This window comes from Salmo trutta, chromosome 29, assembly GCF_901001165.1.
Source record: "Salmo trutta chromosome 29, fSalTru1.1, whole genome shotgun sequence".
Lineage (NCBI taxonomy): Eukaryota > Metazoa > Chordata > Actinopteri > Salmoniformes > Salmonidae > Salmo > Salmo trutta.
Genome location: NC_042985.1, coordinates 23,940,898 through 24,085,076, shown reverse-complemented (window position 1 = coordinate 24,085,076; position 144,179 = coordinate 23,940,898). Strand labels below are relative to the sequence as shown.

Below are 144,179 nucleotides of genomic sequence, written 5' to 3'. Positions count from 1 at the left end.
TTCTAAACTGTAGAATAATAGTGAAGACATTGAAACTATAAAATAACACACGGAATCAAAATATATTAGCCACCCTTTACCTTGATGATAGGTTTGCACAGTCTTGGCATTCTCTCAACCAGCCTCATGAGGAATGTATTTCAATTAACAGGTGTGCCTTGTTAAAAGTTAATTTGTGGAATTTCTTTCATTCTGAATGCTTTTCAGCCAATCAGTTGTGTTGTGACAAGGTAGGGGTGGTATACAGAAGATAGCCATATTTGGTAAAAGACAATGTCCATATTATGGCAAAAACAGCTCAAATAAGCAAAGATAAACAACAGTCCATCATTACTTTAAGACATGAAGGTCAGTCAATGCGGAACATTTCAATAACTTCGAAAGTTTCTTCAAGTGCAGCCATAAAAACCGTCATGCGCTATGATGAAACTGGCTCTCATGAGGACCTCCACAGGATAAGAAGACCCTGCTGCAGAGGATACGCACCTCAGATTGCAGCCCAAATAAATGCTTCACAGAGTTCAAGTAACAGACACATCTCAACATCAACTGTTCAGAGGAGACTGCGTGAATCAGGCCTTCATGGTCGAATTGCTGAAAAGAAACCACTACTAAAGGACGACAATAAGAAGAAGAGACTTGCTTGGGCCAAGAAACATGAGCAATGGACATTAGACCAGTGGAAATCTATCCTTTGGTCTGATGAGTCCAAATTTGAGATTTTTGGTTCCAAGTGCCATGTCTTTGTGAGACACACCTCCAGGTTGTGTAAGGGCTATTTGAACAACAAGGAGAGTGATAAAGTGCTGCATCAGATGACCTGGCCTCCACAATCACCCAACCTCAACCCAATTGAGATGTTTGGGATGAGTTGGACCACAGAGTGAAGGAAAAGCAGCCAACAAGTGCTCAGCATATGTGGGAACACCTTCAAGATTGTTGGAAAAGCATTCCAGGTGAAGTTGGTTGAAAGAATACCAAGAGTGTGCAAAGCTGTCATCAAGGCAAAGGGTGGCACTTTGAAGAATCTCAAATCTCAAATATGTTTGGATTTGTTTTACACCATTTTTACACATTAGTAAAAATAAAGAAAAACCCTTGAATGAGTAGGTTTGTCCAAACTTTTGACTGGTACTGTATGTGTTCCAGTTCCCGCCAATATCCAGCAACTTTGCACAGCCATTGAAGAGAAGTGGGACAACATTCCACAGGCCACAATCAACAGCCTGATCAACTCTATGCGAAGGAGATGTGTCGAGCTGCGTGAGGCAAATGGTGGTCACACCAGATACTGACTGGTTTTCAGATCCCTACCTTTTTTTAAAAGGTATCTGTGACCAACAGATGCATATCTTTATTCCCAGTCATTTGAAATCCATAGATTAGGACCTAATGAATTTATTTAAATTGACTGATTTCCTTATATGAACTGTAACTCATTCATAAAATGTAGAGATAGGTGTGAGAAAAAGGACGCATTGACCCCCAGAACTTGTGGCTCCTCCGCCTTGCAGGGACCCCTCCCAGAGGGGCTTGGTGGTGGGTTTGGGGTCAGAGGGACATAAGTGAACCGATACTGATTAGAGGAAACAACCCTGGACTGCCGGCCAATGTGTGTGTGTGTGTTTGTGGTTCGTGTGCATGCATGTGGGTGTGTTTGTGTGGGTGCGGTCAGGTGTCTATCCTCCAGGTTCCAGGATGTGGGTTCCCTCTCCACCTGTCTCTCCACCCCTCAGTGTTCTCGCTGCTCTCCCAGTTCCTCTCTTGTTGACTATTCTCATCTCACACATGCTTGTCTCTAACCCCACTCCTCCCCAGAGACGCCAGTCAAACTCCCAACTCACCCTGATTGCATAATAAAGATCCTTTTCTTAGGAAATCACAGGTTCTAGCATAATATTACATTCTGTTGTTTTGTGCATGTCTTGGTTATGATTCTGCTTCTCACTTGGTATTTACTTTGTCAAATGTTTTTTTTTACCTTTATTGTAACAGGAAGTGATGATGAGACAAATCTCTCTTTCACTGATTAGCCTTGTATACAAATCGATACACATCAATATACTCCCAAGTAGCACAGCGGTCTAAGACACTGCATCTTAGTGCTAGACCCTGGTCATCACTACAGACCCTGGTTTGATTCCAGGCTGTATCACAACCGGCTGCGATTCGGAGGGCGGCGCACAATTGGCCCAGTGTCGTTAGGGTTTTGCCGGATTAGGCTGTCGTTGTAAATAATAATTTGTTCTTAACTAACTTGCCTTGTTAAATAAAGGTTAAATAAATAAACATCAATACACGAAAAGCAAAACACAATCATGGAATTATTCTTTGGTAAAAAGGTCCCACAATCATCCTTTTGAAATGCCCTAGAGGCACCAATTCTTCCACCTTTAGAGAGCCTTGGAGCTCATTCCACAAGTAATGTGCAAAAAAACTAAAAGCAGATTTACCTAAATCAAATCAAATCAAATCAAATTTATTTATATAGCCCTTCGTACATCAGCTGAAATCTCAAAGTGCTGTACAGAAACCCAGCCTAAAACCCCAAACAGCAAGCAATGCATGTGAAAGAAGCACGGTGGCTGGGAAAAACTCCCTAGGAAAACTCCTGAGAAAGGCCAAAAACCTAGGAAGAAACCTAGAGAGGAACCAGGCTATGAGGGGTGGCCAGTCCTCTTCTGGCTGTGCCGGGTGGATATTATAACAGAACATGGTCAAGATGGAGATGGAAATGGATAAATCAGTGGAGATGGAATGGATCTCCAGATTTAGCCTTCCCTGAGACCGGGTCTGGTATCTTGTACATCTGTAAGTAAAAAATGAATTAAGGTATGGAGGAAGTTTATAAAGGAGGGCTTTATAAACAAAAACATCACATAACAATTGAACAAAACAATGATATAATTGAAACAAGCAGTAGAAAATACCATTTAGCAAAAAGGTTATGTGGGAATGGACCTGTAGATCTCTCCAAGACCTTTGAACTTTAAGTCATCATGTATTTGAGTGGGGCAGCTAAAGCATCATCAACAACAACTGTCAATCTTTAATCTGGTATGTATTTACTGTATGTCCCATATTCATGGGAATTCACACAGTCTTTCTCCACATCCTTCTGCCCTGGGTTTCTGTTACCTCCTACTCCACCTTGTCCCTGTGGTTAGTGAGACCAGGATTCATATGATGCAGTATCATCCAATCATCAGCATGATACAGTAACTTAATAACAGTAGTCACAATACAGTATTCAAAATACATCTCAATACAGTTTAGAAAGTAAAATACATATACAGAAGATAGTTTGATTATACAAACATGTATAATATTGAACACAAGTGAGAGAAGAAAACAAAGTGTTTGCCTCTAGATATGACTCTACCCATGGCTTTATCATGCATTGTTTCCTGTAAATGTTGTCTTTCTCCAAAGAAAGGCAAACAATAATGATGTTTCAGAGTCTCATATGTAGCCTAGTTACGTTTAACTGAATTAATTCAATTCTTGTTTCACATCAAAATTAAATCAATGGAAAACAGCAGTACAGAAAATCCTACTTTCGTGTTCTGCTTTACATACAACTGGGCTCACATACGAAAAAGGACATATTTTTATTTCCTTCCTGTGTTTTCAAGTGTCTATGGTGAATATGATGAAACAAGATGAGGGGATTCACAGACCAAAACATTGTGAGGGAAGGGGGGGGGTCATTGCTGACTATACAGCCCAGTTCAGAGACATCTTTACATTTTAAGAGAAGTCAGCAACAAATCCAGCCACAAAACCAGAAAGAGAAAAAGCAGATTTTCAAGGAAATACTTTGGAGAATAGTAATTCCTCTTTATTTAATCTTTAATTTCTTTGATGATTGTAGTTGGTTCGTGAGAGGCTGAAGTGTATGTCAGTGTCTCTAGATCTGGCATAATGCATGTGTAGAGACCTTTACATTCCATTACTACTGTAGTGTCTGTATGCTACCACCACAGCCGCTGATGTTGAATGTAAGTCTTGCTTTTTTATGATCATTTATTGTGGGCAACCTCAGATGCCACAAGGCAGTGTTGCAACACAGGAGACACCACACTGCAGACACTGCAACTGTAGACAGAAAATAAGTGCACTCCAACACCCCCATAACCAACTTTTCTCATTATAACTAGGGACAGCAGTTTTTCCTGACCAGGAAGTCTGACCAGGAAGTCTGAGTTATTAGGCCTAGAGTGTGTCCTGCTCAGATCACGTAAGTAGAGGCAATAGACCCAATTCTATTCTTCTGAATATTAGAGACACAGGGGGTTAAATTAGCCTAGTCTCAGACTGATCTTATTTGGGGGGTAGACTTGGTTTCCTGTGACAGTTTCTGACGGCTTGCAGTCAGTTCCTGCTTGTTGAAACCATGTAGAGGGGTTCTGACAGACGTGTAACACCTCTACATGTCTCTGGACAACAACACACACACACACACACACACACACACACACACACACACACACACACACACACACACACACACACACACACACACACACACACACACGTATCCGAGCCAGTACAGTTCTTGTCAGCCCTGTAGTGTGAATCAGGCACAAGTCAAGTGAAATAGATCCCCTAGACTGTTTGTGATGAGAGTGTGCATGTGCGAGTGCGGCTTGTTAGCAATGTTTTGTAGCTGAATTCCAAATAAATAAGTGCTGAGTGACCTGAGAACTCTAATCTGTGTGGGTGTGAAGTGGGCATGTTTGTGTAGGTTGTTCTTCTGTAATTTAGCAGTTTCTCATGATTTGAGATGGGAGAATAGCCCATTCTCTAGAAGTTACCTGCAATGAGAAGAACAATAAATGAATCCCCCACAGAGGGAATGGGGAGATCACCAAGACCTTTGTCTCCCTCGTCCTCATTTCTATCCTTTCTCCATCAGCCATGTCTGACTCACTGGGGATGGCCTAGACACTAGTTTCCCTTCTCTATGGTCCATCCTCTCTATGGTTTCTGAAAATGTTGGCTGTTGTTCCATCACTAGTATACTCATTCCCTCACTCAGACACGTGATTTCACGTGTGGGATGTATGGTGACGAGTGCTACTACCATGGAATTGAGAGTCTATGGTGGCTAGTATGGGTACACTTCTATGGAAAATGCTTTTTTAGGCCGCCTGCATCTTTCAAAGTATTCAATGAAATACACACACACACACACAGGAACATTATGTCATTTTGCAATTTATTCTGGCTTATTGTGTGCTGAATAGTTTTAGCTGTGGTTTTCAAGCCATCATCAAAGCCTCAATCAATGATATGTTCAGTAAGTGACTTCATAGATATTGCTGTATAACAGCTCATAAATAAAATACAAGCCAAATGAAGAGATTCACTGAAAAGTGTGATATTTATTTCAAAGTTTGAAAAATGAATTCAGAGAGAGTAAAACAGTGGGCAGAATACGATAGTAAAACCTATCTATATCAAATACAATCCAAGCAATCATGTTGCTGTTAAAATCTCTCATACAGTATAAGAAAAATATGTTTCTACAGTACAAATAGAAAAAATAGAAAAGTTTTAAGGATGTTCTACATATAAAGAAAATAGGTAATCTGGTGTACTGGTAGCTAAATGTCCTGCTATAGTGGCCCTTGATTTAACATGTTTAAATGTATATACACTTTGATATGATGACTAGTATGGACTATTGGATTGAATATCAATCACATTTTCCATCATAAAAAATACATTAAAAGCAGGTGAGAAATCTGACAAACAAAAGTTAGTCAATCGATAGACACACAAATTCTAATATAACATTCAATATTTCAGGGTTTATTCAATCAAATTTACTGCTGTAGTAGATTCACCACATGTTGTTTAAAAATGAATAGTGATAACCTTGATGATAGTAGGTTTACAAGACAGAATAGTTCAAACCACTATTTATTCAGAATTGTATTACATTTGAACAGTTTTTTTCTGGATTGGGGGAAACATGTGGTATACTTACTGGGGTGGTACATTTGATGAGTAAACCCTTTAATACCTTTACAGCACCATTTGTAATACGGTTGTATAGTAATTCCCTTTCTTGACACACAGTGCCTCTGTAACACCCAAGCTGCATAGCTTTGGGTCCTATCAGTTCACACCTTGCAAGTATTGGCTTTGTTCCGATCCTCTATCCCATCTCTTTCTCCATTCATCAAAGTATGCCCTTGCTCATTGGCTCTGAAGAATTGAAAAGTATTGGAATGGTGTAAGCAAGGGCTGAAAGGTGTGACGCCATATGTCATGTCAATCCTTTCTTGTTATATCAATGAGGGGGGGTTCAGGCGGTGATGGGCATGTTGTCCCTGTAGCAGGCTGACCTCTGGGGGGCGGTGTAGCTACACAGGTCCTGGTAGATCCGGGCCATCTGCTCCCCGGCCTGCAGCTCGTCTGACTGGATCTCCAGGTTGGGACTGCTGTACTGGGAACGACGCATGCTCACTGCATCCAACAGCTGCTGGCAGTTCACTGGAGTGACCTGTGGCCGAGCACAGACAGAGAAAAAAGAAGAGAAGGGGAGAGGGAGAGAAGGAGAGGGGGAACTGTAAGCTCAGTCTGCCAGCTTCTGACAGTAGACTGGAGTGATCAGAACACAACCAGACACGGCGAGAAGAAGACTGTTAGCTCAGTTTGTATTTGTATGGTACACTCTTAGAAAAAAAGGTGCTATCTAGAACCTTAAAGGGTTCTTCGACTGTCCCCATAGGAGAACCCTCTGAAGAACCATTTTTTACTTGCAGGTAGAACCCTTTTGGTTCCAGGTAGAACCCTTTAGGTTCCATGTAGAAACCTTTTCTACAGAGGGTTCTACATGGAACCCAAAAGGGTTCTACCTGGAAGCAAAAAGGTTTGGGGACCCAAAGAACCCCTTTGGAACCCTTTTTTCTAAGAGTGTAGTGGTGCCCTTTTGACCAAATCACCTTGAAGACTAAAGTTACCTATATTTATTTAAACACATTCTAGGACTGTGCAGGGGGATACCACATGTTTCAGTGATCCAGAGCATATAATCTCTGCTACCTGGACGATGATAAGTTTGCTCTTGGCTGTGCTGTGGTCATGAAGCTCCTCCCCGAAACACAGGGTCACCATGGGGTCAGGGGCGGGAAGCTGGCCCTCCTGGTACAGCTGGAGAGCTGGGACAAACAAGCAGACAGAGAAGAACTTATTACACAGACAGAGACTGCTTCATCATAACTGCACACTGATGAGTGAAGGCATGTACTCCAAAGTATACGTCTGTCAGTCAAGAGTACATGAACTCCTGTCCTCTTCAGAGCACAACATCCTAAATCAACAACCAAAACAACATGAGTTCCATTCTCCTCACCTTGGAGGAACCTTCCTGTGTCAAAAATCTTGACCACAGCGTCTCTCTCCAGTTTGCAGGGCCCGCCAGGGCTGTAGTGGGGGCCCAATCCCCCCAGCCCGCTCCAGAACACACGGCTCTGGCACAGCCTCTTGATGAAGATGCCCTCGCGGTTGGCACGGACCAGCACGCCCCTCTCCAGGTGGCCCAGGAGCTTGCGGGTGACATGGCGTTGGCGCTCAACCTCGATGAGCTCAGCGGGAGGGAAACGGACGTTCTGCAGGCTGTCTGGGAGACCGTAGGGGGACCTGTGCTGGACCAAGGGAGGCTGACCCGGAGAGATACGACAGCCATCAGCATGAGATGTCACCACGCTGTCCATCAGCTTCCCGCCATAGAAGAAGTTAATGATCATCTGGGAGAAAGCTGGAAACAGAGGGAGGAAAGTGCTGAGTAAGCCACCGCATTGTCTTCCATTAAGTCTCACAGAGGAATGGAAATAAATACATCTGTATTTAGAAATACTGAGGAAACATACCGGCATTGAAAGAACCCATCGGCGAGGGATCTTGATGCCCCGGGAAGACTGCAGGGTAAAGGGAAAAAAAAGATAACTGACATTGTGGTATAGATTTTTTCTATCATGAAATTCAAATATTGCCTTCCTCTTACATATGCAGCATGCTCGTTAAGATGCAATGATCTTGAGTGACCGTGAAAAACATCTGACCCCTCTAGCATGTCATGATTTGTCATTTCATCAAAAAAATACAGCCCGTCAAGCACAACAGACTCCCAGGCGTGACCAAGAAGAAAACACCTTAGTCAGCAAAGTGCTAAAGGAAATTAGCAAATCCTTCCCCCTGTAGAATTCTAGAATCATGTAAACAAGCTTGTGTTAGAAGCCATAACTGCAATGTAATGTCGCAGTGTTTTGCGTCAATATATATGCATTTATTTTTAAATGAATACATCTCAACTCTCACAAAGGAGGAACTGTAGCCTCATGCTGTAGCCTCATAGAACATATCACAATAATGCCCATTTTGATACAGGAGACATAAACATGCAAGTTTCTCTACACGCCTTAAAAAATGTTCTCATGGAAAACAGCTAGACAGATACTTTTAGCAAAGGACAATATGATGTATAGGCGTTTGCTAACTCTAATTAAATAGATCAGATAATTCCCATACATATATGTTCCAGTCACCACTGCATGACAGTGTTTATATGGACATGACACCACTGCATGTTGGCGATACTCCACTAGATTGGATGACACTGCTAAAGAGAAGAACCGTTGACTGAGTGGAGAAGGAGCCTTACCACTGACGCTGCCCTGGGACCAGTACTCTGGGCTGGGCTGCATCCTACAGCCATCCTCCTGGGGAGAGTGGCTCCTCTTGACGATGCCAAGGTACTCATCACTGGAAGACTGACAATGGAATGACACACCATGCAATTAGTCTCTAATAACCATACATCAACAATCATACATATAATCATACATATTTAGAAACAGAAGAGGTAAGATAGTTGATAGTGGAGGATAGAGAGACAGAAAAGGAGAGAACTTGAAAGACAGTAAAACAAGAAAACAGAGAAAAACAGAGTGAAGTTGGTGAGAAATATAGATAGAGGAAGGGAAGAAATGGATGGAAATAAGAAAAGCATACCTGCTTCACCTCTTTGATGAGTTCCTCCAGGTCTGCAGAGCTGCAGTCCATGTCAGTAATGTCACCAGAGCTAGATGTCAAAGCTGCTGCTGCACTTTTACCTGCTGAAGCAGAGGGGACAGCGTGGTTGTTAGTATTATTGTCACAGCTATTTTTTATATTTACTACGGAAAAGGCTGATGGTCAAATGTAAATCAAGTTTCAGCAGCAAGCTGTCTTTGTCCAGGTTTCTAAGTTTTCAACTCTGATCAAGGCAACGTTCTGCTGCTGAAACATAAGTGACTTTTAATAGATCATTTGGGCATGGGCACAATTTGACTCTACATCCATTCAATACAGGTGTTTCTAATGTTCATTATTCTAATGTCTCCACAGTGAAATATGAACTCACTCTTCTGCTCCTCCTCGGGGACGATGCGGTACACCTTGTAGGGCTCAGAGATGTCCAGCTGGGACCTGTCTCCCACCTCCTCGAAGTCAGGGCTCTTATTGAGGGCACACCGCAGCCTGGTCTTCCATGTAGCAGGCTCAGCCTTCTCCCCCTCCTTAAACTTCCCCTTAAACACAGCCCAGGCCTGCAGGGAGGGAGCAGGTGCATTAGAACGAGAGCCATAGTAACATACATCCAAACATAACACATACCTGCTGGTGCTCTCAACAACATGTTATATTCAAAAAGGTCTGGAACTGAACGATGAAGCCATGCATAGAAGTAATTAGAACTCAACTACTTTGATAGCCAGAATACAATTAATTACATGATAAGTACAGGTAGGTTACATTTACATTTTACATTTTAGTCATTTAGCAGACGCTCTTATCCAGAGCGACTTACAGTAGTAAATGCATACATTTCATACCATGCATTTTTTAATAAAAATAAATAAATAATAATATATATTTTTTTTTACATAAAACAAAAGGTTGAATTGTAATGACATGAAACTGCACAGGTTCTGGTTTAAATTAAGTTATAATTACATATAATTACACAAAGATATTAGATTTTCAATGTAATTTCAATGACCATTGGCTCTATTTCAGCTGGCTCCAAGAAGGCACAAGTGTCAAACGCAGATTAGTTTGCAATTTCATCATGTAAAAACTGGTGCACTTGCATTTTCCAGCCATTACCCCTGATTCGGCAATTTACCTGTCTAACATCAGCTCGCTTGCACTGAGGGGGGAAGGGTGGCAATATTTGAGGTGGGTCCTTAAATACAAGCGCAAAAGTGACAATTTCATGGAGCGCTAATGGGAAGTTTTAAGACCCACAAAAAGCAGGTCTTAACGGTAACACAGTTGATAATGGCATGGCTTTTGAGAGGTAGCCTTTCCAGGTATGATGCACAGTGCCCATGGAAGACAGATGTGCCTTTCATGCCAGTGAATCTCGTATTTAGAAAAATAAAAAAACGATGTTTAATTCTTTTTTTTTTTTTTAAATAAGCATAGCCTCCCTTTATTCAAGGCCGATTTAGCAGCACTGCATAGATGCATCTTTTTATCCTGGCCATTAGCCAAGTAGCCTATGCATAACGGGGTTGTAAATGGTCTGCTGAGAGTGCTTAGAAATATTTCGCCCTCATGCTTTTTCACAATTCACATACCTGCATAGTTAATTTCGCTTGTTCAAGTATCCATCCTCATCTCCACAGAGTGCATTTCATCTGGTTACCAAAGACACGCTCCTCCAAACTTATTTAAATTATTCAGTCCTATAATGCAAAATCAACGGTAGGCCTAGGCTATATTTTGCTTATTGATAACGTGCCTCACACATAAAATGCGATATGTGGGAGCCTAGTATTTTTTATTTTAGATGAAGTGCGATGCGCAAAGACATGTAGGCTATAGGCTAGGCTCGTTGAAGCCAATTACAACACTGTTGACTGACAACATTCCAAACATAGACTATTGAGCTAACTCAGATGTTTTTTTTACTGTTGCTATTACTCATTACTGTAGCCTATGCTATTTAATAAGCTGTAGTATCAATCCACAATGGACCAGGACGAGAATAGTCCACTCCCCCAGCCGAATTGGAGTTGATGACAACACGAAGATCATCAATAACCTACAGAACTTGAGAAAATGCATGCATTATTAAGCCATGCAATGCATTGAGTGGCCAAGCCCTTGTCACACCTACAACTTGTTTATTTATCAAAACCCAGCCCTTTCGTGCCACTGCCAGCTATTGTGCTTATAATTCTGGCTGTGAAAACAGCACAAATGTTTCTGACACACCCCCAGATCAAGAGATACTGCCAGCACTTAGATTTAGCATTGTGTTAGGTTTGTTAAAATAGAGCCCCATGACTCATAGATCAACGTATTGCCAATTATGTCATCATACTCTACAATTAATGTGTAGCCTATTTATGTGCGTTACAGGTGGTGAGAATGTTTTAGTTAAACCAACAAAACGAAATTCACACCTGCTCTATTTGTAGGTGCGAAAAAAGTTTGTGCTGTATGTATCTCCAAAAGTCGTGCGGAAGGCTACACATATATCGGTGATATAAAAATGCTCTCAAATCTTCCGCTATCAACAAAATCCTCGTTTGAAATTTGTGGCAATGAACCTACCTTGAAGATAGAGGCGTCGACCTCCTGGTTGTAATCCTGCTTCCCAGCATGTTTCCAGGGGATGCGGAACATAGTGCGGCTGTCGTCCTCCCAGAGCAGCCCCGGGTACTGGCCGCTCTGGATCTGCTCAACTAGCCACTGTTTCAGCCTCCGACCGCCCGGGTTTACTGACATCTGTCATAAACATTCATAAAACATGTCACTGTACGGGCTGAACGGTTGTTTTAATTTGATCCTTGTTTGTGATAATTAGAAACATATTTCAAGAGAGAGAGAGACAGATATAGAGGGGGGAGAGAGAGAGACAGATATAGAGGGGGGAGAGAGAGAGACAGATATAGAGGGGGAGAGAGAGAGACAGATATAGAGGGGGAGAGAGAGAGCAAAAAGTAAAACAAAATAATATTGGTTTATTATTTCAAAACAACTATCATTTAACTAGCCTACCTTTTTATATAGCTAACAGGGACCACTCTTGAAGAGTTTAAATAAAGACAACTAAATCTTACCTTTTATTTTTGTATTGATAAGTCCTTTAGATGTCCTTGTGATATCCTTCAAATAGCTTATTGAAGACTATTAAACCTTAACACCAAGTCGATGTCTCAGAGTCAATAGAATAAATCTTTACTCGCATACAGTTTAATCTCTTCTTTCAGATGAATGAAGCATTGACTGAAAGCTGATTGGACAGATGCGTTTCACTTGTATCCAATCAGGTTTGGGAAATACTTATAGATAAACCAATTCGGAAGTCTTGTTCTTCGAAGCATGGCCATTTACAAGAAATCATCTGACATGAGATATCGTAGGGTCTATGCCACAGTTGGCTACAGACGGCAGGGTATTGAACAATCCTGGATAATAATTAGTAAAGGATAAAGGGAATTTCACAGCGTCATAAAATTACATTTTACTGTAAAGGTTGGCCCAACAGGTATTGTTCCTTCGTCACCCTACTGGTGCAGGTTTTACTACAGCCTAGGCTGCATTCAAACATACTGTAGGTGTAGGCAGGGTGACTTTCAGGTTGGCTATGTTGGACCGATATGTACTCTGAAATAGATGCAATTATAAAGTGTTTATCATGTTACCATGTGAATTAGTTTTTATTTCGTGAGAATAAGAGTGTCCAAAAAAATACTAAATCTCTAATGCCAACATGCTTATTCATAGCCCTTATACTGAAAGGACTATACACAAAACATTAGGAACACCTGCTCTTTCCATCACATAGACTGACCAGGTGAAAGCTGTCACCTGTTAAATCCACTTCAATCAGTATAGATGAAGGGGAGGAGGTTGAAGAAGGATTTTTAAGCCTTGAGACATGGATTGTGTATGTGTGCTATTCAGAGGGTGAATAGGCAAGCAAAATATGTAAGTGCCTTTGAATGGGGTATGGTAGTAGGTGCCAGGCGCACTGGTTTGAGTGTGTCAAGAACTGCAACGCTGCTGGGTTTTTCACACAACAGTTTCCCGTGTGTATCAAAAATGGTTCGCCATGATTCATTTCCATTGTAAAAGCTTCTATGAAAATGTATAGAAATCATAATTAAACGACAGTTGGACTGATCCTATAACAACTCTGAAGCAAGACAAAAAATATTCCCTAAAAACAGAGATATTAGATACTGTTAAAACATTCACATGGAGAAAAGCATCAGGAATGGATGGCTTTCCCATAGAATTCTATTCAACATTTGGTGACAAAGTAGCCCCCCTATTTATACAAGTGACAACACACGTCACTCAAACCAGTACTTCCTAGTTCCATGTATCAAACAGTTTTTTCAGTTATAAAACTAGGAAAATGTGCAGTCCCCTGCTGATTATAGACACAAGTTTAATCAATTATGACAAAATATTAAAGCTTATAAACAATAGAGCTGTAATAATACATTTAATAAAAATATTGTATAATTGTCCTAAAGTAAAAATACACACAAATAACACAATATCTGATGAAATTGCTTTAGAAAGGATCACAAAACAGGGATGTCCCCTCTTCCCCCTCCTGTTTGCAGTGGCAATTGAACCACTTGCAGAAATAATTAGACAGGACCCAAACGTAACAGGTATCAGTATTGGTAAACATTACATTTTAGTCATTTAGCAGACGCTCTTATCCAGAGCAACTTACAGTAGTGAATACATACATTTCATACATCTTCTCCGTACTGGCTCCCCATGGGAATCAAACCCACAACCCTGGCATTGCAAACACCATGCTCTACCAACTGAGCCACAGGGAAGCCAACATGACCATAAACTAATCTTATTGGCAGATGATCTCTTGATATACCTGACCAATATTGAAAACTCAATGCCCCTTTGTTAAAAATATTTACAGAATATTCAAAACTCTCAGGATATAAAATGAACTTCGGAAAAAAAAAATAACGGCAATAGGATTTATTTTTATTTTTTATTGTCACGATTTCTAGCAAAACTTTAAGTGGGCCACAAAAAATTTGAAATATATAGGATACTTAATAAGTGACAACAAACTACAAATTTAAACAGATAACTTTATTCCATTACTCGACAATATGAAAGCAGATCTAATTAAATTCAATAATCTTCCCATAAATCTTACAGGTAGAATTAACCTGTTTATAATGGCATGGCTGACAAGGTTTTTGTATTTATTTTTGGTAATACCAATTACCCCACCGAAGAGTCATAAAAAAAAGTGTACTCAGTCATAAGACTTTATATGGGAAACCGATCTCAAAAAGAAAATGCATAGAATAAAAAGGAAAGTTTTACATCTTCCTAAGTCTGAGGTTGGTTTTAACCTTCCAGACATGGTATTGTATCAACTTGCCACTCGAGGCTTTTACTTTGCAGCAGATAGTTAAATGCACTAAAAAGGAACAATGGGTACATATTGAAGATGTGCATGCCCATCCCGAGAATCTTTTTGCATGTCTATTTTCAAAGGATAAGGAACACTATCACAATATGGAAGAAAATTAAACGTATTCTAGAAGAACCAATATCACTTCTGTTGGGGCTAGGGGGCAGTATTTGCACGGCCGGATAAAAAACGTACCCGATTTAATCTGGTTACTACTCCTGCCCAGTAACTAGAATATGCATATAATTGTTTGATTTGGATAGAAAACACCCTAAAGTTTCTAAAACTGTTTGAATGGTGTCTGTGAGTATAACAGAACTCATTTGGCAGGCCAAAACCTGAGAAGATTCCAAACAGGAAGCGCTCTCTCTGACCATTTCATGGCCTTATTGATCATCTCTAACAAAAACAGGGGATCTCTGGCATGACGTGACATTTTCTAACGCTCCCATAGGCTCTCAGAAGGCGCCAGAAAGCTGAATCGTGGCTTTGCAGTCCATGGCTGAAAAACATTAGCGCATGTTGATAGTGGTCGATCTGAGGACAATGGGGCGGGGCGCGCGTGCCCTAGTCGACTCCATGTTTACTTTCTCTCTCTTTGAACGAAAACCACCACTCCCGGTCGGAAAATATTATTGCTTTTTTACGAGAAAAATGGCATAAAAATTTATTTTAAACAGCGGTTGACATGCTTCGAAGTACGGTAATGGAATATTTCGAATTTTTTTGTCACGAAACGCGTCGGGCGCATGACCCTTATTTACCCTTCGGATAGTGTCTTGAACGCACAAACAAAACGCCGCTATTTGGATATAACTATGGATTATTTGGGACCAAACCAACATTTGTTATTGAAGTAGAAGTCCTGGAAGTGCATTCTGACGAAGAACAGCAAAGGTAATAACATTTTTCTTATAGTAAATCTGACTTTGGTGAGGGCTAAACTTAGTGGGTGTCTAAATAGCTAGCCTGTGATGCCGGGCTATCTACTTAGAATATTGCAAAATGTGCTTTCACCGAAAAGCTATTTTAAAATCGGACATAGCGAGTGCATATAGGAGTTCTGTATCTATAATTCTTAAAATAATTGTTATGTTTTTTGTGAACGTTTATCGTGAGTAATTTAGTAAATTCACCGGAAGTGTTTGGTGGGAATGCTAGTCACATGCTAGTCACATGCTAATGTAAAAAGCTGTTTTTGATATAAATATGAACTTGATTGAACAAAACATGCATGTATTGTATAACATAATGTCCTAGGTGTGTCATCTGATGAAGATCATCAAAGGTTAGTGCTGCATTTAGCTGTGGTTTGGGTTTATGTGACATTATATGCTAGCTTGAAAAATGGGTGTCTGATTATTTCTGGCTGGGTACTCTGCTGACATAATCTAATGTTTTGCTTTCGTTGTAAAGCCTTTTTGAAATCGGACAGTGTGGTTAGATTAACGAGAGTCTTGTCTTTAAAATGGTGTAAAATAGTCATATGTTTGAGAAATTGAAGTAATAGCATTTCTAAGGTATTTGAATATCGCGCCACAGGATTAACCTAGCCCATAGAGGTTAAAAACACAACCTTATGGAACAATCCTTGGAGAGCTTTTCAGAATTCACCGATAAATTGGTCGACATGGAAAACTAAAGACATAGAAACCGTAAATGACTTGATAACAGGAAATACATTTATTTCCATGACAGAATTACAAATACATGCAACTTAAAAGTTACATATCACAAAATGTATATTTGAAAACGTTTGGACATCACAGCAACCTTGAGGAAATCTTATTTGTCAGAAAAAGGATGTTCATATGATTGGGAAGATATACAAAACCTTGCAGAGAGCATATCCAACTGACAATCTGTTGAAACCAAGACTTTAAAAAACTGATGTTGGCACAAGATGGAAGGAATGTTAGCAAAACTAATGAAATTACAGCTAACAAAAAAGTATGCTTAATCCAGTGTAAGATAATGTATAGAATTTATTATGCAAGAGACAAAATTCACAAATTATACAGTACAACAGCAGAATCATGTCTTAAGTGTTAAACAAATAATGACTTAATAATCCATGCTTTTTATGAAGTCCGGAAGTTGTGGACGGAGCTAGAAAGTTGGCTGTCAGAAGTATTGCAATGTAAACTTAATTTTAATCTGTCTGTCTGCATATTTCAAGACATGGCATATGGGGGTGTAGTGAGATACCTGATGGGTTGGACGATTCTCTTATCACTCATATTGAAAAAAATGGACACAAAAAACGTGGAAATCAATCAATCCGCCATCATTAACACAATGGAAAAATGGAATGATTTATTATTTAAATATTGAAAGTGCGTGGGCTATGGAGAGAAACAAAATGGTGCAGTTTCAGGCCATGTGGCGGAAAATGATGTGGGCCCTGGAGATGGGGGGGGATGTGCTAGTGGGTCTAGCCAGGTAGGATGTAGTTAATGTTTGTATGATGTTGTCATTTGTGTGCATGTTTTGTATTGTTTATAAAATCTTATAAAAAAAGAATGGTTCACCACCCAAAGGACATCCAGCCAACTGTGGGAAGCAATGGAGTCAACATGGGCCAGCATCCCTGTGGAACACTTTCAACACCTTGTAGTCCATACAACGACGAATTCTGAGGGGCATGAGCTGTTCTGAGGGCAAAAGGGATGCAACTCAGTAATAGGAAGGCGTTCCTAATGTTTTGTACACTCCGTGTATATGCTAAAAATAGCCTGCCCTACAGGAGTTAGCTGATTTCATCTGACTAATATTAAAACTGTATTCTTCACAGGAATGGTTCAGTGGTTTCAACAGATACTGGAGGACTGAATGTTGGCGGAGAGGGTTAACTTGTTGTGCCCCATCCTCAGTACTTTATTCAGACAGCCTTTGTATGTATCATTTAGAAACTGAGAAAAGCAGTTCTGGTGGAGGTAAGGTCACATGTCAAGGGTGCGTTTTGAGGATTTGAGCCATGTCGTGGTCTGGGCTCACCTGTACGGCGGGGGTGGAGTCTGTATAGGGGGGGACTGTTTGGGGAAGCTGGGGGTGGCATGGTCTCTGGGTCAGAGAAGGACTTCTCACTGAGGGGAACAGAACACTCATTGTTACTACTGTGTCCATGCCAGTCTGGGGTGGCACTGCCAAGGCACTCTGTCTCTGACCAACCCTCCATCTCTGGGTCTTTCCCTAACACATACACAAATAACATTTTATTTGTCACATGCTGAATACAACAGGTATAGACTGAATCGTGAAATTCTTATTTACGCGGCCTTCCCAACGATGCAGAGTAAAAACATATATTTTTTAAATGCTAACACGAGGAAAAAAATACACAAGAATGGAGCTACACTACATGACCAAAAGTATGTGGACAGCTGATCGTCGAACATCTCATTCCAAAATCATGTGGATTAATATGGAGTTGGTCCCCCTTTGCTACTATAACAGCCTCCACTCTTCTGAGAAGGCTTTCCACTAGATGTTGGAACATTGCTGCGGGGGTCTTTAGTGAGATCGGGCACTGATGTTTGGCGATTAGGCCTGGCTTGCAGTCGGTGTTCCAATTCATCCCAAAAGTGTTTAACGGGGTTGAGGACAGGGCTCTGTGCAGGCCAGTCAAGTTCTTCCACACCGATCTCGACAAACCATTTCTGTATGGACCTCACTTTGTGCACAGGGGCATTGTCATGCTGAAACAGGAAAGGGCCTTCCCCAAACTGTTGCCACAAAGTTGGAAACACAGAAGCGCTAGAATGTCATTGTATGCTGTAGTGTTGATTTTTCTTCATTGGAACTAATGTGCCTAGACCGAGCAATGAAAAACAGCCCCAGAGCATTATTCCCCCTCCACCTAACTTTACAGTTGGCACTAAGTATTGGGGCAGGTAGCGTTCTCCTGGCATCCGCCAAATCCAGATTCTGTTTCTGTCATCACTCCAGAGAACGAGTTTCCACTGCTCCAGAGTCCAATGGCGGCGAGCTTTACACCACTCCAGCCGACGCTTGGCATAGCGCATGGTGATCTTAAGCTTGTGTGCGGCTGCTCGACCATGGAAACCCATTTCATGAAGCTCCAGACAAACAGTTATTGTGCTGATGTTGCTTCCAGAGGCAGTTTGGAACTCTGTAATGAGTGTTGCAACTGAAGACAGATGATTTTTATGCGCTACGTGCTTCAGCACTCGGCGGTCCTGTTCTGTGAGCTTGCATGGTCTACCACCTCGTGGCTGAGCCTTTGTTGTTCCTAGATGTCTCCACTTCACAATAACAGCACTTACAGTTAACCGGTGCAGCTCTAGCAGGGCAGAAATTTGAAGAACTGACTTGTTGGAAAGTTGGCATCCCATGATGGTGCCACATTGAAAGTCACTGAGCCCTTCAGTAAGGCCATTCTACTGCCAATGTTTGTTTATGGAGATTGCATGGCTGTGTGCTCAATTTTATACACCTGTCAGAAACAGGTGTGGCTGAAATAGCCGAATCCACTCATTTGAAGGGGTGTCTACATACTTTTATATAGGTCTTGTGTAGCTCAGTTGGTAGAGCAGGTCACTTGCAACGCCAGGGTTGTGGGTTCGATTCCCACGGGGGACCAGTACGTATGCACTCTACTGTAAATTTCTCTGGATTAGAGCGTCTGCTAAATGACAAAAATGTAAATCTATAGTGTATATACAGGAAGTACCAGGTCAATGTGCAGTTGAGGTAGATATAGAAAGTCTACTCCCCCTTTCAACATTTTCAGCTCATAGACTGGAATTAAAATGTAATTTTTCCCCATTGATTTAAATATCCTACCCCACAACTACCAAGTGAAAAATTGGTAGTTGGAAAAAAATTGGTATTCTGGAATTTTTTATTAAATCTATTTAAAAAAATTGAACTGAAAAGCTTGGTTGGATAAGTGATAACAATCCTGAATTACCTCAGGTGTAACCAATCACCTTCAAAATCACACACTATGTTTATTGGCCTCCATCTGTGTTAAATTGTAGTGATTCGCATGATCTCAGGATAAATTCAGCAGTTCAAATCAAATCGTATTTGTCACATGCGCCGAATTCAACAGGTGTAGACCTTTGTCACGTATCTCAAGGAGCAGGAAACGGGTGAGTCAAGCGCAGGAGACGAAAGGTCCGTAGAATATATATTTAATAAAGTCCAGAGTGAATACAGCGACTAGGCAGGGTGCAAACCACAAACAAAAGGGAGAACAGCTCCAAACTAAAAAATACACGGGGTGCAGCCCGGCAACCCTATGGCCTATCAAAAATGTTGTGTAAATAAAACACATAGGAAGAATTACCCAGCCCTTAACCTCAACGTAACACAAAACAAACCCGCACAAATCCCAAACAAGAAACAGACAAACTAAATGCCCTCCCACTAATTACAAACACGGAACAGGTGCGTACTAAACAGACATAACCAACAGACACATGAAACATGGATCGGTGGCAGCTAGTAGGCCGGCGACGACGACCGCCGAGCGCCGCCCGACCGGGGAGTGGCGCCACCTTCTGTGGACGTGCTTACTTACAAGCCTTTAACCAACAATGCAATTAGGAAAAATACCAAAAAAATTATAAATAAAAGTAACAAATAATCTAAGAAATAACAATAGCGAGGCTATATACAGGGGGTACCGGTACAGAGTCAATGTGCGGGGGCACCGGTTAGTTGAGTTCATTGAGGTAATATGTACATGTAGGTAGAGTTATTAAAGTGACTATGCATAGATAATAATAACAGAGAGTAACAGCAGCGTAAGAGGGGGGGTAATGCAAATAGTCTGGGTAGCCATTTGATTAGATTTTCAGGAGTCTTATGGCTTGGGGGTAGAAGCTGTTTAGAAGCCTCTTGGACCTAGACTTGGCGATCCGGTACCGCTTGCCATGCGGTAGCAGAGAGAACAGTCTATGACTAGGGTGGCTGGAGTCTTTGACAATTTTTAGGGCCTTCCTCTGACACAGCCTGGTATAGAGGTCCTGGATGGCAGTAAGCTTGGCCCCAGTGATGTACTGGGCTGTACACACTACCCTCTGTAGTGCCTTGCAGTCGGAGTCCGAGCAGTTGCCAAACCAGGCAGTAATGCAACCTGTCAGGACACTTTCGATGGTGCAGCTGTAGAACCTTTTGAGAATCTGCGGACCCATGACAAATCTTTTCAGTCTCCTGAGGGGGAATAGGTTTTGTCGTGCCCCCTTCACGACTGTCTTGGTGTGCTTGGACCATGTTAGTTTGTTGGTGATGTGGACACCAAGGAACTTGAAGCTCTCAACCTTGCTCCACTGCAGCCCTGTCGCTGAGAATGGGGACATGCTTGGTCCTCCTTTTCCTCTAGTCCACAATCATCTCCTTTGTCTTGATTACGTTGAGGGAGAGGTTGTTGTCCTGGCAACACACGGCTAGGTCTCTGACCTCCTTCCTGTAGGTTCCCTCTGCTGGGTAGTGAATTGCAAAGCAAACACTCAACCATAAGCACCAGGGAGCTCTCAAAAGAACTCTGGGACAAAGTTGTGGAAAGGCACAGATCAGGGGATGGGTATAAAAATATTTTAAATGCCATGAATATCCCTTGAAGCACTTGGGAGATTCCGTAGCCATGTGGTCAAAATGTTTGTGGTCTAACAAAATGAAAATGAAACTATTTGGCCTAAATGTAAATCTTTATGTTTGGTGCAAACCCTACACGGCACATCACCCAAAGAACACTATCCCTAATGTGAAGCATGGTGGTGGCAGCATCATGTTATGGGGATGTTTCTCGTCGTCAGGGACTGATCAGGATAGAAGGTAAAATTAACGGCGCAATGTACAGAAAAGTTCTTGAGGAAAACCTGCTACCCTCTGCAAGAAAGCTGAAACTGGGAGGGAAGTTCACCTTTCAGCACGACAACAACCCGAAGCACACAGCCAAAGCTAAAGTGGAGTGGCTAAGGAATAAAAAGGAACCTTTCCTTGAGTGGCCCAGTCAGAGCCCTGACCTAAATACAATCGAAACTTTGCAGCATGACTTGAAGATTGCTGTCCATCAACGCTCCCCAAGGAATTTGAAAGAGCTTGAACAGTTTTGCAAAAAAGAATGGTCAAATATTGCCAAATATAGGTGTGCAAAGTTGGTAGAGACTATCCCAACAGACTCACGGCTGTAATTGCTGTCAAAGGTGCTTCCACCAACTCAGGGGGGTGGAGAGGTATACAATTATGACATTTCAGTTTGTATTTAATATCTAAAAAATTATCGCTTTGCTACTATTTTCACAAGTATGTGGTACATTTTCAAAACTCTTAGCACAAAACTCAAAACTGGTTACACTTGTAACACAGTCAGTCTTTCATTCAACACCTGTCATTGTGCATTCATTGCTGCCAATGACTGGAACGAACTACAAAAATCTCTAAAACTGGAAACACATCTCCCTCACTAGCTTTAAGCACCAGCTGTCAGAGCAGCTCACAGATTACTGCACCTGTACATAGCCCATCTATAATTTAGCCCAAACAACTACCTCTTCCCCTACTGTATTTATTTATTTATTTAGCTCATTTGCACCCCATTATTTCTACTTTGCACTTTCTTCCACTGCAAATCTACCATTCCAGTGTTTTACTTGCTCTATTGTATTTACTTCGCCACCATGGCCTTTTTTGCCTTTACCTCCCTTATCTCACCTAATTTGCTCACTTTGTATATAAACTTATTTTTATACTATATTATTGACTGTATGTTTGTTTTACTCCATGTATAACTCTGTGTTGTTGTATGTGTCAAACTGCTTTGCTTTATCTTGGCCACGTCGTAATTGTAAATGAGAACTTGTTCTCAACTTGCCTACCTGGTTAAATAAAGGTGAAATAAAAATAAATACAATTTGGAATGTAAACATCTCTCACCGCACAACCAACCATTGATTCAAAATATAAATTTGTGAAATGTAATGAGAACATTGGTTTAATCCCCAAAACACAACATTAATATCGTTTCAATCTAGTTGTTTTAACTACCAGTTAATCTAATACCAAACAATGCAAGATACATGTTTCGAATCACCCTTAGAAGTGATGAAAGTAATATGCTACAGTACTGTAAATTACAGTAGATTACAGTTTTCACATTGGGCAATACACTTACATTACCCAACAAAATGGATAGAAAATCTATAATTTCCATAATATCTATCCAATGTGTAATCAAAGGTGTGATCAATGAAGACATCCTCTACAACCATTCATGCAACAACAAAAATACAATTGCAATATAGGTGTACTGTCTGTAATAAAATGTAAGAAATTAAATTCAACAAATTAAATCAATAAAAATAAAACAACGTTTAGCACGCATTCATTTGTATCAAGACTGTCTTGAGCATTTGGCCATAAATTCATCCACATCACAGTGAATGTCCTCATTGTTCATGCACCACGGGAAAAAGCTTTTGGCATGGCGAATCCAAGCCTGACATTTGGTCTGCGTTGATGTCGTAACATGCCTCATCCATGGCCAGAAGGAAGCTCATGGGGATGGCAATCGTACAGCTTCGACCTTCAATCCTATTGAGGATTTTCAACCCTATTGAAAATCCTCAATAGGTTTGAAAGAATAGAGAGTATGGGGGCAAGTATAGCATCACAAATCGGGGATGGGCCCGAAACCATGCCTGAACCACCTCTGCATGGTGGAACCTAGCATTGTCCCACACAATGACATAGGTGACCCCTTCACCTTGACAGGCCTGCTCAATTTGATTGAGTAACACAATGAGCTGTGCAAGTAATGGCCAATGTCTGACCACACCATCTTCAGAGATAGCCGTTGTCCAGGCACTTGGATGGTCGCCAGTTGGCCGATGTTCCGCCCACGGAGCCGAGTTTTGGTCAGGTTGAAGTCCGCTTCATCAACAAAGATATACTTGTGATTGTTCACAGCAGCATCAAGCACCCTCTTAAAATAGATTTTGGTTAGTTATTTTTACAGTATAGTTCCAATATGATATTGTGATTCTGAGGATAGAACAGAGTATACTGTCAATAGATCATACTGTAAGAATACTATAACATGTTTTGTGAATTTACATGCATTACAATGTAATTTACTGTAAATGTAATGGTAATATGCATAGTGCATATCCTGTAGACTTACAGGTTTCCTTGGTGAAATGTTCTCATTATCAAATTGACAGTTGATCTTTTTAGATCGGGGTGAACTAATTTGGCAGCCTCTGCCATGGTGAAGCCTCTGTTTGCCACATGGTCAATGACGATGACCCGGGCTTCATTAGACACAACAGTTCCCTGACGGGGCCCATGCCCACGTCTTTGACCTCTTAATGTTTTAAAAAACAGCCAATTTGAGGATATGTTTTGAGTTTGTACTAAGAGTTGTGAAATTTTACCACATACTTGCGAAAATAGTACCAAAGCGATTAAAAAGCAGCATTTCCCAATCTCGGCTCTGCCCCCTTGGGTACACATTTGATTTTGATTCAAATCATCAAAGATTGATGAGTTGGTTATTTGAATCAGCTGTGTAGTGCTAGGGCAAAAAAAACTAAATGTGCACCTGGGGGGGGGAGGGGTGCAGAACCAAGTTTGGGAAACCCTGCTCTAAAGCACTGACACAACAAAGTGTGAAAAAAGTTAAAGGGGTGTAGACTTTCTATAGGCACTGTACATGAAGGCAGGGTAAAGTGACTAGACATCAGCATAGATAATAATAAGGTATTAGAGGTAGATATTACATGAAGGCAGGGTAAAGTGACTAGACATCAGCATAGATAATAATACGGTATTAGAGGTAGATATGTACATGAAGGCAGGGTAAAGTGACTAGACATCAGCATAGATAATAATAAGGTATTAGAGGTAGATATGTACATGAAGGCAGGGTAAAGTGACTAGACATCAGCATAGATAATAATAAGGTATTAGAGGTAGATATGTACATGAAGGCAGGGTAAAGTGACTAGACATCAGCATAGATAATAATACGGTATTAGAGGTAGATATGTACATGAAGGCAGGGTAAAGTGACTAGACATCAGCATAGATAATAATAAGGTATTAGAGGTAGATATGTACATGAAGGCAGGGTAAAGTGACTAGACATCAGCATAGATAATAATAAGGTATTAGAGGTAGATATGTACATGAAGGCAGGGTAAAGTGACTAGACATCAGCATAGATAATAATACGGTATTAGAGGTAGATATGTACATGAAGGCAGGGTAAAGTGACTAGACATCAGCATAGATAATAATACGGTATTAGAGGTAGATATGTACATGAAGGCAGGGTAAAGTGACTAGACATCAGCATAGATAATAATACGGTATTAGAGGTAGATATGTACATGAAGGCAGGGTAAAGTGACTAGACATCAGCATAGATAATAATAAGGTATTAGAGGTAGATATGTACATGAAGGCAGGGTAAAGTGACTAGACATCAGCATAGATAATAATAAGGTATTAGAGGTAGATATGTACATGAAGGCAGGGTAAAGTGACTAGACATCAGCATAGATAATAATAAGGTATTAGAGGTAGATATGTACATGAAGGCAGGGTAAAGTGACTAGACATCAGCATAGATAATAATAAGGTATTAGAGGTAGATATGTACATGAAGGCAGGGTAAAGTGACTAGACATCAGCATAGATAATAATAAGGTATTAGAGGTAGATATGTACATGAAGGCAGGGTAAAGTGACTAGACATCAGCATAGATAATAATAAGGTATTAGAGGTAGATATGTACATGAAGGCAGGGTAAAGTGACTAGACATCAGCATAGATAATAATAAGGTATTAGAGGTAGATATGTACATGAAGGCAGGGTAAAGTGACTAGACATCAGCATAGATAATAATAAGGTATTAGAGGTAGATATGTACATGAAGGCAGGGTAAAGTGACTAGACATCAGCATAGATAATAATAAGGTATTAGAGGTAGATATGTACATGAAGGCAGGGTAAAGTGACTAGACATCAGCATAGATAATAATAAGGTATTAGAGGTAGATATGTACATGAAGGCAGGGTAAAGTGACTAGACATCAGCATAGATAATAATAAGGTATTAGAGGTAGATATGTACATGAAGGCAGGGTAAAGTGACTAGACATCAGCATAGATAATAATAAGGTATTAGAGGTAGATATGTACATGAAGGCAGGGTAAAGTGACTAGACATCAGCATAGATAATAATAAGGTATTAGAGGTAGATATGTACATGAAGGCAGGGTAAAGTGACTAGACATCAGCATAGATAATAATAAGGTATTAGAGGTAGATATGTACATGAAGGCAGGGTAAAGTGACTAGACATCAGCATAGATAATAATAAGGTATTAGAGGTAGATATGTACATGAAGGCAGGGTAAAGTGACTAGACATCAGCATAGATAATAATACGGTCTTAGAGGTAGATATGTACATGAAGGCAGGGTAAAGTGACTAGACATCAGCATAGATAATAATACGGTATTAGAGGTAGATATGTACATGAAGGCAGGGTAAAGTGACTAGACATCAGCATAGATAATAATACGGTATTAGAGGTAGATATGTACATGAAGGCAGGGTAAAGTGACTAGACATCAGCATAGATAATAATAAGGTATTAGAGGTAGATATGTACATGAAGGCAGGGTAAAGTGACTAGACATCAGCATAGATAATAATAAGGTATTAGAGGTAGATATGTACATGAAGGCAGGGTAAAGTGACTAGACATCAGCATAGATAATAATAAGGTATTAGAGGTAGATATGTACATGAAGGCAGGGTAAAGTGACTAGACATCAGCATAGATAATAATAAGGTATTAGAGGTAGATATGTACATGAAGGCAGGGTAAAGTGACTAGACATCAGCATAGATAATAATAAGGTATTAGAGGTAGATATGTACATGAAGGCAGGGTAAAGTGACTAGACATCAGCATAGATAATAATAAGGTATTAGAGGTAGATATGTACATGAAGGCAGGGTAAAGTGACTAGACATCAGCATAGATAATAATAAGGTATTAGAGGTAGATATGTACATGAAGGCAGGGTAAAGTGACTAGACATCAGCATAGATAATAATAAGGTATTAGAGGTAGATATGTACATGAAGGCAGGGTAAAGTGACTAGACATCAGCATAGATAATAATAAGGTATTAGAGGTAGATATGTACATGAAGGCAGGGTAAAGTGACTAGACATCAGCATAGATAATAATAAGGTATTAGAGGTAGATATGTACATGAAGGCAGGGTAAAGTGACTAGACATCAGCATAGATAATAATAAGGTATTAGAGGTAGATATGTACATGAAGGCAGGGTAAAGTGACTAGACATCAGCATAGATAATAATAATGTATTAGAGGTAGATATGTACATGAAGGCAGGGTAAAGTGACTAGACATCAGCATAGATAATAAGGTATTTGAGGTAGATATGTACATGAAGGCAGGGTAAAGTGACTAGACATCAGCATAGATAATAATACGGTATTAGAGGTAGATATGTACATGAAGGCAGGGTAAAGTGACTAGACATCAGCATAGATAATAATAATGTATTAGAGGTAGATATGTACATGAAGGCAGGGTAAAGTGACTAGACAACAGCATAGATAATAATAAGGTATTAGAGGTAGATATGTACATGAAGGCAGGGTAAAGTGACTAGACATCAGCATAGATAATAATAAGGTATTAGAGGTAGATATGTACATGAAGGCAGGGTAAAGTGACTAGACATCAGCATAGATAATAATACGGTATTAGAGGTAGATATGTACATGAAGGCAGGGTAAAGTGACTAGACATCAGCATAGATAATAATAATGTATTAGAGGTAGATATGTACATGAAGGCAGGGTAAAGTGACTAGACATCAGCATAGATAATAATAAGGTATTAGAGGTAGATATGTACATGAAGGCAGGGTAAAGTGACTAGACATCAGCATAGATAATAATAAGGTATTTGAGGTAGATATGTACATGAAGGCAGGGTAAAGTGACTAGACATCAGCATAGATAATAATACGGTATTAGAGGTAGATATGTACATGAAGGCAGGGTAAAGTGACTAGACATCAGCATAGATAATAATAAGGTATTAGAGGTAGATATGTACATGAAGGCAGGGTAAAGTGACTAGACATCAGCATAGATAATAATACGGTATTAGAGGTAGATATGTACATGAAGGCAGGGTAAAGTGACTAGACATCAGCATAGATAATAATAATGTATTAGAGGTAGATATGTACATGAAGGCAGGGTAAAGTGACTAGACATCAGCATAGATAATAATAAGGTATTAGAGGTAGATATGTACATGAAGGCAGGGTAAAGTGACTAGACATCAGCATAGATAATAATAAGGTATTTGAGGTAGATATGTACATGAAGGCAGGGTAAAGTGACTAGACATCAGCATAGATAATAATACGGTATTAGAGGTAGATATGTACATGAAGGCAGGGTAAAGTGACTAGACATCAGCATAGATAATAATAAGGTATTAGAGGTAGATATGTACATGAAGGCAGGGTAAAGTGACTAGACATCAGCATAGATAATAATACGGTATTAGAGGTAGATATGTACATGAAGGCAGGGTAAAGTGACTAGACATCAGCATAGATAATAATAAGGTATTTGAGGTAGATATGTACATGAAGGCAGGGTAAAGTGACTAGACATCAGCATAGATAATAATACGGTATTAGAGGTAGATATGTACATGAAGGCAGGGTAAAGTGACTAGACATCAGCATAGATAATAATACGGTATTAGAGGTAGATATGTACATGAAGGCAGGGTAAAGTGACTAGACATCAGCATAGATAATAATACGGTATTAGAGGTAGATATGTACATGAAGGCAGGGTAAAGTGACTAGACATCAGCATAGATAATAATAAGGTATTTGAGGTAGATAAGTACATGAAGGCAGGGTAAAGTGACTAGACATCAGCATAGATAATAATAAGGTATTTGAGGTAGATATGTACATGAAGGCAGGGTAAAGTGACTAGACATCAGCATAGATAATAATAAGGTATTAGAGGTAGATATGTACATGAAGGCAGGGTAAAGTGACTAGACATCAGCATAGATAATAATAAGGTATTAGAGGTAGATATGTACATGAAGGCAGGGTAAAGTGACTAGACATCAGCATAGATAATAATAAGGTATTGAGGTAGATATGTACATGAAGGCAGGGTAAAGTGACTAGACATCAGCATAGATAATAATAAGGTATTAGAGGTAGATATGTACATGAAGGCAGGGTAAAGTGACTAGACATCAGCATAGATAATAATAAGGTATTAGAGGTAGATATGTACATGAAGGCAGGGTAAGTGACTAGACATCAGCATAGATAATAATAAGGTATTAGAGGTAGATATGTACATGAAGGCAGGGTAAAGTGACTAGACATCAGCATAGATAATAATACGGTATTAGAGGTAGATATGTACATGAAGGCAGGGGTAAAGTGACTAGACATCAGCATAGATAATAATAAGGTATTAGAGGTAGATATGTACATGAAGGCAGGGTAAAGTGACTAGACATCAGCATAGATAATAATAAGGTATTAGAGGTAGATATGTACATGAAGGCAGGGTAAAGTGACTAGACATCAGCATAGATAATAATACGGTATTAGAGGTAGATATGTACATGAAGGCAGGGTAAAGTGACTAGACATCAGCATAGATAATAATACGGTATTAGAGGTAGATATGTACATGAAGGCAGGGTAAAGTGACTAGACATCAGCATAGATAATAATACGGTATTAGAGGTAGATATGTACATGAAGGCAGGGTAAAGTGACTAGACATCAGCATAGATAATAATAAGGTATTAGAGGTAGATATGTACATGAAGGCAGGGTAAAGTGACTAGACATCAGCATAGATAATAATAAGGTATTAGAGGTAGATATGTACATGAAGGCAGGGTAAAAGTGACTAGACATCAGCATAGATAATAATACGGTATTAGAGGTAGATATGTACATGAAGGCAGGGTAAAGTGACTAGACATCAGCATAGATAATAATAAGGTATTAGAGGTAGATATGTACATGAAGGCAGGGTAAAGTGACTAGACATCAGCATAGATAATAATACGGTATTAGAGGTAGATATGTACATGAAGGCAGGGTAAAGTGACTAGACATCAGCATAGATAATAATAAGGTATTAGAGGTAGATATGTACATGAAGGCAGGGTAAAGTGACTAGACATCAGCATAGATAATAATAAGGTATTAGAGGTAGATATGTACATGAAGGCAGGGTAAAGTGACTAGACATCAGCATAGATAATAATAGGTATTAGAGGTAGATATGTACATGAAGGCAGGGTAAAGTGACTAGACATCAGCATAGATATAATAAGGTATTAGAGTAGATATGTACATGAAGGCAGGGTAAAGTGACTAGACATCAGCATAGATAATAATAAGGTATTAGAGGTAGATATGTACATGAAGGCAGGGTAAAGTGACTAGACATCAGCATAGATAATAATAAGGTATTAGAGGTAGATATGTACATGAAGGCAGGGTAAAGTGACTAGACATCAGCATAGATAATAATAAGGTATTAGAGGTAGATATGTACATGAAGGCAGGGTAAAGTGACTAGACATCAGCATAGATAATAATAAGGTATTAGAGGTAGATATGTACATGAAGGCAGGGTAAAGTGACTAGACATCAGCATAGATATAATAAGGTATTAGAGGTAGATATGTACATGAAGGCAGGGTAAAGTGACTAGACATCAGCATAGATAATAATAAGGTATTAGAGGTAGATATGTACATGAAGGCAGGGTAAAGTGACTAGACATCAGCATAGATAATAATAAGGTATTAGAGGTAGATATGTACATGAAGGCAGGGTAAAGTGACTAGACATCAGCATAGATAATAATAAGGTATTAGAGGTAGATATGTACATGAAGGCAGGGTAAAGTGACTAGACATCAGCATAGATAATAATAAGGTATTAGAGGTAGATATGTACATGAAGGCAGGGTAAAGTGACTAGACATCAGCATAGATAATAATAAGGTATTAGAGGTAGATATGTACATGAAGGCAGGGTAAAGTGACTAGACATCAGCATAGATAATAATAAGGTATTAGAGGTAGATATGTACATGAAGGCAGGGTAAAGTGACTAGACATCAGCATAGATAATAATAAGGTATTAGAGGTAGATATGTACATGAAGGCAGGGTAAAGTGACTAGACATCAGCATAGATAATAATAAGGTATTAGAGGTAGATATGTACATGAAGGCAGGGTAAAGTGACTAGACATCAGCATAGATAATAATAAGGTATTAGAGGTAGATATGTACATGAAGGCAGGGTAAAGTGACTAGACATCAGCATAGATAATAATAAGGTATTAGAGGTAGATATGTACATGAAGGCAGGGTAAAGTGACTAGACATCAGCATAGATAATAATAAGGTATTAGAGGTAGATATGTACATGAAGGCAGGGTAAAGTGACTAGACATCAGCATAGATAATAATAAGGTATTAGAGGTAGATATGTACATGAAGGCAGGGTAAAGTGACTAGACATCAGCATAGATAATAATAAGGTATTAGAGGTAGATATGTACATGAAGGCAGGGTAAAGTGACTAGACATCAGCATAGATAATAATAAGGTATTAGAGGTAGATATGTACATGAAGGCAGGGTAAAGTGACTAGACATCAGCATAGATAATAATAAGGTATTAGAGGTAGATATGTACATGAAGGCAGGGTAAGTGACTAGACATCAGCATAATATATAAGGTATAGAGGTAGATATGTACATGAAGGCAGGGTAAAGTGACTAGACATCAGCATAGATAATAATAAGGTATTAGAGGTAGATATGTACATGAAGGCAGGGTAAAGTGACTAGACATCAGCATAGATAATAATAAGGTATTAGAGGTAGATATGTACATGAAGGCAGGGTAAAGTGACTAGACATCAGCATAGATAATAATAAGGTATTAGAGGTAGATATGTACATGAAGGCAGGGTAAAGTGACTAGACATCAGCATAGATAATAATAAGGTATTAGAGGTAGATATGTACATGAAGGCAGGGTAAAGTGACTAGACATCAGCATAGATAATAATAAGGTATTAGAGGTAGATATGTACATGAAGGCAGGGTAAAGTGACTAGACATCAGCATAGATAATAATAAGGTATTAGAGGTAGATATGTACATGAAGGCAGGGTAAAGTGACTAGACATCAGCATAGATAATAATAAGGTATTAGAGGTAGATATGTACATGAAGGCAGGGTAAAGTGACTAGACATCAGCATAGATAATAATAAGGTATTAGAGGTAGATATGTACATGAAGGCAGGGTAAAGTGACTAGACATCAGCATAGATAATAATAAGGTATTAGAGGTAGATATGTACATGAAGGCAGGGTAAAGTGACTAGACATCAGCATAGATAATAATAAGGTATTAGAGGTAGATATGTACATGAAGGCAGGGTAAAGTGACTAGACATCAGCATAGATAATAATAAGGTATTAGAGGTAGATATGTACATGAAGGCAGGGTAAAGTGACTAGACATCAGCATAGATAATAATAAGGTATTAGAGGTAGATATGTACATGAAGGCAGGGTAAAGTGACTAGACATCAGCATAGATAATAATAAGGTTATTAGAGGTAGATATGTACATGAAGGCAGGGTAAAGTGACTAGACATCAGCATAGATAATAATAAGGTATTAGAGGTAGATATGTACATGAAGGCAGGGTAAAGTGACTAGACATCAGCATAGATAATAATAAGGTATTAGAGGTAGATATGTACATGAAGGCAGGGTAAAGTGACTAGACATCAGCATAGATAATAATAAGGTATTAGAGGTAGATATGTACATGAAGGCAGGGTAAAGTGACTAGACATCAGCATAGATAATAATAAGGTATTAGAGGTAGATATGTACATGAAGGCAGGGTAAAGTGACTAGACATCAGCAATAGATAATAATAAGGTATTAGAGGTAGATATGTACATGAAGGCAGGGTAAAGTGACTAGACATCAGCATAGATATAATAAGTATTAGAGGTAGATATGTACATGAAGGCAGGGTAAAGTGACTAGACATCAGCATAGATAATAATAAGGTATTAGAGGTAGATATGTACATGAAGGCAGGGTAAAGTGACTAGACATCAGCATAGATAATAATAAGGTATTAGAGGTAGATATGTACATGAAGGCAGGGTAAAGTGACTAGACATCAGCATAGATAATAATAAGGTATTAGAGGTAGATATGTACATGAAGGCAGGGTAAAGTGACTAGACATCAGCATAGATAATAATAAGGTATTAGAGGTAGATATGTACATGAAGGCAGGGTAAAGTGACTAGACATCAGCATAGATAATAATAAGGTATTAGAGGTAGATATGTACATGAAGGCAGGGTAAAGTGACTAGACATCAGCATAGATAATAATAAGGTATTAGAGGTAGATATGTACATGAAGGCAGGGTAAAGTGACTAGACATCAGCATAGATAATAATAAGGTATTAGAGGTAGATATGTACATGAAGGCAGGGTAAAGTGACTAGACATCAGCATAGATAATAATAAGGTATTAGAGGTAGATATGTACATGAAGGCAGGGTAAAGTGACTAGACATCAGCATAGATAATAATAAGGTATTAGAGGTAGATATGTACATGAAGGCAGGGTAAAGTGACTAGACATCAGCATAGATAATAATAAGGTATTAGAGGTAGATATGTACATGAAGGCAGGGTAAAGTGACTAGACATCAGCATAGATAATAATAAGGTATTAGAGGTAGATATGTACATGAAGGCAGGGTAAAGTGACTAGACATCAGCATAGATAATAATAAGGTATTAGAGGTAGATATGTACATGAAGGCAGGGTAAAGTGACTAGACATCAGCATAGATAATAATAAGGTATTAGAGGTAGATATGTACATGAAGGCAGGGTAAAGTGACTAGACATCAGCATAGATAATAATAAGGTATTAGAGGTAGATATGTACATGAAGGCAGGGTAAAGTGACTAGACATCAGCATAGATAATAATAAGGTATTAGAGGTAGATATGTACATGAAGGCAGGGTAAAGTGACTAGACATCAGCATAGATAATAATAAGGTATTAGAGGTAGATATGTACATGAAGGCAGGGTAAAGTGACTAGACATCAGCATAGATAATAATAAGGTATTAGAGGTAGATATTACATGAAGGCAGGGTAAAGTGACTAGACATCAGCATAGATAATAATAAGGTATTAGAGGTAGATATGTACATGAAGGCAGGGTAAAGTGACTAGACATCAGCATAGATAATAATAAGGTATTAGAGGTAGATATGTACATGAAGGCAGGGTAAAGTGACTAGACATCAGCATAGATAATAATAAGGTATTAGAGGTAGATATGTACATGAAGGCAGGGTAAAGTGACTAGACATCAGCATAGATAATAATAAGGTATTAGAGGTAGATATGTACATGAGGCAGGGTAAAGTGACTAGACATCAGCATAGATAATAATAAGGTATTAGAGGTAGATATGTACATGAAGGCAGGGTAAAGTGACTAGACATCAGCATAGATAATAATAAGGTATTAGAGGTAGATATGTACATGAAGGCAGGGTAAAGTGACTAGACATCAGCATAGATAATAATAAGGTATTAGAGGTAGATATGTACATGAAGGCAGGGTAAAGTGACTAGACATCAGCATAGATAATAATAAGGTATTAGAGGTAGATATGTACATGAAGGCAGGGTAAAGTGACTAGACATCAGCATAGATAATAATAAGGTATTAGAGGTAGATATGTACATGAAGGCAGGGTAAAGTGACTAGACATCAGCATAGATAATAATAAGGTATTAGAGGTAGATATGTACATGAAGGCAGGGTAAAGTGACTAGACATCAGCATAGATAATAATAAGGTATTAGAGGTAGATATGTACATGAAGGCAGGGTAAAGTGACTAGACATCAGCATAGATAATAATAAGGTATTAGAGGTAGATATGTACATGAAGGCAGGGTAAAGTGACTAGACATCAGCATAGATAATAATAAGGTATTAGAGGTAGATATGTACATGAAGGCAGGGTAAAGTGACTAGACATCAGCATAGATAATAATAAGGTATTAGAGGTAGATATGTACATGAAGGCAGGGTAAAGTGACTAGACATCAGCATAGATAATAATAAGGTATTAGAGGTAGATATGTACATGAAGGCAGGGTAAAGTGACTAGACATCAGCATAGATAATAATAAGGTATTAGAGGTAGATATGTACATGAAGGCAGGGTAAAGTGACTAGACATCAGCATAGATAATAATAAGGTATTAGAGGTAGATATGTACATGAAGGCAGGGTAAAGTGACTAGACATCAGCATAGATAATAATAAGGTATTAGAGGTAGATATGTACATGAAGGCAGGGTAAAGTGACTAGACATCAGCATAGATAATAATAAGGTATTAGAGGTAGATATGTACATGAAGGCAGGGTAAAGTGACTAGACATCAGCATAGATAATAATAAGGTATTAGAGGTAGATATGTACATGAAGGCAGGGTAAAGTGACTAGACATCAGCATAGATAATAATAAGGTATTAGAGGTAGATATGTACATGAAGGCAGGGTAAAGTGACTAGACATCAGCATAGATAATAATAAGGTATTAGAGGTAGATATGTACATGAAGGCAGGGTAAAGTGACTAGACATCAGCATAGATAATAATAAGGTATTAGAGGTAGATATGTACATGAAGGCAGGGTAAAGTGACTAGACATCAGCATAGATAATAATAAGGTATTAGAGGTAGATATGTACATGAAGGCAGGGTAAAGTGACTAGACATCAGCATAGATAATAATAAGGTATTAGAGGTAGATATGTACATGAAGGCAGGGTAAAGTGACTAGACATCAGCATAGATAATAATAAGGTATTAGAGGTAGATATGTACATGAAGGCAGGGTAAAGTGACTAGACATCAGCATAGATAATAATAAGGTATTAGAGGTAGATATGTACATGAAGGCAGGGTAAAGTGACTAGACATCAGCATAGATAATAATAAGGTATTAGAGGTAGATATGTACATGAAGGCAGGGTAAAGTGACTAGACATCAGCATAGATAATAATAAGGTATTAGAGGTAGATATGTACATGAAGGCAGGGTAAAGTGACTAGACATCAGCATAGATAATAATAAGGTATTAGAGGTAGATATGTACATGAAGGCAGGGTAAAGTGACTAGACATCAGCATAGATAATAATAAGGTATTAGAGGTAGATATGTACATGAAGGCAGGGTAAAGTGACTAGACATCAGCATAGATAATAATAAGGTATTAGAGGTAGATATGTACATGAAGGCAGGGTAAAGTGACTAGACATCAGCATAGATAATAATAAGGTATTAGAGGTAGATATGTACATGAAGGCAGGGTAAAGTGGACTAGACATCAGCATAGATAATAATAAGGTATTAGAGGTAGATATGTACATGAAGGCAGGGTAAAGTGACTAGACATCAGCATAGATAATAATAAGGTATTAGAGGTAGATATGTACATGAAGGCAGGGTAAAGTGACTAGACATCAGCATAGATAATAATAAGGTATTAGAGGTAGATATGTACATGAAGGCAGGGTAAAGTGACTAGACATCAGCATAGATAATAATAAGGTATTAGAGGTAGATATGTACATGAAGGCAGGGTAAAAGTGACTAGACATCAGCATAGATAATAATAAGGTATTAGAGGTAGATATGTACATGAAGGCAGGGTAAAGTGACTAGACATCAGCATAGATAATAATAAGGTATTAGAGGTAGATATGTACATGAAGGCAGGGTAAAGTGACTAGACATCAGCATAGATAATAATAAGGTATTTGAGGTAGATATGTACATGAAGGCAGGGTAAAGTGACTAGACATCAGCATAGATAATAATAAGGTATTAGAGGTAGATATGTACATGAAGGCAGGGTAAAGTGACTAGACATCAGCATAGATAATAATAAGGTATTAGAGGTAGATATGTACATGAAGGCAGGGTAAAGTGACTAGACATCAGCATAGATAATAATAAGGTATTAGAGGTAGATATGTACATGAAGGCAGGGTAAGTGACTAGACATCAGCATAGATAATAATAAGGTATTAGAGGTAGATATGTACATGAAGGCAGGGTAAAGTGACTAGACATCAGCATAGATAATAATAAGGTATTAGAGGTAGATATGTACATGAAGGCAGGGTAAAGTGACTAGACATCAGCATAGATAATAATAAGGTATTAGAGGTAGATATGTACATGAAGGCAGGGTAAAGTGACTAGACATCAGCATAGATAATAATAAGGTATTAGAGGTAGATATGTACATGAAGGCAGGGTAAAGTGACTAGACATCAGCATAGATAATAATAAGGTATTAGAGGTAGATATGTACATGAAGGCAGGGTAAAGTGACTAGACATCAGCATAGATAATAATAAGGTATTAGAGGTAGATATGTACATGAAGGCAGGGTAAAGTGACTAGACATCAGCATAGATAATAATAAGGTATTAGAGGTAGATATGTACATGAAGGCAGGGTAAAGTGACTAGACATCAGCATAGATAATAATAATGTATTAGAGGTAGATATGTACATGAAGGCAGGGTAAAGTGACTAGACATCAGCATAGATAATAATAAGGTATTAGAGGTAGATATGTACATGAAGGCAGGGTAAAGTGACTAGACATCAGCATAGATAATAATAAGGTATTAGAGGTAGATATGTACATGAAGGCAGGGTAAAGTGACTAGACATCAGCATAGATAATAATAAGGTATTAGAGGTAGATATGTACATGAAGGCAGGGTAAAGTGACTAGACATCAGCATAGATAATAATAAGGTATTAGAGGTAGATATGTACATGAAGGCAGGGTAAAGTGACTAGACATCAGCATAGATAATAATAAGGTATTAGAGGTAGATATGTACATGAAGGCAGGGTAAAGTGACTAGACATCAGCATAGATAATAATAAGGTATTAGAGGTAGATATGTACATGAAGGCAGGGTAAAGTGACTAGACATCAGCATAGATAATAATAAGGTATTAGAGGTAGATATGTACATGAAGGCAGGGTAAAGTGACTAGACATCAGCATAGATAATAATAAGGTATTAGAGGTAGATATGTACATGAAGGCAGGGTAAAGTGACTAGACATCAGCATAGATAATAATAAGGTATTAGAGGTAGATATGTACATGAAGGCAGGGTAAAGTGACTAGACATCAGCATAGATAATAATAAGGTATTAGAGGTAGATATGTACATGAAGGCAGGGTAAAGTGACTAGACATCAGCATAGATAATAATAAGGTATTAGAGGTAGATATGTACATGAAGGCAGGGTAAAGTGACTAGACATCAGCATAGATAATAATAAGGTATTAGAGGTAGATATGTACATGAAGGCAGGGTAAAGTGACTAGACATCAGCATAGATAATAATAAGGTATTAGAGGTAGATATGTACATGAAGGCAGGGTAAAGTGACTAGACATCAGCATAGATAATAATAAGGTATTAGAGGTAGATATGTACATGAAGGCAGGGTAAAGTGACTAGACATCAGCATAGATAATAATAAGGTATTAGAGGTAGATATGTACATGAAGGCAGGGTAAAGTGACTAGACATCAGCATAGATAATAATAAGGTATTAGAGGTAGATATGTACATGAAGGCAGGGTAAAGTGACTAGACATCAGCATAGATAATAATAAGGTATTAGAGGTAGATATGTACATGAAGGCAGGGTAAAGTGACTAGACATCAGCATAGATAATAATAAGGTATTAGAGGTAGATATGTACATGAAGGCAGGGTAAAGTGACTAGACATCAGCATAGATAATAATAAGGTATTAGAGGTAGATATGTACATGAAGGCAGGGTAAAGTGACTAGACATCAGCATAGATAATAATAAGGTATTAGAGGTAGATATGTACATGAAGGCAGGGTAAAGTGACTAGACATCAGCATAGATAATAATAAGGTATTAGAGGTAGATATGTACATGAAGGCAGGGTAAAGTGACTAGACATCAGCATAGATAATAATAAGGTATTAGAGGTAGATATGTACATGAAGGCAGGGTAAAGTGACTAGACATCAGCATAGATAATAATAAGGTATTAGAGGTAGATATGTACATGAAGGCAGGGTAAAGTGACTAGACATCAGCATAGATAATAATAAGGTATTAGAGGTAGATATGTACATGAAGGCAGGGTAAAGTGACTAGACATCAGCATAGATAATAATAAGGTATTAGAGGTAGATATGTACATGAAGGCAGGGTAAAGTGACTAGACATCAGCATAGATAATAATAAGGTATTAGAGGTAGATATGTACATGAAGGCAGGGTAAAGTGACTAGACATCAGCATAGATAATAATAAGGTATTAGAGGTAGATATGTACATGAAGGCAGGGTAAAGTGACTAGACATCAGCATAGATAATAATAAGGTATTAGAGGTAGATATGTACATGAAGGCAGGGTAAAGTGACTAGACATCAGCATAGATAATAATAAGGTATTAGAGGTAGATATGTACATGAAGGCAGGGTAAAGTGACTAGACATCAGCATAGATAATAATAAGGTATTAGAGGTAGATATGTACATGAAGGCAGGGTAAAGTGACTAGACATCAGCATAGATAATAATAAGGTATTAGAGGTAGATATGTACATGAAGGCAGGGTAAAGTGACTAGACATCAGCATAGATAATAATAAGGTATTAGAGGTAGATATGTACATGAAGGCAGGGTAAAGTGACTAGACATCAGCATAGATAATAATAAGGTATTAGAGGTAGATATGTACATGAAGGCAGGGTAAAGTGACTAGACATCAGCATAGATAATAATAAGGTATTAGAGGTAGATATGTACATGAAGGCAGGGTAAAGTGACTAGACATCAGCATAGATAATAATAAGGTATTAGAGGTAGATATGTACATGAAGGCAGGGTAAAGTGACTAGACATCAGCATAGATAATAATAAGGTATTAGAGGTAGATATGTACATGAAGGCAGGGTAAAGTGACTAGACATCAGCATAGATAATAATAAGGTATTAGAGGTAGATATGTACATGAAGGCAGGGTAAAGTGACTAGACATCAGCATAGATAATAATAAGGTATTAGAGGTAGATATGTACATGAAGGCAGGGTAAAGTGACTAGACATCAGCATAGATAATAATAAGGTATTAGAGGTAGATATGTACATGAAGGCAGGGTAAAGTGACTAGACATCAGCATAGATAATAATAAGGTATTAGAGGTAGATATGTACATGAAGGCAGGGTAAAGTGACTAGACATCAGCATAGATAATAATAAGGTATTAGAGGTAGATATGTACATGAAGGCAGGGTAAAGTGACTAGACATCAGCATAGATAATAATAAGGTATTAGAGGTAGATATGTACATGAAGGCAGGGTAAAGTGACTAGACATCAGCATAGATAATAATAAGGTATTTGAGGTAGATATGTACATGAAGGCAGGGTAAAGTGACTAGACATCAGCATAGATAATAATAAGGTATTAGAGGTAGATATGTACATGAAGGCAGGGTAAAGTGACTAGACATCAGCATAGATAATAATAAGGTATTAGAGGTAGATATGTACATGAAGGCAGGGTAAAGTGACTAGACATCAGCATAGATAATAATAAGGTATTTGAGGTAGATATGTACATGAAGGCAGGGTAAAGTGACTAGACATCAGCATAGATAATAATAAGGTATTAGAGGTAGATATGTACATGAAGGCAGGGTAAAGTGACTAGACATCAGCATAGATAATAATACGGTATTAGAGGTAGATATGTACATGAAGGCAGGGTAAAGTGACTAGACATCAGCATAGATAATAATAAGGTATTAGAGGTAGATATGTACATGAAGGCAGGGTAAAGTGACTAGACATCAGCATAGATAATAATAAGGTATTAGAGGTAGATATGTACATGAAGGCAGGGTAAAGTGACTAGACATCAGCATAGATAATAATAAGGTATTAGAGGTAGATATGTACATGAAGGCAGGGTAAAGTGACTAGACATCAGCATAGATAATAATAAGGTATTAGAGGTAGATATGTACATGAAGGCAGGGTAAAGTGACTAGACATCAGCATAGATAATAATAAGGTATTAGAGGTAGATATGTACATGAAGGCAGGGTAAAGTGACTAGACATCAGCATAGATAATAATAAGGTATTAGAGGTAGATATGTACATGAAGGCAGGGTAAAGTGACTAGACATCAGCATAGATAATAATAAGGTATTTGAGGTAGATATGTACATGAAGGCAGGGTAAAGTGACTAGACATCAGCATAGATAATAATAAGGTATTAGAGGTAGATATGTACATGAAGGCAGGGTAAAGTGACTAGACATCAGCATAGATAATAATAAGGTATTAGAGGTAGATATGTACATGAAGGCAGGGTAAAGTGACTAGACATCAGCATAGATAATAATAAGGTATTAGAGGTAGATATGTACATGAAGGCAGGGTAAAGTGACTAGACATCAGCATAGATAATAATAAGGTATTAGAGGTAGATATGTACATGAAGGCAGGGTAAAGTGACTAGACATCAGCATAGATAATAATAAGGTATTAGAGGTAGATATGTACATGAAGGCAGGGTAAAGTGACTAGACATCAGCATAGATAATAATAAGGTATTAGAGGTAGATATGTACATGAAGGCAGGGTAAAGTGACTAGACATCAGCATAGATAATAATAAGGTATTAGAGGTAGATATGTACATGAAGGCAGGGTAAAGTGACTAGACATCAGCATAGATAATAATAAGGTATTAGAGGTAGATATGTACATGAAGGCAGGGTAAAGTGACTAGACATCAGCATAGATAATAATAAGGTATTAGAGGTAGATATGTACATGAAGGCAGGGTAAAGTGACTAGACATCAGCATAGATAATAATAAGGTATTAGAGGTAGATATGTACATGAAGGCAGGGTAAAGTGACTAGACATCAGCATAGATAATAATAAGGTATTAGAGGTAGATATGTACATGAAGGCAGGGTAAAGTGACTAGACATCAGCATAGATAATAATAAGGTATTAGAGGTAGATATGTACATGAAGGCAGGGTAAAGTGACTAGACATCAGCATAGATAATAAGGTATTAGAGGTAGATATGTACATGAAGGCAGGGTAAAGTGACTAGACATCAGCATAGATAATAATAAGGTATTAGAGGTAGATATGTACATGAAGGCAGGGTAAAGTGACTAGACATCAGCATAGATAATAATAAGGTATTAGAGGTAGATATGTACATGAAGGCAGGGTAAAGTGACTAGACATCAGCATAGATAATAATAAGGTATTAGAGGTAGATATGTACATGAAGGCAGGGTAAAGTGACTAGACATCAGCATAGATAATAATAAGGTATTAGAGGTAGATATGTACATGAAGGCAGGGTAAAGTGACTAGACATCAGCATAGATAATAATAAGGTATTAGAGGTAGATATGTACATGAAGGCAGGGTAAAGTGACTAGACATCAGCATAGATAATAATAAGGTATTAGAGGTAGATATGTACATGAAGGCAGGGTAAAGTGACTAGACATCAGCATAGATAATAATAAGGTATTAGAGGTAGATATGTACATGAAGGCAGGGTAAAGTGACTAGACATCAGCATAGATAATAATAAGGTATTAGAGGTAGATATGTACATGAAGGCAGGGTAAAGTGACTAGACATCAGCATAGATAATAATAAGGTATTAGAGGTAGATATGTACATGAAGGCAGGGTAAAGTGACTAGACATCAGCATAGATAATAATAAGGTATTAGAGGTAGATATGTACATGAAGGCAGGGTAAAGTGACTAGACATCAGCATAGATAATAATAAGGTATTAGAGGTAGATATGTACATGAAGGCAGGGTAAAGTGACTAGACATCAGCATAGATAATAATAAGGTATTAGAGGTAGATATGTACATGAAGGCAGGGTAAAGTGACTAGACATCAGCATAGATAATAATAAGGTATTAGAGGTAGATATGTACATGAAGGCAGGGTAAAGTGACTAGACATCAGCATAGATAATAATAAGGTATTAGAGGTAGATATGTACATGAAGGCAGGGTAAAGTGACTAGACATCAGCATAGATAATAATAAGGTATTAGAGGTAGATATGTACATGAAGGCAGGGTAAAGTGACTAGACATCAGCATAGATAATAATAAGGTATTAGAGGTAGATATGTACATGAAGGCAGGGTAAAGTGACTAGACATCAGCATAGATAATAATAAGGTATTAGAGGTAGATATGTACATGAAGGCAGGGTAAAGTGACTAGACATCAGCATAGATAATAATAAGGTATTAGAGGTAGATATGTACATGAAGGCAGGGTAAAGTGACTAGACATCAGCATAGATAATAATAAGGTATTAGAGGTAGATATGTACATGAAGGCAGGGTAAAGTGACTAGACATCAGCATAGATAATAATAAGGTATTAGAGGTAGATATGTACATGAAGGCAGGGTAAAGTGACTAGACATCAGCATAGATAATAATAAGGTATTAGAGGTAGATATGTACATGAAGGCAGGGTAAAGTGACTAGACATCAGCATAGATAATAATAAGGTATTAGAGGTAGATATGTACATGAAGGCAGGGTAAAGTGACTAGACATCAGCATAGATAATAATAAGGTATTAGAGGTAGATATGTACATGAAGGCAGGGTAAAGTGACTAGACATCAGCATAGATAATAATAAGGTATTAGAGGTAGATATGTACATGAAGGCAGGGTAAAGTGACTAGACATCAGCATAGATAATAATAAGGTATTAGAGGTAGATATGTACATGAAGGCAGGGTAAAGTGACTAGACATCAGCATAGATAATAATAAGGTATTAGAGGTAGATATGTACATGAAGGCAGGGTAAAGTGACTAGACATCAGCATAGATAATAATAAGGTATTAGAGGTAGATATGTACATGAAGGCAGGGTAAAGTGACTAGACATCAGCATAGATAATAATAAGGTATTAGAGGTAGATATGTACATGAAGGCAGGGTAAAGTGACTAGACATCAGCATAGATAATAATAAGGTATTAGAGGTAGATATGTACATGAAGGCAGGGTAAAGTGACTAGACATCAGCATAGATAATAATAAGGTATTAGAGGTAGATATGTACATGAAGGCAGGGTAAAGTGACTAGACATCAGCATAGATAATAATAAGGTATTAGAGGTAGATATGTACATGAAGGCAGGGTAAAGTGACTAGACATCAGCATAGATAATAATAAGGTATTAGAGGTAGATATGTACATGAAGGCAGGGTAAAGTGACTAGACATCAGCATAGATAATAATAAGGTATTAGAGGTAGATATGTACATGAAGGCAGGGTAAAGTGACTAGACATCAGCATAGATAATAATAAGGTATTAGAGGTAGATATGTACATGAAGGCAGGGTAAAGTGACTAGACATCAGCATAGATAATAATAAGGTATTAGAGGTAGATATGTACATGAAGGCAGGGTAAAGTGACTAGACATCAGCATAGATAATAATAAGGTATTAGAGGTAGATATGTACATGAAGGCAGGGTAAAGTGACTAGACATCAGCATAGATAATAATAAGGTATTAGAGGTAGATATGTACATGAAGGCAGGGTAAAGTGACTAGACATCAGCATAGATAATAATAAGGTATTAGAGGTAGATATGTACATGAAGGCAGGGTAAAGTGACTAGACATCAGCATAGATAATAATAAGGTATTAGAGGTAGATATGTACATGAAGGCAGGGTAAAGTGACTAGACATCAGCATAGATAATAATACGGTATTAGAGGTAGATATGTACATGAAGGCAGGGTAAAGTGACTAGACATCAGCATAGATAATAATACGGTATTAGAGGTAGATATGTACATGAAGGCAGGGTAAAGTGACTAGACATCAGCATAGATAATAATAATGTATTAGAGGTAGATATGTACATGAAGGCAGGGTAAAGTGACTAGACATCAGCATAGATAATAATAAGGTATTAGAGGTAGATATGTACATGAAGGCAGGGTAAAGTGACTAGACATCAGCATAGATAATAATAAGGTATTAGAGGTAGATATGTACATGAAGGCAGGGTAAAGTGACTAGACATCAGCATAGATAATAATACGGTATTAGAGGTAGATATGTACATGAAGGCAGGGTAAAGTGACTAGACATCAGCATAGATAATAATAAGGTATTAGAGGTAGATATGTACATGAAGGCAGGGTAAAGTGACTAGACATCAGCATAGATAATAATAAGGTATTAGAGGTAGATATGTACATGAAGGCAGGGTAAAGTGACTAGACATCAGCATAGATAATAATAAGGTATTAGAGGTAGATATGTACATGAAGGCAGGGTAAAGTGACTAGACATCAGCATAGATAATAATAAGGTATTAGAGGTAGATATGTACATGAAGGCAGGGTAAAGTGACTAGACATCAGCATAGATAATAATAAGGTATTAGAGGTAGATATGTACATGAAGGCAGGGTAAAGTGACTAGACATCAGCATAGATAATAATAAGGTATTAGAGGTAGATATGTACATGAAGGCAGGGTAAAGTGACTAGACATCAGCATAGATAATAATAAGGTATTAGAGGTAGATATGTACATGAAGGCAGGGTAAAGTGACTAGACATCAGCATAGATAATAATAAGGTATTAGAGGTAGATATGTACATGAAGGCAGGGTAAAGTGACTAGACATCAGCATAGATAATAATAAGGTATTAGAGGTAGATATGTACATGAAGGCAGGGTAAAGTGACTAGACATCAGCATAGATAATAATAAGGTATTAGAGGTAGATATGTACATGAAGGCAGGGTAAAGTGACTAGACATCAGCATAGATAATAATAAGGTATTAGAGGTAGATATGTACATGAAGGCAGGGTAAAGTGACTAGACATCAGCATAGATAATAATAAGGTATTAGAGGTAGATATGTACATGAAGGCAGGGTAAAGTGACTAGACATCAGCATAGATAATAATAAGGTATAGAGGTAGATATGTACATGAAGGCAGGGTAAAGTGACTAGACATCAGCATAGATAATAATAAGGTATTAGAGGTAGATATGTACATGAAGGCAGGGTAAAGTGACTAGACATCAGCATAGATAATAATAAGGTATTAGAGGTAGATATGTACATGAAGGCAGGGTAAAGTGACTAGACATCAGCATAGATAATAATAAGGTATTAGAGGTAGATATGTACATGAAGGCAGGGTAAAGTGACTAGACATCAGCATAGATAATAATAAGGTATTAGAGGTAGATATGTACATGAAGGCAGGGTAAAGTGACTAGACATCAGCATAGATAATAATAAGGTATTAGAGGTAGATATGTACATGAAGGCAGGGTAAAGTGACTAGACATCAGCATAGATAATAATAAGGTATTAGAGGTAGATATGTACATGAAGGCAGGGTAAAGTGACTAGACATCAGCATAGATAATAATAAGGTATTAGAGGTAGATATGTACATGAAGGCAGGGTAAAGTGACTAGACATCAGCATAGATAATAATAAGGTATTAGAGGTAGATATGTACATGAAGGCAGGGTAAAGTGACTAGACATCAGCATAGATAATAATAAGGTATTAGAGGTAGATATGTACATGAAGGCAGGGTAAAGTGACTAGACATCAGCATAGATAATAATAAGGTATTAGAGGTAGATATGTACATGAAGGCAGGGTAAAGTGACTAGACATCAGCATAGATAATAATAAGGTATTAGAGGTAGATATGTACATGAAGGCAGGGTAAAGTGACTAGACATCAGCATAGATAATAATAAGGTATTAGAGGTAGATATGTACATGAAGGCAGGGTAAAGTGACTAGACATCAGCATAGATAATAATAAGGTATTAGAGGTAGATATGTACATGAAGGCAGGGTAAAGTGACTAGACATCAGCATAGATAATAATAAGGTATTAGAGGTAGATATGTACATGAAGGCAGGGTAAAGTGACTAGACATCAGCATAGATAATAATAAGGTATTAGAGGTAGATATGTACATGAAGGCAGGGTAAAGTGACTAGACTTCAGCATAGATAATAATACGGTATTAGAGGTAGATATGTACATGAAGGCAGGGTAAAGTGACTAGACATCAGCATAGATAATAATACGGTATTAGAGGTAGATATGTACATGAAGGCAGGGTAAAGTGACTAGACATCAGCATAGATAATAATAAGGTATTAGAGGTAGATATGTACATGAAGGCAGGGTAAAGTGACTAGACATCAGCATAGATAATAATAAGGTATTAGAGGTAGATATGTACATGAAGGCAGGGTAAAGTGACTAGACATCAGCATAGATAATAATAAGGTATTAGAGGTAGATATGTACATGAAGGCAGGGTAAAGTGACTAGACATCAGCATAGATAATAATAAGGTATTAGAGGTAGATATGTACATGAAGGCAGGGTAAAGTGACTAGACATCAGCATAGATAATAATAAGGTATTAGAGGTAGATATGTACATGAAGGCAGGGTAAAGTGACTAGACATCAGCATAGATAATAATAAGGTATTAGAGGTAGATATGTACATGAAGGCAGGGTAAAGTGACTAGACATCAGCATAGATAATAATAAGGTATTAGAGGTAGATATGTACATGAAGGCAGGGTAAAGTGACTAGACATCAGCATAGATAATAATAATGTATTAGAGGTAGATATGTACATGAAGGCAGGGTAAAGTGACTAGACATCAGCATAGATAATAATAAGGTATTAGAGGTAGATATGTACATGAAGGCAGGGTAAAGTGACTAGACATCAGCATAGATAATAATAAGGTATTAGAGGTAGATATGTACATGAAGGCAGGGTAAAGTGACTAGACATCAGCATAGATAATAATAAGGTATTAGAGGTAGATATGTACATGAAGGCAGGGTAAAGTGACTAGACATCAGCATAGATAATAATAAGGTATTAGAGGTAGATATGTACATGAAGGCAGGGTAAAGTGACTAGACATCAGCATAGATAATAATAAGGTATTAGAGGTAGATATGTACATGAAGGCAGGGTAAAGTGACTAGACATCAGCATAGATAATAATAAGGTATTAGAGGTAGATATGTACATGAAGGCAGGGTAAAGTGACTAGACATCAGCATAGATAATAATAAGGTATTAGAGGTAGATATGTACATGAAGGCAGGGTAAAGTGACTAGACATCAGCATAGATAATAATACGGTATTAGAGGTAGATATGTACATGAAGGCAGGGTAAAGTGACTAGACATCAGCATAGATAATAATACGGTATTAGAGGTAGATATGTACATGAAGGCAGGGTAAAGTGACTAGACATCAGCATAGATAATAATAAGGTATTAGAGGTAGATATGTACATGAAGGCAGGGTAAAGTGACTAGACATCAGCATAGTTAATAATACGGTATTAGAGGTAGATATGTACATGAAGGCAGGGTAAAGTGACTAGACATCAGCATAGATAATAATAAGGTATTAGAGGTAGATATGTACATGAAGGCAGGGTAAAGTGACTAGACATCAGCATAGATAATAATAAGGTATTAGAGGTAGATATGTACATGAAGGCAGGGTAAAGTGACTAGACATCAGCATAGATAATAATAAGGTATTAGAGGTAGATATGTACATGAAGGCAGGGTAAAGTGACTAGACATCAGCATAGATAATAATAAGGTATTAGAGGTAGATATGTACATGAAGGCAGGGTAAAGTGACTAGACATCAGCATAGATAATAATAAGGTATTAGAGGTAGATATGTACATGAAGGCAGGGTAAAGTGACTAGACATCAGCATAGATAATAATAATGTATTAGAGGTAGATATGTACATGAAGGCAGGGTAAAGTGACTAGACATCAGCATAGATAATAATAAGGTATTAGAGGTAGATATGTACATGAAGGCAGGGTAAAGTGACTAGACATCAGCATAGATAATAATACGGTATTAGAGGTAGATATGTACATGAAGGCAGGGTAAAGTGACTAGACATCAGCATAGATAATAATAAGGTATTAGAGGTAGATATGTACATGAAGGCAGGGTAAAGTGACTAGACATCAGCATAGATAATAATAAGGTATTAGAGGTAGATATGTACATGAAGGCAGGGTAAAGTGACTAGACATCAGCATAGATAATAATACGGTATTAGAGGTAGATATGTACATGAAGGCAGGGTAAAGTGACTAGACATCAGCATAGATAATAATACGGTATTAGAGGTAGATATGTACATGAAGGCAGGGTAAAGTGACTAGACATCAGCATAGATAATAATACGGTATTAGAGGTAGATATGTACATGAAGGCAGGGTAAAGTGACTAGACATCAGCATAGATAATAATACGGTATTAGAGGTAGATATGTACATGAAGGCAGGGTAAAGTGACTAGACATCAGCATAGATAATAATAAGGTATTTGAGGTAGATATGTACATGAAGGCAGGGTAAAGTGACTAGACATCAGCATAGATAATAATAAGGTATTAGAGGTAGATATGTACATGAAGGCAGGGTAAAGTGACTAGACATCAGCATAGATAATAATAAGGTATTAGAGGTAGATATGTACATGAAGGCAGGGTAAAGTGACTAGACATCAGCATAGATAATAATAAGGTATTAGAGGTAGATATGTACATGAAGGCAGGGTAAAGTGACTAGACATCAGCATAGATAATAATAAGGTATTAGAGGTAGATATGTACATGAAGGCAGGGTAAAGTGACTAGACATCAGCATAGATAATAATAAGGTATTAGAGGTAGATATGTACATGAAGGCAGGGTAAAGTGACTAGACATCAGCATAGATAATAATAAGGTATTAGAGGTAGATATGTACATGAAGGCAGGGTAAAGTGACTAGACATCAGCATAGATAATAATAAGGTATTAGAGGTAGATATGTACATGAAGGCAGGGTAAAGTGACTAGACATCAGCATAGATAATAATAAGGTATTAGAGGTAGATATGTACATGAAGGCAGGGGTAAAGTGACTAGACATCAGCATAGATAATAATAAGGTATTAGAGGTAGATATGTACATGAAGGCAGGGTAAAGTGACTAGACATCAGCATAGATAATAATACGGTATTAGAGGTAGATATGTACATGAAGGCAGGGTAAAGTGACTAGACATCAGCATAGATAATAATAAGGTATTAGAGGTAGATATGTACATGAAGGCAGGGTAAAGTGACTAGACATCAGCATAGATAATAATAAGGTATTAGAGGTAGATATGTACATGAAGGCAGGGTAAAGTGACTAGACATCAGCATAGATAATAATAAGTATTAGAGGTAGATATGTACATGAAGGCAGGGTAAAGTGACTAGACATCAGCATAGATAATAATAATGTATTAGATGTAGATATGTACATGAAGGCAGGGTAAAGTGACTAGACATCAGCATAGATAATAATAAGGTATTAGAGGTAGATATGTACATGAAGGCAGGGTAAAGTGACTAGACATCAGCATAGATAATAATAAGGTATTAGAGGTAGATATGTACATGAAGGCAGGGTAAAGTGACTAGACATCAGCATAGATAATAATAAGGTATTAGAGGTAGATATGTACATGAAGGCAGGGTAAAGTGACTAGACATCAGCATAGATAATAATAAGGTATTAGAGGTAGATATGTACATGAAGGCAGGGTAAAGTGACTAGACATCAGCATAGATAATAATAAGGTATTAGAGGTAGATATGTACATGAAGGCAGGGTAAAGTGACTAGACATCAGCATAGATAATAATAAGGTATTAGAGGTAGATATGTACATGAAGGCAGGGTAAAGTGACTAGACATCAGCATAGATAATAATAAGGTATTAGAGGTAGATATGTACATGAAGGCAGGGTAAAGTGACTAGACATCAGCATAGATAATAATAAGGTATTAGAGGTAGATATGTACATGAAGGCAGGGTAAAGTGACTAGACATCAGCATAGATAATAATAAGGTATTAGAGGTAGATATGTACATGAAGGCAGGGTAAAGTGACTAGACATCAGCATAGATAATAATAAGGTATTAGAGGTAGATATGTACATGAAGGCAGGGTAAAGTGACTAGACATCAGCATAGATAATAATAAGGTATTAGAGGTAGATATGTACATGAAGGCAGGGTAAAGTGACTAGACATCAGCATAGATAATAATAAGGTATTAGAGGTAGATATGTACATGAAGGCAGGGTAAAGTGACTAGACATCAGCATAGATAATAATAATGTATTAGAGGTAGATATGTACATGAAGGCAGGGTAAAGTGACTAGACATCAGCATAGATAATAATAAGGTATTAGAGGTAGATATGTACATGAAGGCAGGGTAAAGTGACTAGACATCAGCATAGATAATAATAAGGTATTAGAGGTAGATATGTACATGAAGGCAGGGTAAAGTGACTAGACATCAGCATAGATAATAATACGGTATTAGAGGTAGATATGTACATGAAGGCAGGGTAAAGTGACTAGACATCAGCATAGATAATAATAAGGTATTAGAGGTAGATATGTACATGAAGGCAGGGTAAAGTGACTAGACATCAGCATAGATAATAATAAGGTATTAGAGGTAGATATGTACATGAAGGCAGGGTAAAGTGAATAGACATCAGCATAGATAATAATAAGGTATTAGAGGTAGATATGTACATGAAGGCAGGGTAAAGTGACTAGACATCAGCATAGATAATAATAAGGTATTAGAGGTAGATATGTACATGAAGGCAGGGTAAAGTGACTAGACATCAGCATAGATAATAATAAGGTATTAGAGGTAGATATGTACATGAAGGCAGGGTAAAGTGACTAGACATCAGCATAGATAATAATAAGGTATTAGAGGTAGATATGTACATGAAGGCAGGGTAAAGTGACTAGACATCAGCATAGATAATAATAAGGTATTAGAGGTAGATATGTACATGAAGGCAGGGTAAAGTGACTAGACATCAGCATAGATAATAATAAGGTATTAGAGGTAGATATGTACATGAAGGCAGGGGAAAGTGACTAGACATCAGCATAGATAATAATAAGGTATTAGAGGTAGATATGTACATGAAGGCAGGGTAAAGTGACTAGACATCAGCATAGATAATAATAAGGTATTAGAGGTAGATATGTACATGAAGGCAGGGTAAAGTGACTAGACATCAGCATAGATAATAATAAGGTATTAGAGGTAGATATGTACATGAAGGCAGGGTAAAGTGACTAGACATCAGCATAGATAATAATAAGGTATTAGAGGTAGATATGTACATGAAGGCAGGGTAAAGTGACTAGACATCAGCATAGATAATAATAAGGTATTAGAGGTAGATATGTACATGAAGGCAGGGTAAAGTGACTAGACATCAGCATAGATAATAATAAGGTATTAGAGGTAGATATGTACATGAAGGCAGGGTAAAGTGACTAGACATCAGCATAGATAATAATAAGGTATTAGAGGTAGATATGTACATGAAGGCAGGGTAAAGTGACTAGACATCAGCATAGATAATAATAAGGTATTAGAGGTAGATATGTACATGAAGGCAGGGTAAAGTGACTAGACATCAGCATAGATAATAATAAGGTATTAGAGGTAGATATGTACATGAAGGCAGGGTAAAGTGACTAGACATCAGCATAGATAATAATAAGGTATTAGAGGTAGATATGTACATGAAGGCAGGGTAAAGTGACTAGACATCAGCATAGATAATAATAAGGTATTAGAGGTAGATATGTACATGAAGGCAGGGTAAAGTGACTAGACATCAGCATAGATAATAATAAGGTATTAGAGGTAGATATGTACATGAAGGCAGGGTAAAGTGACTAGACATCAGCATAGATAATAATAAGGTATTAGAGGTAGATATGTACATGAAGGCAGGGTAAAGTGACTAGGCATCAGCATAGATAATAATAAGGTATTAGAGGTAGATATGTACATGAAGGCAGGGTAAAGTGACTAGACATCAGCATAGATAATAATAAGGTATTAGAGGTAGATATGTACATGAAGGCAGGGTAAAGTGACTAGACATCAGCATAGATAATAATAAGGTATTAGAGGTAGATATGTACATGAAGGCAGGGTAAAGTGACTAGACATCAGCATAGATAATAATAAGGTATTAGAGGTAGATATGTACATGAAGGCAGGGTAAAGTGACTAGACATCAGCATAGATAATAATAATGTATTAGAGGTAGATATGTACATGAAGGCAGGGTAAAGTGACTAGACATCAGCATAGATAATAATAAGGTATTAGAGGTAGATATGTACATGAAGGCAGGGTAAAGTGACTAGACATCAGCATAGATAATAATAAGGTATTAGAGGTAGATATGTACATGAAGGCAGGGTAAAGTGACTAGACATCAGCATAGATAATAATACGGTATTAGAGGTAGATATGTACATGAAGGCAGGGTAAAGTGACTAGACATCAGCATAGATAATAATAAGGTATTAGAGGTAGATATGTACATGAAGGCAGGGTAAAGTGACTAGACATCAGCATAGATAATAATAAGGTATTAGAGGTAGATATGTACATGAAGGCAGGGTAAAGTGAATAGACATCAGCATAGATAATAATAAGGTATTAGAGGTAGATATGTACATGAAGGCAGGGTAAAGTGACTAGACATCAGCATAGATAATAATAAGGTATTAGAGGTAGATATGTACATGAAGGCAGGGTAAAGTGACTAGACATCAGCATAGATAATAATAAGGTATTAGAGGTAGATATGTACATGAAGGCAGGGTAAAGTGACTAGACATCAGCATAGATAATAATAAGGTATTAGAGGTAGATATGTACATGAAGGCAGGGTAAAGTGACTAGACATCAGCATAGATAATAATAAGGTATTAGAGGTAGATATGTACATGAAGGCAGGGTAAAGTGACTAGACATCAGCATAGATAATAATAATGTATTAGAGGTAGATATGTACATGAAGGCAGGGTAAAGTGACTAGACATCAGCATAGATAATAATACGGTATTAGAGGTAGATATGTACATGAAGGCAGGGTAAAGTGACTAGACATCAGCATAGATAATAATACGGTATTAGAGGTAGATATGTACATGAAGGCAGGGTAAAGTGACTAGACATCAGCATAGATAATAATAAGGTATTAGAGGTAGATATGTACATGAAGGCAGGGTAAAGTGACTAGACATCAGCATAGATAATAATAAGGTATTAGAGGTAGATATGTACATGAAGGCAGGGTAAAGTGACTAGACTTCAGCATAGATAATAATACGGTATTAGAGGTAGATATGTACATGAAGGCAGGGTAAAGTGACTAGACATCAGCATAGATAATAATAAGGTATTAGAGGTAGATATGTACATGAAGGCAGGGTAAAGTGACTAGACATCAGCATAGATAATAATAAGGTATTAGAGGTAGATATGTACATGAAGGCAGGGTAAAGTGACTAGACATCAGCATAGATAATAATAAGGTATTAGAGGTAGATATGTACATGAAGGCAGGGTAAAGTGACTAGACATCAGCATAGATAATAATACGGTATTAGAGGTAGATATGTACATGAAGGCAGGGTAAAGTGACTAGACATCAGCATAGATAATAATAAGGTATTAGAGGTAGATATGTACATGAAGGCAGGGTAAAGTGACTAGACATCAGCATAGATAATAATAAGGTATTAGAGGTAGATATGTACATGAAGGCAGGGTAAAGTGACTAGACATCAGCATAGATAATAATACGGTATTAGAGGTAGATATGTACATGAAGGCAGGGTAAAGTGACTAGACATCAGCATAGATAATAATAATGTATTAGAGGTAGATATGTACATGAAGGCAGGGTAAAGTGACTAGACATCAGCATAGATAATAATACGGTATTAGAGGTAGATATGTACATGAAGGCAGGGTAAAGTGACTAGACATCAGCATAGATAATAATAAGGTATTAGAGGTAGATATGTACATGAAGGCAGGGTAAAGTGACTAGACATCAGCATAGATAATAATAAGGTATTAGAGGTAGATATGTACATGAAGGCAGGGTAAAGTGACTAGACATCAGCATAGATAATAATAAGGTATTAGAGGTAGATATGTACATGAAGGCAGGGTAAAGTGACTAGACATCAGCATAGATAATAATAAGGTATTAGAGGTAGATATGTACATGAAGGCAGGGTAAAGTGACTAGACATCAGCATAGATAATAATAAGGTATTAGAGGTAGATATGTACATGAAGGCAGGGTAAAGTGACTAGACATCAGCATAGATAATAATAAGGTATTAGAGGTAGATATGTACATGAAGGCAGGGTAAAGTGACTAGACATCAGCATAGATAATAATAAGGTATTAGAGGTAGATATGTACATGAAGGCAGGGTAAAGTGACTAGACATCAGCATAGATAATAATAAGGTATTAGAGGTAGATATGTACATGAAGGCAGGGTAAAGTGACTAGACATCAGCATAGATAATAATAAGGTATTAGAGGTAGATATGTACATGAAGGCAGGGTAAAGTGACTAGACATCAGCATAGATAATAATAAGGTATTAGAGGTAGATATGTACATGAAGGCAGGGTAAAGTGACTAGACATCAGCATAGATAATAATAATGTATTAGAGGTAGATATGTACATGAAGGCAGGGTAAAGTGACTAGACATCAGGATAGATAATAATAAGGTATTAGAGGTAGATATGTACATGAAGGCAGGGTAAAGTGACTAGGCATCAGGATAGATAATAATAAGGTATTAGAGGTAGATATGTACATGAAGGCAGGGTAAAGTGACTAGGCATCAGCATAGATAATAATAAGGTATTAGAGGTAGATATGTACATGAAGGCAGGGTAAAGTGACTAGACATCAGCATAGATAATAATAAGGTATTAGAGGTAGATATGTACATGAAGGCAGGGTAAAGTGACTAGACATCAGCATAGATAATAATAAGGTATTAGAGGTAGATATGTACATGAAGGCAGGGTAAAGTGACTAGACATCAGCATAGATAATAATAAGGTATTAGAGGTAGATATGTACATGAAGGCAGGGTAAAGTGACTAGACATCAGCATAGATAATAATACGGTATTAGAGGTAGATATGTACATGAAGGCAGGGTAAAGTGACTAGACATCAGCATAGATAATAATAAGGTATTAGAGGTAGATATGTACATGAAGGCAGGGTAAAGTGACTAGACATCAGCATAGATAATAATACGGTATTAGAGGTAGATATGTACATGAAGGCAGGGTAAAGTGACTAGACATCAGCATAGATAATAATACGGTATTAGAGGTAGATATGTACATGAAGGCAGGGTAAAGTGACTAGACATCAGCATAGATAATAATAAGGTATTAGAGGTAGATATGTACATGAAGGCAGGGTAAAGTGACTAGACATCAGCATAGATAATAATACGGTATTAGAGGTAGATATGTACATGAAGGCAGGGTAAAGTGACTAGACATCAGCATAGATAATAATACGGTATTAGAGGTAGATATGTACATGAAGGCAGGGTAAAGTGACTAGACATCAGCATAGATAATAAGAACATAAACAACATAGTGGCAGCAGCATATGATGTGTAGAAGTGTGTGTGTGTTTGTGTTATGTCGGTGTGAGTGTGTGTGTGCGCGCGCATACACAACTGGTCAAAAGTTTTAGAACGCCTACTCATTCAAGGGTTTTTCTTTATTTTTACTATTTTCTACATTGTAGAATAATAGTGAAGACATCAAAACTATGAAATAACACATGGAATCATGTAGTAACCAAAAAAGTGTTAAACAAATCCAAATATATTTTATATTCTTCAAATAGCCACCCTTTGCCTTGACAGCTTTGCACATGCTTGGCATTCTCTCAGCCATCTTCATGAGGTAGTCACTTGGAATGCATTTCAATTAACAGGTGTGCCTTCTTAAAAGTTCATTTGTGGAATTTCTTTCCTTCTTAATGTGTTTGAGCCAATCAGTTGTGTTGTGACAAGGTGGGGGTGGGGGTGGGGGGATAGTATACAGAAGATAGCCCTATTTGGTAAAAGACCAAGTCCATAGGAATGGAAGACCCAGAGTTACCTCTGCTGCAGAGGATAAGTTCATTAGAGTTACCATCCTCAGAAATTGCAGCCCAAATATATGCTTCACAGAGTTCAAGTAACAATTGTTCAGGGGAGACTGTGAATCAGGCCTTCATGGTCGAATTGCTGCAAAGAAACCACTACTAAAGGACATCAATAAGAAGAAGAGACTTGCTTGGGCCAAGAAACACGAGCAATGGACATTACACCGGTGAAAATCTGTCCTTTGATCTGATGAGTCCAAATTGGAGATTTGTAGTTCCAACCACTGTGTCTTTGTGAGACGCTGTGTCGGTGAACGGACAATCTCCACATGTGTATTTCCCACCGTAAAGCATGGAGGAGGTCTATGGTGTGGGGGTGCTTTGCTGGTGACACTGTCTGTGATTTATTTTGAATTCAAGGAACACGTAACCAGCTTGGCTACCACAGCATTCTGCAGCGATACGTCATCCCATTTGGTTTGGGCTTAGTGGGACTATCATTTGTTTTCAACAGGACAATGACAAAACCCACCTCCAGGCTGTGTAAGGGCTATCTGACCAAGAAGGAGAGTGATGGAGTGCTGCATCAGATGACCTGGCCTCCACAACCCCCCAACCTCAACCAAATTGAGATGGTTTGGGATGAGTCTGACTGCAGAGTGAAGGAAAAGCAGCCAACAATTGATCAGCATATGTGGGAACTCTTTCAAGACTGTTGGAAAAGCATTCCAGGTGAAGCTGGTTGAAAGAATACCAAGAGTGTGCAAAGCTGTCATCAAGGCAAAGGGTGGCTAATTTGAAGAATCTCAAATATAAAATATATTTTGATTTGTTTAACACTTTTTTGGTTCCTACATGATTCCATATGTGTTACTTCATAGTTTTGTCTTAACTATTATTCTACAATGTAGAAAACCGTACAAATAAAGAAAAACCCTTGAATGAGTAGGTGTTCTAAAACCTTTGACCGGTAGTGTATGTAAATGTGTGAGGGTTTTGTGTGAGAGTGTCAGTGTAGTGTGAGAGGGTGTGTATATAGTGTGTATATATAGTCTTGTGAGTGTGCATTGAGTTAGTGCAAGATAGGGTCAGCGTGGATAGTCCGGGTAACAATTAATTAACAATTTAGCAGTCTTATGGCTATTTAGCAGTATTATGGCATGGGGATAGAAGCTGTTGCAGAGCCTGTTGGTCCAAGAGTTGATGCTCTGGTACCATACACTTTCAAGCACAAGCTCTCTCTATCTCTTGCACATACACACACACAAGCACACATTAGTTTTGTTATGATTTGATAATACTTTGGTTTGTAGCCAGCCTTATACAATTGTTGTATATTGTTGTAAGGTTGTTTCAGTCTCAATATGCTGCTTTGGCTTCACAATAGTATTTATTAGCATATATTTTTTGGCAAACAATGAAAGTGTACATTTTAATATTAATAAAGCAGATACATACACTATGATACAACATCATTTGCACCGCTAAACATTTAACAAAGACCTTAAAAATTTCCTCCAAATAAAATAATATTTATTACTTCTGATAAATTTATTAGCAAATTTCCATAGCAGATCTACGGTAGATTTTAGGAAGACCCCATATGACTTTGGGCTGTAATGAGCGTTCATTTTACTAACTGGAATGAGGCATTCATTTTCTATGGCAAAGCTGCTGTTATTTAAAGCTTTATCACATGCAGGTATACAGTAGCTGGATCAGTTTAAATTAGGGCGGAGAGCATCTTATGTTCATTCATATGTCCATTCAACCCTCAACACCAATCAGATCCTCCATCTAACCAGCGGACTGCATTTAACATGATGTAATCATGGTACCATGTAATAACATTTTGATAACATTAATTATAATTGATTAAAATGTAATGTTAGGTGTAGGACTTTTTCCTGATCATGTGACCTAACCAGGTCCTAGTTATAGGTCTTAGGCAGATGATTACAAAAAAAAAAATGCTAGTCCTACACTTCTTTATCTGTTTGGCCTTAAAAGTTGACCCGTTGGGTTTAGAGATGAGTTGAGGTTATAGGACAGGTGAAGCCTCATGGTAGTATGTGGCTGTAAGGTTAAGGTGTTGAGGTGTGGAGGTGTTTGGACTAAGGCTTCAGTGAGCATCAGAGCTCCTGATCAGGCTGTACTAGTGGTGAGGGACATGGGAGGTAGTGCAGTGGTGAGAGTCAGTTAGACAATAACCCTATGCACTTGGGACCTGCAAGTACTAAATAGTTACAGGCAATAAGGTGACAATTCCACCTAGTCTATCAGAGGGCAGGGTGGAGCTATTCCCATATTGCTTAGGAGGACTAGGTTCTGGAGAATGTCTTGGTCAAGAGAAACACCTGGCCCTACTTACACCCATCAGATCCTTTCAGATCTAAGTGCCTAGGGCTGATTTGGGGATTGGGCCATTGTCTCACTCTCCAGGCAGGCCTGAGCTGGAGGTTGGTGGGACCAGGGAGACTCACGGCCCCATGGCTCATCTGTTGCCCCCAGAGCCGTTGTAGGCATTGTAGGGTAGAGGGTAGACACTGGAGGCCTGGTTCATCCAGCCCTGGTCCCCTCCTCTCCTCTGGTTCTCCTGCTGCTGCTGCTGCTCTATGTACTGGTTCAGCAGCGCTCCCACCTGCTCCTGGTCCATGAAGGGACTGGGGAGGAAACTGGCCCGCAGCCACGCCCGGTACTGGAGAGCAGAAAGACACAGACAGACAGAAAAGACAGAAAAGACCATGTTTGATGGTTCAGATCAATTAGTGTTCAATGGTCCTCCAAGGGTGGGATGTCAGAGCACAGTGTTCTGGCGTCAGAGCACAGTGTTCTGGCGTCAGAGCAGTCAGAGCACAGTGTTCTGGCGTCAGAGCACAGTGTTCTGGCGTCAGAGCACAGTGTTCTGGCGTCAGAGCACATTGTTCTGGCGTCAGAGCACAGTGTTCTGGCGTCAGAGCACATTGTTCTGGCGTCAGAGCAGAGTGTTCTGGCGTCAGAGCAGAGTGTTCTGGCGTCAGAGCAGAGTGTTCTGGCGTCAGAGCAGAGTGTTCTGGCGTCAGAGCAGAGTGTTCTGGCGTCAGAGCAGAGTGTTCTGGCGTCAGAGCAGAGTGTTCTGGCGTCAGAGCAGAGTGTTCTGGCGTCAGAGCAGAGTGTTCTGGCGTCAGAGCACAGTGTTCTGGCGTCAGAGCAGAGTGTTCTGGCGTCAGAGCAGAGTGTTCTGGCGTCAGAGCACAGTGTTCTGGCGTCAGAGCAGAGTGTTCTGGCGTCAGAGCAGAGTGTTCTGGCGTCAGAGCAGAGTGTTCTGGCGTCAGAGCACAGTGTTCTGGCGTCAGAGCAGAGTGTTCTGGCGTCAGAGCAGAGTGTTCTGGCGTCAGAGCAGAGTGTTCTGGCGTCAGAGCACAGTGTGTGGGTGAGAAGTTATTTTTCTATTGTGGTATAGTTTACCATACTTTCTCTTGGTTTCTTTTCCTTCCCAGTAGATGGTGATAGATGTACAGTTGTGGCCAAAAGTTTTGAGAATGACACAAATATACATTTTCAAAGTCTGCTGTCTCAGTTTGTATGATGGCAATTTGCATATACTCCAGAATGTTATGAAGAGTGATCAGATGAATTGCAATTAATTGCAAAGTCCCTCTTCGCCATGCAGATGAACTGAATTCCCAAAAAACATTTCCACTGCATTTCTGCAGAAGGCTTCAGGACGCCCAAGAAAGTCCAGCAAGCACCAGGACCGTCTCCTAAAGTTGATTCAGCTGCGGGATCGGGGCACCACCAGTACAGAGCTTGCTCAGGAATGGCAGAAGGCAGGTGTGAGTGCATCTGCACGCACAGTGAGGTGAAGACTTTTGGAGGATGGCCTAGTGTCAAGAAGGGCAGCAAAGAAGCCTATTCTCTCCAGGAAAAACATCAGGGACAGACTGATATTCTGCAAAAGGTACAGGGATTGGACTGCTGAGGACTGGGGTAAAGTCATTTTCTCTAATGAATCCCCTTTCCGATTGTTTGGGGCATCCGGAAAAAAGCTTGTCCGGAGAAGACAAGGTGAGCGCTACCATCAGCCCTGTGTCATGCCAACAGTAAAGCATCCTGAGGCCATTCATGTGTGGGGTTGCTTCTCAGCCAAGGAAGTGGGTTCACTCACAATTTTGCCCAAGAACACAGCCATGAATAAAGAATGGTACCAACACATCCTCCGAGAGCAACTTCTCCCAAACATCCAGGAACAGTTTGGTGACGAACAATGCCTTTTCCAGCATGATGGAGCACCTTGCCATAAGGCAAAAGTGATAACTAAGTGGCTCGGAGAACAAAACATCAATATTTTGGGTCCATGGCCAGGAAACTCCCCAGACCTTAATCCCATTGACAACTTGTGGTCAATCCTCAAGAGGCGGGTGGACAAACAAAAACCCACAAATTCTGACAAACTCCAAGGATTGATTATGCAAGAATGGGCTGCCATCAGTCAGGATGTGGCCCAGAAGTTAATTGACAGCATGCCAGGGCAGATTGCAGAGGTCTTGAAAAAGAAGGGTCAACACTGCAAATATTGACTCTTCGCATCAACTTCAATTGTCAATAAAAGCCTTTGACACTTATGAAAGTCTTGTAATTATACTTCAGAATTCCATAGTAACATCTGACAAAAATATCTAAAGACACTGAAGCAGCAAACTTTGTGGAAATTAATATTTGTGTCATTCTCAAAACTTTTGGCCACGACTGTAGATAAATTGCTTAGATTGTAGCTGCCTCTATCTCTAGATCAATCTCTGTGTGTGGTTGGCAAACGGACGGCAGACATTCCTGAAAATGAGGGACTTTCCTCAACAGCTCAGAGAGCCATAAGAGGTCCAACAGCTGTGCCCCCAACACACTCACTCTGGCTTTAACAACATTGCTTCTGGGCTTGATCCCAACTTGAATTCTGTGCACGTAAATCATGCATTGATCTCATTTTTTTATTTGTTTTATTTCACCTTTATTTAACCAGGTAGGCTAGTTGAGAACATGTTCTCATTTGCAACTGCGACCTGGCCAAGATAAAGCATAGCAGTGAACACATACAACACAGAGTTACATATGGAATGAACAAAACATACAGTCAATAACACAGTAGAAAAAAGAAAAAAAGTCTATATACAGTGAGTGCAAATTAGGTAAAATAATGGAATTAAGGCAATAAATAGGCCATGGTGGCAAAGTAATTACAATATGGCAATTAAACACTGGAATGGTAGATGTGCAAAAGATGGATGTGCAAGTAGAGATACTGGGGTGCAAAAGGAGCAGAATAAATAAATAAATACAGTATGGGGATGAGGTAGATAGATGGGCTGTATACAGATGGGCTATGAACAGGTGCAGTGATCTGTGAGCTGCTCTGACAGCTGGTGCTTAAAGCTAGTGAGGGAGATGGGAATCTCCAGCTTCAGAGATTTTTGCAGTTCGTTCCAGTCATTGGCAGCAGAGAACTGGAAGGAAAGGCGACCAAAGGAGGAATTGGCTTTGGGGGTGACCAGTGAGATATACCTGCTGGAGCGCGTGCTACGAGTGGGTGCTGCTATGGTGACCAGCGAGCTGAGATAAGGCGGGGCTTTACCTAGCAGAGACTTGTAGATAACCTGTAGCCAGTGAGTTTGGCAAGCCAACAAGAGCGTATAGGTCGCAATGGTGGGTAGTGTATGGGGCTTTGGTGACAAAAAAGTTGGTACTGTCACAGACTGCATCCAGTTTGTTGAGTAGAGTGTTGGAGGCTAGTTTATAGATGACATCGTTTTACGAGGGTATGTTTGGCAGCATGAGTGAAGGATGCTTTGTTGCAAAATAGGAAGCCGATTCTAGATTTAATTTTGGATTGGAGATGCTTAATATGAGTCTGGAAGGAGATTTTACAGTCTAGCCAGACACCCAGGTATTTGTAGTTATCCACGTATTCTAAGTCAGAGCCGTCTAGAGTAGTGATGCTGGATGGGCGGGCAGGTGCGGGCAATGATCGGTTGAATAGCATGCATTTAGTTTTATTTGCATGTGTAACTTGTGAAAATTCAAGTTACACATGCTGATCTCAAGATGAGATGTGACCTATGAGGACTGTAAGTATCATATATTTACATAGACAATGTCCTCTAAAATGGCCCAGTGTCTGGGTTTAACGGTACACAGGGATTAGTCCTGGTTAGAGGGCCTCGAGGAGGCAGCAGGGGTTGGGTGGGAAACCCCTGGCAGAAGTCCCAGGTCTTTAGCCCAGCGGTCAATGGGCCCACATAGGAACCAGTGAGAGCTGAGGAAAGGGTGGGGAAAGCTAGCTCTGAGTCAGAGCTTTACCAGGAACCTGCCTCCACTTCAGTCACTCCTCCTCTGACATTCCTGCTCACACATTAGTTACAGGCTCTCAAGCAGAAGCAGATCTAGGCACAACCTCGATTGTAGTGACTGTGAAAGTGATGTCACCCAATTCCATTGAAGCTTGTAGAAAAGTACACCTAACAAAAAAGGACTTAGGAAAATTGCAATTGGTTCAGAACAGGGCAGCACGGCTGGCCCTTGGATGTACACAGAGAGATAATATTAATAATATGCATGTCAATCTCTCCTGGCTCAAAATGGAGGAGAGATCGACTTCATCACTGCTTGTATTTATGAGAGGTATTGACATGTTGAATGCACTGAGCTGTCTGTTTGAACTACTGGCACACAGCTCGGACACCCATGCATACCCCACAAGACATGCCACAAGCGGTCTCTTCACAGTCCCCAAGTCCAGAACAGACTATGGAAGGCGCACAGTACTAAATAGAGCCATGACTACATGGAACTCTATTCCACAAGTAACTCATGCAAGCAGTAAAATTAGATTTAAAATCAAATTTAAAAAATACCTTATGGAACAGCGGAGACTGTGAAGCAACCAGAGGTCGACCGATTATGATTTTTCAACGCCGATGCCGATTATTGGATGACCCAAAAAGCCAATACCGATTAAATCGGCCAATTGTTTTATTTTTTATTTATTTGTAATAATGACAATTACAACAATACTGAATGAACACTTATTTTAACTTAATATAATACATAAATACTATCAATTTAGCCTCAAATAAATAATGAAACATGTTCAATTTGGTATAAATAATGCAAAAACAAAGTGTTGGAGAAGAAAGTAAAAGTGCAATATGTGCCATGTAAAAAAGCTAACTTAAGTTCCTTGATCAGAACATGAGAACATATGAAAGCTGGTGGATTCTTTTAACATGAGTTTTCAATATTCCCAGGTAAGAAGTTTTAGGTTGTAGTTATTATAGGAATTATAGGACTATTTCTCTCTATACGATTTGTATTTCATATACCTTTGACTATTGGATGTTCTTATAGGCACTTTAGTATTGCCAGTGTAACAGTATAGCTTCTGTCCCTCTCCTCGCTCCTACCTGGGCTCGAACCAGGTACACATCGACAACAGCCACCCTCGAAGCAGCGTTACCCATGTAGAGCAAGGGGAACAACCACTCCCAAGTCTCAGAGCGAGTGACGTTTGACACGCTATTAGCGCGCACCCCGCTAACTAGCTAGCCATTTCACATCGGTTACACCAGCCTAATCTCGGGGGTTGGTAGGCTTGAAGTCATAAACAGCGCAATGCTTGAAGAATTGCGAAGAGCTGCTGGCAAATGCACGAAGGTGAATGAACGCTTACGAGCCTGCTGCTGCCTACCATCGCTCAGTCAGACTGCTCTATCAAATATCAAATCATAGACTTAATTATAACATAATAACACACAGAAATACAAGCCTTTGGTCATTAATATGGTCGAATCCGGAAACTATCATTTCGAAAACGAAACATTTATTATTTCAGTGAAATACGGAACCATTCCGTATTTTATCTAACGGGTGGCAAGTCTAAATATTCCTGTTACATTGCACAACCTTCAATGTTATGTCATAATTATGTACAATTCTGGCAAATTAATTATGGCCTTTGTTAGGAATAAATGGACTTCACACAGTTCGCAATGAGCCAGGCGGCCCAAACTGCTGTATATACCCTGACTGCTTGCACGGAACGCAAGAGAAGTGACACAACTTCCCTAGTTATAAATTCATGTTAGCAGGCAATAGTAACTAAATATGCAGGTTTAAAAATATATACTTGTGTATTGATTTTAAAGAAAGGCATTAATGTTTAGGTACATTGGTGCAACGACAGTGCTTCATTCGTAAATGCGCTTGTTAAACCATCACCCGTTTGTCGAAGTAGGCTGTGATTCGATGAGAAATTAACAGGCACCGCATCGATTATATGCAACGCAGGACACGTTAGATAAACTAGTAATATCATCAACCATGTGTAGTTAACTAGTGATTATGTTAAGATTGATCGTTTTTTATAAGATACGTTTAATGCTAGCTAGCAACTTACCTTGGCTTCTTGCTGCCCTCGCGTAACAGGTAGTCAGCCTGCCACGCAGGCTCCTCGTGGAGTGCAATGTAAGGCAGGTGGTTAGAGCGTTGGACTAGTAACCGGAAGGTTGCAAAAACGAATCCCGAGGTGACAAGGTAAAAATCTGTTGTTCTGCCCCTGAACAAGGCAGTTAACCCCCGTTCCTAGGCCATCATTGAAAATAAGAATGTGTTCTTAATCTGACTTGCCTAGTTAAATAAAGGTGTAAAATAATTTAAAAAAAGAAGAAAATCGGCAAATCGGTGTCCAAAAATACCGATTACCGATTGTTATAAAACTTGAAATCGGCCGTAATTAATCGGCCATTCCGATTAATCGGTCGACCTCTAGAAGCAACACAAACATAGGCACAGACACATGCATACACACACACACACACACACACACGCACTATACACACACGTACACATGGATTTTGTACTGTATATACGTGGTAGTGGTGGAGTAGGGGCCTGAGGGCACACAGTCTGTGAATGTATTGTAATGTTTTTAAAATTGTATAAACTGCCTTAATCTTTCTGGACCCCAGGATGAGTTAATCAAATCAAATATTATTTGTCACGTGCCGAATACAACAGGTGTAGACCTTACAGTGAAATGCTTACTTACAAGCCCTTAACCAACAATGCAGTTTTAAGAAAATCCCTAAAAAAGTAAGAGATAAGAATAACAAATAATTAAAGAGCAGCAGTACAGTGCCTTGCGAAAGTATTCACCCCCTTGGCATTTTTCCTATTTTGTTGCCTTAAAACCTGAAATGAAAATATATTTCTTGGGGGTCTGTATCATTTGATTTACACAACATGCCTACCATTTTGAAGATGCAAATGTTTATTTTTTTTGTGAAACAAACAAGAAATAAGACAAAAACATTTTTAACTTGAGCGTGCATATCTATTCACCCCCCCAAAGTCAATACTTTGTAGAGCCACCTTTTGCAGCAATTACAGCTGCAAGTCTCTTGGGACGTGTCTCCATAAGCTTGGCACATCTAGCCCCTGGGACTTTTGCCTATTCTTCAAGGCAAAACTGCTCCAGCTCCTTCAAGTTGGATGAGTTCCAGCTGGTGTACAGCCATCTTTAAGTCATACCACATATTCTGAATTGGATCGAGGTCTGGGCTTTGACTAGGTGTAACAGTTTTGCTTCCGTCCCTCTCCTCGCCCCTACCTGGGCTCGAACCAGGGACCCTCTGCACACATCAATAACTGACACCCACAAAGTATCGTTACCCATCGCTCCACAAAAGCCACGGCCCTTGCAGCGCAAGGGGACCAACTACTTCAAGGTCTCAGAGCAAGTGACGTCACTGATTGAAACGCTATTAGCGCGCACCCCGCTAACTAGCTAGCCATTTCACATAGGTTACATAGGCCATTCCAAGACATTTAAATGTTTCCCCTTACTCTACTCGAGTGTTGCTTTAGCAGTATGCTTAGGGTCATTGTCCTGCTGGAAGGTGAACCTCCGTCCCAGTCTCAAATCTCTGGAAGACAAACAGGTTTCCGTCAAGAATTTCCCTGTATTTAGCACCATCATTCCTTCAATTCTGACCAGTTTCCCAGTCCGTGCTGATGAAAAACATCCCCACAGCATGATGCTTCCACCACCATGCTTCACTGTGGGGATGGTATTCTCGGGGTGATGAGGTTCTGGGTTCGTGCCAGACATTGCGTTTTCCTTGATGGCCAAAAAACTCAATTTTAGTCTCATCTGACCAGAGTACCTTATTCCATATGTTTGGGGAGTCTCCCACATACATTTTGGCGAACACCAAATGTGTTTGCTTATTTTTTCTTTAAGCAATGGCTTTTTTCTGGCCACTCTTCCGTAAAACCCAGCTCTTCTGTAAAGCCTAGGTCCTGGATGGCAGGAAGCTTGGCCCCAGTAATGTACTGGGCCGTACACACTACCCTCTGTAGAGGCCGAGCAGTTGCCATACCAGGCAGTGATGCTCTCGATGGTGCAGCTGTCAAACATTTTGAGGATCTGAGGACCCATGTCAAATCTTTTCAGTCTCCTGAGGGGGAACAGGTTTTGTCGTGCCCTCTTCACGAGTGTCTTGGTGTGCTTGGACCATGTTAGTTTGTTGGTGATGTGGATGCCAAGGAACTCTCAACCTGCTCCACTACAGCCCCGTCGGTGAGAATGGGGGCGTGCTCGGTCCTGTAGTCCACAATCATCATCTTTGTCTTGATCACGTTGATGGAATGGTTGTTGTCCTTGCACCACACGGTCAGGTCTCTGAACTCCTCCCTATAGGCTGTCTCATTGTTGTCAGTGATCAGGCTTACCACTGTTGTGTCATCAAACTTAATGATGGTGTTGGAGTCGTGCCTGGCCGTGCAGTCATGAGTGAACAGGGAGTATAGGTGGGGTCTGAGCACGTACCCCTGAGGGGTCCCCGTGTTGAGGATCAGCATGGCGAATGTGTTGTTACCTACCCTTACCACCTGGGGGCGGCCCGTCAGGAAGTCCAAGATCCAATTGCAGAGGGAGGTGTTTAGTCCCAGGGTCCTTAGCTTAGTGATGAGCTTTGAGGGCACTATGGTGATGAACGCTGAGCTGTAGTCAATGAATAGTATTCTCACATAGGTGTTCCTTTTGTCCAGGTGGGAAAGGGCAGTGTGGAGTGCAATAAAGATTGCATCATCTGTGGATTTGTTGGTGCGGTATGCAAATTGGAGTGAGTCTAGGGTTTCTGGGATAATGGTGTTGATGTGAGCCATGACCAGCCTTTCAAAGTATTTCATGGCTACAGATGTGAGTGCTACAGGTCGGTAGTCATTTAGGTAGGTTACCTTAGTGTTCTTGGGCACAGGGATTATGTTGGTCTGCTTGAAACATGTTGGTATTACAGACTCGGACAGGGAGAGGTTGAAAATGTCAGTGAAGACACTTGCCAGTTGGTCAGCGCATGTTCGGAGTACACGTCCTGGTAATCCGTCTGGCCCAGCGGCTTTGTGAATGTCGACCTGTTTTAAGGTCTTACTCACATCGGCTGCTGAGAGCGTGATCACACAGTCGTCCGGAACAGCTGATGCTCTCATGCATGTTTCCGTGTTACTTGCGTCTGGTAGGCTTGTGTTTTTTATAGACAGTCACTGGTGCTTCCTGCTTTATTTTTTGCTTATAAGCAGGAATCAGGAGGATAGAGTTATGGTCAGATTTGCCAAATGGAGGGTGAGGGAGAGCTTTGTATGCCTCTCTGTGTGTGGAGTAAAGGTGGTCTAGATTTTTTCCCCCTCTGGTTGCACATTTAACATGCGGATAGAAATGAGGTAAAACTGATTTAAGTTTCCCTGCATTAAAGTCGCCGGCCACTAGAAGCGCAGCCTCTGGATGAGCGTTTTCCTGTTTGCTTATGGCGGAATACAGCTAATTGAGTGCGGTTTTAGTGCCAGCCTCGGTCTGTAGATAGTTACGAAAAATACAGATAAACTCTCTAGGTAGATAGTGTGGTCTACAGCTTATCATGAGATACTCTACCTCAGTCGAGCAAAACCCTGAGCCACGACTCTGTGAAACATAAGATATTACAGTTTTTAAATGTCCTGTTGGTAGGATATACGTGCTTTCAGTTCATCCCATTTATTTTCCTGCGATTGAACGTTAGCTAGCAGAACGGAAGGCAAGGGCAGATTAGCCACTCGTCGCCTGATCCTCACAAGGCATCCTGATCTCTTTCCGCGAAACCTACGTTTCCTTTTCCAGCGAATCACGGGGATCTGGGCCTGGTCGGGTGTCCGTAGTATATTCCCCACGTCCGACTCATTGAAGAAAAACTCCTTGTCCAATTTTAGGTGAGTAATCCCAGTTTTGATGTCCAGAAGCTCTTTTCGGTCATAAGAGATGGTAGCTGCAACATTATGTACAAAACAAGTAACAAACAACGCAAAAAATAAAATAGCATGGTTGTTTAACAGCCGATAAGACGGCAGCCCTACCTTCCGGTGCCATCTTCCTTAGCTGCCTTGGCAGCAGCTAATGGGGATCCATAATAAATACAAATACACAAGAAATTGTATTTGACAGATATTGTTTTTTATTCCTTCTATTCATATGTGTTCTATTTCAGTCCAGGTGATTCTGTAAGTGTGACACACCATACGTTAATTGAACATTACCCAGCCCTCCTTTTACCAGAGTGGAACCACAGCCTGTGGGACATGCTCCATCTTGCCCTTCCAATAAAGATCTAACCATTTAGGTCAACAAGTCCAACAGCCATCCAGATCTGCGGTTTCTGGAGGGAATCCAGGAAATAACCATCTAATAATTTGTTGTGTAACACCATATATATTGCGAAATAGGACGAACTGAAAGTGTCTCTGAAAGTAATATATGGAATTATGTTCCATTTCAGTAACGCAATATGAATACAAAGAGGGAACTGTAGATTATAAAGAGATAAATAAAATGTTCACACTACTGTGAGCCTAATGAACCTAAACATTCAGTTTCCTTTCGCTTCAGTTGTCACATTCTTTTTGGCACCCGTGTGTTCACTAATCAAGGTTATGCAGCTAAGATGTGTTCCACACCTCTGGATCTATAGACATAATTTATGAACATTTTGGAAATGCAGTGAGAAATCAAAACCACCACACAGTTGGACATATTATTGTTCTGACATGAACATTGCTACCCCTGACCGAACACATCAAACATGGATGTCCTTGTAAGACCAGACGAGTATAGTGCAGTTTATGCTCTTTTGGGTCAGACTTCCACACAGGACAGTGGGATTGATCCGTGTAGTTCTCAGCTGTGCTGTGGGAAGACATGGCTGACATTTAAAACAACGGAGCGTCACATCATGGGCTTCTGGTAGACAGGTGTTGGACATCACATCATGGGCTTCTGGTAGACAGGTGTTGGACATCACATCATGGGCTTCTGGTGGACAGGTGTTGGACATCACATCATGGGCTTCTGGTAGACAGGTGTTGGACATCACATCATGGGCTTCTGGTGGACAGGTGTTGGACATCACATCATGGGCTTCTGGTGGACAGGTGTTGGACATCACATCATGGGCTTCTGGTAGACAGGTGTTGGACATCACATCATGGGCTTCTGGTAGACAGGTGTTGGACATCACATCATGGGCTTCTGGTAGACAGGTGTTGGACATCACGGGCTTCTCGTAGACAGGTGTTGGACATCACATCACGGGCTTCTGGTAGACAGGTGTTGGACATCACATCACGGGCTTCTGGTAGACAGGTGTTGGACATCACATCACGGGCTTCTGGTAGACAGGTGTTGGACATCACATCATGGGCTTCTGGTAGACAGGTGTTGGACATCACATCACGGGCTTCTGGTAGACAGGTGTTGGACATCACATCATGGGCTTCTGGTAGACAGGTGTTGGACATCACATCATGGGCTTCTGGTAGACAGGTGTTGGACATCACATCATGGGCTTCTGGTAGACAGGTGTTGGAGTGGTGGGTGGCTACTAGTATCAATGCATTAGCCACCAATGTGATAGTTCAACAAAAGATTGTAATGTGTATTTATTTAGTGATTTTCTTATAAATTACCTATAATTTATTACAGTAGTGTATAGGTTAACAAACTAGTGGTACATTATTTACATTAGTTGAGTAATCATGAAATACAGTATAATTTTAATGTTACATACAAAATAGTGTTACAGACTTCCTATCATAAATTCAGGAGTTTCAGATGAACCAAGAAAGTTCCCATGTCCGGTAAAAGAGAAGAGTTGTGTTCAGGTGTGTCGCTGTGAAGTATGTTTCCTCCCACACAACCGTCAGGTGTCACAGCAACTCCCACACATTACCTCCATCCATAACCAGCCATACAACATACTCAAACCTTGTTACAAAAATACGCACTGTGTTACAAAAATACGCACTGTGTTACAAAAATACGCACTGTGTTACAAAAATACGCACTGTGTTACAAAAATACGCACTGTGTTACAAAAATACGCACCAAGGAAGGTACAATGAACAGTTAGACTACACACAATAAGGACAGATGGGAGACTTGAGTCCCAAACCCAGCTTTGAGTCAGACTCTCCACCATCCCTTTACCAGTTTTCACTTCCAGATCATCAATTCATGAGGAAAGGATTACTCAAAATTGGAACAAATTATGTTAATTTCAGTTTTGTTTGCTTGAAAACATCTCTCTGTTTTGAACCCATTCAAAGTAAGTCAAAGTCCAAACTGAGGAACAGTGACCTGGACACAACCCCTATCACACTTACTGAACCTTACCTTACGCTCAACAAAACACCCACATAATAACGCATTTAGAATCATTTTTAACAACAGACAAGCCTCAGTTGTATCAGTGTTTTAGGCAAAGTGTTGTGAAATAAAAAAATATATACAATTGATCACCCCTATATACAGTATAACACTATAGATAAAACTATTGGGATGACAAGAGAAAATTCTCTCTAAGACACAGTCGTGGGAAAAGCATGAAGAAAGGAATCCCATTTCCCCTTTGATCCTCAAAATCACAGCCAACTCAACCAAACAATAAGAAAATAACAAATGTTTTTTTCTTCAGTGAAGACATGTTGCAAGCCTCTGACAGTAATTACAGTCACGTGATGGTTAGTACCAGGCTAATGCAATTTCAGCAAGCCCCTCCAGTTCCCCTTCTGTACGCTACACACACACACACGTACTGAGTGCCACCAGCTAGACAGACAAAGCCCTTCTCAGCAACCTCCATACACAGCTCTCTTTGCAGCATGGTCTAGAAACGTGTGTGTATGTGCGTCTGCATGTCACACATCATTTCACAGGTTTGAAGTCTGATGTGTGTGGAAATAGCTGCCCCACAACAGGAAAGCCATTTTCTCACCCAACTACATCTTGTGTGAATAATATGCAGATGTCTATAAATAAACTGACAACACAGATACTCACTTTGAAACCAGCAAACACTTTGGTGTAGGTCTAGTGACATGAGAGTGAAGGAGGGTGAAGTCACGGTTCATATGCATGATGGTGGGACTTCTAATTAAATAACTTGTGTATTTCTGGTGGCCCAGATGAAAGTCACATAGTAACAGTTTACACACGATCTAGTTGTCTTCTGTTTGCCTAAATACATTGAGGGTTCATAACCCACCTCGGGCATAACAGCAAGTCCAGAGAAAGCCAGCAGCCATCACAGAGATCACCTCCCTGATTGCTAATGAGCAGTATGATGAGTTTAGGAAGATCCCTGGTAGGCCAGACAAAGTTGAGTCAGGCAACCAGGAAGGATGGGCTCCAGGTTTACTGTCAGAGACCCACCTCCATCCACAGAAGTGAAAGTAAACCAAAAGTATGAACCTGAGAGGGCAGGAGTGGCCTTGTAAAAAACAGCTGCATCATTAACTGATAGCAGCTGAATGAGGACACATTCCTGTGACTCTGTACTGTGAGTGGGAGTAAGCTAACAGTTTGGCTTCCGAGTGGGTGTTACAGAAACGGTGGGACTTAACTGGCATTCTTCTTACTCACTGAAATTGTTTACCGTTGATAGGCCTGAACTATTCAAGTCTAAATATTACGCTTGAGCTGTGTTACAGGGTGTTTTTCTGCACATTGAATTGCGGGAAGCTCTAGAATAATAATAACAATTTGGGGGATGCTTATATTTGTCCTGTTTTTTTGTTGCATATCCCAACTCCCCGTGAGACACCCGCAGGGAGTGGGGTCCGGCCAGGGTCGCCATTGTACACCGCCCCTGGAGCATTAAGGGCCGCCCCCAGGTGGTAAGAGTAGGCAACAATACATCTGCCACGCTGATCCTCAACACTGGGGCCCCTCAGGGGTGTGTACTTAGTCCCCTCCTTGTATTCCCTGTTCACCCACGACTGCATGGCCAAACACGACTCCAACACCATCATTACGTTTGCTGACGACACAACAGTGGTAGGCCTGATCACCAACAATGATGAGACGGCCTATAGGGAGGAGGTCAGAGGACAACAACCTCTCCCTCAATGTGAGCAAGACAAAGGAGCTGATCGTGGACTACAGTAAAAGGCGGGCCGAACAGGCCCCCATTAATATTGACGGGGCTGTAGTGGAGGGGATCTAGAGTTTCAAGTTCTTTGGTTTCCACATCACCAACGAACTATCATGGTCCAAACATACCAAGACAGTCATGAAGAGGGCATGACAAAACCTTTTCCCCCTCAGAAGACTGAAAAGATTTGGCAGTGGCCCCAGATCCTCAAAAGGTTCTACAGCTGCACCATCGAGAGCATCCTGACCAGTTGCATCACCGCCTGGTATGGCAACTGTCGGCATCTGATCGTAAGGCGCTACAGAGGGTAGTGCAAACAACCCAGCACATCACTGGGGCCAAGCTTCCTGCCATCCAGGACCTATATAATAGGCGGTGTCAGAGGAAAGCCCATAAAATTGTCAGAGACTCCAGTCACCCAAGTTATAGACTGTTTTCTCTGCTCCTCAACAGCTTCTACCCCCAAGCCATTAGACTGCTGAACAATTCATAAAAATCGCCACCGGACAATTTACATTGACCCCCCCACCCCTTGTACACTGCTGCTACTCGCTGTTTGTTTGTTACCTATGCATAGTCACTTCGCCCCCACCTACCTGTACAGATTACCTCAACTAGCCTGTATCCCTGCACACTGACTCGGTACCGGTGACCCCTGTATATATTATTGTTATTCTTATTGTGTTACTTTTTGTGTTAGCCTACTTGGTAACTATTTTCTTCTTCTTGAACTGCACTGTTGGTTAAGGGCTTGTAAGTAAGCATTTCACGGTAAAGTCTACACTTGTTGTATTCGGTGTATGTGGCAAATAAAGTTTGATTTGATATACAGGGTGTGTGTTTTTCAATGTGTGTGTACCTACCTCTGTGACTTGGTTCATCTGGTACTCCTGTAGTTGCTGTTGGAAGCCATAGTTCGGGCCTACGAAGGAACGCACAGCCTTGACAGCCGACAGACACTCCTCCCAGCTGTAGGTGGTGACGGTCATCAGGTAGGCCACCACCATGGTAGTACTACGGGACACACCGGCCAGGCTGCATTATGGGACAGGGAGAACATAGTCATAAGGGGTCAGGTACGGTCAACAGAAAGTTAGTGGTTTATGGTTAGGTGGTGTACGTACCAGTGCACCAGACAGGCCCCTCCATTTAGACGACATTCGTGGATGAACCTGACGCTCTCTTTGAAATGCTGTGACCTGCAAAGACACAAACACATGGCCTTATTAGGTACAAGTACAGAATAAACAGTGTAGTGTAAAAATTGTATCACTGATCATATCAGGATGTGGATTGTCTTGTCATAGGTGAGACTAGGGCTGTTAAGATGACCATATTACCGCCACACCGGCGGTCACGAGTCATGATGGCAATCAAATTCCACGTGACCATTTAGTCACAGTAATTAGGCTTCTCCAAGCTCTGATGCTGCTGATGGTCATTAGTAGCCTACCTAACTTGCTAACTGCCTGGTACTCAGCACTCTATTGTCCCTCTAATCACTCTGACATCAATGCAAATGTTATTGAAAATCTAAATCAAACACTGAATGAGAGCCCATGAGCTCATGTTGCGCAACATTTCTATGCAATTGCATGAGAAAACAGAGTGATGGCCTCTATTAAAGAGAAGAGCATCACATCAGCTTTCTATAGGCTAGGCCTATATTTCTCAACTTTCCTAATACTAAGCACATTGCTTCTCTTTACAACAGGAGTATAGCCTACCTGGTTGGCATGAAAATGAACCTCGAGAATCGCGTCCTCCATTCTCTATTTAAGTGCATAGATTCCATGTATTTTTTCCTGGCCCCGGTTTCGAGACAGGTGCATGATAAATCAAAATTTCACATATATATTATTTAGTATATGTAAAGACAAGATGAAATCAAGAATAGTCTGATGGGTGACAATATTAACCTATCACTTGTGAATGATATACTATCACCATGGAGAATAAGAACACCTCCTCCCAACTGCCCACTGCACTGAGGATAGGAAACTTTGTCACCACCGATAAGCCCACTATAATTGAGAATTTCAATAAGCATTTTTCTACGGCTGGCCATGCTTTCCACCTAACTACCCCTACAGCATTCAACAGCACTGCACCCCCCACAGCTGCTCGCCCAAGCCTCCCCATTTCTCCTTCTCCCAAATCCATTCAGCTGATGTTCTGAAAGAGCTGCAAAATCTGGACCCCTACAAATCAGCTGGGCTTGACAATCTGGACCCTTTCTTTCTAAAATTATCTGCCGAAATTATTGCAACCCCTATTACTAGCCTGTTCAACCTCTCTTTCGTGTCGTCTGAGATTCCCATAGATTGGAAAGCAGCTGCTGTCATCCCCCTCTTCAAAGGAGGTGACACTCTTGACCCAAATTGCTACAGACCTATATCCATCCTACCCTGCCTTTCTAAGGTCTTCGAAAGCCAAGTCAACAAACAGATTACTGACCATTTCGAATCCCACCGCACCCTCTCCGCTATGCAATCTGGTTTCAGAGCTGGTCATGGGTGCACCTCAGCCACGCTCAAGGTCCTAAACGACATCGTAACCGCCATCGATAAGAAACAATACTGTGCTGCCGTATTCATTGACCTGGCCAAAGCTTTTGACTCTGTTAATCACCACATCCTCATCGGCAGACTCAGTAGCCTTGGTTTCTCAAACGATTGCGTCGCCTGGTTCACCAACTACTTCTCTGACAGAGTTCAGTGTGTCAAATCGGAGGGCCTACTGTCTGGACCTCTGGCAGTCTCTATGGGGGTACCACAGGGTTCAATTCTTGGGCCAACTCTTTTTTCTGTAAACATAAATGATGTCGCTCTTGCTGCTGGTGAATCTCTGATCCACCTCTACGCAGACGACACCATTCTGTATACTTCTGGCCCTTCTTTGGACACTGTGTTAACAACCCTCCAGACGAGCTTCAATGCCATTCAACTCTCCTTCCGTGGTCTCCAACTGCTCCTAAACACAAGTAAAACTAAATGCATGCTCTTCAACCGATCGCTGCCTGCACCTGCCCGCCTGTCCAGCATCACTTCTCTGGACGGTTCTAACTTAGAATTTGTGGACAACTACAAATACCTAGGTGTCTGGTTAGACTGTAAACTCTCCTTCCAGACTCACATCAATCATCTCCAATCCAAAGTGAAATCTAGAATTGGCTTCCTATTTCGCAACAAAGCATCCTTCACTCATGCTGCCAAACATACCCTCGTAAAACTGACCATCCTACCAATCCTCGACTTCGGCGACGTCATTTACAAAATAGCCTCCAATACCCTACTCAACAAGCTGGATGCAGTCTATCACAGTGCCATCCGTTTTGTCACCAAAGCCCCATATACTACCCACCACTGCGACCTGTACGCTCTCGTTGGCTGGCCTTCGCTTCATAATCGTCGCCAAACACATTGGCTCCAGGTCATCTACAAGACCCTGCTAGGTAAAGTCCCCCCTTATCTCCACTCACTGGTCACCATAGCAGCACCCACCTGTAGCACGCGCTCCAACAGGTATATCTCTCTGGTCACCCCTAAAGCCAACTCTCCTTCCAGTTCTCAGCTGCCAATGACTGGAACGAACTACAAAAATCTCTGAAACTGGAAACACTTATCTCCCTCACTAGCTTTAAGCACCAGCTGTCAAACAGCTCACAGATCTCTGCACCTGTACATAGCCCATCTTTAATTTAGCCCAAACTACTACCTCTTCCCCTACTGTATTTATTTATTTTATTTATTTTGCTCCTTTGCACCATATTATTTATATTTTAACTTTGAACTTTCTTCAAACTACAAATCTACCATTCCAGTGTTTTTCTTGCCATACTTTATTTACTTTGCCACCATGGCATTTTTTGCCTTTACCTCCCTTATCTCACATCATTTGCTCACATTGTATATAGTCTTATTTTTTTTCTACTGCATCATTGATTGTATGTTGTTTTACTCCATGTGTAACTCTGTGTTTTTGTATGTTGTCGAACTGCTTTGCTTTATCTTGGCCAGGTCGCAATTGTAAATGAGAACTTGTTCTCAACTTGCCTACCTGGTTAAATAAAGGTGAAATAAATAAAATAAATAAAAAAACTTGATGCCCAGCTTAAGGCAAGAAACAGCGCAAGCCTTTTTTTGGCGACTTTTCACATCATAGCTGCACACCTCATGTAGCCTAACCCATAGGACTAGATGTTTTGATAAGGTTTGTATCACAGCTAAAGTGGCCAAATAACTTCTTAAAATGGAGCACAATAATCAGTTTTACAACGGGTGTAGCGCCTAACTGGCATACATATGAAGCACGTGAGTCTCAAGTATGGGGAAGATAATTTACCATAAAAATGCACATTTATAATAAAAGCATTACATTCATAATTGCATTTGCGGTCACTTTTGAGAATTGTGTTTTCCTGCTAATGGAAGATTTGTGCTTGTAGCTTACTACGGTGTGCACATTGCTTCGCTTATAATGTGAAGAAAAATCCTAATAGTTTATCAACATTTTAAGCTAAATGTTCTGATCTGTAGCTTCAGGCTCATTGCTTAAAAAAGTTGTTTTGATGCTAGTGGTTGGATTAATTTGGAATCTATTGCATCCCACAACTGTCCTACACTATGTTTGGAATATTTATTTCTCGCACAGAATATGTCGACTTTTGTACTATGGGGGATAGTAGATTGACATAGGCTAGTGCTTTTGCTGTTCATTAGGCCTACTCATCTTGTTGGCTGACGAAAAGTAAATGTGGACAGTTCTTCCTCGGAATTGGATAAGGACGCACGCAGTTGCCTCCCCGATGTGTCCGTCTTCACTTGTAGCCTGTGAGAAAGACCCGTCACGTGATGGAGAGCCATGTGAGTGAGAGGTGCTTCAGAGCATGCAACCGGGAGAAGGGAATTATAATAATTATATTCAGCCCAAGAGCACAATGGCCACTGGCCACAAAAGACAAAATTCGAGGCATTATCAAGAGCTTGTCAAAGTGTGTACAGCCTGTGCAAAAAACAAAGCAGAGCTCATGCCTTTCATGCAACTTTTTTCAAAACATCATTAGAGTCGCATCATGCAGCCTTAGAATGTATTAAAAATCAGAAGATACAGCCCGATGTTTGTATCACAACCAAAGATACATACATAACTTGAAATTAAGTATTTAGGAGTACCTGTTTCTTTGTTAATAAGCGCTCAACACAGAATAGCTGCATATGCACACTCCTTTAAAATGTTTGGAGAAAATATCCATTCTATTTTATTCAGCTATGTTCAATTGTATTCTTCATTCTATACAATCATGTAAAATAATGTCACAGAATTCTAAGCAAATCTTGTCTGCTAAATGAACTAGTGTAGCCCACAGCCATATGGCATAGCCAGATCAGGGCCTAACATAAGGACAACTCAGAGTATGCTATTCTGTTCTTCTGAAATACACTACATTTTCTTCATATCATGTTTCTTTAGATCACGGATGTATTGTGATGATGTAGGCTCTTACATGGATATATTTGACTTTTTAAAATGTAGATGTTCCAAAGGTCTGCATCAGTGGCAATGTGTGGAAGCCAGGAGAAGCTAAATGTGTTTATGTTAATTAGTGGTCAATTACCATGAAACTGGCAGTTATTTGCTTGACAATCACCGGCTGACAAAATGTCATGACCGCCACAGCCTTAGGTGAGACCAGATCTATAAATATATAAATTGATTTCAGGTCACATTTTATGGGATATGAGAAAGAACAGGAAGAAGTGAAACTAAGGTGTAAAAGTCATGTGGAACCCATCTCTGCACAGCACAAGTTCCTTCAATCCGTTTCATCTTAGTCATGATGTCCAGATAGATACCTGTCCTGTCTTATACCCAAGTATCTGTGTCCAATCGTCACACCACTGGGAAGTCCCAGGGTATATTTTACGATCTAGTCATTTAGCAGACGGTCTTATCCAGAGTGACTTACATTAGTGCATTCATCTTAAGATAGCTACTGTAGGTGAGACAACAACACATCACAATCGTAGCAAGTACATTTTTTCCTGAACAAAATGGTTATCAGCAAAGTCAGTGCTAGTAGGAAAAGACATAACGATGTTATGGAGGGGGAAGGGATGGGTAGCTTACTCTGGAGATGGTGGTGGAAGTGATCTGCCCTATACAGTTGTCTTGTTTAGTAGCACTCTCCACTGGACACTACTAGGAGAACCTAGAAGTATTTTCTATTCAACTTCCATTGTCATCCAAGAAAGTCATAATATCTCTCACACAACCCGTTGGTTTGTCAATTCATGCACCTTTGATAGGACTGTGAGGTAATGAGAGTATAGGGGACTCCTATACGGCTTCCCCTCCCAGACTTTACAACCACTATCATTCCATCTTTAGAGATCATCTTTTCATGTAGATCAATACAGCATACCCCAACTAACATTCTCCTTCCGTCTACCCTATACTGTGATCTGTGTTTTTGTGTATGACTACCACACTATTGGGAAATAGTAGTGAAGCGTTGCGCAATAGGAGAGTCATATGGTGGGGAGCATTGTCCTATAACAGCAAAGGCTGCTTGGTTACCCAACCAACTCAACAGCCAGGGGCTAAAATAGATGGATTGCACGTTCCCTCCTTCTCACTTGAAGTCAAACTCTTGCTGAAAGATGTCTCCTCAGCACTTTTCAAATTATTTCTGGTCCAGAGGTTTCCGGCTATCTTGTTAAATGTGCAGAAATGTATTATGTGGTGATTGTTTTGTGTTTTGAGAGGCTGAACTCCAAATGAAAACAAAAAGAATTAGGATCTTACACCGAGTATACAATACATTAAGAACACCTGCTCTTTCCATGACAGACTGACCAGGTGAATCCAGGTGAAAGCTATGATCCCTTATTGATGTCACTTGTTAAATCCATTTAATCAGTGTAGATGAAGGGGTGGAGACAGGCTAAATAAAAACTCTTAAGCCTTGAGACATGGATTGTGTATGTGTGCCATTCAGAGAGTGAATAGGCAAGACAACATATTTAAGCGCCTTTGAAACAGGTATGGTTGTAGGTGCCAGGCATACCGGTTTGTGTCAAGAACTGCAATGAGGGAGGAGAGGGGTGTTTGGTATACTCAATGTATATTTAAGCAATAAGCCCCGAGGAGGTACATACTACCTCAATAAGCCTGACTAACCGATGTCTGTATATAGCCTTGCTACTCTTATTTTCAAATGTCTTTTTACTGTTGTTTTATTTCTTTACTTACCTACACACACACACACACACACACACACCTTTTTTCTCGCACTAGTGATTTAGCTCATCTGGTAGGCTCGTGTCACTGGGTAGCTCGCGGCTGTGCTTCCCTTTGTAGTCTGTAATAGTTTGCAAGCCCTGCCACATCCGACGAGCATCGGAGCCGGTGTAGTACGATTCAATCTTAGTCCTGTATTAGTGCTTTGCCTGTTTGATGGTTTGTCGCAAGGCATAGCGGGATTTCTTGTAAGCTTCCGGGTTAGAGTCCCGCACCTTGAAAGTGGAAGCTCTACCCTTTAGCTCAGTGCGAATGTTGCCTGTAATCCATGGCTTCTGGTTGGGGTATGTACGTACAGTCACTGTGGGGACGACGTCCTCAATGCACTTATTGATAAAGCCAGTGACTGATGTGGTGTATTCCTCAATGTCATCGGAGGAATCCCGGAACATGTTCCAGTCTGTGATAGCAAAACAGTCCTGTAGTTTAGCATCTGCTTCATCAGACCATTTTTTTATAGACCGAGTCACTGGTGCTTCCTGCTTTAATTTTTGCTTGTAAGCAGGAATCAGGAGGATAGAGTTGTGGTCAGATTTACCAAATGGAGGGCAAGGGAGAGCTTTGTACGCGTCTCTGTGTGTGGAATACAGGTGATCTAGAATTTATTTCCCTCTGGTTGCACATTTAACATGTTGATAGAGATTTGGTAGAACTGATTTAAGTTTCCCTGCATTAAAGTCTCCGGCCACTAGGAGTGCCGCCTCTGGGTGAGTGGTTTCCTGTTTGCTTATTTCCTTATACAGCTGACTGAGCGCAGTCTTCGTGCCCGCATCTGATTGTGGTGGTAAATAAACAGCCACAAAAAGTATAGCTGAGAACTCTCTAGGCAAGTAGTGGCCTGCAATTTATCACAATATACTCTACTTCAGGCGAGCAAAATCTAGAGACTTCCTTAGATTTCGTGCACCAGCTGTTGTTTACAAATATGCACAGACCGTCCCCCCTTGTCTTACCAGAGTGTGCTGTTCTATCTTGCCGGTGCAGCGTGTATCCCGCTAGTTGAATATCCATGTCGTCATTCAGCCACGATTCCGTGAAACATAGGATATTACAGTTTTTGATGTCCCGTTGGTAGGATATTCGTGATCGTACCTTGTCTAGTTTATTGTCCAATGATTGCACGTTGGCAAGTAATATTGACAGTAACGGCAGCTTTCCTACTCGCCTTCTGCGGATCCGGACGAGGCTTCCTCTACTTCCTCTGCGTCGCTTCCTTATGCGAATAATCGGGATGTCTGTCCTGCGGGGTGTTTGGAGAATATCATGTGAGTCCTGCTTGTTGTTGTTGTTGTTGAACAAATCTTTGTCTAATCCGAGGTGAGTGGTCGCTGTCCTGATATCCAGAAGCTCTTTTCTGCCGTAAGATACGGTTGCAGAAACATTATGTACAAAATAATTTACAAATATCGCAAAAAAAAAACACATAATTGCACAATTGGTTAGGAGACCGTAAAACTGCTGCCATCTCCTCCGGCGCCATTTTTATAAACTGGTTACCGACGTAATTAGAGCAGTAAAAATAATTTTTTTGTCAAACCCGTGGTATATGGTCTGATATAACACGGCTGTCAGCCAATCAGCATTCAGGGCTCGAACTTCCCATATTATAATCACAAATGATGGACAGTGGCAAACTGTATGGTTGAATCCAAACAAAGACTCTGTGGTGCTTTAGTTTTGTGAAATCTGGTAACTGAAGATATAGGACATGTCCACCTGAATCGAATTATTGTTTCTTGAGTTTTTAATAAAACAACATGAAGTGGGGGTCAGGTCAGCATCCTACCACAATAATGACACTCTCAGAGACTCATCAGGAGAGAGGCCCCCAGTCCTAGCCCCTAGTGCCCCTAGCCATGTCAGTCCCTGGCCTGGTCTCTAAAAGCGGGGAACAGGGGGATGTGATGAAACCAGTGGGGAGACCGTTAGCCCTGTTTTCCCAGCCTAGGGATTGTGACAGAGAGGGACTATAATAGGCCTGGTGACCGAGGCACAGCAGGATGTCACAGCAAGGCTTCCTTCCTGCTGCCTGCAGACCAGTTGGTTGCGACAGGGGGGTCAGAGGCCCCCCAACCCAACAACATCCCCTCCTCCCCTCATCTGCAACCTCATCATCATCTCTCTCCTTCTTATTTTCCTCTGAGAAGACAAGTGATTGACAGACTGACTGAGTTATGCTCTGCTTGCGGGAGGTTTAAAAAAAATACTTACTAGTCGCCAAAGTTACGAAGCAAGTCTTTAACACTAGTGTCTGTCTCTTTCTGACTGGCAGACAGGGTGTTTCTGTCCAGGTCTGAAAAGCAGGGTAGGACATTCCACCCTGGTAGTTATCCTTACTGCACTACACAGCGTGCTACAATACTAATGTAATGAGCAGTAATTAATGTGGACAATGGACACAGAACAAACTCAACAGATGGTGCAGGTCATAGGTACCAGGGAAGTAGCTCTCTCTTTTATAGGATCTCTAAAAGTGGTGTGTGGCCAGCGTAAAGTGCGTCTATGTATTGTATAACGACACAATCATTTGGCCTTTTTTGGGCTTAGGCTCATAAAATGTCTTTAATGTATGGCTCATCAGGCTCAAGTGGCTTCAGGCTTGAATTTTCATGACGATCAACGCTCTAATCAAATCCAGACATACAGTTGAAGTCGGAAGTTTACATACACTTAGGTTGGAGTCAATAAAACTAGTTTTGCAGCCACTCCACAAATTTCTTGATAAAACAAACTATAGTTTTGGCATGTCCGGTAGGACATCTACTTTGTGCATGACACAAGTCATTTTTCCAACAATTGTTAAGACAGATTATTTCACTTATAATTCACTGTATCACAATTCCAGTGGTTCAGAAGTTTACATACACTAAGTTGACTGTGCCTTTAAACAGCTTGGAAAATTCCAGAAAATGATGTCTTGGCTTTAGAAGCTTCTGATAGGCTAATTGACATAATTTGAGTCAAATAGAGGTGTACCTGTGGATGTATTTCAAGGCCTACCTTCAAACTCAGTGCCTCTTTGCTTGACATCATGGGAATATCAAAAATAAATCAGTCAAGACCTCAGAAAAACAATTGTAGACCTCCACAAGTCTGGTTCATCCTTGGGAGCAATTTCCAAACACCTGAAGGTACCACGTTCATCTGTACAAACAATAGTACGCAAGTATAAACACCATGGGACCACGCAGCCATCATACCGCTCAGGAAGGAGACACGTTCTGTCTCCTAGAGATTAACGTACTTCGGTGCAAAAAGTGCAAATTAATCCCAGAACAACAGTAAAGGACCTTGTGAAGATGCTGGAGGAAACAGATACAAAAGTATCTATACCCACAGTAAAACGAGTCCTATATCGACATAACCCGAAAGGCCGCTCAACAAGAAGAAGCCACTGCTCCAAAACCGCCATAAAAAAGCCAGACTACGGTTTGCAACTGCATATGGGGACAAAGATCGTACTTTTTTGAGAAATGTCCTTTGGTCTGATGAAACAAATGTAGAACTGTTTGGCCATAATGACCATCGTTATGTTTGGAGGAAAAAGGGGGACGCTTGCAAGCCGAAGAACACCATCCCAACCGTGAAGCACTAGAGTGGCAGCATCATGTTGTGGGGGTGCTTTGCTGCAGGAGGGACTGGTGCACTTCACAAAATAGATGGCATCATGAGGCAGGAAAATTATGTGGATATATTAAAGCAACATCTCAAGACATCAGTCAGGAAGTTAAAGCTTGGTCGCAAATAGGTCTTCCAAATGGACAATGACCCCAAGCATACTTCCAAAGTTGTGGCAAAATGGCTTAAGGACAACAAAGTAAAGGTACTGGAGTGGCCATCACAAAGCCCTGACCTCAATCCTATAGAAAATCTGTGGGCAGAACTGAAGAAGCGTGTGCGAGCAAGGAGGCCTACAAACCTGACTCAGTTACACCAGCTCTGTCAGGAGGAATGGGCCAAAATTCACCCAACTTATTGTGGGAAGCTTGTGGAAGGCTACCTGAAATGTTTGACCCAAGTTAAACAATTTAAAGGCAATGCTACCAAATACTAATTGAGTGTATGTAAACTTCTGACCCACTGGGAATGTGATGAAAGAAATAAAAGCTGAAATAAATCATTCTCTCTGCTATTATTCTGACATTTCACATTCTTAAAATAAAGTGGTGATCCTAACTGACCTAAGACAGGGAATTTTTACTAGGATTAAATGTCAGGAATTGTGAAAAACTGAGTTTAAATGTATTTGGCTAAGGTGTATGTAAACTTCCGACTTCAACTGTACTTACCCAGCGTACAAAACATAGCTCTTTCTATGACAGACTGACCAGGTGAATCCAGGTGAAAGCTATCATCTCTTAATGATGTCGCTTGTTAAATCCACTTCAATCAGTGTAGATGAAGGGGAGGAGACAGATTGAAGAAGGATTTTTAAGCCTTGAGACAAGTGACACATGGATTGTGTATGTGTGCTATTCATAGGGTGAATGGGCAAGACAACAGATTTAAGTGCCTTTGAACAGGGTATGGTAGTAGGTGCCAGGTGCACCAGTTTGAGAATGTCAAGAAGTGCAACGCTGCTGGATTTTTCACACTCAACAATATTCCATGTGTATCAAGAATGGTACACTACCCAAAGGACATCCAGCCAACTGTGGAAAGCATTGGAGTCAACATGGGCCAGCATCCCTGTGGAACGCTTTTGACACCTTGTAGAGTCCATGCTCTGATGAATTGAGGCTGTTCTGAGGGCAAAAGGGGGAGCAACTCAATATTAGGAAGGTGTTCCTAATGTATGGTACACTCAGTTTATATGTTTTATATGCTTTGGAATGACACTTAAGGTTTTGGCGGGAAATACCTGGTACCCGAGAGAAAAGTGATTTATTCTCAGGATGGAACATTTTTTAAATACCGGGAAAATATTCAACCCTACTAAAGACTGAACGTGAAAGTGATAATGGCATGGGTGGAAGGAAGGACACCCACACAGAGCAGAGCAGAGCTGAGGAGAACACTCTCAGTGCTACAGGGACTCTAACCTCAGCTGTCAAGTCACTTGGAGAGACATCACAGGGTTAAGCAAGTGATGCTAGGGGGACTCTGACACTACTTTTCTTTTCAAATAACCACAATGTGTAATCAAGTGACATGAAAGACCTGCCTCCAATGACCACCACAACACTAGAGTCGGAGTCCCTTACTACTGAAATGATTCTCATCTCACACTGTTACAGAATTTATATTATCATTTTCAGGGGTTGGAACCGGTTCGAGGAACAGAACCGAAAACCGGAAAAGAACAACATTTTTCAAGGAACAGAAATGGAACCGGGAATGAAAGTGATCCATACTGTTCCGGAACAGAACCGTTATTTTAAAAGGAAAAACGGTTGATAACGTTATTTTACATTCCAGGCATTCTTTTCTAGTCCCACAAAAAAAATGCAACAAAGCGCCAATGCAAAGCCCTCACTCTGTCACTCAGAAATGTATTCCAGCGTCTGCCTGCAAGCTGAAAATCTTTGCCGGTGTGTGTGCATGTTTAAGTTACCTGCCTCTCCCCCTTCCGAAGCATAGGCTACTGTGCTGACGTTAGAAGCTTGAGAAGACGGGGAGAGAGATTTTTTATTAGCTAGAGAAAAATGTATTAACTTTTTCAATGCTAGTTAAGAATATTATAGGCCTAGTTACTGTATAACTCTGTGGACCTAATTCATATAATGCATGTCATAAGATTCCTAGCTCTTCAAGCCTGCTCCTTAACCCTCTCTCGCTCTCTCACCACTCGTAAAATTTCAGTCACATCTTGCGCAATAGGCTACACTTGTCTGTCCATCATGCATGTAAACAACTAGCTTGCCTGCTCTATCCGCACTGATTGGTGAAGTAATTTAATGACCAAAATGTAAAAAACTGTAGATTTCAGAGGTTAAAAAAGAAACAGAAAGGAACGATATAAAAACTGGTACTTTTTTGGGATTCGAACCGGTTCAGAACTTTATTTTGCTGGTCGGAACAGTGGAACGGAACAAAACAAATAGTGGTTCTGTTCAGAACAAAATGATTGGGAAATGATTTTGGTTCCAACCCCTGATTATTTTTTTATTTTCAACTGTTACATTTCTGCAACTTCTTTTATAACATTTTCAGTATTTATACTAAATGGTAGTATGCCAATGGCGACCCACCAAACATGAGAGCAGCTTAGAGATAGAGAAGTAAATGTTTTTGTCTGCTGCTATAATGACAGAGGGGACTTGATAACACACGTGAAGCAGCAGCAGTCTATCTAGCTCATTTCACACAGTGGTGATGGGGTCTATATAAAACTACAGCCATTTAAAATACTGCACCATCTCCACACTCTTTCCTGCTCTGATAGCAAAGCCAGACAAGTCAAACTGAGATGTCTTCCTCTCAGAGTCCTTTAGATTATCAGGTCTTAGTGTTTTTTTTTTACTGTTTTGGTCTCTGACTTGATAATGTATAGATACCTTGTTTATTTCTACCTGATACATACTGTATGAACCTTTAAAAGACTTCCAGGCTTATTTCAGTTGTTTCAAAGACAAAGTGACTAATCTACTTTTCCTGCCTGCGTGTCACCCTGGAGCCACAAACTGAAGAGTTACGTTCAACTGATGTTGTTGAAACAATATGACACATGAGTCATGTCTTGTTCACAGGAAGAAAAGAGGGACCTCTGACGATGGTACACAGCGGAGTGGATTGTGTTGGTGGATTTGTTTGACAATGAATGGTATGCGTGTGTGTGTGTGTGGTAACTCACAGGTTCTGGCTAGACGCATCAGCTGCGTGGATACACAGGTAGGTCATGTCCTGTGAGAGGTAGACAGATAGGAGTACAGACACAACACGAGGGTCAGGTTTGTTCTGCAGACAATATATACCATCTACATGTGGTCACAGCACAGTTTATCAGTGGTACATCATTCACTTTCTGACAATTAGCATTCTTGTCATTTTTTCTATTGTTAGAAACAGTAATTAGTAGGTAAGGTGTGTGGTCATCAACTGCACATTGTTGTTGGATGAGTCAAGTAAATGCACACACATACTCAACTGACTATTATAAATGAACCACATAGGTCAAATAAAACAAAAATATGATGCTTCAAGAATGAAGTGCTTTATTGAATAGTTAAAGCTTTGTCTAAAGTTCTACAGCCCAATGTCACCGGTATGTATTAAACTGTGAGACACCACTACCCCCAGCTGGCTTCAACTATGTACTACAAAATCTATGTTTTCCATGTCTACAAAATGATGTCATACTGTACGGATTTCATTACACTACACAATTCCCATGAATCAAATCAAGGAACTGAATACTGACCCAAAAAGTTATTAGACGTCTCTCTAGAATTTGAGACAAAATCCCATATTCACTAACTGAGTATGAGGAAGTTAAAAATCATTTAAATGTTTACGTTTGACTCATGTGAGACATGTTATTCAAGGTTATAGTCAATGGTCATGAAATCCCATTTCAGTTCTTGACCAACTAAACCAGAATGAAGCCTACTCCAGCCGACTCAAGACACAAACAACAATGTCTGTGTCTGTGAAACTGGCCTTGTGTCCTCTATGGCCGCCTGCCCCACTCACCTCCAGCACGGGTTTAGCATTGTTATACACAGACAGGATGTGGGTGATGTTGTTCTGGGACAAACTTTCTCTGTTCTCCGAGTCTGGGAAAAGACAAAGAGAGGGAGAACATGTCTATCAGTGATTCTTCTCAGTGAATTTCTATGAGACCCTCAGTAGACAAAGCAATGTCATAAGGAGAGAGAGGAAATGCATAATTTGAAGTGTTTAAGACCAAGGAGTGGCTTGCCCAGAAGCAGCATATGTGACTGTGTGGCTGTAATTTGGTTAGCAATCATTTGGCCTTGTCACTTATTAAAGCTATTTTCAGTGTGTGAGCAGTACTTGGACCATCTTGTGAAGCCATCATCAGTATGGCTACAATTATAGCAGGGTAGATGTTACATTAAGCTGGTAGGGCAGAAACCCCCTTGGCTGAGGAGCAGATAAACACCAACACTACCAGAGGGAGTAAATGTGCCATATTCTACTGATGGATGCATGCAGCAGCCTTAAGGTGGGCCATGCCTTAGATCATTAACCTACAGTACACATATAACCTGCTACTCTATTCTGATCTATACATAACTATAGTCCACTCACTAGATATTCTTGTTATCTCTTCCATTGTAACATTTGACCATACCTTACAACATCAACAACATTATAACAACATCAATAACAGAAGAAAATGCCTGAGTGTCTTTGAAAGCTGCCCTGGATTCAAGCAAGCTGCTGCTGCCACACCTAGTGAATTAGAGTGAGTGTTGCCTCTTGGGTGGGATGCCTGACTGTGCAATATATAAAACAACTGAATGGATTTCAACAGAATCCTGTTCTCACCTCTGATATTTCCCAGGTAGAGCCCATCAACAACCTGCAAATAGGAAAACAAAGAGACATTTCACTAGTTAGATATTCACAATTTGAGCATGGCCTTAACCTGAGTGATGCTCCGAATCTATGGTCGTAGACGTATTCAGGTGTTGAAAACAAACAGGAACCGTTCTCATAGCTAAGTCAAGCCTTATAGGGCCTGTAATAAATAGTATTGCCTGGCATGACTGGGAGTGAGGAGCACTAAACCAACTCATGGTTAAGGCCATGTTGACACAAAGCTGTGCAATAAAGCTGTAGCAATCCGATCATGATCTCATCTAGACATTACAAGACTCCTGCATTATTTAAGACTTCAAAATAAAAAGTATATGCCTGCCTATGATTTTAGATAAGACAAGCTTAGAGCTTCAGTTAGGGTGGAATTACAGTGGTGCCCAGAGATGCTTCTGGACACTCCCATCACTGTTAGCGGGACAATAAGACATGTAATATATACAGTACCTGTAAAAAGTTTGTACACACCTACTCATTCAAGGTTTTTTTTATACTATTTTCTACATCGTAGAATAATAGTGAAGACATCAAAACTATGTAATAACACATATGGAATCATGTCATAACCAAAAAAAGTGTTAGAACAAAATATATTTTTGATTTTAGATTCTTCAAAGTAGCCACCCTTTACACACTCTTGGCATTCTCTCAACCACCTTCACCTGGAATGCTTTTCCAACAGTCTTGAAGGAGTTCCCACATATGCTAAGCACTTGTTGGCTGCTTTTCCTTCACTCTGAGGTCCAACTCATCCCAAACCATATCAACTGGGTTGAGGTCGGGTGATTGTGGAGGCCAGGTCATCTGATGCAGCACTCCCTCACTCTCCTTGTTGGTCAAATAGCCCTTACACAGCCTGGAGGTGTGTTGGGTCATTGTCCTGTTGAAAAACAAATGATAGTCCCACTAAGCGCAAACCAGATGGGATGGCGTATCGCTGCAGAATGCTGTGGTAGCCTTGCTGGAACCTGTTTGGGCTAAGTGTCCCACTAGCTGGACAACTTCCGGTGAAACGGGAGGGCACGCAATTCAAATAAATAATCATAAAAATTATGGACACTAAACATTTAGGTACATACAAGTGTCTTATATCGGTTGAAAGCTTAAATTCTTGTTAATCTAACTGCACTGTCCGATTTACAGTAGCCATTACAGCAAAAGCATGCCATGCGATTGTTTGACGACAGTGCCACATATCAAATTATTTTTCCACCGGCACAGGTTTCATAAATTCGCAAATAGCGATTAAATATTCACTTACTTTTTGAAAATCTTCCTCTGATTTGTCATCTTAAGGGTCCCAGCTATAACATGTAGTGTCGTTTTGTTAGATAAAATCCTTCTTTATATCCCAAAAAGTCTGTTTAGTTGGCGCCATCGATTTGAGTAATCCACTCGTTCAACATGCAAAGAAAGGAATCTGAAAATCTACTCCTAAACTTTGTTTCAACAAATCAAAATACATTTCTATTTACTCCTCTGATACCCTAAAATGTAATCAAACTATAATATTTCTTACAGAAAGAAGCATGTTCAACAGGAAACCGATTTTGGCAGGTGCGTTCTGTCTTCATCGCGTGCGCATACACAAATTCATATTTGTAACTCTAAAACTCAAATTTCTAATTCGTTTTGGAAGTTACAAGCATGAAACCTTGAACATAGACTGCTGACACCCTGTGGAAGCCAGAATTCAGTATGCCCCTATACTTTCCATTGTAAGAGTATGGGCTCTCAAAACAAAAAAATTCTGGTTGTTTTTTCTTTGGATTTTCACCTACCATATCTATTGTGTTATATTCTCCTACATTATTTTAACATTTCTACAAACTTCAAAGTGTTTTATTTCCAATGGTACCAATTATATGCATATCCTGGCTTCAGGGCCTGAGCAGCAGCCAGTTTACGTTGGACACGTCATTCAGGCGGAAATTGAGAAAAAAAGGGGCCTAGCCCTAAGAATTTTTTAAGTGTGGCTTGAATCTTAAATCACAAAGACACAGCGGTTGGAACCGAAAATCTCAAATTTGGACTCATCAGACCAAAGGAAAAGATTTCCACCGGTCTAATTGCTTGTGTTTCTTGGCCAAGCAAGTATCTTCTTATTATTGGTGTCCTTTAGTAGTGGTTTCTTTGCAGCAATTCGACCATGAGGGCCTGATTCAACGCAGACTCCTCTGAACAGTGGATGTTGAGATGTGTCTGTTACTTGAACTCTGTGAAGCATTTATTTGGGCTGCAATTTCTGAGGCTGGTAACTAATTAATTTATCCTCTGCAGCAGAGGGGACTCTGGGTCTTCCATTCCTGTGGCGGTCTTCATGAGGGCCGGTTTCATCACAGGTCTTGATGGTTTTTGAGACTGCACTTATAAAATGTTCTGCATTGACTGACCTTCATGTCTTAAATGATGGACTGTCGTTTCTCTTTGCTTATTTAGCCTGTCTGGGCCAGTGGGACGCTTGCGTCCCACCCTAATCAACAGCCAGTGGAATCGCGTCGCGCTAAATGCAAAACCTCATAAATGCTATAACTTCAATTTCTCAAACATATGACTATTTTACACCGTTTTATAGATACACCTCTCCTGAATCGAACCACGTTGTCTGATTTCAAAAAGGCTTTACAGCAAAAGCAAAACATTAGATTATGTCAGCAGAGTACCCAGCCAGAAATAATCACACAGCCATTTTCAAAGCAACTAACATACATCACAAATACCCAAAACACAGCTAAAGGCAGCACTAACCTTTGACAACCTTCATCAGATGACACTCCTAGGACATCATGTTACACAACACATGCATTTGTTGTTCGATAAAGTTCATATTTATATATAAAAACAGCATTTTACATCGGCGCATGACGTTCAGAAAATCTTTTCCCTCAAATGCTTCCGATGAATCAGCGCTACAATTTACAAAATTACTATTCGAAAACATTGTTAAAATGTAATATTGTCATTCAAAGACTTATAGATGAACATGTCTTGAATGCCATCTCTTTGCCAGATTTAAAAATAACTTTACTGGGAAATCACACTTTGCAATAAACGACGTGGTATGCCCAGAAAAAAAGTCTAGGCTATAAATGTTGGAGCCATCTTGGAACGATCAACCATCAAAAATACTATTGTAAATAATCCCTTACCTTTGATTATCTTTATCAGAAGGCACTTCTAGAAATCCCAGGTCCATAACAAATGTAGTTTTGTTCAAAAAAGTTAATAATTTATGTCCCAATAGTGTTAGCGCGCTCCGAAGGCTAGTGAAAATGTACCGTGTGCGTCTGACTTGTCGTCAGGAATGAGCAAAAAAAATATATTTAAGTTCGTTCAAACATGTCAAACGTTGTATAACATAAATCTTTAGGGGCTTTTTCAACCAGGGCTTCAATAATATTCCATTGGGACGGTTGCATTGTCTTTCAAAACGTTTCGAAAAGGGAGAGTACCCATGGGCGCCGACATCACAATGGTAATGGCCCATCCCCTGTGACCACGATAAACATCCTCTCTTTCAGTCAATTTTGATAGTAGGAGACTCAAACCACTTTGTAAAGACTGGGGACATCTAGTGGAAGCCATAGGAAGTGCTAAATGAATCACAAGCCCCTGTGTGTTTCAATGGCAAATGTTTGAAGTGATATCCACACATCAGATTTCAGTTTCCTGTCAGGATTTGTCTCAGGGTTTTGACTGCCATATGAGTTCTGTTATACTCACAGACACCATTCAAACAGTTTTAGAAACTTTAGGGTGTTTTCTATCCAAATCAAACAATTATATGCATATTCTAGTTACTGGGCAGGAGTAGTAACCAGATTAAAATCGGGTACGTTTTTTTATCCGGCCGTGCAAATACTGCCCCCTAGCCCTAACAGGTGTTCTTGCCATAATATGGACTTGGTCTTTTGCCAAATAGGGCAATCTTCTGTATACCACCCCTAACTTGTCACAACATAACTGATTGGCTCAAACCCATTAAGAAGGAAAGAAATTCCACAAATTAACAAGGCACACCTGTTAATTGAAATGCATTCCAGGTGACTACCTCATGAAGCTGATTGAGCGAATGCCAAGAGTGTATAAAGCTGTTATCAAGGCAAAGGGTGACTACTTTGAAGAATCTCAAATACATTTAGATATGCTTAACACTTTTTTGGTTACTACATGATTCCATGTGTTATTTCATAGTTTTGGTGTCTTCACTATTATTCTACAATGTAGAAAATAGTAAAAAATAACAAAAAACCCTTGAATGAATACGAGTGTTCAAACTTTTGACTGGTACTGTATATACAAAACATTTAAACACCCAACTATTGACAGATAACAATAAGGGCTTTAAAACAGTCAAAATAGTAGGGCTAAGTGTTTTTCTCCATTTGATACCCTAAATCCAAACCTGTATGAGTTATCGCGTTATTATATAAAGTGACAGTGTGTGATGAGTAGCCTACCATTTGATTTTATTCAGGGAACTATAGGGACGTTCAGTGTTGCAGATAGACATGTAGATGGTTGATGTAAATACCATGACATATAATATATTCCGCGCATATCTATGTGCAACGTTTACGCCCCTCTGAGGAAATGCCTTGCTACAAAATAACAATCAAAAGCCATTGAACAGAACAGATACATTAATAACAAAAACAAAGTTCCCTACCTTGTTCATTCCATTTCCCATGTCTCTCGCAGACGATAATGATTATGAAGTATTTAAAATACAGCTGAGTATTTACGTCTCAATGCAACAACGCAAAATATTGGTCAAGAACATGGACTGACTTTCAATAACATGAAGGGGTGCGTGCGAGTGATCGCGAGATGGTCGGTCCGTCACTAGTGAGACCACTTTGCGCCTCTGTAGCTCATCAACATGGGTGTATTTTGACCGCTTTGTCTACATTGCTTCACAAGACGATCGCCATAATGCTGCTCTATATAACCTTCGCTCCATAATCCTCTTCCGGGTTTCCCCCGAGAAATTATATCATTGGTACATGGGATCGTAATGCAGCCCAGTCCGCGCCTGGTTTCGTGACATCAGACCTGTTAAGGATTATCATCAATCTATTCAGTACTACTTATTTGTACTATGTCCTAAAGAAATGCATTTTAAGTATTGGAATTACCGAATAGCCTATGCTTTTTAAATTCCTGTAAACCCACACATGCCTGCCAGGACTAGTGTGGATTCCTTAAAAATGGCAACTACAAACATGGTGCTAGTACGATATTTACACAATTAGATAAGAGGCAAGAATGCAAGTCTTGCCAGGTTTCAAAATAGGGTAAATCCATGGATGTGGAAATATCACACCTATGCTCTGTTTATGATGTTCCTTGTGCAAGTAAGCCCTTCACATATAATTGACATGTAGGGCCTACTCTTCCAGTGGCATTTAACCCTCCACAACATGGTAGTATAACAGCAAAGGGGAGACATACTATTGGGTAAACATAGGAACTTTTATTTTGCTCTATAATACATGATAACCTTAAGAGGAAGAGACCTTCCAAAACGTATTGACTGAGGTAATGTGGACAATCGATAAATACAGACAAGTAATTGGTATGTTTGTAAGTTTGTTGGTGTCATGGTATGTAATGTGGTCCTCTGGATGGTTGGTTTACTTCTTCCATTCCTTGTTCTCATAGTCCCATTTGGCTGAGAAGCCCTCCACGGGGTTGATCCTCATGTCCAGCATCCTCTGCACCTCCTTCTCTTTCCATTCTGACTCAAAGGTGGGGGGGACAGGTCCGTACACTGCAGCGAGACAGACAGCTTGTTAGGCTCTGCCTCAAAGTTCACCCATGAACATATATTCTTTAACAGTCTGTATTGAACATTTATCTACCAAGGTAATCATTATTGAGAACATTGTTTCACAATAACAACCTGGTTGCTTGTCAGTTATGCCAATTATGGTTGAGGCAATACAATGGCAGAGAAGACACGCAACCCATGTATTTGAAGGGGCACTGATGGCCAAATACAGTATTTTCAATTATGTCATAAATAACATCTTGTATATCTATCTCATTGAGAAAGAATGCTGACGTATGGCTTTTAGGTGGGTGGAGAAACCATTAACATCAACGTACACCTAACAAAAATATAAACGCAACATGTAAAGTGTTGGTCCCATGTTTCATGAGCTGAAATATCCCAGAAATGTTCCACAAAAAGCTTATTTTGCTCAAATTTTGTGCACAAATTTGTTAACAGGCCTATTAGCGAGTATTTTTCCTTTGCCAAGATCATCCTCCACCTGACAGATGTGGCATATCAAGAAGCTGATCAAAGAGCATGATCATTAAACAGGTGCACCTTGTGCTGGGGGACAATAAAAGGCCACTAAAATGTGCAGTTGTGTCACACAACATAATGCCACAGATGTCTCAAGTTGAGGGAGCGTTCAATTGTCATGCTGACTGCAGGAAGGTCCACCAGAGCTGTTGCTAGAGAATTGAATGTTCATTTCTACACCATAAGCTGCCTCCAACGTTGTTTTAGAGAATTTGTCAGTACGTCCAACTGGCCTCACAACCATAGATCATGGGTTACCACGCCAGCCCAGGACCTCCACATCCGGCTTCTTCACCTGCAGGATCATCTGAGGGTGGGTGGGGGATGCTGAGGAGTATATCTGTCTGGAATAAAGCTCTTTCCTGGGGAAAAACTAATTCTGATTGGCTGGGCCTGGGTCCCCAGTGAGTGGGCCTATGCCCTCCAAGGCCCAGCCATGGCTCCACCCCTACCCAGTCATGTGAAATCAATAGATTAGGGCCTCATTTATTTATTTCAATTGACTGATTTCCTTATTTGAACTGTAACTCAGTAAAATCTTTGAAATTGTTGCATGTTGCGTTGATATTTTTTCAGTATATTACAACTGAATGATCACAGACTCCATCCACAATAAAATGTTCCCTTTCCTTTTCTTATTAGAAGACATACCAAACTTCCTCTGCCATAGGACAACCAGTCCTGTCATGCCAATAAAGAAGAACATTCCTGCGATAACTGATTTCCACTCCTTTGTGCCCTCGTTCATCTCTGCGAAGCTCTGCTTGAAGCTAATGCGGTACACTGTGGGTAAAGAGAAAATGCAAGACTTGTTAGATAACATTTAACACAGCCTAACGGGTAGGGATGTGCATCTCTCCTTACAAGCACGATTCAATATGCATCTAGATACATGGGCTCCGAAACAGGAACGATATTTTTAGTTTGAAACGATTTGATGTGATTCAATTTAATTAGTGGAATGAATCAAGGCGATTAACAATGATGGCATGAACACATTCATTTTCCATTCTAACTTAATATCTGATAGTGATGGCGCTCAGGAGCTGAGTTGGATCTGACTGAGCTGACTCCTAAGCTGAGTGAACGAACCATCGTTGCTGTATGATAGAAAAGTATTTCTGCCGTGTGTGTGTAATGTAATGTGTGAGTTGATCCATAGACTGAGCATCTACCACTATCTGATTACGGGGGGCAATTTATGTTTTGTCCCCACACTGCTATAACTTGTCATATACCAGATACATTTTGAGCTAGTAAAATGTATATATTTTTCTTAAGAAATGAGATTTGACATACATAGCCAATTAATATAACACAGCTTTGGATTTCACCTGCCTCAAAAGTGAATGGTTTTGACCGTTTGGAACCAGAGGTGATCTATTCTCCCATTCTGACCAGTGCAGCTGGCAAAAATGATTGCTGTCCTTGTTATGAAAATTACACCTTTACCCTGTTCAAGTATAAATGTCCAAATCCAAACAGAACTAACAAAAATATTTTGTACGCTGAACCTGGCAATCGAAAAAAAAAAACAATCAGCAAGATGTGAGTTATGTCCACACAGCTATACAGCTTCACCAGTAAAACTATTTTCTACAGCGCATTTGGTAACACAAACCAGGTTTCCATCCAACCTTTCAATGCAAGTAAAGTACCTGTCGGAACCCAAAAAATGTATGCCATGCCTGATGGAAAATTTGCGGTAAACTTTCCAAATGTCAAAAAACACGCTAGACAAGGTGGGATCCTTTAGTGTCTGTAAATTAATTATGCTTGAAATGTCGGTGGAAACGCTTTAATGAGGAAATATTGATATAATAACCAGCATATCGAAGTAAACTTGGAGTCACGCAATGACATGTGATCCTCCCACATTAGGAAAACAAGCAGTTTATTAGGATACAGATGAAATAAGTTGTGAACTTCACAGGGTGTTTAATGTGCAGGTGATGAGCTTAATGCTCCTTTCCAATAAATAGAGGGTCTTATTCTGGTGACATGATCGTTGCCGCTTGGCTGCCGTGACAAAAATAATTTCGCTTTTGTCCACAATAATCTCATGTAGGCTATACCCACACTGTGTCTGTGACCTGATGGCTACAGCGCACGTGCCAATTCCAGAGTGGACACACGTTATAAAGCAACATTTTGTGTGAGAAAACCATCAGTAGAGCTGAAAATGCAGTGGAAACCCACATAACTTGTATTTTCTATTCGGTACATGGAAATTGAACCACAAGCGCTATTTTTATGTGCACTACGTCATCAACCTTTTATCCTCAACAAGTCAATTTAATGGAAAAATGAGTTAAGAAATTGTGCATATTGTTTTTATGCACAATTGAGAATATTCGCATGAAAATCTGTCACCAATTGGACGGAAGCCTAGCTAAATGACATCGGTTGTCCCTCAATTAATAAAACCTATTTAATATTGCAAAAGCCATTTTAAAAACATGTTAATGCTGAAGGTGCTGTACAGATGTTGCATACGAATATTAGAACAGGGATAGGGTAGCCCTACCTCTCGTTGGCGCAAGTAGCTGAGTCTCCCGCACTGCACACATAGTTATCTGACTTGCAGATCGATATCACATGCAGTTACATGCATAAAAGTTTGATAGGATGAAGGAGAGGACGCATCATTTCAAACAAATGAGGTATTTTCAGAATAAGGCAACAAAAAAAACCAGCATAATAAATGTTAGTGAACTGGCGATTCATAACATTTTAATTGTTTTCTTACCGATGCATGCTACATATGGATTGGTTTGGGCTCCCACGGACAGATGCACTCACATCTTAAACATTTGAACCGGGGACTGACGCGTATCGGTGAATCATTATATCCCTACTAACAGAACAGATAGGCAAACAATACTTCTGCCTTGTTTTGAGTAAGCAACAAAACTGACAGATGTCAAGTATTCAACAACAAAGGTAAAAACCACTTACATGCAATCTTCTCCTCATTGGAGAGTGTGGCCCAGGAGCCCTTCTCCTTCTCCTTTAAGGACTTCTGCACTGCGCTCAGCTCTGTCACAAACTGGACGTCTGGGAGGGGGTTCTCCCGCCTGTCAAAGTAGGCTGGGAGAGCGTAGTCATCTACCTTGGCAACACCTGCAGGAAACTCACCATGTTACTACATAGGACTGACACACACAACCAATAAATACATGTATTCAAACCTGCATGGGACCTGCTTATCAAATATGTGCATACGCGAATACATACTGTGTGCCTTTGGGAGCCGCATAACTGCCTTTTCAGTTTATCTAAAAAACTTAAATATCTTATTCTACAATAAGCGTGTATTGTCTGATTACTGTACATCTCCAAACCATGCTGCAGGTGGTGTATTTTATCCATTGTTGACAATTGTTCGTGTGCCAACTTTTTAGTGGTAGGTACAATTTACAGAGGGTGGTTTTAAAGGTCCATACCATGAAGGTCAAGTATGTGGTGTGTACTGCCAACATAGTCACTCACCATGTGCCCCACGTACACAGATTGATGTGGAAATGGCACGTTTGCCAACAAGGCTAAGAGCTCTGGTGGCCAGCATTCTGAAAGAAAATAACATGTATGAGAAAACCCTTGATGAAAAATGAATATTGCTAGCTACTACTCTAACAAAACATTACTGACCAACGAATCACAAAGAAGTTATTCTGATGACATGAAACTATAGCCTAGCGGCTAGCCATTAGGTCTTTGTAAAATAGTGTGATTAGTTTTATTCTTAGTCAATTACATTTATAGAAAAATAGCAACTGTTCAACAAGAATTTATGAAAGTGCACGCATCCCTAATCTGACATTTAGCAACTAGTTATGGTCACTGCTCAAGCACACATAGCTAGCAACCAGTTTTTGTAAAAAATAAAATCTAAGAAACAGAACTGTCAAAAAAAGAGGAAAAACTAGCTAGCTACGTTAACCTAGATAAAGTTACCTAGCTAAAGTTACCTAGCTAAAATGTCTATGCTAAAAAGTTGCCTAGCAAACTAAATATAGCTAGCCATCGTTCGATTTAGCCATCAATCTGCAGTGGACATTTCAAGCTTATATTAACCATACGTTTCAATGGTAACATCAGACAGGCTAATAGATACAGTGAGGGGAAAAAAGTATTTGATCCCCTGCTGATTTAGTATGTTTGCCCACTTACAAAGAAATGATCAGTCTATAATTTTAATGGTAGGTTTATTTGAACAGTGAGAGACAGAATAACAACAACAAAAAATCCAGAAAAACGCATGTCAAAAATGTTATAAATGATTTGCATTTTAATGAGGGAAATAAGTATTTTACCCCCCTCTCAATCAGAAAGATTTCTGGCTCCCAGGTGTCTTTTAGACAGGTAAAGAGCTGAGATTAGGAGCACACTCTTAAAGGGAGTTCTCCTAATCTCAGCTTGTTACCTGTAAAACAGACACCTGTCCACAGAAGCAATCAATCAATCAGATTCCAAACTCTCCACCATGGCCAAGACCAAAGAGCGCTCCAAGGATGTCAGGGACAAGATTGTAGACCTACACAAGGCTGGAATGGGCTACAAGACCATCGCCAAGCAGCTTGGTGAGAAGGTGACAACAGTTGGTGCGATTATTCGCAAATGGAAGAAACACAAAAGAACTGTCAATCTCCCTTGGCCTGGGGCTCCATGCAAGATCTCACCTCGTGGAGTTGCAATGATCAAGAGAACGGTGAGGAATCAGCCCAGAACTACACGGGAGGATCTTGTCAATGATCTCAAGGCAGCTGGGACCATAGTCACCAAGAAAACAATTGGTAACACTACGCGGTGAAGGACTGAAATCCTGCAGCGCCCGCAAGGTCCCCCTGCTCAAGAAAGCACATATACATGCCCGTCTGAAGTTTGCCAATGAACATCTGAATGATTCAGGGGACAACTGGGTGAAAGTGTTGTGGTCAGATGTGACCAAAATGGAGCTCTTTGGCATCAACTCAACTCGCCGTGTTTGGAGGAGGAGGAATGCTGCCTATGACCCCAAGAACACCATCCCCACCATCAAACATGGAGGTGGAAACATTATGCTTTGGGGGTGTTTTTCTTCTAAGGGGACAGGACAACTTCACCGCATCAAAGGGACGATGGACAGGGCCATGTACTGTCAAATCTTGGGTGAGAACCTCCTTCCCTCAGCCAGGGCATTGAAAATGGGTCGTTGATGGGTATTCCAGCATGACAATGACCCAAAGCACACGGCCAAGGCAACAAAGGAGTGGCTCAAGAAGAAGCACATTAAGGTCATGGAGTGGCCTAGCCAGTCTCCAGACCTTAATCCCATAAAAAAAAATCTGTGGAGGGAGCTGAAGGTTCGAGTTGTCAAACGTCAGCCTCGAAACTAGAGGTCGACCGATTAATCGGAATGGCCGATTAATTAGGGCTGATTTCAAGTTTTCGTAACAATCGGTAATCGGTATTTTTTGCCACTGATTTTTTTTAAACCTTTATTTAACTAGGCAAGTCAGTTAAAGAACACATTCTTACTTTCAATGACGGCCGAGGAACGGTGGGTTAACTGCCTTGTTCAGGGGCAGAACGACAGATTTTTACCTTGTCAGCTTGGGGATGCAACCTTACGTTAACTAGCCCAACACTCTAACCACCTGCTTTACGTTTCCAAGGTAAGTTGCTAGCTAGCATTAAATGTATCTTATAAAAAAACAAGCAATTATAAACACTAGTTAACTACACATGGTTGATGATATTACTAGTTTATCTAGTCTGTCCTGCTTTGCATATAATCGATGTGGTGCGCATTCGCGAAAAAGGACTGTCTTTGCTCCGACGTGTACCTAACCATAAACATCAATGTCTTTCTTAAAATCAATACACAAGTATATATTTTTAAACCTGCATATTTAGTTAATATTGCCTGCTAACATGAATTTCTTTTAACTAGGGAAAATGTGTCACTTCTCTTGCAAACAGAGTCAGGGTATATGCAGCAGTTTGGGCCACCTGGCTTGTTGCGAACTGTGAAGACTATTTCTTCCTAACAAAGACAGCAGACTTCGCCAAACGGGGATGATTTAACAAAAGCGCTTTTGCGAAAAAAAGCACAATCGTTGCACGACTGTGCCTAACCATAAACATCAATGCCTTTCTTAAAATCAATACACAGAAGTATATATTTTTAAACCTGCATATTTAGCTAAAAGAAATCCAGGTTAGCAGGCAATATTAACCAGGTGAAATTGTGTCAGTTCTCTTGCGTTCGTTGCACGCAGAATCAGGGTATACAGAATCTGGCTCGTTGCGAACTAATTTGCCAGAATTTTACGGAACTATGAAATAACATTTTAGGTTGTGCGATGTAACAGGAATATTTAGACTTATGGATGCCACCCATTAGATAAAATACGGAACGGTTCCGTATGTCACTGAAAGAATAATGTTTTCAAGATGATAGTTTCCGGATTTGACCATATTAATGACCTAAGGTTTATTATATTATAGTTAAGTCTATGATTTGATATTTGATAGAGCAGTCTGACTGAGCGGTGGTAGGCAGCAGCAGGCTCGTAATAGTCAAAGGTATATGGTTTAGAGAGAAATAGTCGACGCGTCATAATTCCTGTAATAACTTGCGGCTGAACTTGAAAGGGGTTCCTTCGTTATTTTACCGTTCATGTCTTCCATAGAGAATGTCTTGATCTACTTCAAATAAGGTCTGTGTTTTGTGCTTAAACCGCCTCGGCGTTTTGATACCCGTGTAAATCTCACTAGGTAACGTTTGTCAACATATTTTCATAAATCCACTCTACAAAAAAAATTAGCTTCGCTTATATTGATCAGTTATATCCTATGGATATCTACACAGTTATAAAATTGGCAAGGTGGTGTAAGCCTAAACCAAACACAGATCTTATTTTAAGTTAATCTAAAAATATCCTATGGAATAAATGACCATTTCTTACCATGCCCATTATTAAAATAGGATTTCCTGCATATAGAAATTACAGTTTTTGTTTTCAGCATTCATCACAGGTAACTTCAACTCTATTTTTATTATTCAAACCGTTGAGAGTATTTGTCTCCTAAGCAGACTCTTCAGTATCGTTGTCACTTCAGAGCTGTGTGTGTGTGTGTGTGTGTGTGTGTGTGTGTGTGTGTGTATATATAGACATAAAAAAAATCATAATAATAATTGGCCGATTAAAATCGGTATCGGTCTTTTTGGGCCTCCAATAATCGGTATCGGCGTTGAAAAATCATAATCGGTCGACCTCTACTCGAAACCTTAATGACTTTGAGAAGATCTGCAAAATCCCTCCTGAGATGTGTGCAAACCTGGTGGCCAACTACAAGAAACGCCTGACCTCTGATTGCCAACAAGGGTTCTGCCACCAAGTACTAAGTCATGTTTTGCAGAGGGGTCAAATACTTATTTCCCTCATTAAAATGCAAATCATTTTATAACATTTTTGACATGTGTTTTTCTGGATTTTTGTTGTTGTTATTCTGTCTCTCACTGTTCAAATAAACCTACCATTAAAATTATAGACTGATCATTTCTTTGTCAGTGGGCAAACGTACAAAATCAGCAGGGGATCAAATACTTTTTTCCCTCACTGTAGCTAGCTAACGTCTATGTTGAAAATAATGAGTTATATTCAACCTAAGCTAATGTTAGCTGAACTAGTACCTGGGCTTGAGGAGAGGATGAATATGATGAGATTTCCTCCAATTCCCAGGATCCTTCAGTTCAAAGTCCCATTAGCCAGCTCTGCAAACTTGAATGATGTCAAAATGCGTTCTGGACTCATCAAAATATGGAGTTTCGCAGAACTACTATCGTTATTATTGATGTTATGCATGGCATGCACTTACAAAAAAGGTCAACAAAATAGTTATTTTACTTTGACCTTTTTTGAAAGTACAAACCATGCGTAACGGCAGTAATGACAATAGTTGCTCTATGAAACCCCATATATTGTTGAGTACCGAACATTTTGACAGAACATTTGCAGAACTGGCTAATAGGACTTTGAATTGAAGGATCTGATCGTCTCCTCAAGCCCAGGTACTGGTTCAACCCAATGAAGTATATAAACCCTGGATTGCTGATTCTATGGCTGCAGTCCAAACACTTAAAATATAATTTATTTATAAAGCCCTTTTTACATCACCCGATGTCAAAGTGCTATACAGAAACCAAGCCTAAAACCCCAAACAGCAAGCAACGCAGATGTAAAAGGCGCACCCTATCCCCTCAAATATTAAGTGGAGACTTCTGATGACGTATCATGTCTGACGAGTATACACTTGCAGGGCAAGGGGCGAGGAATGATTTTTAAATGGACCACCCTTGCCCGGAGATTAGTCGCTCGTTCATCCTGCGATGATTGTGTTTTCAGCCACCGGTAGCTTGTGGGTGCTTTATATGCACTACAGTCAATTATGATTGCATGTCTACTTATATTAACTATATAAGTATTCATATACGCCTACTGTATGATAGCTAGCAAATGAATTAGCTAACTAAGCTGGAACTTCTGAAGGAAAATGTTATATTTCTACAAATTCTAAAAGCTAACCAAACAAAAGCATCATTACTTTTATGCGACATGTTTGTGTATTAGTAGCACAATTTCTAACCTTTTTACAATCGTTTTTTCTTACACTTGTATGTTCACTTCTCCATTGATGTTTTTAAGTTTTGGATGACTTTTCTTAGCAGAGGGGCTTACGTTGCGGTTGTAACGTTACATCCGCTAAGAAAAATCCGCCAAAACTTAATAACATCAATGGAGAAGTGAACATGCAAGTGGAAGTAAAACCAAATGTAAAAAGGTTAGAAATTGTGCTACTAATGTACATGATGGCACAAACACGTCTCGTAAAAGTAATGATGTTTTTGTTTGGTTAGCTTTTGGAAATTGTAGAAATAAAACATTTTCCTTTATCAGAAGTTCCAGCTAGGCAGGCTAACGTTAGTTAGCTAATTAATATGCTAGCTATCATACAGTAGGCGTATATTCATAATGATATAGTTAATATAAGTAGACATGGAATCATAATTGACTGTAGCGCATATAAAGCTGAAAACAATTATCGCAGGATGAACGAGTGACGAATTTCAGGGCAAGGGCGATCCATTTAAAAATCATTATTTTATTTTTTATTAACAACAAATCAATACAGGAAGTACATGTGGGAACACAAGTATATATCAAGAATATACAAAGGACAATTGGGCTAGTGGGTACAATATCACATCACACAAGGACCTTAAGGGACATACATACACTTAACAGCTTTTTTGTTAGTAGAGTATTTCATTGTCTTAAAATACAGTTCAATTTCTTTTTGTAAGGTAATAAAATGTGGTGTTTTGTTTGTAAATTTACATGTGTGAATATGAAATTTGGCCAAAAGAAAAATGAAATGAATTACATAAAAATGTTTCAGCTTATTTCTATCGTAGGTAAAGAATCCAAGCAGTACATCTCTCCACAATAGTGTAAGATCTTCATAAATGTGTTCAATTATAAATCTACTGATGTCTTGCCACAGTTTTCTTACATGAATATAATGCCAAAAAAGATGCAACACTGTTTCTGGGTGGTCATTACAAAAGGAACAATTTCAGTTGATATTTTCCTTAAACTTCTTCATATAGTGGTTGGCAGGATAATATTTATGAATAATTTTAAAGGAAACTTCCTTAATTTTGTTAACAAGTAGGTATGTGTGTGGCAACATCCAAACTTTTTTCCAACAGATATTATCAATAAATCCATTCCAAAAAGGCATGACATAAGGTATAGATTCAACATCCTGCTGAAACAAGGTTTGTATCGCTCTGTTAAATGGACCAAAAGAGAAACAAATCTTTCCTACTGATGAGTCAACAGGGTCAATGGAACGTAGGCTCTGAGGGTCAGGTCTTGACACGTTTCTGAATAATAAAGCAACACCTGAGGGAATATCATCTAAAACAATTGCAAAATCTTTAGGTGTTTCAGGGACCTTGTAAAGTGATAACAATTCCTTATAATTAAGTAAAAGACCCTCTGCATTTACCAGTTGGCTCACCAATAGTATATTATTTACCAGTTGGCTCACCAATAGGATGTTATTTCGGAACCAATATTCTAAAAACAAAAAAGTATTTTTATACAATATATCCCGATTATTCCATATATAATATCTGTGTAGAGAAAATGTATAAGCATAAATTAAGGACCATGACAAGAAAACCTGCCGATGAAAAGCAGAAAGTTTCAGTGGAACTTTGTCAATATTATAATTGCAAACCAACATGAAGTTAAGGCCACCAAAAGTAGAGAAGACATGACGAGGGAAAAAAATCCACATAGAAGTGGGTCTTCTTAGGAATTGTTTTATCCAATTGATCTTAAAAGTATTATTTAAGGTAGTAAAGTCCAGAAAATTCAGCCCACCATTCTCATAAGTGTTCATTACAACAGTTTTCCTAATTTAATGGGTACGGTTTCCCAACAGAAAGTTGAAAAGCATCTGGTCTATCTCCTTGCTTATTTTACCGTCAAGGTATAAAGATAGAGCGCCATATGTTAATCTAGAGATTCCTAATAACCAAGGCTGAAGGTCTCTTCCTTTTATAGATAAGTCCCTCTGTAGCCATTGATTTAACTTCTTCTGTGTTTTTTAAATAAGAGGGTTCAAATTTTGTAAGCATCTTCTGATCCTGACTTCTGATCCTTTGTAATGATTATGCCTAAATATGTAAGTTCTTCTTAACTGGAATACCATAATATGAAGGTGTCACACAATCTTGACAGCCATGAGTTCACATTTATTAATGTTAAGATACAATCCTTTTCCAAAGTGTCTGGTCTATATCACATTGATCGATATGGGAATTTGGTTAGCATCTTTCAGAAAAAGTGTAGTATCGTCAGCCAGGTGGCTTATAATAATTTATTTACCAGCTATGGAAATACCCTGTACAGGACTATTATTTAAAGAATTTGTATGAAGTTGGGTAATTAATAAAAACAGGTACGGAGAGATAGGACAACCTTGCCTAATTCCTCTTTAACTCAAATCTAGGTGAGGTGCCATATTTCAATTTGATAGAGCTGTTACCATTTGTATAGAGTCTTAATAGCCTTACAGAAAAAAAATCCCCATTTAAAAATCATTCCTTCCTCACCCTGCAAGTGTACACTCGTCAGACGTCATGATATGTCATCAAAAGTGTCCACTTAATATTTGAGGGCTGAGGGGATAATCTGTTTTAAGTGTTTGGACTGCAGCCTATGTAATGGTCATTGAGAGACAAAATTGTATGCGTTTAAGTATATTTGTTGTTGGACAGTAACATTAGTACTAAACAAATATATTAGGAAATTGTTTACTTCGCTCTCAATGTAAAAATATGCATGAAGATGTCTAATAGAATTAACGTGTCAAAAACGAATGGCGAAATTAAAAAAATGCATTTCTATTGCTTCCAAAAATCTGTGTTACAATTGAGGAGTACCAAGATGACTACGCAGTGATCTCAATACAGCGCCCCGTCAGGCATCCGGGGTTTATACACATCATTGGTTCAAACGTTAGTAGCTAGAAGGCTCACACTCAAACTAACGATGCTAATCATCGCTAACTGGCACAAGGTCAAATACATAGCAGACATCCAACATGCTATTCCTTGTGTAATATTCCTGCTCCGGTCTAAACTCCACAGTAACATTACAAATGACTATGAGGAGGAATACCCACAAAACATTATACTACATACAGGAAAAGGGCACCTTAACTAACGTTAGCTAGGATGCTAGCTAGCCTAGCCAACCATTGCATATTTGCCCCTTGTCTTGTCTGCCTCTTTTCAATGTCAATATCAATGTCAATCTCTTCACTCGGCTCTTTCGGAAACATTGTCAAATCCATTGCTGATTACACAGCAGACATGTAGCATGTTTATCTTCATTAAAAAAAACTATATAATATGTTCTATGATAGCTGTATATCAGACGTCTAATAATTTAGAAAATTCACCCGACATCTCTTACTTTTTCTCCTTTCGCCGACGCTCCAAAAACCATAAAGGAAGTGTGATTAACCGGAAATACGTGCATAGTGAGGGATTATGGGAAACTGTGGTAGGTCAAACGTAGTCACACTATTATATACATATTAAAATATGTTTGTAAAATAATGTGAGTGGTGATTCATTTAGCTGTGCAATTTAATTCGAACTTTTACGACATTAATGTAGCGAAACTGGTGTTCATTCGCTACCATGTTGCGCAGCATTGTGCCCTGAGATGAACCAAAATGGTGTTTGTGGCCTGCCATATGGTGTGGATTCAACCCGGGTGTGTGCTACCTTCGTCCCGCCAGCAAGAATAAGCAAGACCTAGCAAGAATAAGGCCGTGACCTCGGTGATTTTACTTTAAATAAAAGTTTCGCAATGAAGATGGTGAAAAATTATACAAATGTTCGAAATTCGTAACATTTTGAGGAAATGCTAGCAGACTTAGAATTTTGTGAAAAAGCAATACAGTTAATCGCCATTATAGCACAAATAATATTATAGCATTGGCATTATTGTTAACAGCATTACAATTAATTTTATGTAACCTTTATTTAACTAGGCAAGTCAGTTAAGAACAAATTCTTATTTACAATGACGGCCTACCAAAAGACAAAAGGCCTCCTGCTGGTCACGGGTGCTGGGATTAAAAATAAATTAAATAAAAAGTATAGGACAAAAGACAAATCACGAGAAGACAGACAACAAAACACTACATAAAGAGAGACTTAAGACAACAACATAGCATGGTAGCAACACAGCATGACAAAAACATGGTAGCAGCACAAAACACGGTATAAACATTATTGGGCCCAGACAACAGCACAAAGGGCAAGAAGGTAGAGACAACAATACATCACAAAGCAGCCACAACTGTCAGTAAGAGTGTCCATGGCTGAGTCTTTGAATGAAGAGATTGAGATAAAACTAATGATGACTAAATAGTTATCATGGTAAGAACAGTAATAAATAACAAAACATGATTTATAATGCTACTATTAATACTAAAAGTAATAACAATATTAATAATTATAATAATCAACTTTCAAAAACACTTGTAAATACCATTCTTAATTAACCCATTCATATTGAACACTGTTCAGTGCGTTTTTCTTTTTGCACTGTAGTACACAACCCATTCTACTTAGGAGCACTCAAAGTTTCCAAATCCATAGAGTTTACATCCAGAGGAGTGTCACAGCTCATTTGGTGGGCCTTATAGAGTGGCCCATCAACTTAAATAAAACAGATTTGTCATATTGGACATTGGATTTAAGTTGATGGGCCACTCTTTAAAGTCCACCAAATCAGCAGTGATGCTCCTCTGGGTGTAAACTCTGGATTTGGAAACTAGAAGTGCTCCTGAGTAGAGTGGAACCCCCTTTTACTGTGACACAACGTACAGATACTTTTATAATGTGCAATAAATGAGTACTCACACAAAAAACATTGATGACCATTTAGGCTTTAAAAAATAAACATATCAACAAATAAATGACATGTCTTATATAATTACTTTTAATTATTCTTTGTATGATAAGTAGTATACGATGTATCGATAATTGTCCACATTTACCATAATTTTCGCCCTAGTTATTCATTTACAAAGTATACAGGGCTGGATTTTTATTCTGAAGTATTCCAAAAATCCGTTACCCGGAAGTACTTAGTTATTCTTGCCTGTTTCACAGCGGTGTGTGTGTGTGTGTGTGTAGTATGGTACCGGTGCAAACCACCAGAGAGAAGCCAAGCAGCGTACATTTGTAGTAGGATATAACGTTGCCGTCGTGACCAACATACAACATTAATACACTGTAACATTCACGAAAAGTGACCTTTATGTAGGTAGCTAGTTACAAGAGACTCGATTACCGTAGTCAACCTGGCAGAGCTGTCACTGCCTCTCTGTGGTATCGGGTATGATATCCGTTGGCTAGCTGTCAAGCTAGCAGTCTCCAGACCATCCTTGTACAATTAGCTAGTTTAGTGTTTATCTCGAAATGAGAATGAGTATTAAATTGACAACTCAGGCTTATTGCAAGATGCTTTTGCATGCTGCTAAATATCCTCATTGCGCCGTGAACGGATTACTGGTTGCTGAGAAACAGAAGGAGAAGAAAAAAGACAGCCACTCCACTCCAATCCTCTGTGTGGATTGTATACCACTATTCCACGGCACACTTGCATTAGCACCTATGCTGGAAGTGGCACTTACATTGGTGAGTGAATTGATCGTCTTTATCTTCTATTCACATGTCATGTTTCAAAAATGTTCATGTTACTCCACTGCATGTTCACCACTGCAAGTTACTGGGCCTGTTGAAGTAGAAGTGCATTACCAGCTAGCAGTCCTGCTGACGCGTCAAGCTAAACTCAACATCATGGTGAAAGAAGTTTCTGATGTTTCAACCTGTTTCAACGTGTCCATTGGTGGAGTTTATAAGAAACGTCCTTCACAGTGGTGTTGAGTTTAGTCAGCTAGTCAAACAAGCTAATATATTTTTTTCTTTCCCCATTTCCAGATTGACACGTGGTGTAAAGAGAACAAATATGTCATAGCTGGGTATTACCAAGCCAACGAGCGCACAAAGGACTTCAGGTAACAAGATTTTGATACAGGATCCCTTTCAAGCTCTGTGGAGAGTTGTGTTGATATGATACACAATGTACTCTGTCTTCTTTTGACTCCCACAGACCTAACCAGGTTGCTGAAAAAGTTGGGGCCAGGATTGCAGAGAACTTCAGCGAAGCGGCAATGATTATGGTAATCCTCTTATTAGCTGTCCAGTATCAGAACTGCCACATTACTGAATTCACACATAAGACCTACACTGACCACCATATCTCTAATAATGTTGTGTTCCTCAGGTGGACAGCACCAGATTCACCATGGGCTGCTATGAGCCCATATTAGCCATCTATGACCACCATGAAAACAAGTGGAAATGCAGGGACTGTAATGTGTAAGTGTTCCTGAGCTGACCTAATATGTCATGTGGGATAGATATATCACAGCTACTGAACAGCCATTTATCCAAAAAGATTTGGAACGACATGGTGTACTATGCCAATATCTGTTAGTGAAATAGAACCCACTGTGGTAGATATTTATTTTACTCTTATTATTATCTATCCTGATGCCTAGTTACTTTACCCTGCCTTCATGTACATATCTACCTCAAATACCTTGTACCTCTGCACATTGATCTGGTACTGATACTCCCTGTATATACTGGTACTGATACTCCCTGTACTGATACTCCCTGTATATAGCTCCACATTGATCTGGTACTGATACTCCCTGTATATAGTTACACATTGATCTGGTACTGATACTCCCTGTATATAGTTACACATTGATCTGGTACTGATACTCCCTGTATATAGTTACACATTGATCTGGTACTGATACTCCCTGTATATACTGGTACTGATACTCCCTGTATATAGCTCCACATTGATCTGGTACTGATACTCCCTGTATATAGTTACACATTGATCTGGTACTGATACTCCCTGTATATAGTTACACAGTGATCTGGTACTGATACTCCCTGTATATGGGGTGGCAGCGTAGCCTAGTGGTTAGAGCATTGGATTAGTAACCGAAAGGTTGCAAGTTCAAATCCACAAGCTGACAAGGTACAAATCTGTCGTTCTGCTCCTGAACAAGGCCGTCATTGAAAATAAGAATTTGTTCTTAACTGACTTGCCTAGTTAAATAAAGGTAAAAATAAAATCAAATATAGCTCCACAGTGATCTGGTACTGATACTCCCTGTATATAGTTCCACAGTGATCTGGTACTGATACTCCCTGTATATAGTTCCACATTGATCTGGTACTGATACTCACTTCTTGTGTATTTTATTTTATTCCTCTGTTTTATTTTTAAACTGCGTTGTTGGGAAGGGTTCGTAAGCAAGCATTTCAAGGTGAAGTCTACACCAGTTATATTCGGTGCATGCAATTTGATTTGATTTGTGATTCTCGAACGTGGAGCTGAGGTTCTGGAGTGTTGGTTTGTGTGTGTTCCAGGGACTGCTTTGAGGACTGGTGTGAGGCTCAGAAGATCACGTCGGCTCTGCTGGAGGGCAGGTCCTACGAGAGCCTGATTGACTTCGACAATCACCTCGACGACCTCAGGAATGACTGGACAAACCCTGAGATCAACAAGTCTGTCCTGCACCTGTGCTAAGCCTCCCAGCCGAGTGACTGCACTGCACTAGACAAAGACATTGCAGCCAAAACGGCGTTGGACGTGCTAATACTACTGTAGCGCAGGAATGCTAAGTGCTGAATGCTAAGTCTTTGTTCCCAGTGAATTGCTCTCACAGGGAAGAGAGCTTTCGGAGCATTGGCCAGTCTATTTTCATGGGCAAGCAGGACACAGGTACCATTGGGATCTTTGTTCCTGTAGTAGGGAGGATCAAGGTGATCAAGACCTTGGTGTCATTCAATGCAACGTGTTAATTTTCTTTCTCGTTTTTTGAGTACGGTTTTTGTATGCTAATAGTTAATGAAGATGTATGCGTAATTCTGAATGGTAGGGAAACATGAATATCATTTATTTACACTTATATTGATACTTTAGGTTCTTCAGAAATAGTAGTGTTACAGAGATGATAGACATTATAAATTATTGTTCTGAGATTTGACTTATTGAAATATTACAGAATTGTAATCAACAAGAGATATGTTTTTTTTTTCTCACAACCTATTAAGTCTTAATGTTTATATTCTCTGAACGGTTTCCCTCCTGTTTTTCTTATAAGAGATAGCTTAGTATTTATTTGTTAAAAGATGATCTGATTATTCTTTACTTTATTTGCTGAAATGAATCTGGTTATTGCATAAGTAATAAACTGTAAGTCACTTGGGATAAAAGCATCTGCTAAATGTCCATGTTATTATTATTGATTCATGAATTATATATTTCGGGTTGGATTAAGATATAAAAGCCTAAGTAAAATAATTTGTGAGGTTTTGATATGTTAAACCTTTATGTTAAAAAAATGTTTGGACTGAATGTACAAATAAAATTTAACTTTTCAGATATTATGCATGTTTTTTAATGCCTTTTTCTAAAATCACTCCCTTACCCTAGCGCTGCCCAACACACTTGACGGATCCATATATCTGAATGAGTTAGGTGTTCAATTTAGGAAGCAGTGTTCCATCACTTTGGGTTGAGACAGCATACAGTGGATATTAATGGAAAATACTTCCCATTTTCATTTATTTTTTACCCCCCTTTTTCAATCTTGTCTCATTGGTGCAACTCCCCAACGGGCTCGGGAGAGGCGAAGGTCGAGTCATGTGTCCTCCGAAACATGACCCGCCAAACTGCGCTCCTTAACACCCGCCCGCTTAACCTGGAAGCTAACTACACCAATGTGTTGGCGAAAACACCATTCAACTGATGACCGTGGTCAGCCTGCGCCCGGCCCACCACAAGGAGTCGCTAGAGTGTAATGAGCCAAGTAAAACCTCCCCGGCCAAACCCTCCCCTAACCCGGACAATTGTGCGCCTCCTTATAGGACTCCCAGTCACAGCTGGTTGTGACACAGCCTGGGATCGAACCTGGGTCTGTAATGATGCCTCAAGTACTGCGATGCAGTGCCTTAGACCGCTGTGCCACCCACTTGGGAGTCCAGAAAATACTTTCCAATCTATGAGGGTCCATCAAGACAAGATATAGAAGCTGAGACAGTATAGAAAAGTTTATTCTAAACCATCCCTGGTAGAAGTAAGGGGCCATGACAAATGGTCTGGTGAAAAAATTATTCCTGAAAGAGTCCCTACCCCAAAGAACTTTCCATAACCTATCAGAGAATATGATGGAACTACTAGCATAGGGCCCAATTCCGACAGTACTTCTCAGTAGTTAGTAGTCTGATTTATCCAGTGCTTGGACTGAAATAGGTGTCGGTACTCAGTTTGGGTGCCATTACTGTTTACATTTAGGTGCAGGAGCTCCACAATACTTTAGAGCTAATATTCTATAAGCGGAACAGGAGCTTAAGCAGTAGAACATTTGAGGTGGTTCCCTTGCATGTGCTGAATACATTACATTCGACGCTGAAAACCTTCCCACTTGCTGGCCAACATATTTTCTCGTGGAGTTTTCATTCAATAGGATTTATTTATTTTAAGCCATTCCTTTAAATATGTTGTGCCTTTAATTTGAATTTTGTAGACAGACTAGGAAACATAGAGAGAAGGGGCTCAGAATATAGGATCAATGAAAGAAAGACATCTAAATATATGGATATTCATCTCTGTAACTTTGATATGTGCTGAGAGAGTTGGTTAACGTCAAACCAGTTTCTTGTTTAGTTACGACGTTAGCCTAGCTTGCTAGCTAGTATCACATGAACTTGCTAACCAGGCTATTTTTCTGGCCTGATCACGGATGTTGTTTAATAACTAGCTAATTCATAACTGCTAACGTTAGCTAGCTACATGAATATAGCCCACAGTAATTTACTAGCTATCTAACTAGTTAGCTACACTCCAGGCTCCCATGTTTTTCTGTCAGATCCATGGGGATGGGACATGGCTAACTAGCTAACGTTACTGATACTGTACGTTTGTTTACATTCTGCCAAGTATGAGTCGGAAGTGGATTTCTGTCTCCAGGGCGGTCTTGGTCCTTTTAACCCAGGGCTACCAGTCGATGTGCCTGTGTGGCAGGCCCTCAATCTGAAACAGAGGCAGGATTGTGCCACCAGAGTGGATGGATGTAGGTAAGTTAAGGAGACAGGTGTCTCTCAGAGGGTTTATCATAGTCCTGGTTAAATATCAATATGTATAAATTATCTGTTAATATATTCTCTACAAAGATGGTACCTCTACTTAAACCATTGTCAGAGCTGAACTTCTTTCCTTTTTCATCTGTGTACAGAGAAACTGGAGGAGATAAGAGAGCTAGAGAGGAAGGAAGACACATTCACCCCTGTCCCCAGTCCATACTACATGGAGCGGACCAAGCTGCTGCTCAATCAGTCAATATCATCCTACACTTCCTAACTTTAAGCTTGGATATATTGTCTTAGTTTGGTTATAGCTATTGACTTATAACTTGACTGGAATTGGAAGGTGGCTCCTAATTGTGTGTTCAGTGTGTTTTCATATATCCCTGTTTCTCTGCAGTGCATCTGATAACATTCCCAAAGCGGATGAGATCTGTACTGGTGAAGGACATCTGGGACACGCGCATCGCCAAACTCCGCCTCTCCACTGACAGCTTCATCAGCCAGCAGGAAGCACACGCCAAGGTATCAATCAATCACTGAGGAAGTTTTATTAGAACCAGGTTATGGCCCCTCATGTGACTGAGCAAAACCGATGAGGGCCGACCGCCCTGCTCAAATGGAACAGTAGTCGGCGCCACCAGGTCATATTGTCAATAAGGCAGCATGATAGATTGTTCAGAAACATAGTCTAGTCTGGAAAGGCAGATAAAGTGATACATGGGTTTATATCAAGAGCAAACAGTTTTGCATGTGAAAACAAGAAATTCAAGCAAAACTAACTCCCTCAATCCAACTTTATTTCACATACATTTACACAACGGTCCCAACACACTTTTACAGGAAGAAAGACTTGCCATTAATAAGATGATAGAAGTAAAGCATAGTTAGATGAATGCATCTGTATATGTTGTTAAATGTGTGAACTTTGTGTAGAAACATTATTTTTCCCCATATTTACATTCTCTTCTCTTTTTATCCCCCTCTCCATCTTTCCCTCTCCAGCTGGACAACCTGACTGATGGAGATTAACACGACACGGTCGTTCCTGCTGGACACTCTCAACTGCATGAATAAGCTGCGCTCCAACCTGCAGCTCGGCTCCAGTGGGGGCAAAGCCCAGGACCACTGATCTGTATTTACGGACTAGACCTGGACCTGGGCCGCAGCCTCTCCTGTCCTAAGCAAGATGGAGCAGACTTAGGCCCAGCTTTACTAAGCATTTGCAGCAGCTGCAAAGTAAAATAACGGAATCAAGGAATCCAGACATTAAAACAGAATTCATCAAAATTACTAAATGCATTGAACTTAGTAGGGAATCTTATTGAACATTTATTAGTCCAAGTTTATCATAAGGCATGAAAAGAATGCATCAGTGATTTGTATTTCCTGCAACTTTTCTATTAATAAAGTGTGCTTTTTTCAGAGCGAAAACCTGAAACCTGGAAAAACAAAATGAAATTTTGAAAAAATCTAATGGAATCAGGCAAAAAATAAAACAGATTTTATAGAGCCCTAAGTCTGATCCTAGTGAAAACAGAGCTGACCCGCAGTTCTTATGAAGTTGGAGTACTTATCTGAAGTTGTCATGCCCCAACTATCTGATTCCTTAGTACTATGTGTAATCTCATTGGATTTGTTGAAGTTGAAGCTTCGGACAAAAGCAATCATCAGCAGACCGATAGTCCTCTTCAACAGGCCATGGGCTCCCTGGAAAAAACACCCTGCTTCGGTCACAGAAAGCATACAAACAGTAATTATCGTCACAAAGAATTGGTAATGTGCCCTAGTGGGCTAAACAGGCATGGCTGGTGTCTTGTTAAACAAAGGGTCATTAAGGGCAGCTGAGAAGGCACACAGAGTTCATTAATATTATCAATTGATATGCTAATCCTTTGCACATGAACGCTCACTCATTCGGGAACGATTGCAATCAATATATATTTACGCTCAGTGTGTGTCGGGATCCTTGTTGGAGAGTTCTGTTCTGTTGGAGAGTTTTGTCCTGTTCTCTCTCTCTCGGTTAGAATGGATCTTTCAAAGCGACATTCATTAATGTCGTTATAGAATGGATGTTTCGTCGGTCTTCGCGTTCAATGATATAATTTACTTAGCTGCAGACTAATATTTAATATCAAAGACTTGTTCTTATTCTGTCGGTATCGGTAGTCTAAAAGTTAACTTTCAGTAGAGGAATTGGATGGTCAAACCTATTGGCCAACTCGCAATGGAGTGGAGGCCTGGTCTGAAGAAAGTAACCCTGGGTGGGGTTTTTATTCGTGAACATAGAACAGGCTTGTCACATGACGCCTGGTCCTGTCTGTGTCCCTGGGGGGCGTGCTGATGACTGATTTAAGCTTTGAACAGAAATACATTCTATCACATTAACATCAGTACATAGCATCTCAACGTATTCCAAATAGCTTTATCCTTATTAATACATTTTATACAACCATTTAGATGCAAGTCCCATAGCTGAGGCTATTATATAAACAGTTTTATGGTAATATGGCTATATTGTCTCTTCTGAGTATCACAAAATTGTACCAAGCGGACCAGTTCGTAGCTGGATTCTTCACCGATCTTTTATACCTTCTCCAGAACATAAATGTCATTCGGTTCCCCAATTCTGTGAGTTGTACGAATTTCCTTTTATCTCTATGAAACCCCTCTGTGTCTCAACTGGGCTTGGCGGCAGGACATTTCCTTTGGAATTTATGACCGCCTTCACCGGGCCTGGGTAGGGAGAGGTAGGTAGGGGGATGGTGCAAGGGGGAGGGGGTCAACTGTGCTCCCTGTACTCAAAGAGGGCAACGTCATGACACAGTGATGGTTTAGAGATAGATACCTTGTGTAACAAGTTTCTAACCATGTATGATTCTGAATAGAGCGGTAAGTCTAGTTTGAGGAAGAGAAACAACATAATTGTCATGCAATAGATATGCAGGAGGGGTGAAGTCAGGCGCAGGAGACTCAGGTACGTGAAACACGCTTAATAAAGAAAGCAACAGTCCAAAGTACCGAACCTACAAGGCAGGGTAAAACAATTCCCAACAAGACAAAAACAGTCTAGGAACGTGGCGGGACGCAGCCCAGCAACCCAAATGCCCAAAACGGTCTAAGGACAGGCAAATCTCCCCCAACCTTCATCAACAGAAACGAAACAATCCCGCACAACCCCAAACAAAAAACAGACAGACTAAATACCCCACTAATTACTAAACACAAAACAGGTGCTACCCTAATCAGACATTACCGAACGAAAACAGAAAAGGTGATCGGTGGCAGCTAGTAGGCCGGCGACGAAGACCGCCGAGCGCCGCCCGAACGGGGAGAGGCGCCACCCGAACGGGGAGAGGCGCCACCTTCTGTGGACGTTGTGACAATAATGTTATGGATGGAGGAAGGTAGGCCTACATTGTGAAATCAAAGAAGCAAACTGTGAAACGTTAAAACACGTAAAGTTTCAGTATGTGTCACTAAAATATGTATATATTTTTGGTAAGTGTGTGTTGTGACAAAGTACATCACCTTATGTTAGTCTGGGGGACACCTCTCATAACCCTAATACATAAGACAACATTTGGCATGTACACTCTTTATGCGTATTCTGACCTTGAATTTAACCTCTGGACAGTTGAGCTAACGTAGGCTAATGCGATTACCATGAGGTTGTAAGGAACAAGAACATTTCCCAGGACATAGACGTATCTGATATTGGCAGAAAGCTTAGATTCTTGTTAATCTAACTGCACTGTCGAATTTACAGTAGCTATTACAGTTAAATAATACCATGCTATTGTTTGAGGAGAGTTATTAATAAACCAATTAGGCACATTTGGGCAGTCTTGATACAACATTTTGAGAAGAAATGAAACGGTTCATTGGATCTGTCTAAAACTTTGCACATACACTGCTGCCAGTGCTGAAATAATACATGGCAGGCCTTTCTCTTGCATTTCAAAGATGATGGAACAAAAAAAATACCAAAAAACACGTTTTTTTCTTTGGATTATCTTTTACCAGATCTAATGTGTTATATTCTCCTACATTCTTTTCACGTTTCCACAAACTTCAAAGTGTTTCCTTTCAAATGGTATCAAGAATATGCATATCCTTGCTTCAGGCGAAAATTGAAAAAAAGGGTCCAATTCTTTTAAGCTTGCAAATAGCATGCTAATCATGCCGTAATTAGTTTCAAATCAAATGTTATTGGTCACATACACATGGTTAGCAGATGTTAATGCAAGTGTAACGAAATGCTTGTGCTTCTAGTTCTGACAGTGCAGAAACATCTAACAAGTTATCTAACAATTCCCCAACAACTACCAAATACACACAAATCTAAAGGGGTGAATGAGAATATGTACATATAAGTATATGGATGAGTGATGGATGAGCGGCATAGGCAAGGTGCAATAGATGGTATAAAATACAGTATATACATGTTATATATTTGTAATGTAAGATATGTAAACATTAAAGTGGTATTATTTAAAGTGGCATTGTTCAAAGTGACCAGTGATCCATTTATTAAATTGGCCAGTGATTGGGTCTCAATTTAGGCAGAAGCCTCTCTGAGTTAGTAATTGCTGTTTAGCAGTCTGATGGCCTGTTTTTCAGTCTCTCGGTCCCAGCTTTGATGCACCTGTACTGACCTCGCCTTTTGGATGGTAGCGGTGTGAACAGGCAGTGGATCGGTTGGTTTTTGTCCTTGATGATCTTTTTGGCCTTCCTGTGACATCGGGTGCTGTAGGTGTCATGGAGGGCAAGTAGTTTGCCCACTGGTGATGTGTTGTGCAGACTCCGGAGAGCCTTGCGGTTGAGGGCGGTGCAGTTGCCGTACCAGGTTGTGATACAGCTCGACAGGATGCTCTCGATTGTGCATCTGTAAAAGTTTGTTAGGGTTTTGGGTGACAAGCCAGATTTCTTCAGCCTCCTGAGGTTGAAGAGGCACTGTTGCGCCTTCTTCACCACACTGTCTGTGTGGGTGGACCATTTCTGTCTGTCTGTGGTGTGTATGCCGAGGAACTTATAACTTTCCACTGTCTCCACTGCTGTCCCTTCGATGTGGATAGGGGGGAGCTGCATCTGCTGTTTGCTGAAGTCTACGATCATCTCCTTTGTTTTGTTGACGTTGAGTGAGAGGTTGTTTTCCTGACACCACACTCCGAGTGCACTCCCCTCCTCCTTGTAGGCTGTCTCGTTGTTGTTGGTTATCAAGCCCACTACTGTGTCATCTGAAAACTTGATGATTGATTTGGAGGTGTGCATGGTCACGCAGTCTAAGGGTGAACAGGGAGTACAGGAAGGGGCTGAGCACGCAGCCTTGTGGGGCCCCAGTGTTGAGGGTCAGCGAAGTGGAGATGTTGTTTCCTACCTTCACCACCTGAAGGCGACCCATCAGAAAGTCCAGGACCCAATAGCACAGGGCGGGGTTGAGACCCACTGCCTCCAGCTTGGTGATGAGCTCGGAGGGTACTATGGTGTTGAATGCTGAGCTGTAGTCAATGAACAGCATTCTTAGGTATTCCTCTTGTCCAGATGGGATAGGGCAGTGTGCAGTGTGATGGCAATTGCGTCATCTGTGGACTTGTTGTGGCGGTATGGAAACTGAAGTGGGTCTAGGGTGGCCGGTAAGGTGGAGGTGATATGATCCTTGACTAGTCTCTCAAAGCACTTCATGATGACAGAAGTGAGTGCTACGGGGTGGTAGTCATTTAGTTCAGTTATCTTTGCCTTCTTGGGTACAGGAACAATGGTAGCCATCTTGAAGCATGTGGGGACAACAGACTGGGATAGGGAGCAATTGAATATGTCCGTAAACACACCATCCAGCTGGTCTGGGCACGCTCTGAGGACACGAATAAGGATGCCATCTGGGCCACCAGCCTTGCGAGGGTTAACATGTTTAAATTTTTTACTCACGTCGGCCATGGAAAAGGAGAGGGGGGAGGCGCAGTCCTTGTTAGCGGGCCGCAACGGTGGCACTGTATTATCCTCAAAGCGGGCAAAGAAGGTGTTTAGTTTGTTTGGAAGCGTGATGTCGGTGTCCGTGACATGGCTGGTTTTCTTTTTGTAGTCTGTGATTTCCTGTAGACCCTGTCACATACGTCTTGTGTCTGAGCTGTTGAATTGCGACTCCACCTTGTCCCTGTACCAGCATTTCGCTTGTTTGATTACCTTGCGGAGGGAATAACTACACTGTTTATATTCAGCCATATTCCCCGACCTCATGGTTAAATGCGATGGTTTGCGCTTTCAGTTTTGCGCGAATGCCGCCATCCATCCACAGTTTCTGGTTAGGGTAGGTTTTAATAGTCACAGTGGGAACAACATCTCCAATGCACTTCTTTATAAACTCACTCACAGAGTCTGGATGAGTTGTAGGGGTTTAATGGCACAGGCAGGGAGCCCCGCCAACAGCGAGTTGCAGTAATCCAGACGGGAGATGACAAGTGCCTGGATTAGGACCTGCGCCGCTTCCTGTGTGAGGCAGGGTCGTACTCTGCGAATGTTGTAGAGCATGAACCTAGAGGATCGGGTCACCACAAAGATGTTAGCGGAGAACAACAGGGTGTTGTCCAGGGTCACGCCAAGGCTCTTAGCACTCTGGGAAGAGGACACAATGGAGTTGTCAACCGTGATGGCGAGATCATGGAATGGGAGGTCCTTCCCCGGGAGGAAGAGCAGCTTCGTCTTGCTGAGGATCAGCTTGAGGTGGTGATCCGTCATCCACACTGATATGTCTGCCAGACATGCAGAGATGAGATTCGCCACCTGGTTATCAGAAGGGGGAAAGGAGAAGATTAATTGTGTGTCGTCTGCATAGCAATGATAGGAGAGACCATGTGAGGATATGACAGAGCCAAGTGACTTGGTGTATAGCGAGAATAGGAGAGGGCCTAGAACTGAGCCCTGGGGGACACCAGTGGTGAGAGCATGTGGTGCGGAGACGGATTCTCGCCATGCCACCTGGTAGGAGCGACCTGTCAGGTAGGACGCAGTCCAAGAGTGAGCCGCGCCGGAGATGCCCAACTCAGAGAGGGTGGAGAGGGGGATCTGATGGTTCACAGTATCAAAGGCAGCAGATAGGTCTAGAAGGACGAGAGCAGAGGAGAGAGAGTTAGCTTTAGCAGTGCGGAGAGCCTCCGTGACACAGAGAAGAGCAGTCTCAGTTGAATGACCAGTTGAAACCTGACTGATTTGGATCAAGATGGTCATTCTGAGAGAGATAGCAAGAGAGCTGGCCAAGGACGGCACGCTCAAGAGTTTTGGAGAGAAAAGAAAGAAGGGATACTGGTCTGTAGTTGTTGACATCGGAGGGATCGAGTGTAGGTTTTTTGAGAAGGGGTGCAACTCTCGCTCTCTTGAAGACGGAAGGGACGTAGCCAGCGGTCAAGGATGAGTTGATGAGCGAGGTGAGGTAAGGGAGAAGTTCTCCGGAAATGGTCTGGAGAAGAGAGGAGGGAATAGGGTCAAGCGGGCAGGTTGTTGGGCGGCCGGCCGTCACAAGTCGCAAGATTTCATCTGGAGAGAGAGAGGAGAAAGAGGTCAAAGCATAGGGTAGGGCAAAGTGAACAGGACCAGCGGTGTCGTTTGACTTAACCTCTCTGGGGTATGTGGGACGATTTCGTCCCACCTACGTAACAGCCACTTCAATCCAGTGGCGCGATTTTTGAATCGTTAGAAATGCTATAACTTCAATTTCTCAAACATATGACTATTTCACAGCTATTTAAAGACAAGAATCTCGTTAATCTAACCCCACTGTCCGATTTCAAAAAGGCTTTACAACAAAAGCAAAACATTAGATTATGTTAGCAGAGTACCCAGCCAGAAAAAATCTGACACCCATTTTTCAAGCTAGCATATCATGTCACATAAACCCAAACCACAGCTAAATGCAGCACTAACCTTTTATGATCTTCATCAGATGACACACCTAGGACATTGTGTTATACAATACATGCATGTCTGTTCAATCAAGTTCATATTTATATCAAAAACCAGCTTTTTACATTAGCATGTGACGTTCAGAAAAAGCATAACCACCGCAAACTTCCGGTGAATTTACTAACAGTTTGCTAAATTACTCACGATAAACGTTCACAAAAAGCATAACAATTATTTTAAGAATTATAGATACATTACCCCTCTATGCACTCGATATGTCCGATTTTAAAATAGCTTTTCGGATGAAGCACATTTTGCAATAATCTAAGTACATAGCCCGGCATTACAGGGCTAGCTATTTAGATACCCACCCAGTTCAGCCTCCACCAAAATCACATTTCCTATAAGAAAAATGTTCTTACCTTGCTTGTTCTTCATCAGAATACACTGCCAGGACTTCTACTTCAATAACAAATGTTGGTTTGGTCCCAAATAATCCATCGTTATATCCAAACAGCGACGTTTTGTTCGTGAGTTCTAGAATGCTTCTTCGCGGTCCCGCGCATGGCGCATTGGCGTGTCAAAAATGTCTAAATATTCCATTACCGTACTTCGAAGCATGTCAACCGCTGTTTAAAACCAATTTTTATGCCATTTATGTCGTAGAGAAGTGATAATATTCCGACCGGGAGTATGCATTGAGCCTAAACAGCCGAATAAAATTTCTCCTCAGAAGCGACTCATGCACGCGCATCATTGAAAGGTCCTCCGAGCAGCCACTTACAAAAGGCGATAATATGTTTCAGCCTGAGGTTCCCTCGTAAACCTTCAGTTATTTCGCGGGCTCTGAGAGCCTATTGGAGCCCTGGGAATTGTCACGTTACAGCTAAGATCCTTACTTTTCAATAAAAAGAGGTAAGACGCACGACTCCTTGTCAGACAGGGTACTTCCTGCTTGAAGCCTTGTCAGGTTTTTGCCTGCCATAGGAGTTCTGTTATACTCACAGACACCATTCAAACAGTTTTAGAAAATTCAGAGTGTTTTCTATCCAAACCTGAACAATAATATGCATATTCTAGCTTCTGAGTTGGTGTAGGAGGCAGTTAAAAATGGGAACATATTTTTTCCAAAATTCTCAATACTGCCCCCTATACCAAACAGGTTAACAAACGAGGATCGGATGTTGTCGACCTTCTTTTCAAAATGGTTGACAAAGTCATCCGCAGAGAGGGAGGAGGGGGCGGGGGGGATTCAGGAGGGAGGAGAAGGTGGCAAAGAGCTTCCTAGGGTTAGAGGCAGATGCTTGGAATTTAGAGTGGTAGAAAGTGGCTTTAGCAGCAGAAACAGAGGAAGAAAATGTGGAGAGGAGGGAGTGAAAAGATGCCAGGTCCGCAGGGAGGCTAGTTTTCCTCCATTTCCGCTCGGCTGCCCGGAGCCCTGTTCTGTGAGCTCGCAATGAGTTGTCAAGCCACGGAGCAGGAGGGGAGGACCGAGCCAGCCGGGAGGATAGGGGACATAGAGAGTCAAAGGATGCAGAAAGGGAGGAGAGGAGGGTTGAGGAGGCAGAATCAGGAGATTGGTTGGAGAAGGATTGAGCAGAGGGAAGAGATGATAGGATGGAAGAGGAGAGAGTAGCAGGAGAGAGAGAGCGAAGGTTGCGACGGCGCAATACCATCTGAGAAGGGGCAGAGTGAGTAGTGTTGGAGGAGAGTGAGAGGGAAAAGGATACAAGGTAGTGGTCGGAGACTTGGAGGGGATTTGCAGTGAGATTAGTAGAAGAACAGCATCTAGTAAAGATGAGGTCAAGCGTATTGCCTGCCTTGTGAGTAGGGGGGGACAGTGAGAGGGTGAGGTCAAAAGAGGAGAGGAGTGGAAAGAAGGAGGCAGAGAGAAATGAGTCAAAGGTAGACGTAGGGAGGTTAAAGTCACCCAGAATTGTGAGGGGTGAGCCGTCCTCAGGAAAGGAACTTATCAAGGCGTCAAGCTCATTGATGAACTCTCCAAGGGAACCTGAAGGGCGATAAATGATAAGGATGTTAAGCTTTAATGGGCTAGTGACTGTGACAGCATGGAATTCAAAGGAGGAGATAGACAGATGGGTCAGGGGAGAAAGAGAGAATGTCCACTTGGGAGAGATGAGGATTCCAGTGCCACCACCCCGCTGACCAGATGCTCTCGTGGTATGCGAGAACACGTGGTCAGACGAGGAGAGAGCAGTAGGAGTAGCAATGTTTTCTGTGGTAATCCATGTTTCCGTCAGCGCCAAGAAGTCGAGGGACTGGAGGGTAGCATAGGCTGAGATAAACTCTGCCTTGTTGGCCGCAGACCGGCAGTTCCAGAGGCTGCCGGAGACCTGGAATTCCACGTGGGTCGTGCGCGCTGGGACCACCAGGTTAGAGTGGCAGCGGCCATGCGGTGTGAAGCGTTTGTGTGGCCTGTGCAGAGAGGAGAGAACAGGGATAGACAGACACATAGTTGATAGGCTACAGGAGAGGCTACGCTAATGCAAAGGAGATTGGAATGAAAATTAGCTAAACAACTGGGGAAGCGAGAGAGCAGGGCCTCCCTCACTAACCATTCACTGAAACACTCAAATATAACTTTTCCAACTTCCACTTTAGAAATCATAATTGATGTAAACTATAGTGGTTCAATGTTTCCAGGAATAGGCTCAGACTTAGTTTATTCAGCTAGATAACTTGGTACAGTATTCTTCCGTGAAACCCACCCAGTGCACCGTGTCCTATGACACCGCAGCTAACTAGCATGCTAGCATCCAATAACACACGGTTAGCACCAATACTTGGTTACAACAAACTACCATTCGTGTCCGTGTCTAGTTCCTTTCATAATGCAGAAATAATTCAACGTTGGCTAGCTAACACAAAGTCAGTCCTGCTAGCTACACAAGTGGACTACACAACTCGAAAGTTCAAAAAGTTAAGCTTACGTTGCAAAAATCTTATTGACTAAAAACGATACAGTACTGCTAGCTGGTAGAGTTTGCTAGCTAGCAGTGGCTGCGTTTACCTTTATCTTTTATCTTTGATACAGAGACAACTATGTAGCTATGTAGCTAGCTAACATTACACTAATCAAAATGTTCCGTTGTAATGTATTTCGTTTCTACAGTACTGCTAGTTGGTAAAATTGGTAAAGTTGGCTAGCTAGCAGTGGCTGTGGTGTTGTGGTGTTGACGCCATTTGGAAAACGGCGCGAACGAACGAACGAATACAGCTGGCTAGCTAACCTTGTTAGTTTCTCAAAGTTAGTTTCTCAAAGCTACACCTACATCTTTAGCTACACCTTTATCCTTGATGCAAAGACAACTATGTAGCTAGCTAGCTAACATTACACTAATCAAATCGTTCCGTTGTAATGTAATGTAATGAAATGTAATATTACCCGCGGAGCGAAGTACAGCGAAGTACAGCACGACTACTCACTCCAGCATGACTACTCGGGAGCGGTGGTCGGTGAGCACGTCTACGGAGCCTGACCAGGAGGCTGCTCCATCTGCGGCACCGTTGTTTTGGGTCGGCTTCTGGGATTAGATCCATTGTGCTGGGTGGTGGTCCGAACAGAGGATCCGCTTTCGGGAAAGTCATATTCCTGGTCGTAATGTTGGTAAATTGACGTTGCTCTTATATCCAATAGTTCTTCCCGGCTGTATGTAATAAGATTTAAGATTTCCTGGGGTAACAGTGTAAGAAATAATACATAAAAAAAACAAAATACTGCGTAGTTTCCTAAGAACTCAAAGCGAGACAACCATCTCTGTCAGCGTCATCTTGCAACTTTGAGGTTTGAGGTGGAGATCAAAGGAATGCAGGTGTGGTGGAGGTGTGTCTACAGATACTCTGTATTCTACGCTGTTTTTAAAAACTTAATTCCCTCATAATTACACCCCCATTATGCATGATAAAACTAATAAGGTAGAGCAAGTTGTCGGTTCCAAGTGGAACAACATCTACTTTATTTTGTCCAACAGAAATAATACCATTCTCCATGCACTGTCATTTACAACTTGATTAGAGCTAGGTGAATGAGTAATCCGTTTGGATAATGGGATTGTAATTATAAATGGCAATTGTTTTAGATCTCTTACCTTATGATTGCTGGAGACAAAATGTGAAACAAGTCATATGGCAGAAAACTGAACCATATCAACATATCACCTCTTCCACAGTGAAGGTTATGAAATGCTGGCCTTGCAGGGATGACATTTGGAGACCCAAGTTATAGGCTTCTGTAACCAAGCACAAATGACAATATGGTGCCAAACCTACCAAGTTGATTTATGATTTCTAGAATGTTGTAATTATACATTTGTCTAATCTTCAAATCTTTCATAGATTGAACAATTGATTATGGCAACATTCAGGATGAATCAAACCACTGTATTTTTATTCACCAATATGTTTAGTATGTAAAGGCTCGCTTAACCTATTTTTTATTATTATTTATGAATACTTTCCTAACCCTAAATAATATACAATATCAGATCATTTTTTAATCGACAAATTGGGGCTGAAAAAGTAACGAAAATGCATGTATTGACATGGCTTTCTTTCATTAATCCCTAATATTCTGAACCGTTCTGTCCATATATTCTGGTAAATCTGTCGAAAATTCGAATTAAAGTTGAGCTGACAGCTATTTGCACTGTTTCGCTATGGCTGTAGTCAATAATCTAGCAAAAGGGCAATATTTCATTAATCTAGCTACAACCTTTGGCTTTCACCTGGAATTGTTCATTTATGTCTGAGGAAAAAAACACTTTTCAACCCACATGATCTAGTACACAACAAAAGTATAATAAAACGTATAGAAATAAAAATATTTGGAATGAAGTATTTCTGTCTGTAATAAAGCCCTTCTATGCGGAAAAAATATTATTCTGGTTGGCTGGGCATGGCTGCCAAGTGGGTGGGCCTATGCCCTCCAAGGCCCACCCAATGCTGCACCCCTGCCCAATCATGTGAAATCCATAGTATATTTAGATCGGCCTGCTCTAGATAATTTCAGCGATTGCTTTGCCATGTCTTTGCTATGAAGCAGTCCAGCTGGATAAATGTTTTACTAAGGACTGCTCCTTTGACATGATGTGGCAGTCAGTAAGTATAAGTAAAGATACCTTAATAGAAAATTACTCAAGAAAAGTGAAAGTCACCCAGTAAAATACTAATTGAGTAAAAGTCTGAAAGTATTTGGTTTTAAATATACTTAAGTATCAAAAGTAAATGTAATTGCTAAAAAATACTTAAGTATTGAAAGTAAAAATATAAATCATTTCAAATTCCCTATATTAAACAAACCAGATGGCACAATTTGTTTTTATTTATTTACGGATAACCAGGAGCACACTCCAACACAGACATAATTTGCAATCAAAGCATTTGTGTTTAGTGAGTCCGCCAATTCAGAGGCAATAGGGATGATCAGGGATGTTCTCTTGATAAGTGCGTGAACTGGACCATTTTCCTGTCATGCTAGCCATTCAAAATGAAACAAGTACTTTTGAGTTTCAGGGAAAATGTATAGAGTAAAAAGTATATTATTTTATTTAGGAATGTAGTGAAGTAAAAGTACAAGTTGTCAAAAATATAAATAGTACAGTAAAGTACAGATACCCCAAAAAACTACTTAAGTAGTACTGTCACGTCCTGACCAGTAAAGGGGGTTATTTGTTATTGTAGTTTGGTCAGGGCGTGGCAGGGGGTGTTTGTTTTATGTGTTTCAGGGTTTTTGGGTTGTGTTCTATGTTAGTGTATTTCTATGTTTGTTCTAGTATGTCTATTTCTATGTTTAAGTTTCTTGGGTTGACCTTCAATTGGAGGCAGCTGTTCCTCTTGCCTCTAATTGAAGGTCCTATTTAGTAGGGGTGTATTTTCCCTGTGTTTTGTGGGTCGTTGTTTCCTGTTTTGTGTATGTTGCACCTGACGGGACTGTTTATGGTCGTTTTGTTGTTTTGTTGTTTGAGAGTTAAATAAAAGTAATTATGAGCACGTCACACGCCGCGTCTTGGTCTCCATTAGACGACAGTCGTTACAGAACTACCCACCATGACTGGATCAAGCGGCGTGCCCGGGCAGAGTTGGGCACCTGGTCGGTATTGGAGTGGATGGAGAGAAGAAACTGAACTTGGGGGCAAGTTATTGAACGGTATCGGAGCCTACCAGGGAAGAACGAGAGGCAGCCCCAAAGATTTTTTTGGGGGGGCACACGGGTAGTTTGGCTGGGCCAGGAGTAAGCCCTGAGCAAACTCCCCGTGCTTATTGTGTCGAGCATGTGCCTGCTTCTCGCACTCTCTCTCCGGTAACCCTCCACAGTCCAGTACATCCTGTTCCTGCTCCTCGCACTAGCCCTGAGGTGCGTGTCCCTAGTCTGGCGCCTCCAAAGCCAGCCCCACGCACCAGGCCTTTAGTGCGCCTGCCCAGTCCAGTACGTCCTGTTCCTGCTCCTCGCACTAGCCCTGTGGTGTGTGTCACTAGCCTGGCGCTTCCAAAGCCAGTCCCACGCATCAGGCCATCAGTGCGCAGTCCCTGTCCAGAGCTTCCGGCGACAGTTCCCCGTCCAGAGCTTCCGGCGACAGTTCTACAGTCCGGAACCGACAGAGACGGCCTACAGTCCGGAACCGACAGAGACGGCCTACAGTCCGGAGCCGCCAGAGACGGCCTACAGTCCGGAGCCGCCAGAGACGGCCTACAGTCCGGAGCCTGCAGAGACGGCCTACAGTCCGGAGCCTGCAGAGACGGCCTACAGTCCGGAGCCTGCAGAGACGGCCTACAGTCCGGAGCCTGCAGAGACGGCCTACAGTCCGGAGCCTGCAGAGACGGCCTACAGTCCGGAGCCTGCAGAGACGGCCTACAGTCCGGAGCCTGCAGAGAAGGCTTACAGTCCGGAGCCTGCAAAGACTGCCTACAGTCCGGAGCCTGCAGAGATGGCCTACAGTCCGGAGCCTGCAGAGACGGCTTACAGTCCGGAGCCTGCAGAGACTGCCTACAGTCCGGAGCCTGCAGAGACGGCCTACAGTCCGGAGCCTGCAGAGTCGCCCGCCAGTCCGGCGCAGCCAGAGTCGCCCGCCAGTCCGGCGCTCCCAGAGTCGCTCCTCAGCCCAGAGCCTTCAGCGATGGGCTACAGCCCTGAGCCTTCAGCGGGGGTGGACAGGTTAGAGTGGGGATTAAGCCTGGAGCCAGAGCCACCTCCGTGTGGGGAGGTTTAGGAAGGGGGGGTGTAGCATGGAAGCCGTCGGTGACGGTAGCCACCCTCCCTTCCCTCCCTTTATTTGGGGTTTATTTTGTGTTTTTTTGAGGTGCATACGGGGTCTGCACCTTTGGGGGGGGGGGGGGGGGGGGGTATTGTCACGTCCTGACCAGTAAAGGGGGTTATTTGTTATTGTAGTTTGGTCAGGGCGTGGCAGGGGGTGTTTGTTTTATGTGTTTCGGGGTTTTTGGGTTATGTTCTATGTTAGTATATTTCTATGTTTGTTCTAGTATGTCTATTTCTATGTTTAAGTTTCTTGGGTTGACCTTCAATTGGAGGCAGCTGTTCCTCGTTGCCTCTAATTGAAGGTCCTATTTAGTAGGGGTGTATTTCCCTGTGTTTTGTGGGTGGTTGTTTCCTGTTTTGTGTGTATTGCACCTGACGGGTCTGTTTATGGTCGTTTTGTTGTTTTGTTGTTTGAGAGTTAAATAAAAGTAATTATGAGCACGTCGCACGCCGCGTCTTGGTCCCCATTAGACGACAGTCGTTACAAGTACTTTAATGTATTTTTACCTAAGTACTTTACACCACTGGTCGCAGTGAAGTGATATAAATCGATGTGATGATGCAGCCGACCAACAGAGAGAGGTCTGTCTCCTGACTTATAAAACGGTGGGAAATCAATAAAATAAGTAATATAAACATATACACATTTTTTTAAGTAAATCTAGTGCCTGATTTCAGGGACTGTCAGTTTAAGAGGTACACCAATTTAAAGGAATCGCTTTAGATAAATGAAAACCATATTGAATGAAAACTCCATGAGAAAATCTGTTGGCCAGCAAGTGGGAGGGTTTTTGTGCGTATGTCTGAATACCAACTACTGAGAAGTGCGTAGGAAAGGCGTGAGTAGAAAAGTATGTATGGGGCCCTTTTAATGTTTTAAATGTAGTATTTGGTCCCATATTCATAGCACACAATGACTACATCAAGCTTGTGACTATTAACTTGTTGGGTGTATTTGTTTCGGATGTTGTGCCCAACAGAAATGAATGGTAAATAATATCACTTTTATTGTAAAGTTACATTTATTGTAAATAAGAATATAATATGTTTCTGAACACTTCTATGGTAATGTGGAAGCTACCATGAATACGGATAATCCTGAATTAATCGTGAATAATGATGAGTGAAAAAGTTACAGAGGGTCAAAGATCATACCCTCAAAACGTGCTAACCTCTGATCATGATATGTACGCCTCAGTAGCTTTCTCACTCATCATTATTCACAATTCATTCATGATTGTCCGTAATCATAGTAGCATCCACATTAGTGTAGAAGTGTTTAGAAACATATTATTTTCTTATTTACAATAAAAGTGACTCCAAAATCACACAATATTATTTACCATTCATTTCTATTAGGCACCACATAATCCAAAACACAACCAAAACAAACTGAAAATGCATCCAACAAGTTTGTATAGTCATTTAGCTTGATGTAGTCGTTGTGTGCTAGGAATATGGGGCCAAATACTAACCTTGACTAAATTGAATACACTGTAAGTGAATTTCTCAGAATACTTATGACGCCTTCAAATGGGGTGACTATTCCTACACCCATTCAACTACAGCTAACTAGAAAGAGTCTTCCTCCCTGGTAAGACCATGGAATAGAATCCTACAGGTTTTATTGTTAACAATGGTGTGTAGCCTCTTTCTTTACTGACAGAATAGAAGTTCCACCTCAGGAAGTGTTTTTCATGTGGGAGTGGGCATCCCTGCCGCATGTTGCACAGTTCCTAAGAAACTATTATAGGAGTGGTTTCTTGCTAATCTGGTTTTACATTTCATTGTTAGGTATCTATTTACTGTAGATGACAAGTTACACCTCAGGAAGTGTTTTTCATGTGGGGGTGGGCAGCCCTGCCGCATGATGCACAGTTCCTAAGAAACGATAGGGTGGAGAATCAGACCTCTTGAGACTTGAGAAATGTCATCCATCCACACAAAAGTCCTTCCTCTTCCATCTCTGGTTAACCCATGCCATGACTACTGTTGTTCAGGTTGAATTAATTATATTAAATATGAATTAATGTACAGTATATCTTGTCACATTCTAGCCTATATAGGGGTTAATATTTAAGTGCGTAGCCTGAATGGTCCCAGAAGCATAGCAATGACTATGCATCCGGGACCATCCCGAAAGAGACCCTTCTGGCTATGCATCCGATGACCATTCTGGCTATGCTTCCGGGACCATTATGGCTATGCTTCCGGGACCATTGTGGCTATGCTTCCGGGACCATTATGGCTATGCTTCCGGGACCATTATGGCTAGATGTGATATCCTCCCCTCATATATAAAAAAGTGGCGTAGTACATGCAATGCTTTATTATAAAGGTCATTTTATTTCACCCTTCCCCCTCGTGGCGAGTCAGCCCCAGGTTTTCAGGGCTGAGCCCTGAATGTTCTGAAACTCTGATGACGCTTCTGTTCAGTATAGTATAGACGGGTTGGTTCTTTAGCAACACAACCAACGCGTGGCAACTATGGGGCAAAACAGATGGGGCTGGATAATATATATATATTTTTTAACGTTTTTTTATTTGGCATTTTTTATGGTTATACAGATAACGGATAGAACAGGTAGAGGGCAGAACACACATGGATCCCCTACCAAGTCAAACCCACCCCAACCCCCCCATGCTCTATTAGAGCCCCACCCCAAAACTAGACTTAAAGCAGGCATGATATACAATGAGTAATATAATCAAATATTTAAAAAAAAATCAAGAATATTATAAAACAAAAAGTTAAAAAAGAGTAAAAATAATTATACAAATTCTAATTTGGGTTGGTTTATGGAGCTGTGAAATTTGCTGGGTTCATGTCTTCTACAAAGGACAGGAAAGGTTGCCAGATATTATAAAATGTAATTGCAGATCCCCTAACGGAGTAGCTATTTTCTCTAGCTTGAGATGTTGCATAACTTCCTTCCTCCAGCCTAGTGGTTAGAGCGTTGGACTAATAACCGAAGGTTGCAAGATCGAATCCCCGAGCTGACAAGGTACAAATCTGTCGTTCTGCCCCTGAACAAGGCAGTTAATCCACTGTTCCTAGTCCGTCATTGAAAATAAGAATTTGTTCTTAACTGACATGCCTAGTTAAATTTAAAAAAAAATAACTTCCTTTATCAAATGGTTAAAAGTAAGAGGAAACCAATCTGCCTCATTAAAACTAAACGTATTCATTAAAATAACCAGTCACACTTTACTGTAATTTTTTCCACAAATGCATGTACTACACTTGCAAATGTAGACAGGCTACTGTGTAATGACACATTATTTTGTGTGTGTGTGTGTATCATAAAGCTTGGCTTGACATGATTCATGGCCACCAACTTGCTATATCCTGTTTTCCAAAAGTGAAAATGAGATAACTGCAGGGAAGGCTATACAGTATGTCTCTCCCTCTCAGATGCTTCCCTCCACCTATTACGAAAGGAACATAATATGTAGATAGCTTCATTCTGGAGAGGTATAAGAGGCCACATCCTATTCTGGGCTTCATAAAGAGGAACCTTCAACAGCTCACATACAGAGCTTCTGCCTCAAAGGACCCATCACTAAAGCATAAATAAAAAAGCAATGTAAAGACAGTGGAGTGATCAGAAGACAATTAGTGGGTAAGACTTTGTTTCAGGGTTTATTGTATATTTACGTATTTGTCTAAATTGACAGGATTGACTATCAGAAACAGGGAATATAGGCCTATATGACAATTTAGCAAAGTATTTTTTTAATGTAATTTTATTGACACTAAAGGACTAGGGTAGGGATTCAGTACAAGGCTCAAGCGTAAATGGCCTTTAAATGACCTTTACTGTAAATGATCAACTCAACTACATTGCTATGCAATCGGGAAAATGCAATGTTAATAAAATGTTAGTGTTATTACAGTGGCATAAGTGTTGACGGTAATATTAACAAAACGAAATATAAGACTAAGTATTTAAGGGAATATCTAAACACTGCCTTGTTGAATCGACTACAGCCAAGATACCAGTAGGTGGAAAATAATGTTAATTTGTATTCTGATGAAAATATCCCTTTAAAGTTGGTATGATGTGTATGTTTGAAACTTATTTGTATTTGAACTCAAGTAGTAGAAAATGTTAAATTCTTGAGCTCCTACTCAAGTCAAGCACTGTGAATTTTGACAGTGAAACTACATTTTTAATTTTGGATATACAGCGCCTCTAGAAAGTCTACAACCTCTTGGATTTCTTCAAATTTTATTGTGTTACAAAGTAGGATTAAAATGAATTTGATTGACATTTGATTGTCAATGAGCTACACTAAATATTCTGTAATGACAAAGTGGAAAAAAATTTGACATTTTTTTGAAGATTCATGAAAATGTTATAGCTAAAATATAGTAGTTACTTAAGTAGGGGGGAGCTAGATACATAAAATTATTTTATTTCTAAATGGAAAAACAGATACAGTGCATTCGGAAAGTATTCAGACCCCTTGACTTTTCCACATGTTGTTACATTACATCCTTATTCTAAATTGATACAAACTATTTTTTACTGTGTGTAGATTGATGAGGGAAAAAAACATTTAATCAATTTTAGAATAATACCCCATAATGACAAAGCAAAAACATTTGTTTTTTTGTGTGCAAATGTATTTAAAATAAATAACGGAAATATCACATTTACATACGTACTCAGACCGTTTACTCACTACTTTGTTAAACCGCCGCCTCGAGTCTTCTTGGGTATGACGCTATAAGCTTGGCACACCTGTATTTGGGGAGTTTCTCCCATTCTTCTCTACAGATCCTCTCAAGTTCTGTCAGGTTGGATGGGGAGCGTCGCTGCACAGCTATTTTCAGGTCTCTCCAGAGATGTAATATCGGGTTTAAGTCCAGGCTCTGGCTGGGCCACTCAAGGACATTCAGAGACTTGTCCCGAAGCCACTCCTGCGTGGTCTTGGCTGTGTGCTTAGGGTCGTTGTCCTGTTGGAAGGTGAACCTTCAGCCCAGTCTGAGGTCCTGAGTGTTCTGGAGCAGGTTTTCATCAAGGATCTCTCTGTACTTTGCTCCGCTCATCTTTCCCTCGATCCTGACTAGTCTCCCAGTCCCTGCCGCTGAAAAACATCCCCACAGCATGATGCTGCCACCACTATGCTTCACTGTAGGGATGGTGCCAGGTTTCTTCCAGACATGACGCTTGGCATTCTGGCCAAAGAGTTCAATCTTGGTTTCATCAGACCAGAGAATCTGGTCTGATAGTCCTTTAGGTGTCTTTTGGTCAAACTCCAAGCGGGCTGTCATGTGCCTTTTACTGAGGAGTGGCTTACGTCTGGCCGCTCTACCATAAAGGCCTGATTGGTGGAGTGCTGCAGAGATGGTTTCCCTTCTGGAAGGTTCTCCTATCTCCACAGAGGAACTCTATAGCTCTGTCAGAGTGATCATCGGGTTCTTGGTCACCTTCCTGACCAAGGCCCTTCTTCCCCGATTGCTCAGTTTGGACAGGCGGCCAGCTCTAGGAAGAGTCTTGGTGGTTCCAAACTTCTGTAATTGAAGAATGATGGAGGCCACTGTGTTCTTGGGGACCTTCAATGCTGCAGAAATGTATTGGTACCCTTCCCTAAATCTGTGCCTCAACACAATCAAAATATTGTTTATGTTTAGTTGCCTGTTAGCACTGCATTGTCGTCACGGTTCGGTTATTCTTTATTTGTTTTGTATTTGCTTAAGTTTCACTTTATTCATTAAAATGATGTGGAACTCTACGTACGCTGCGCCTTGGTCCGACCATTATTACAAACAACGTGACAGATGTCTGTACGTGCTGTTCAAGGAGTAATATCTTATTGGTTGATTGGTTTGTTCATTTACACTAGTTCAACTAATCTGCCATTAGTGGAAGGTTGCCAATCTAATTGTTTCTGAAAATAATCCCTTTCTGATTTCTGTATTTAAATATGTTTTTATTTTTTATTTTAAGTAGTCCCTTATTGCTGTCTGTATTAAAATAAAGTATTAGTAATCACCCCCAAATGATAGTCAACTTTTTTAGTTCCACAAATAATATTTGGAACCATAGTTATCCAAAATGTGCTCAAAACAATACTTCCTCATGTTGTACAGTAAATAACAAACCACAGCAGTGATGCAGGTGTTTTCTTGCGAACATATTCGAAAAGGAAGATGGGTCTCTAATGAAATATTCAACATGGTGGAGGAATGTTGGTGACCTGCAACACAACACAAGTCCCACAGGGAAACTGCTGGGTTAGATTGCTGAGAACATCAACAGATATGTATTTTTAGATGGGCCTAATCTTATCTCCATCTTTAGAGGCATTAGGAAAAACCTTCATCTGAATAATTTAGTTTCACTAAGAAACAAGGAAATAGTGAATGTGTTGATCAATATCTTCATCAAATGTAGTATGCTATTCTAAGCTCTAGTATAATCTCTATCAACATTCAAGTATCAATGAAGTATGGTTGGATTTATAAAATGCCTATAACCTGTAATGAAATGAGAATCCATTCTCAGAAACAGTGCAAAAAAATATTACTGTTTACAATTATTTAGCAAATTAAGAAGATTTATGAAATGGAGATGTATTGCACATATCATTTGATTTGATCCTTTCCTCCTCTGAGTCTTGTGCTTTCATACAGTAGGTTTGTCTGAGACATCATGGAGGGTAATAACAGACAACAGAGAGAAAGATCACGAGAAAGATCAGAAGAAAGATCCCCAGAGACGTCTCGTATGATGGTTCCGGCAACCCAACCACGCTCCTCAATGTTCTCCTGCTGTTTGTGGATGGCATCTGATGAACCTGTAGACGTCCCAGCTAGTAATATAACACAAGGTGAGAAGAGAATGGTTTATCACTACACATTCAATCGAACTAACTCTACCTCCTTCCCAAAATGCTCTGTCTCTGAATAGCCTGTTTCACCCCTCAGACTCTATTGTGAAGCCGCCCACCAGACAGTCTCATCTCAACAACCCAGACACCAGCGAACACATAATACGGTAGGGAGATTGGGGATAGTGAGGACACCATTTGGTGAAAATGACTCATGAAGGGAGTTTTGGAGGAAAACATTTGGGTGATGGGGGTGGCATAGTCCTATCAAAGTACGTTTTCCTATTACTGGTAGCTATGTTATAACTTGCTATAACTTTCTTTTTTTTAACCATGATTTATTTCTGTTTTGTTCTGCAGTTTGGAGAATACTGAGCTGCAAGTATTGCCCGCTGGTGCCAAGAGGTCGAACAACACCCCACAGCCAGGGCAGCCAGGGCCCTCTAATATGAAGAAGGATAAAAGAGGGGACCAAGATGTAAGGAACAAGCTCAACCAGGGGTCCAGTCAGGTGAGCCAACAACAGTGTCATTGTAATAGAAAAACATCAGGGATCAAATATATGAAATATGAAATATACAGTGAAATATATAGTGAGAGGTCAATGAGCTTCAGTTTAAATCTGTCCTCTCCAAGGGATTCGGCAAATTTCTAACAGTGACCTTTAACCAAAAGTATGATCATTTTCTAACCTTACATGGTTTGTTTTTGTTGTTTCTCCTAACAAACCCAGAACCAGAACCAGGATCAAAAGATCAAGTTTCTGATCAATGTGCCCATGTGGGTCCCACTACCTGACAACAACCGAACACAGGAACAAATCCAGTTGCAGGTTCAAAACTTACTGACGTTGTTGGAGGGTACAGGCTTTAAGGAGGAAGATGACAAGCACCTGGAAGATGTGGCCATCATCATTGGCCTCAATGGCAAATATTCTCCTGAGCTCAGGAAGCAGCTGTCAATGCTGATGAACATGAAGGAGAAGACGGTATTGAAGTTTAAAAAGATTTCATTTACCTGGGGACCCAAGGGTGACATTGAATATGAGGACCGTATAAATAAAAAAAAAGATACACCATATACGGATATCAGAGAATATCTAAAAGATCATGAAGAAACTAAACAGCTTGTTAGAGAGTTGAGAGGACAGGATCCTGACGCTCTGATCTATTTCAGTTTTATTGATGCTGATACTGTAAGCTTTAACCAAGTGTACAGCTCTTATTTAGAGATAGTCAGAAAGCACTCTAACACTCACAATGGCATCCCACCAACGGTGATGTCAACAGGCTATGAGTTTCCTGAAGGGGATTTTAAGAGGCCAAGCCAGGTTGACAGAATGACTCGAATTCAGACAGCAAAACACTTTCCTCTAGGGACATACTATCCAGAGCCCAACTTCTGTGTTTTACTCCTAAAGGGGGAGGACACACTAACAGAGAGCTTTCTTGGAAAAGGCAAAACAATGGAGTCGCCAAAATGTATCAAAAAAGTTAAGGACCGTGACGAATTCATAGCAGTCTTTACCGCTGACAATCCCATAATTACCTCTGTTCCAGCAAGGTGTAAAGTAAATAAGGATGGCCTGACAACTGCTCAATCACATTATAATCCTAGAGTCTGGGCAACAAGTGCAAACATCCATGGTGAGATAAAGAGTAAACTAAAGGGCCAAGGAAGTTTTGGTAAAACAAGAGGATTCTTGATGGAACTGTTGACTTGTCCAGATGAGAAATTTGAGAACAAGTGTAAAGAACTTCCTGTGGTAAAAGATGATGCATTTCAGAAACTGTGTGAGGCAGCTGCTGAGGTCCGAGAATACAGAAAGAAAGTGAGGGAGGATGAGAACCAACAGGATGAGAGCAGGCAGGCAGAGAGCAGGCAGGCAGGGAGCAGGCAGGCAGAGAGCAGGCAGGCAGGGAGCAGGCAGGCAGAGAGCAGAGCAAAACAACCAGAGATGTAACACATTTGTACTAATGGAAGCTCTAAAGCCTAGACTTATGTTGACATAAAAATCTGAAACCTTACTTTTGTCGCAACTTTTATTTTGCCGTAATATATTGAGGCACTGTTATTGTTTGTACGCTGGGGACTTTTATTTTGAAAGCGATAGTATTCCAGAGGCACCTTTGAGAAAGTGTTGAGAAAAAGACAGAGTGGATGTTGATGACTGCTTGGCTGGATCTCTTGGTCCAGAGAAATTGAACTACACGTAATAATTTTCCATTGTAACCAGTGTTTTATTTTTACTGTCAATCCACAAGTCCTCTGTTGGAGGAAGTGTTTAATATCTACAAGCAGAAATAAGGGTGATACAAATCTATCCAATCCAGAATGAGAATGTCATATCCTAACAAGACATAAACTCAAATGTTGCTAAATGACCTTATGACTGGATGAATCTCTAGTCATACACAATTGGTGTAACCAATTGTGCCAGAATATTCACCAGACATCAGCTTTCATGGTATAGAGGTGAGGAGTGATATACAGTATAAAACAATTAGGATTGAGGGGTGTAATAAGTTAGCCAGGACACCAGGGTTTCACCACTTACTGGTACCATAAGTACCATGGAATCTTTAATGACCACAGTCAGGACATCCGTTTAATGTACCATCTGAAAGGCTGCACCTTACGCAGGGCAATGTCCCTGTCTCTGCCCCTGGGCATTGGGAACTCCTTAGACCAGAGGGAAGAGTGCCCCCCACTGGCACTCAAACACCACTTCCATCCTACTGTGTACATATTTGTTGTGTCCTGTATAATTGCTCCATTCAATCCATAGCACAAAAGAGCTGCGCTATAGTGTGATTGAAATGTAATGGTCATATCCGATTGAGTCGATATATGCAGCGTTTACCGTGATTGCAGTCTCTGCAAACATGGGAACATTGCTTTTAAATTGAAATGGCTGTTTTCCATTTGAACATGCATGTAGGGTAGATAGGGTTTGATGGAAGAGTAGAGAAACTTATCTGACTGTGACTGCATGACTGCCCTTCAGGCTGTGATGAGATTATATGAACTTTATCACTGAATACTTTATTGTGAACCTTTCAGTTTTAATCATAATTAATAAAGAGTTATTGATATAATACAGTGATATATAGCATGAATGGAAAACACCTTTCAGTTTGAACTAATCATAATGCCAGGCCAGAACTAACCATTTTATAAAACTATATAAAGCTATGCTATGTAATGGGAAGATTCGACATTGCAGAGTCCTCCTATACTAACACTTGTGGTTAAGTACTGGAACAATGTGAACCTACACTGTCATTTCATAACCATCCATGTATGTTCTAACCATCATTATAACCATCACATGTATGTTCTAACTATCATTATAACCATCACATGTATGTTCTAACCATCATTATAACTATCACATGTATATTCTAACTATCATTATAACTATCACATGTATGTTCTAACCATCATTATAACTATCACATGTATGTTCTAACTATCATTATAACTATCACATGTATGTTCTAACCATCATTATAAGTATCACATGTATGTTCTAACTATCATTATAACCATCACATGTATGTTCCAACTATCATTATAACTATCACATGTATGTTCTAACTATCATTATAACTACCACATGTATGTTCTAACTATCATTATAACTATCACATGTATATTCTAACTATCATTATAACCATCACATGTATATTCTAACTATCATTATAACTATCACATGTATGTTCTAACCATCATTATAACTATCACATGTATGTTCTAACTATCATTATAACCATCACATGTATGTTTTAACTATCATTATAACATCACATGTATGTTCTATCATTATAACTATCACATGTATGTTCTAACTATCATTATAACCATCCATGTATGTTCTAACCATCATTATAACCATCACATGTATGTTCTAACTATCATTATAACATCACATGTATGTTCTAACTATCATTATAACATCACATGTATGTTCTAACCATCATTATAACTATCACATGTATGTTCTAACCATCATTATAACATCACATGTATGTTCTAACTATCATTATAACATCACATGTGTGTTCTAACTATCATTATAACATCACATGTATGTTCTATCATTATAACTATCACATGTATATTCTAACTATCATTATAACTATCACATGTATGTTCTATCATTATAACTATCACATGTATGTTCTAACTATCATTATAACCATCACATGTATGTTCTAACTATCATTATAACATCACATGTATGTTCTAACTATCATTATAACCATCACATGTATGTTCTAACCATCATTATAACCATCACATGTATGTTCTAACTATCATTATAACATCACATGTATATTCTAACTATCATTATAACTATCACATGTATGTTCTAACCATCATTATAACTATCACATGTATGTTCTAACTATCATTATAACAATCACATGTATGTTCTAACTATCATTATAACTATCACATGTATGTTCTAACCATCATTATAACAATCACATGTATGTTCTAACTATCATTATAACAATCACATGTATGTTCTAACTATCATTATAACTATCACATGTATGTTCTAACTATCATTATAACTATCACATGTATGTTCTAACTATCATTATAATATAACTATCACATGTATGTTCTAACTATCATTATAACTATCACATGTATGTTCTAACTATCATTATAACTATCACATGTATGTTCTAACTATCATTATAACTATCACATGAATATTCTAACTATCATTATAACCATCACATGTATGTTCTAACTATCATTATAACTATCACATGTATGTTCTGTCTCTATAACTATCACATGTATATTCTAACCATCATTATAACTATCACATGTATGTTCTGTCATTATAACTATCACATGTATGTTCTAACCATCATTATAACTATCACATGTATGTTCTAACTATCATTATAACAATCACATGTATGTTCTAACTATCATTATAACTATCACATGTATGTTCTAACTATCATTATAACTATCACATGTATGTTCTAACTATCATTATAACTATCACATGTATGTTCAACTATCATTATAACTATCACATGTATATTCTAACTATCATTATAACTATCACATGTATGTTCTAACCATCATTATAACCATCACATGTATGTTCTAACTATCATTATAACTATCACATGTATGTTCTAACTATCATTATAACTATCACATGTATATTCTAATCATCATTATAACCGTCACATATTATGATCAGTAATCACAGATAATTCAGTTTTGACATTTGTTTTGATGATTTCACTATATTTCCTATGTCAGTTTTTGCCTGCCTCATAATAAACAGATGGTAAATCCAATGTAGTAGAAACTCTTAATTGATAACCCTCATATCTTATCAGACATGTGTGACTTCAATGCAGTCTCACTGTTAAACACAGAGTTAGAATTTGACTCAGGCACTGAAAATGGATGGTGAACCTGCAGGAAGAAATGGGGCCAAGAGAAGACTTGACTATTCAAGTACATTTTTCAAATATTTTATTTTATTTTTTTGTCTGAAATTACAGCAATATATTCATAAATACCTAATTACTACATTCAACAAATAATATATTACATTACAATTAATTCAAACAAGTACATTTTAAAATCAGAGTTTCACAGCATCTAGAGTCTAGACATCCTCCATAGAGTCAGGGGGCTATTGCGTGTGCGTGCGTGGTAGAGTAAGGAGGCTCTGGGGAAGGGCCTAACGTCCTCCCGCTAACTCATTGGCTGCTTAACTCAGTGGTAGCGCTTGCTGTCTGATTGACAGGTGGTGCTCCTATCGTAGCTCTGCTCTGGTCTGTAAACATGGTTCCGCCTCCCTAACTGGGTGTTCCTCTGAAAGCTCACCAGGAGTGGAACAAAGAGGGATGTAGGGACCAGACCTGCAGCCACCCTCCCCTCCCTGCCATCTCACATCCACAGCATCAGACTGGAGTTCAAACAGAACCCCTTTTGGACTACATACTCAAAGCCTTATCAACTCTGACTGACAGCACTACAATACCCACACTGCATTGCGATCTATGCTGCCGGAGGTCCTCTTGTAAGGCTAAACATATTTTTTTTTTTTTACAAAACTACAGGCCAGACACTCCCACAGAAAGAAGGTAGGGGAATAGAGAGACGGGGGAACAGGGGTACTGAGGCACAGGAGATGGCTATGGCCAGCAGCAAGGTGGACTGATGTAGGCATGAAAACACTATAGATGCACAGTGCAGAGCAGGACAATGATTCATATACTTGGCAAAAGAGAAACTTTCATTGACTTTGGATTTGAGGGCCCTCAAGTGGAGAAAAAAATGGTCCATTATCCAATTGTTGGCAAGGGCTTTGACATGATAAGTGGGATCAATGTAGTAAAAAATACATTTAGAAGTGGGTTGGCCATTTAAATTCAGGGAGTTAGCTTAATTACTCTATTTTGAGGTTTAAAAAAGTCTCATGATATTTTGTGCAAGGGAGGGCTACTTTTTGGCACTATTTCCTTTTATGGCAAACACAAAGGAGAAGAATCTCGCTCGATCTCCCTCGGTGCATTGTCACATTGCCATGTGGTACTGTCTGCATTGTTCCCTCCTCTCTCTGGGTTTAGTGATGATATGAATGTCTCATTATAATGGATGTTGTGTCCTTTGTGCTTAATGATAAGGTCCAGAGAGATGGGTCTAGTTATCGGTTCTACTAAGGGCTCATCCCTGGACAAGAGCTGAAGGGGAATAAGAGAGAGAGAAAATAAAGGATGACACTAACTGTAGCTGTCACTCACTCTTTCCCATGGGTAACTACTCACACAGGGAGAGTGGTAAAACTTGCTGTTCCTGACAGGAGGGGTTCTGTGTGGGGCTGGTGTTCTGACGGAGTGCATGGATCTGGGAGGCCTGTGGGGCCTGGAGTTAGGTCTTACCCCCATCTCAGTGAGCCTTACGGGGCCTGGAGGCCAGGGGAGGGAGGCCTGTGGCGCCTGGAGTTAGGTCTTACCCCCATCTCAGTGAGCCTTACGGGGCCTGGAGGCCAGGGGAGGGAGGCCTGTGGGGCCTGGAGTTAGGTCTTACCCCCATCTCAGTGAGCCTTACGGGGCCTGGAGGCCAGGGGAGGGAGGGCTGTGGGGCCTGGAGTTAGGTCTTACCCCCATCTCAGTGAGCCTTACGGGGCCTGGAGGCCAGGGGAGGGAGGCCTGTGGGACCTGGAGTTAGGTCTTACCCCCATCTCAGTGAGCCTTACGGGGCCTGAAGGCCAGGGGAGGGAGGGCTGTGGGGCCTGGAGTTAGGTCTTACCCCCATCTCAGTGAGCCTTACGGGGCCTGGAGGCCAGGGGAGGGAGGGCTGTGGGGCCTGGAGTTAGGTCTTACCCCCATCTCAGTGAGCCTTACGGGGCCTGGAGGCCAGGGGAGGGAGGGCTGTGGGGCCTGGAGTTAGGTCTTACCCCCATCTCAGTGAGCCTTACGGGGCCTGGAGGCCAGGGGAGGGAGGCCTGTGTGGCCTGGAGTTAGGTCTTACCCCCATCTCAGTGAGCCTTACGGGGCCTGGAGGCCAGGGGAGGGAGGGCTGTGGGGCCTGGAGTTAGGTCTTACCCCATCTCAGTGAGCCTTACGGGGCCTGGAGGCCAGGGGAGGGAGGCCTGTGGGGCCTGGAGTTAGGTCTTTCCCCCATCTCAGTGAGCCTTACGGGGCCTGGAGGCCAGGGGAGGGAGGCCTGTGGGGCCTGGAGTT

At 40.2% G+C, this 144,179-nt stretch overlaps 6 protein-coding genes and 1 pseudogene across 10 annotated transcripts in view; 3 read left to right on the top strand and 4 right to left on the bottom strand.

Annotated features, from left to right (window-relative positions):
• Positions 1-5,359: 5,359 nt before the first annotated feature.
• On the bottom strand, positions 5,360-12,290 carry LOC115167162 (interferon regulatory factor 8-like). Of its 3 annotated transcripts, none has more exons than XM_029721312.1 (9): positions 12,126-12,290; positions 11,617-11,790; positions 9,416-9,599; positions 9,025-9,125; positions 8,675-8,783; positions 7,884-7,931; positions 7,367-7,771; positions 7,057-7,172; positions 5,360-6,514 (listed from the first exon to the last, which is right to left on the bottom strand). In XM_029721312.1, the coding sequence occupies exons 2-9, from the start codon at positions 11,788-11,790 to the stop codon at positions 6,317-6,319; spliced, it is 1,335 nt and encodes a 444-aa protein (XP_029577172.1). In that variant the 5' UTR covers positions 12,126-12,290; the 3' UTR covers positions 5,360-6,316. The 3 variants fall into 3 exon arrangements, with proteins under 3 accessions (XP_029577172.1, XP_029577171.1, XP_029577173.1); XM_029721311.1 differs by having other exon boundaries at positions 9,025-9,128; positions 12,126-12,289; XM_029721313.1 differs by having other exon boundaries at positions 9,034-9,128; positions 12,126-12,289.
• Positions 12,291-58,372: 46,082 nt separating this feature from the next.
• On the bottom strand, positions 58,373-94,321 carry LOC115167161 (dual specificity protein phosphatase 22-A). Its single transcript, XM_029721310.1, has 7 exons — positions 93,965-94,321; positions 89,245-89,278; positions 88,423-88,505; positions 87,584-87,633; positions 74,613-74,687; positions 74,352-74,523; positions 58,373-59,699 (listed from the first exon to the last, which is right to left on the bottom strand). The coding sequence occupies exons 1-7, from the start codon at positions 93,983-93,985 to the stop codon at positions 59,496-59,498; spliced, it is 639 nt and encodes a 212-aa protein (XP_029577170.1). The 5' UTR covers positions 93,986-94,321; the 3' UTR covers positions 58,373-59,495.
• Positions 94,322-94,749: 428 nt separating this feature from the next.
• cox4i1 (cytochrome c oxidase subunit 4I1) lies at positions 94,750-107,729 on the bottom strand. Its single transcript, XM_029721309.1, has 5 exons — positions 107,653-107,729; positions 99,104-99,180; positions 98,570-98,734; positions 96,263-96,394; positions 94,750-95,068 (listed from the first exon to the last, which is right to left on the bottom strand). Exons 2-5 carry the CDS (start codon positions 99,177-99,179, stop codon positions 94,932-94,934), a joined length of 510 nt encoding a protein of 169 aa, XP_029577169.1. The 5' UTR covers position 99,180; positions 107,653-107,729; the 3' UTR covers positions 94,750-94,931.
• Positions 107,730-109,349: 1,620 nt separating this feature from the next.
• Positions 109,350-112,736, top strand: emc8 (ER membrane protein complex subunit 8). The gene is made up of 5 exons (XM_029721308.1): positions 109,350-109,895; positions 110,199-110,275; positions 110,371-110,440; positions 110,545-110,639; positions 111,714-112,736. Exons 1-5 carry the CDS (start codon positions 109,677-109,679, stop codon positions 111,871-111,873), a joined length of 621 nt encoding a protein of 206 aa, XP_029577168.1. The 5' UTR covers positions 109,350-109,676; the 3' UTR covers positions 111,874-112,736.
• LOC115167610 (DNA replication complex GINS protein PSF2-like) lies at positions 112,050-115,872 on the top strand (annotated as a pseudogene).
• Positions 115,873-133,028: 17,156 nt separating this feature from the next.
• Positions 133,029-141,779, top strand: LOC115167156 (uncharacterized). 2 transcript variants are annotated; one of them, XM_029721303.1, is made up of 5 exons: positions 133,029-133,223; positions 136,244-136,440; positions 136,538-136,607; positions 136,801-136,951; positions 137,174-141,779. In XM_029721303.1, exons 2-5 carry the CDS (start codon positions 136,263-136,265, stop codon positions 138,401-138,403), a joined length of 1,629 nt encoding a protein of 542 aa, XP_029577163.1. In that variant the 5' UTR covers positions 133,029-133,223; positions 136,244-136,262; the 3' UTR covers positions 138,404-141,779. The 2 variants fall into 2 exon arrangements, with proteins under 2 accessions (XP_029577163.1, XP_029577164.1); XM_029721304.1 differs by having other exon boundaries at positions 133,031-133,223; positions 136,247-136,440.
• Positions 141,780-141,945: 166 nt separating this feature from the next.
• LOC115167157 (genetic suppressor element 1) overlaps positions 141,946-144,179 on the bottom strand; it is a 15,823-nt gene continuing 13,589 nt past the window's right edge. The window contains exons 7-8 of one of the 2 annotated variants that reach the window (XR_003870444.1): positions 143,655-144,179; positions 141,946-143,623 (exon numbers count right to left, since the gene is read on the bottom strand). The exon at positions 143,655-144,179 is cut by the window's right edge and continues 1,300 nt beyond it. The gene's annotated coding sequence lies outside the window, so the exon portion shown is untranslated. The other variant, XM_029721305.1, reaches the window with a different exon arrangement.

Coding starts and splice junctions, on each gene's coding strand:
- LOC115167162 (XM_029721311.1), bottom strand. CDS start 11,790: ATGTCAGTAAACCCGGGCGGTCGGAGGCTGAAACAGTGGCTAGTTGAG. Junction 9,600..11,616: donor TCGACGCCTCTATCTTCAAG/GTAGGTTCATTG, acceptor CCCTCCCTGCAG/GCCTGGGCTGTGTTTAAGGG. Junction 6,515..7,056: donor GCAAACTTATCATCGTCCAG/GTAGCAGAGATT, acceptor GCTCGGCCACAG/GTCACTCCAGTGAACTGCCA.
- LOC115167161 (XM_029721310.1), bottom strand. CDS start 93,985: ATGGGAAATGGAATGAACAAG. Junction 87,634..88,422: donor ATGCTAAACCCGTGCTGGAG/GTGAGTGGGGCA, acceptor TACCTCTCACAG/GACATGACCTACCTGTGTAT. Junction 59,700..74,351: donor AGATGAACCAAGTCACAGAG/GTAGGTACACAC, acceptor TCTGCTCTCCAG/TACCGGGCGTGGCTGCGGGC.
- cox4i1 (XM_029721309.1), bottom strand. CDS start 99,179: ATGCTGGCCACCAGAGCTCTTAGCCTTGTTGGCAAACGTGCCATTTCC. Junction 98,735..99,103: donor CTGTGTACGTGGGGCACATG/GTGAGTGACTAT, acceptor AGTTTCCTGCAG/GTGTTGCCAAGGTAGATGAC. Junction 96,395..98,569: donor CAATGAGGAGAAGATTGCAT/GTAAGTGGTTTT, acceptor CTTTACCCACAG/TGTACCGCATTAGCTTCAAG.
- emc8 (XM_029721308.1), top strand. CDS start 109,677: ATGAGAATGAGTATTAAATTGACAACTCAGGCTTATTGCAAGATGCTT. Junction 110,441..110,544: donor GCGAAGCGGCAATGATTATG/GTAATCCTCTTA, acceptor TGTGTTCCTCAG/GTGGACAGCACCAGATTCAC. Junction 110,640..111,713: donor AAATGCAGGGACTGTAATGT/GTAAGTGTTCCT, acceptor TGTGTGTTCCAG/GGACTGCTTTGAGGACTGGT.
- LOC115167156 (XM_029721303.1), top strand. CDS start 136,263: ATGGAGGGTAATAACAGACAACAGAGAGAAAGATCACGAGAAAGATCA. Junction 136,608..136,800: donor ACCAGCGAACACATAATACG/GTAGGGAGATTG, acceptor TTTGTTCTGCAG/TTTGGAGAATACTGAGCTGC. Junction 136,952..137,173: donor TCAACCAGGGGTCCAGTCAG/GTGAGCCAACAA, acceptor TAACAAACCCAG/AACCAGAACCAGGATCAAAA.